General features: G+C 41.8%; 4 protein-coding genes across 15 annotated transcripts; 3 read left to right on the forward strand and 1 right to left on the reverse strand.

The window, feature by feature from the left end:
- Positions 1–50169: 50169 nt before the first annotated feature.
- CIBAR1 (CBY1 interacting BAR domain containing 1) lies at positions 50170–70839 on the forward strand. The gene is made up of 8 exons (XM_063130952.1): positions 50170–50228; positions 52240–52474; positions 53563–53631; positions 55827–55928; positions 64427–64531; positions 65197–65310; positions 67242–67361; positions 69738–70839. The coding sequence occupies exons 1-8, from the start codon at positions 50197–50199 to the stop codon at positions 69837–69839; spliced, it is 879 nt and encodes a 292-aa protein (XP_062987022.1). The 5' UTR covers positions 50170–50196; the 3' UTR covers positions 69840–70839.
- RBM12B (RNA binding motif protein 12B) lies at positions 67578–79290 on the reverse strand. 3 transcript variants are annotated; one of them, XR_010025678.1, is made up of 4 exons: positions 78956–79290; positions 76065–76110; positions 69321–69515; positions 67578–68350 (listed from the first exon to the last, which is right to left on the reverse strand). XR_010025678.1 is itself a non-coding variant. In XM_063130945.1 (3 exons), the coding sequence occupies exon 3, from the start codon at positions 75421–75423 to the stop codon at positions 73204–73206; it is 2220 nt and encodes a 739-aa protein (XP_062987015.1). In that variant the 5' UTR covers positions 75424–75451; positions 76065–76110; positions 78956–79275; the 3' UTR covers positions 72713–73203. The 3 variants fall into 3 exon arrangements, 2 of the variants coding, with proteins under 2 accessions (XP_062987015.1, XP_062987014.1); XM_063130945.1 differs by lacking the exons at positions 67578–68350; positions 69321–69515 and adding an exon at positions 72713–75451 and having other exon boundaries at positions 78956–79275; XM_063130944.1 differs by lacking the exons at positions 67578–68350; positions 69321–69515; positions 78956–79290 and adding an exon at positions 72713–75451 and having other exon boundaries at positions 76065–78530.
- A 1724-nt stretch (positions 79291–81014) lies between these two features.
- Positions 81015–114637, forward strand: TMEM67 (transmembrane protein 67). 6 transcript variants are annotated; one of them, XM_063130935.1, is made up of 28 exons: positions 81015–81203; positions 82808–82896; positions 83011–83104; positions 84300–84399; positions 87051–87120; positions 87713–87787; positions 89078–89140; positions 91315–91469; positions 91576–91684; positions 92819–92905; positions 93989–94054; positions 95515–95674; positions 96530–96653; positions 97131–97236; positions 98102–98158; positions 98355–98453; positions 99995–100093; positions 100468–100554; positions 101159–101258; positions 103052–103191; positions 104788–104928; positions 106043–106123; positions 106895–107011; positions 109445–109561; positions 110524–110628; positions 111551–111653; positions 112895–113037; positions 114416–114637. In XM_063130935.1, exons 1-28 carry the CDS (start codon positions 81017–81019, stop codon positions 114494–114496), a joined length of 2955 nt encoding a protein of 984 aa, XP_062987005.1. In that variant the 5' UTR covers positions 81015–81016; the 3' UTR covers positions 114497–114637. The 6 variants fall into 6 exon arrangements, with proteins under 6 accessions (XP_062987005.1, XP_062987006.1, XP_062987007.1 ...); XM_063130936.1 differs by lacking the exon at positions 98355–98453; XM_063130937.1 differs by lacking the exon at positions 83011–83104 and having other exon boundaries at positions 81116–81203.
- A 17425-nt stretch (positions 114638–132062) lies between these two features.
- On the forward strand, positions 132063–141870 carry PDP1 (pyruvate dehydrogenase phosphatase catalytic subunit 1). Of its 5 annotated transcripts, XM_063130947.1 has the most exons (3): positions 132063–132166; positions 134882–134916; positions 137637–141870. In XM_063130947.1, exons 2-3 carry the CDS (start codon positions 134886–134888, stop codon positions 139289–139291), a joined length of 1686 nt encoding a protein of 561 aa, XP_062987017.1. In that variant the 5' UTR covers positions 132063–132166; positions 134882–134885; the 3' UTR covers positions 139292–141870. The 5 variants fall into 5 exon arrangements, with proteins under 5 accessions (XP_062987017.1, XP_062987019.1, XP_062987018.1 ...); XM_063130949.1 differs by lacking the exon at positions 134882–134916 and having other exon boundaries at positions 137637–141869; XM_063130948.1 differs by lacking the exons at positions 132063–132166; positions 134882–134916 and adding an exon at positions 132485–132623 and having other exon boundaries at positions 137637–141869.
- The last annotated feature ends 2309 nt before the right edge of the window (positions 141871–144179 follow it).

Raw genomic sequence — 144179 nt, forward strand, 5'->3', positions numbered from 1 at the left:
TGCTTCGGCTCAACCCAGAGACAACTATTGTAACTTAGCCCCATGGTGCTGGCAAGCAATGCAGGGCATTAGGAAGAGGGTCTCAGAGTCGCATGTTTGTGCAGGAAGTAGACAGGAGTCCAAAGTGTGGATGTGCCAAGTGGTGTCAACATACAAGCCTTGAGAAGCTTATGTATATAAGTGAGAAGTGTGAATGGGCAAAGTAGTGTTCACTGCCACAACACCCACCCTAAGAGTAGAGAAACTTGTGACAATTATACACAAGCTTTTTAAAAAAATTGAAATAAAAAAATTAAAAAGCCAGCCGTCCAGCCAACCAGTAGCAAACCCTGTTAACAACAGCAGCAGCTTGCAATGAGTGAGAATACAGTCAGGAAAGATATTTGAGGGAAGGGGAGAATGTAACACACAGAGTATAGCAAAAGCTTCAAAGTACAGCAAAACCTACCAAAGTAGGAGTGAAATTAATTTCAGATACATTGAATCTCTCACTTGTTCTTTATTTCAGTGATTTTAACATTAAGATGTTACGTAGAACAGATTTGTCTTAAATGTGTGCTGTAAAATCAGACATGTGACCAAGGCTATGTTCGGGTGGGCACGCCCCCTTGGTACTGGACATGCCCCCTTGGGGGCCGACCATGTTGTCCTCCTTTTTGGTTTCCAAAATATGGTCACCCTATGTTGTTGTTGCTGTTATTATTATTGCTGCTGCTGCTATTGTTGATCCTCCTGCTTTTATGGTTGGTTTTATTGTTTAAATTGATGTTTTATTGGTTTTTATATTTTAAATATTTTATTGCTTTTAATGTATTCTACTGTTGTAAGCCGCCTTGTGAGGGCATCTGCCCTGAAAGACAGCCAAGAAATGTTTTAAATGAATAAATAAATGGTGATATTTTGGGTTCTGCCCGATTTGTCTTAGGCCCCGCCCCCTTTTGCCTTAGGTCCCACCCACCACTGGAATGTGGCCCCCTGAGAGTTCTCTGAAATGGAATTCAGCCTTCCAGCTGAAAGAGGTTCTGCACGTCCGCTATACACACTTAACTGGAAGTAAATCCCATTGAACTTCCATTGTTTAAATATCTTCTACCACATACACACACTGCAAAATCCGAAATGGGGGCCAATAATATTTATACACACACACGCACACACACACACACACACACACACACACACTTACCCATACATGCATGTTTTCAAGTGATGTACCTTTGTGCAAACATGTATCACTTGAGCACAATTGTGTTGATTAGTGCTCAGGAAATATGCTCCATATAGAGGGAGGAGGGAGGAAGGACCATGAAATGCAATTTAAGTACAACTCAAGAGCTTTCTGTTCCATCTATTTTTGCATTGCATTCCCTAAATTATGGCAACTACTTTTCTTTTGTTTGTTTTCCGTTGCTGTTTCAGGAAATGGTAAATACATTGTACCGTACCATTTTATGTTGTATAAAAAGGTGACCTACACTTTCCATTTCAAATGCGGTTTCTTTAATGAAAATATTGTAATGTCAGTCCATGCAAAGCAAGTGCATATTAATATGCGTTTACATCTGTCTCATATTAATATTCATGCCTGAATCCACATCTCTACACAAAGCCAATTTTCTGACCATCTGTGTGATGGCTGGTGGATGCAATGAATAAATTTTATTTGTGAGGGGAGTGATAAATCATGTATCTTCGGTGTGTTTTTTTTTTTCACCCACAATCTTTGCTCTTAGGTGCTAAAATGTTTTCATCGTGGTTTGGAATTTTTAAGCAAAACCAAGCGATTAACCCCTTCACACCTTTCTGTTTCTCTGCCAGCTTTGCAAAAGGACACAGGAAGCTTAATGAAAAGCGCAAGTGTATGATTGTGTGAGAGGAACTGCCATTTTAGCTAGATGGTCTCCTTGCGTTTCCTCCCTGAATTATATCTTCTTTAAGGAATTCATTTGACTTGGTAATGTGGCGTCTCACTCTGGTACCTTGGCTGCAGTGGAGTATACACTATTCTGGGAGTAAATTGTATAATTATTGATCATTTATATAGTGGGTTCTAGTGGACTCCATCCCTGGTTGTCTTTCTGCCATTCATTGTGGAACAAACCCCAGAGGTGGGTCATTCATATTATTCCAGGGCACTTTTATATATATATATATATATATATATATATATATATATATATATATATTTCTCAGAGTTGAGCTCTGTGGGTCATTAGAACACATTCTAGGCCCTAGAGCCAGGTGCCACAAACCTGGAGAATGAAACTTACCTGCATAAATCTCTCCTCATACTGGCTCACTCAGATCCTGGAACCAGTGGACACTGGTGGCTCTGATTATGGTGGGGCTGTGAATCCATTCTGAGTTTCAGTCAGTACCAGACAGAATAAAGGAGCTCTCCACAGTGCAGAACCTGTTTTAGGGTTGGGGTTCAGCACCTTGGATAGCTCCTTTAGCATTCTGGCTGGTTCTGACTGAAACCCAGAATGGATTCACAGTCCCGCCAAAATCAGAGCCACCAGCCTCCACTGTCTGGAACCCTGCACAGTCACGGACTCTCAGCCCAACCCACCTCACAGGGTTGTTGTTGTGAGGCTAAAATGGAGAGGAGGAGAATTATGTACGCTGCCTTGGGTTCCTTGTAGGAAAAATGGCTGGATATAAATGCAATAAATAAATAGTGTTACTGTGATGGAATCATACTGATTTGACCCAAAGTGTATATCTGGTTTATAAGTAATTACATTGAAAAGGGATTTCTAAAAATTAGAAATCCACTGTCTGATTAATCAGGACACTTTTTTAGTTGATTAAAATGTTTTAACCAGTTAATATAAGATTAAACAACTAACAGCACAACCCAAAACATCTCTACTCAGAAGTATGTCCCATTGTTCAATGGGGTTCCCCCCACACACAAAGAAGCATGCATAGGACTGCAGACAAAGTGTTGCAGCTCTAAAACCTACGGGGGGAGAGAGAAAAGACATGGACGGCAGTGGACGGGGGGTGCTCTTTTGTATGTTATGGGGTGATATGGAGCTCCAAACTCATACTTTGCTCTTAGAAAACATTCAAGTTTACTTCCTTTATACATAATAATGTGGAAATTAGAGTTGAAAATCCAAAGGTTTATAGTATGATTTAAAATTCTTTCCCTGATTCTTTCTGTTTTCTAAGACAAATTTCACTTTGACCAGGGTAGAATCTGTGTAGACCAATTTGTATTAAAATATTAAAGACATTATGCTAAAATGGTTCAAGAAACCCATGAAGTGGAAGCTGGGGTGTGTGTGTGTGTGTAAGAGAAGCAGAGAAATTTCCTTGCTATAGGCCAAAGGCATGTCACTAGTATGTAGCCTTCCTTTGCCATTGACAGCGTGAGCATATGTTAGTTTTGACATTTTTTTGTTCACTGAAGTGAAGTTCGAAAAAGGATTTTGAAATGAGCTTCGTACATCATCTGCATAATTAGCAAGAAATCATTTGTGGCTCCAATCAATGCATGCAATTTTAATAAATTGCTCTAATAACAACTCTACAGAAATTAGACAAAGCCGTCATTGGGTCAATCAATGGTGCTCAAGAAAATAGCATTGTAATGAAACTTCAAATGACAGTGTAATTCTACCTCATTCCTTCTTTTCCCCTTCTTTTTAATTTAAGCAAATCATGTTTTAGTCAAAATCTTTCACAAATGGAGGACAGAGTGGATTGCAAGATTGTTAAAGAGCATAATGCCTTTCATCAGTAGATTGCTATCCAAGCTGGGGAGAAATTGAAAAACGTTACAATATAAGGGCTAATGAGTGACGCATAAGTTATCACTCTGTAAGAGTGGGCCACGTAGCTCTTTCTTCCTGCCTCCTTACTGCTAGGTCTTTTACAGTGCAATCCTATTCAACTCCACTCAGAAGTAAATCCACTGTTTTCAGTGTGGCCTATTCTTTGGAAGGGATGTATATCGTTGCAGCCTTCATATGTTTTTGACAGTCCCCCAGTCTGCAAAAGGTGTAGGTTATAATACATTAATTATAACATGCTGCAACACTGTTTTGCTCTCTTTACTGTGACAGCTTAACCCAGGAAGCTCTCTGGAAGTTCTCAGTAAGAACATGAAAACTTAAGGAGAGTCATGTTGGATCAGACCAAGGCTCCATCTAGTCCAGCACTCTGTACACACAGTGGCCGACCAGCTGTCAACTAGGAACCCAGAAGCAGAACATGAGTGCAACGGCACCCTCCCACCCATGTTCTCCAGCCACTGGTGTACATGGGCACACTGCCTCTGATACTGGACGTAGCGCAGAGACATCTTCCCTGAAGACTTGCACATTAGCACATCATGGTATTCAGTTCAAGGATAGGAAGTAATGAGCTTACTTATTATGTTGTTGACTTAACCTTCCTCACAGGACAAGGGAATTGTAACTCTTTCCAGACAAAGAGCAAAATTCAATCCAGAGCAGCTCCTGGGGGACGCATTCCTCGGGTAGGCAGAGGGCATGGCTAGACGGGGCGATATCCCAGGGATCATCCCTGTGCCTCCACATGACACACAGGGGATCCCGGAAGCAGGGAGGGATGATTCCTCCCTTTCCCTGGGATATCACCCTATCCTTCCATCCCAGTTTTTCCCACGATCTCGGGATAAAGATCGCAAGCTCATACCCCTCCACCCCCTCGTCTAGCCATGCCCAGGGTCAAGGACAAAGGTAAATAGGGATGGGTCCCAAACACCCAAAACATCATCATATTTGAGCTTAAAGCACTTCCTGCCGGTAATGAAGCCTTAGGAGAGGCATTTTTATTTTGGTTTTTATTTCTCTTTTACACTGTCGTTTAAAACTTTTAAACTGTATTCTTTTGCACCTTACATTGTATGTGATGGTTTTGATCGCTGCAAACTGGCCTGAGAGCTCTGAGTAGTGGGTGGTATGGAAATGTAATGAGTGAATGAATCAATAAACACATTTCAAACTTTTAGAGTGGGGAAGAAATCATGCAAATTTGGGGAACCACCAAGTAATAGGCCACCATGAAGGGAAGCAGGAACCACCTGGTAATGTGGGGAAGGGGATTTGGCTATTTGGGGAAATCCAAAGGCCTGGGGGACCCCAGACTTGAGGTTCAACACCCCTGTTTTAGGTAATCAGGGCAAACTATGGGACCTCTCTCCATTTTATCTTCACAACAACCCTGAGAGGAACACTAGGCTGAGAGATCATGACTGTCCAGAGGTCATTGATTGAACTTCATAGCCAAGTGAGGAATTGAATGCAGGTCTATCTGCATTCCTGGTTTCCCCCTGGTTTATTTCAGCAGACTCATTTGGGCAGGAGGGGTTGCTGCTGATGTTTTTAAAAAAATGGGCATCAAAATCAATGGAGGCTGGTGACTCTGATTTCTATGGGGCTCTAAATCCATTCTGGGTTTCATTCAGGACCAGTCAGAACTCTAAAGGAGCTATCCACGGGGTTGGGCAGTACCCCCACCCCACCCATCATTTCAGAACCTTGGATAGCTCCGTTAGAGTTCTGACTAAAACCTGGAATGGATTGACAGCCCACCGAAATCAGAGCCACCAGCCTCCACTGTCAGAAATTCTTGGTGATCTACAGCAAATTGCCCAGAAATCTGCCAAGTAGATCATGATCTAACTTCTGTCCACCCCTGACCTAATTAAGAAAGATTATTCGAGAGAGAGAGGTGGGACCGAAGGGGGGGGAGTGAGAAAGAGAATCATAGAATAGTAAAGTTGGGAGGAACCTATAAGGCCATTGAGTCCAACCCCCTGTTCAATGCAGAATCCACCTTAAAGCATCCCTGACAGATGGTTGTCCAGCTGCCTCTTGAAGGCCTCTCGCGTGGGAGAGCCCATGACCTCCCTAGGTAATTGGTTCCATTGTCGTACTGATCTATTATTATTATTATTATTATATTTATTTGTATCCCGCCTTTTGCCCAATGCTGGGCCTCAAGGCGGCCTTACAAAGTTTAAAATATACATGGGGGGGGGAGGGAAACAAAACCATAAACAATTAAAAAATACACAACAAAATTATAAGACATTAACATAGATGGAGGGCTGGATTATTCTCCAAAGGCCTGCTTGAACAAAAAAGTTTTAGCCTGCTTCCGAAAGCCCATCAAGGAGGGAGCCAGCCTAGCTTCCCAGGAAGAGAGTTCCAGAGCACCGGAGCAGCCACCGAGAAGGCCCTCTCCCATGTTCCCACCAAGCGTGCCTGTGAAGAAGGTGGGACTGAAAGAAGGGCCTCTCCAGAAGATCTCAAAGCACGGGCAGGCTCATAAGGGAGAATACGTTCTTTCAAATAACCTGGACCCGAACCATATAGAGCTTTATAGGTCATAACCAGCACTTTGAATTGTGCCCGGAAACAGACTGGAAGCTAGTGGAGCTGTTTTAACAGGGGAGTTGTATGCTCCCTGTAACCAGCCCCGGTTAACAATCTGGCTGCAGCTCTTTGAACCAGCTGGAGTTTCCGAACACTCTTCAAAGGCAGCCCCACGTAGAGCGCGTTACAGTAATCCAATCGGGATGTAACTAAGGCATGTGTCACCGTGGCCAGGTCCAACATCTCTAGGAACGGGCGCAGCTGGTGCACTAGCTTTAACTGTGCAAATGAACTCCTGGCCACCGCCAAAACCTGAGCATCCAGGCTCAGGGCTGAATCCAGAAGTACACCCAAGCTGCTGACCTGCGTCTTCAGGGGGAGTGTAACCCCATCCAACACAAGCTGAATCCCTGTTCCCTGATCTGCCTTTCGACTGACCAGGAGCACCTCTGTCTTTACTGGATTAAGCTTCAATTTGTTCGCCCTCATCCAATCCATTACTGCCAACAAACAGCGGTTTAGCACAGAAACTGCTTCCTTGGAATTGGGTGGAAAGGAGTAGTAGAGTTGGGTGTCATCAGCGTACTGGTGGTACCGCACCCCACAACTCCGGATAACCTCTCCCAACGGTTTCATGTATATGTTAAATAGCATGGGAGAGAAAACAGAGCCCTGAGGGACTCCACAGGCCAATGGCCAAGGAGTCGAACAGGAGTCCCCCAGTACCACCTTCTGGGTCCGTCCATCCAGGAAGGAATGGAGCCACTGTAAAACAGTGCCTCCAAGACCCATCCCAGCAAGGCGGCCCAGAAGGATACCATGGTTGATGGTATCGAACGCCACTGAGAGGTCCAGCAGAACCAGCAGGGACACACTCCCCCTGTCCAGTTCCCGGCGAAGATCATCCACCAAGGCGACCAAAGCTGTTTCTGTCCCATAACCAGGCCTGAAGCCAGATTGAAATGGATCTAGATAATCCGTCTCATCCAGGAATCCCTGGAGTTGGGAGGCCACCACACGCTCCAATACCTTGCCCAAAAATGGGATGTTGGAGACTGGCCGGTAGTTATCCAATACAGTGGGGGCCAAGGAGGGCTTTTTCAGTGTGGGTCTTACCACTGCCTCCTTCAAACAGGCTGGGACCCTTCCTTGGCGAAGGGAGGCATTGACCACTCCGCTTACCCACTCAGCCAGTCCCCCTCTGGCAGCTTTTATAAGCCAGGAAGGGCAAGGATCTAGTATACACGTGGTGGTTCTCACCAATCCAAGGACCCTGTCCACATCATCAGACTGTGCAAATTGAAAGGTATCCAATAATACTGGACAAGCAGGTGCCAAAGTTACATCCACTGGATCTGCAGCAACAATAGCATCCAAGTCAGAGCGGATCCGAGCGATTTTGTCTGCAAAGTGCTGGGCAAATTGGTCACAACAGGCTGTTGAAAGGTCTGAAATCACTTTTTGGGAGCCAGAGTGTAGAAGGCCCCTGACCACCCGAAACAGCTCTGCTGGACGGCTCTTTGCAGATGTAATAGCGGCAGAGAAAAAAAGTTTTTTCGCTGCCCGAATTGCCACAGAGTAGGCCTTCAAATAGGCTCTAGCCTGTGTTCGATCAGATTCACTCCGAGTTTTCCGCCAACGTCGCTCTAGCCTCCGTCTCACTCGTTTCATTGCTGCAGCTCACTGGAAAACCAGGGGGCCGGAGTGGCTCCACAACGTGAGAGAGGGCGCTCAGGAGCAATCGTGTCCACTGCCCTGGCCATCTCTGTATTCCACAGATCAACCAGGGCATCGACAGAATCACCTGCCGAGGCAACAGGAAAATCCCCAAGAGCCATCAGGAAACCATTCGGATCCATCAGCCTCCTGGGGCGGACCATCTTAATCGGTCCTCCACCTCTGCAAAGGTTCTGAGTGCCAGCAAGTCTAAACCCCACCAGGTAGTGATCTGTCCATGACAACGGAACTATATAAAGTTCCTCCACTCTCAGATCCCTGTCACCCCATCCAGCACAGAAAACAAGGTCCAAAGTGTGCCCAGCAACATGGGTGGGGCCAGATACTACTTGGGACAGACCCATAGTTGTCATGGCGGACATGAAGTCCTGAGCCGCTCCCGACAGGGCAGCCTCAGCATGGATACTGAAATCCCCCAAAACAACAAGCCGTGGGGACTCCAACACCAAATTCGAGACCATCCCGGCTAGCTCAGGAAGGGAGACTGTTGAACAGCGGGGTGGACGGTACACCAACAGAATCCCTATTCTATCCCGGGCACCCACCTTCAGATACACACATTCGAACCCTGCAGACTGCGAGACAGGGCACCTGGTCAGGGGAATGGAATCCTGATAGACCACTGCCACTCCACCTCCCCGCCCTCCAGGCCTTGCTTGCTGCTCGACAGAGAACCCTGGTGGGCAAAGCTGAGAGAGATTAACTCCCCCAGCTTCATCCAACCAGGTCTCTGTGATACAGGCCAGGTCGGCATGTTCATCCAGGATCAAGTCCTGGATAGCAGTTGTTTTCCCATTAACCGACCTGGCGTTCACCAGCAGCAATTTCAACCCAGGAGGACTGTTGCCAGGGCCATCCAAATTATTTGAATTGGGGGGAAGTTTGGGGACAACCAACACCCTGTCATTGCACTCTCTCTTATGACAGTGCAGCTGTCTCCCCGCCCTGTATCTCCCTCTGCCCTGTATAACTGTGATGGCTGCTCCCGGACTCCCATCACCTCCTCCACTCCCAGGAAAGCAGATGTTCATGACAGGCTGGCAGAACCCTCACACGACTAAACGGAAGCAGGCCGAAAGAAGGGGGAGGAGAAGAAAAGAAACAAAACAAAACAAACAAGGGGACAGGCCCTCGCCCTTGTGTACTGCCCTGAAGTGGCTTCCCCAAATTGGCAAACCCCTTTGGAGTCCCCCTTTCGGTGGTGAGCCCGCCCCCAAAGGAGCCTGCCTCTTAAGCTCCCAGTCCCCCAAAGTTGTTGCAGCTGGGGGTGAGATGTTTCTTTGCTGGGAGCCTGAGTTTGCTAGGAGGCAGTTGGAGGCAGACTAGGCAGGACAACAGCAGCCGCTGATTGGTCCCTTGCTCTGCAGGCCTTCCTCTCCTGGCTGAATCAGATGGTCAAAAACCCAGGTAGTAGGAGCCTGCCTCTTAAGCTCCCAGTCCCCCAAAGATGTTGCAGCTGGGGGTGAGATGTTTCTTTGCTGGGAGCCTGAGTCTGATCTAACAGTCAGGACGTTTTTTCTGATGTCCATCCGGAATCGGACTTCCTGTAACTTCAGCCCATTATTCCGTGTCCTGCACTCTGGGATGATTGAGAAGAGATCCTAGCCCTCCTCCGTGTGACAACCTTTCAAGTATCACTCAATGTCCTAAAGTATCTTAAATGTAAGTAGAGAAGTTATTCTTGGATGGCAGCCACAAGCTTGAGATTGGCTAAAACAAACAATCAAAACCAGATTGCCTCTAAGGGATGTTATGATTTTAGATGCTGAAATGAACATTGTGATAGGAGCACTGTTGGAGGGTTTACTGCCTTGCCCGGCAGCTAAGCTACCAAAGGAGTGATGGTGTTTGACAGAATTTCCCTCTAACCCAGAGAGAGAAAGGGCCTAGCGAGGCTACAGGATTGCTGTTGGCCAGTCTTCTGAGTCAATAGATTAGTCAATTTTGAGGTCTGCAGTCCTTTTTTTTAATAGTTAACATTTTCCAAGTACACTCTTTGCACAGTCTGTCCAAACAAGAGACACAGATACAGTTTTATTGATTCCAGCTGAGCTTGTTCTTTTTCTTTTCAAATCCTCTGTGTGTAGTAATGTAAAATTATAATTCAGATCGTATTTCCATACATGCCATGTGCAAAAAGCTGGCTTCTTTTTCCCCCTGCCCTGAGCAACATTGCACCCAGTGAGACCTTCTAATCTTGGTATTTTAAGTGTACGCGACTAGCTTACCTCTCAGAGAGATTAATTATAAGAGAGAAAAAAGATGGAGTGTGTGTCAAGATCAGCATCTAAGGCCTTAGCTAGACTTACCTTATAGTCCACGACGGAGGAGGGAAGATCTCGCGTTGTGATTAAAGTGAGATCCCTCCTCTATTTACATGTGAGGCGCAATGACCTCAGGAAGAGAGGCGTCACGCCCGCCATTTTTATTTTTAAAGAGGACGGAGCACACAAACACTCGTACACTAAAGGTAAGTTTTTTTAAAAAAAAATTAACTACTTTTCCCACTCCCCCCACCTTAACCCTGATGGGCGCAGCGTGTGAGGAATCATGCGGAGCCGGGTCAACCCACAGCAACAGGCCACATATTCCGCAGGACCGTGGAAAAAGCGGGCCCAAAGGGGAGGGCTCTATCCTGGGGCAAGGGAGGGATGATCCCTCCCTGATCCCGCGATCCCCTGTGCATCATGTGGACACACAGGGACAATCCCGGGGTTTGCCCCATGATAAAGCCTGGTCTCACTAAGGCCTAAGCTGAATCAAAGCCTAGGTACTGATATCTGTTCTGTCGAGAAGGAGGGAGAGGAATGGAGAAGTCTTAAACCACATGTGCGCCTCCCTCACCTCAGACTTTTGCATTTGGTATTCTATCCAGTCTCCAGCAGATGTTGTAGTGTGTGCTCGACTCCCTTGGCAGCTTGCCAAATTAATGAGAAAGGTGTGCAACAGAGCCAGTGCTATAGCAATGACTCAGTATTCAACTTTAAATATTGACTGTTTTGAGAGAAGATTTTTCAACTTCAGTGTTTATAGACTAAGGGAAATTAATTTTCTAATAAAGGAAAGTACTATCAGGCATCATTGCCTGCACTCATGGAACGAAGAGTGGGGCATGCCAGGTCCACCTGCAATGCATGATATAGACCCACCTCAAATGTCCCCACATGCTTCACCATTACCCCCACCAGTCTTCCCATGCTGTGTGCAAAAGCCTGAACTGAGATTCTTTGTCTTGATGAGGCAGTGGATCTCACACATACGCACACACACAGAGCCACTACTATGTAATTTTGGCAGTCTGTGTGGGCTTCTGTTAGCTACTTTGTGCTTTCAAGACTGAAGAGGAAGCAGGATACTTTAAAAAAAAAAAAAAAAAGCACAGACATGATAACACTCTTCAAATAATTGAAAGGTTGTCACACAAATGAGGGCCAGGATCTCTTCTCGATCCTCCCAGAGTGCAGGACAAAAAATAATGGGCTCAAGTTACAGGAAGCCAGATTCCAGCTGGACATCAGGAAAAACTTCCTGACTGTTAGAGCAGTATGACAATGGAACCAGTTACCTAGGGAGGTTGTGGGCTCTCCACACTAGAGGCATTCAAGAGGCAGCTGGACAACCATCTGTCAGGGATGCTTTAAGGTTGTTTCCTGCAATGAGCAGGGGGTTGGACTTGATGGCCTTGTAGGCCCCTTCCAACTCTACTATTCTATGATTCTATGACAATCATTCATATTTATTTTGAGAAAAAATGAAGCATAACTTTTCCATGAAAGAATTCTGGGGCTTCCACACTTTCCAGCTGTCTCTTCTCTATTTTCCACTACCACCAGAGCTGTAGCTGGCAGGGAATGGCTTTAGCCAATCAAAATGCTTTAACATAGTCTCTTACATATGTATTTGATTTATTTTTTCCATATCCATCCCTCCTTTCAGCTTATTAGGGACCCCCAAGGTGGGCCACAAACATCGTTCATGACAATAAGATATATATCAACAAATGCTTGCATGTGTGCCACAGACAGCTATTGGACAGCGCCTGTGACATCAGTAAATACGGATCATTGGAAGCTGCCTTACGCAGAGTCAGCCCATTGGTCCATCTAGCCCAGTATTGGCATTGACTGGCAACTGATCTCCAGGGTTTCAGGCAGGATTCTTCCTAGTCCTACCTGTAGATGCTGAGGACTAAACCAAGGATCTTCTGCACGCAAAGGATGTACTCTATCACTGAGCTACAGCTCTTCCCCCAATGGCAAAGAGCAAGACTGCTCCCTCCCCGAACATGCACTATGCTGGACACCAGCACTTAGCCTTCTAAAAGAAGATGTTCACAGGAGCTGAAACTGTGCAGTATTATCAAGAGAAAGTTACAGAGAAAACAGGGCGGGGGACCCTAAAATGCCACAATGGTACACTTGGAACTGATTGTCAGCATAAGCCCTTGGTTATCTGCCTCTTTGGACCCCATAAGGTGGCTCCCTAGTTATCCATCTGCAGGTGGCATAGAAAACTGTGGACTAAAAACTTTGCAGTGCACGGACGGCATATTTTTATTTTTAGGCACTTCTCTGGATAGTGCTGTGGGTAATTCTGCTTTGCTCAAAAGTGTTGTGGTCCTATGCGTCGTGTAAATTAAAGGATGCATTCCCTTCTTGATTCATTATTGCACATGTTCTGTTCTTTTTACTGATGCCTCTGCTCTGTTTATGCCCTCCAAAACATGTTTTATTCATACTTCTATAGATAATTACCCATGTCTGTGATACAGGAGCCATTCAAATACCTCCTGAATATACATCTAATTTTAGATTGTTCAGGATTGCTCAGACATTAACTGTGCCAGGTATGGTGGATTTTTGATGGCATGACAATAAAACAGTTAAACAAAAGTCCACAAGTTCAGAGTCTCAAGCATAATAATCAGTTTCCAATTGCAAAATGCACAGATGTATCTCAGCAATAGCAGACTGTTGATTGCTCTAACAGGCTCTATTAGGGATGGATTTTTTTTCCCCAAACCATCTTGCTTTCTTTCTCTCTCTCTCTCTCTCTCTCTCTCTCTTTAAACTTCCATAGCTGTAAAATAAAATTGTTTTGGAAAAACTTACTGGACCTCCATTTTCAACCATTTCTAAAGGGACTGTGCCATCTCCCGTCAGAAACTTTGTCGTGCTGTCAATTACACAATCAAAATGTAAGATTTATTTTTGTCTTTTCAGTACAGCTGGAAGGGAATAAGATTCCGCTAATGCAGGCATGCAAATGTATAGTCATAGCATACAATAAAGCGCCTAATTAGTTCAGAGATGGCATTTCTATCCATTCCGATGTGCCAGCAGGTTTAAGGGGTAGCGTATGTATTTGCTTGTTTTGAATACATAGAGCACTCCACCACCACCCTCCCCGCCGCCCCAACACACACACACACACACACACTGATTAGATTCCACTCACATTTCACAGAGAAAACTACATCTGCTCCATCAGTGCTATAAAATAGGTATTTCCTCAGGGGTATGTAAAGCATATATAAATCTCAGCTTCTGCCTGCGATTTGCATAGATACTAGCATGCAGGTCACCAGTGCGTTTAGGTTTTTTTCTTTGTGACTGTGGTGAGTTTTCAGTGTTCTAATGAGATTGTGGGCATTTCTGCTTACACATGGAAAGTGCTAGTACAACTCTGAATGGGGCCCTGCAGTGTACTGCATGTTACAATCATGGTTTGTGTCCTCAATATTTGCTGTCGAAGAAGAAGAAGAAGAAAGTCGCCCTGCCAGTTCTCAGATGACCTTACAACCCAAGAGGCATATATAAAGATGAAAACTACATATTAAAAAAAACCCTAATCCTATGATGCTGGGGGTTTGTTTAGGGATTATTATTATTATTATTATTATTATTATTATTATTATTATTATTATTATTCAACTGTGTGCTTTGTTGTAGTTAAATGACACTTTGAGAAAAGCACTTCTCTGTGTGAATGGTAGAAGCTGAGCTTTTTTCTCCTCTCTGTCTCAAGGAATTCCCCCTGTAGCAATCCTCTCTGTCAACCATTAGCTGTGCACATCTGCCCACTCTAATGACCGCACCAGTGTACACATACCTGACTGCCATCTAATTCAGATATCACCCACAGGACACTAATGTTAGTGTCCCTTGGGCCAGTTAAATCCGGGATTATTGGCCAGCTACAGTTATCACTTCATTTGGCTTTTGGAGGTGAAGCACATGAACCTGAGGTCATGAGGAGGTCAAATGCTGATAGATAATGAAGGGAAGAAAGCCATAGGGATCAAGATTATTATTATTATTATTATTCACCACCACCATCATCATGGCTATATAAACCCATGTACTTCGACCATTTATCATACCTGCTGTTCTAGGTGTAGGTAATCTCCTGCCTTCCATCTGTTTTGAACCACAGTTCCTATAATCCCTGACCATTGGGCATGCTGGCTGGTGGTGTTAGAAGTTGTAATGTGAAACACCTGGAGGGCACCAGGATGCTTATCCCTAGCCTACTGTTTATTCAAACAGATGTGTCCAGTAAATTAAAGATGTCATCCCAGGGCATGGCCTGAAGGCACATAAGGTATTATTATTATTATTATTATTATTATTATTATTATTATTATTTATTTATTTATTTATTTATATAGCACCATCAATGTACATGGTGCTGTAGAAAACTTGCTGAAGATAAGCAGGTCTGGGTCAGGTCAGTGCTTGGAGGGGAGACTGCCTGGGAATTCCATGTAGCCACCTTGAGTCCTGTGATGGAAGAAAGGTGGGATAGAAATAGAATAATAAATAAATAAATAGTAATCTTTGGAGGCAAGCAAAAAAGAGACACAGTAGACAAAAGAAAACATATAAAGTGTGTGTGTGCACTCGTATCCCCAACCTACTGATGCCCAGAATACAACAACCATGGCCAGTTAAATATCTGAATGGGTAAACCCCTATAAAATATTCACAGACCACTGGTTACAAGGAAGTTTCAAAAGGCCGAGCTACTGCCCAGTTGCATGAGTATAGGCCTTCCCTTCCTTTAGCAAGTAGGCAATGACTAAGGTTTCCATGACAACCTAACTAGAGAAAAAAAAATCCAGCCTGGAACATTGCTGGTTTTTTGCTTTTTTTTTTTTTTTTTTAATGCCAATTGCCAGGAAACTGTTTTTTATTTCCCTTCAACCAATGACATACACTTCAAAGTTGTATGCCTTAACTATACCGTCAGCTCCAACACTGGACTCTGCCTTGGTCTGCAATGAATCACTGGACTCCCCACCCCACCCTGCCCTCAGAACCACACAAAACTGCAAGGGCAACACGTTGAACCAGCTTTGAACTCCTGAGCTCCACCCTAGCTCAGCTCTAGGCCATGGACCAGACACCAACCAGAAGGTTTTTATTCCAAGGGTTGGCAGCTCTAGCCAACACAGGAAGTGCCGTACACAGTTATTACATAGTGGCTTAATTTACAAAGGAAGTGGGGCAGGTGGCTACCACGAGGAGGGCCTTCTCTGCTGTGGCACCCTGGCTGTGGAATAAGCTCCCTAAGGAGTTTCGCCTGGCATCTGCACTATATTCTTTCAGATGCCAGGTGAAGACCTTTTTATTCTCTCAGCATTTTAACAGTCTATACATTCAATTTTATCTTTGCTTTTTTAAATTTCTATTTTAAATTTGTATTTCTGCACTGCTGCTGATTTTATCCTAGTTGTGCTTTTACATTGTATTTTATATCATGGTTTATACTGTTAGTTTTATACTTTGAATGGTTTTAATTTTTGTGAACCGCCCAGGGAGCTTCAGCTATTGGGAGGTATAAAAATGCAATAAATAAATAAATAGGATGGCTGCTTACATACACATTGCCTCCCCCCCAAAAAAAGAGAGCGAGGATGAAAAGAGAATATGGATGTGCATAAGATTATATGTATTAAAGGACTACAATTTATGTAGAAATATAATATATCTCAGCATAGTGGGGAAGATTGTGGCCACGTGACCTCTGTGCCTACTCAGTCTACCTTCCAGGTGGTAGCTGTAGATGGGCAACTTCAAGGACCCTGCTGCTCTCTCTTCTCGTGGCTCTTTATTTTTAAATCACACTTCAACTAGACAGCCCTTCAAACAGAGGACTGTTCTCTGTGAAGTGGGACCTGTGGCCAGCCTAGTTATAATCCAGTGGGCAAAGGGTTCCACTGTAATTGACTTGGTGGAATCTAGAAATGGGATAGGGGAGCGCCATAGAATCATAGAATAGTAGAGTTGGAAGGGGCCTATAAGGCCATTGAGTCCAACCCCCTGCTCAATGCAGGAATCCACCCTAAAGCATCCCTGACAGATGGTTGTCCAGCTGCCTCTTGAAGGCCTCTAGTGTGGAAGAGCCCACAACCTCACCAGGTAACTGAATCCATTGTCGTACTGCTCTAACAGTCAGGAAGTTTTTCCTGATGTCCAGCTGGAATCTGGCTTCCTTTAACTTGAGCCCATTATTCCGTGTCCTGCACTCTGGGAGGATCGAGAAGAGATCCTGGCCCTCCTCTGTGTGACAACCCTTTAAGTATTTGAAGAGTGCTATCATGTCTCCCCTCAATCTTATCTTCTCCAGGCTAAACATGCCCAGTATGTTTACTGGGCTGCAGGCGTACGAGATGCAGGAGTGTGTGTCCTGGCGCATTTGGAACCAGAATTGGATGGAGTGCATGGTCAGATCAACAGGAGGATCAATTCAATATTGGAATCAATTGCAGAAACCTTTTTGCCCCAGTCTGTCAGGTGTGACTAGAGGAAGGATTCAGGCAGAAAGATGCAGAAGGAACAAGCAGGCAGAGAAACTTAGAGAGAAACTACAAGGGTGCTGTGCGCGTGCACCTTCCCCTGCTGAGCCCCATAGCCCTGAGCCCCATTTGGAGATGGCGATGAGGAGTGAACCAGCCAGTATTTTCCAGACCTTCCCCACCGAAGAAACATCAGAGGTGCACATTTCTCCTAAGACAGGTAGGTATTTTTTGCCAACTGTACACATTTCTTTTTGCAAGCATTTTTCCTAATGCAATACATTATCATGTTATTTTCCTTAATATACACATTTGTGTGCACACTTCTTAATTGGGGAACTCCACTGCAACGTTTGGAAAAGTGTGAATTCCAAAGCAGAATGGCATTTTGGTTCACATAGAGGTTCAAAGGTGTAAAATTAGGGTAAGTCCAACATGCAAACTGAACGAATTCCTCCCCTATCCCTTCCTCCAACCACAGACTGTAGATAATTCTAGGTTCCTCATCAGGCAATGGGTAGATAGGTCCATGATTTGCGACTGCCTCAGGATTTCAATGCCACGATCCCTTGTGTCTTTCCATTTTGCTTGAGACCAATCTGAGGCTTTTCATATTGTTTATGCCTCACTCTGTCATCCTGCATCTATGCCCTTTTCAAAGCAGAGGAGGCCAAGAAAAAAGAAGGCCCCGATTGTCCATCACTTGCGCCTCGAAGGAACACGGAAGGGTTTGAAAATATGGGCCTCCAGCAGCCGCAGCCGCCCCTACCCCCATCTTGTTCTGCTCATCCTCCTACTGACTGCAGGCCATGATTTCGCATCTCTTCTCAAAAGGGGCAAAGGGCATTTCTGAGATGAATGCAGCAGCGATCCCAGATTGCATTAGGCAATGGGTCCAAAGACTCCCTCCTGTTTCTAAAGCATGCTAGACCTTGGGCTATGCTGCTCTTCAGCCTCAACTGTCTTCATCTTTTCTTCTAGCAAAAACCAAACAAACCTCAAGGTAGGGCAGTCCCCCATCCATTTGCAATCACAGTTAATTTTTCTGCCATTCCACCCTGGAGTCTCCCTGGCAAAGTCCAACCTCTCTAGGCTACAAGTGTGACAGTAAGCATTAATTTGTAATAGAGAAGTCTCTTAAGCCCACTTAACTCAAAACTCTCAAGATCTTGTACATTTATAGAGATATATGTGTTTGACTAAAGGCAATGACCTTCTGCTTTCAACGTAGGCAAGATTCAATCTAGCATTGCAGAGGAACATGCATAAGGAATTGATGTAAAATTACAGGCATGCTATCTTATGCTAAGGAGCTCTCTCAGTAGCCATGGTATGCTGATCATCCGGACTCCATCATCTGAAATACAAGTCACAACTACTTGCCAAGGTGGGGATAAGAATATAAGAACGTAAGGAGAGTCATGCTGGATCAGACCAAGGGTCCATCTAGTCCAGCACTCTATTCACACAGTGGCCAAAGAGCCATCGTCCAGGGATGAACAAGCAGGACATGGTGCAACAGCACCCTCCCACCCATGTTCCCCAGCAACTGGTACACACAGGCTTACTGCCTCAGATACTGGAGATAGCTCACAGCCATCAGGGTTAGTAGCCATTGACAGTCTTAGCCTCCAGGAATTTATCTAACCCCCTTTTAAAACCATCGAAATTGGTGACCATCACTACATTTTGTGGTAGTGAGTTCCATAATTCAACGATGCACTGTGTGAAGAAATACTTCCTTTTATTTGTCCTGGATCTCCCACCAATCAGCTTCATGGGATGTCCCCAGGTTCTAGTATTTTGAGAGAGGGAGAAAAATGTCTCCCTATCCACATTCTCCATACCATGCAAAATTTTGTACACCTCTATCATGTCTCCTCTTAGCCTCCTTTTTTCCAAGCTAAACAATCCGAGTTGATGTAACCTTCCCTCATAGGGGAGATGCTCCAGCCCCTTAATCATTTTAGTTGCCCTTTTCTACACTTTTTCCAGCTCTATAATATGAGACAAGGGTTTTTCTTTCCCATAAAGCATGCATGCAATGAGAGTAAAAACTGCCATTTTGAATTTAGCTAGAGAAAGAGAAAAGTTACTTCTAAATTTTAAGAGACTGGGGCTTTGTAGGTGGCCAGGTGGCCTACTTAATGGAGGATAGTCGTCTGTTTGATAGTCTGTCAGAGGACAGTCCTCAATTTGAAGGTGTCCTCTGTTTGGAGGACTGTCTTAGCCCAAGTCAGCTTTAAAGATAAAGCACCATCAGGAGGGAGAGCAAGAAGGGGGTTTGAAGTGACCTATCAACAGTTATTAGCACCTGGACAGCAGATGGAGCAGGCACACAGGTTCTCTGGCCTTTCCCCGCTAGGGCAAGATGTATTGTATTTCTGTTTAAATGATACTAATTATTTCTATATGTGCACCTATACATATCAATGAGTATATGCAACTTTTCTGCACCCCTGGGCCCACGTTTGTTCTCCTTTCATGGCAATGCACAACCAGCCGCCCTAGTAGGCTTGGCTTTTGCTTTGAGGCTGATGTCATTTTGAACCCAGCACTGCCTTCCTGTGTGCTTATTTATTTGCTACCTGTTCAGATTGCATTTTGTTTTATTTTTTAAATTCTGCATTACTTTTCGGGGGGGGGGGACTTCCAGGCAGTGTATAAACATTGAAAGTGTTAATGCAGAAGAACCAGGACCAGTGCCAGGTTTGAAAGGGCCTGTTCAAAATGCTCCTTATACCCACCCCCATATCTGTGGGTCCATACTCAAAAAAAACCCTCCATGGTCTTACAAACAATGGTGGGTGATGAAAGGGTTGTTTTTGCCTGTGCTACTGCTGGTGGGTGGGTGGCAATGGAGGAAGACCACCTGTGCTACTCTGGGTCCCATGCCCCCTTCCATTTTTCTTTCTTTTCGAGTGCTCAACTGGTTTGGGGCCAGTTTAAGATCCACCTACTTGTTGCTTGGTCTCGTCAGCAACTGCAGAGAGTGGTAGAGTCCATTTTAATCCCTCTCCAATGACCCTGATGTAGCATTGTTTCGGAGCAAGCAGGACCAGCTCTCTCATGAGACAGCGTGAATCCCCAGCCTCAGAAGGCAGAGCAGGAGGAGCAGTGAATTGTGTGCCTCCTCCCCACCTGGAGAACCTGTCAGTGCCATGTGCCATCTGTCTGCCCACCCACCCCTTTGTTGCCATCATATCTCCCCCACTTCCCTACCCCCTTGCCACCACCCACCCTGCAAATCCTTTCAGAACAAGCAGTTGATGGACAAGGTCTCTGAAGAGCCACGTCGACCAGAAAAATGGTTGGCGTGGCTCTTCAGAGAGCAAGCCAGGCCCAAATGCCTGTCTCTGAGGAGACCTTATAAGAGTCCCCAGAGTTCGCCTGTACCAGCAGCAGACACAGGAACAATGGCTGTCATGGTGGCAGCAATAGCTGGCAGCAACATGTGTGTCCTCTCCCAGCTGAGGCAGTGGGGCAGCTGGCACCAGCACTGGGAGCAAGACTACATGCAGCGTATTGGGGTGGGAAGGTAAAAAGTATGGCTCCGTTAGCACTTAGCTGCAAAGGCTTCGCACTCCTCTCAGTGTAGAGTGGCAAAATCGGGGCTGGGGGCAGGATGAAGAGGTGGCCCAGCCCAAAGCCCAAGCAGGTGTCAGCAGTGGTGTCTCCTCTGGAGCTGACAGGCCCCTTCCTTGGCTTATCCATGCTGTGTGCTGGCACCAGGCCTGGGAAGAAGAATGAAAACAAGCAGAACTCAGCAGTACAGAAAACAAGCAACAGCAGCAGTAGCAAAAAGAAGAAGAAGAAGAAGAAGAATTAATCAGCCAGTCACCTCTTGGAGCGCAATCCTCTGCACATTTTGACAGAAAGAAGTCTTACAACTCCCAGCCTGCCACAGCCAGCTGTATTTGCACTCTTTGTTTCCTTAGCAAAGGAAGGTCTTGACCTGCCTTCAGGAAAGGTGGTCTGAACCTTGGAGGGGGAAAGATTTCAAAAGCACTGAGGCATGTCTGGCCACCATAGGAGATGGAATCCAGCGCAGGGCTTCAATTGCAGGTTTTTTTAATTGCCGGAAGGTTTCATACCAGAAGGGCTACATCAAAACACTCCCTTGATTTTGCCCAACCCATTTGCAGGCTACTATGTTGGAAGAGCCGTCAGGGTGAAAGCAGACTTCCCCAGGGATTGTGTACGTGTGTGTGTGTGTGTGCGTGGACAAGATGTACAATGTAGCCATTTAGCTTTATTCTTCAAGGAGCAGCTCATTGCTACAGTCAATTCTGGACGTACAGTTTTATTTATTTATTTATATATATATTTTACTGCCCAACAGCCTAGGCTCTCTGTGCAGTTTACAACTAAAACCATAATATAACAATCCAAATTAAAACTTAAAATTTTAGAAGTCACATAAAACCAGAATAAGTTACAGTCCAGGGAAGGCTTGTCGAAAAAGATGAGTTTTCAGGAGGCATTTAAAAAATGTTACATTTTCCGTCTCGTGAACCGCACAAGGGAGGGTTTTCCAGAGGGTGGGTGCTGCTACAGAGAAGGCCCGCAGTCAAGGTTCTTCATGACGACATTCTCTTTGTTTTGGAATGACAAGCAGGGCCTCCTCTGATGATCGTAAATGGGTGTATATGAGGGAAGGTGGTCTGCTAGGTATTCTGGTCCCAAGTTGTTTAGGCCTTTGTAAGATAATAGCATGACCTTGTCCATGGCTCGGTAGCTAACAGGCAGCCAGTGCAGTTCTCTTAACACTGGTTTTATATGGGTGGAGGTAGGTGTCCCCGTGAGCACCCTAGCTACTGCATTCCACACAAGCTGCAGCTTCCAAACTACTCACATGGGTAGCCCCACATAGAGTGCATTACAGTAGTCTAATCATGAGGTTACCAGTGCATGAATGACCATGGCTACGCTATCCCTATCCAGGAATGGGCATAACTGGTGTACCAATGAAATTGATAATGGGCACTCTGGGGCACCGAGGGCACCTGGGTCTCCAGTGACAAAGATGGAGTTGTAGGGCAGCCACATATGAATTGCCAAAAAGGATAAAATGCATCACCCTCCCACAAAAGGTTGATGATTTGCATAAAATTTGCATATTATAATTTATATGTGTAGATACACATTTGGAAATACTTATTATAAATTAATACAGTACATCTCCCCATAGTGTGGAAAACTGTGACCGGGTGATTTGTTTGCCTTTCTGATCAGGTGATAACTCTCAATGGGCAACAATTCTTATGAATCTTTCTCTTTAGGCTAGAATTGAACAGGACGAATAGAGGATGCTCCTCCGGCAACCCTTAAATTGAGGTCTGTTCTCTGTAAAAGAGGACACATGGCCACCTGTGGAGTTGTTATATTATTCTGAATGAGCTGTCCAAGGTGCTGAACCTATTTGGGGGCTAGGGTTCAGCACCTTGGGCAGCTCCTTTAGACTTCTGGCTGGTTCCAGAATGGATTCACAGCCCCCCTGAAATCGGAGCCACCAGCCCCCACTGCATATGGCACCTGTAAGTTTGCAATGGCATGGGAGAGGAGGGAAGGGCAGATCAGCAAAGGCATTCTCAGAAAATGGGGTGGTGAGCTGCACCACACATCTCCGCGTTGCCAGTGGAGTGCCCCACCCCATATAGACCCTTGCTGTGGGTTGGCATTGAGTATGTCAATCCAAATAAAAAATACCAATTAAATACAGTTTACAGGCAATCCTGAAACTTCAAATGCATCGGTGCCTGGAGTTTAAACAGCTCTTCTGGAAAGGGGTGGGGGGAGAGAGAGAAAGAAAATAAACGAGAGGTGCTGTGCAGTTACAAACCCGTACCTGTAAGGCCGGATTCAAAACTGCTGCAGGCACGGAGGATTCCAGCTTCCTCCTCTTTATGCATCTAATTAGACCTTCATTGAAGCAATTTAACTAGAATAAATTATTGTGTCTTCTTGGAAATATGTCTGGCAGGTGCACTTCCATCCACAGAAGATTTAGCAGGGGCATCATTCTTCAGATTGTTGGCACCTGGCTGTTTATTATTTAACACGGTCCAATAAGAGTAATGGCAAAAAATGAGAATCAATTTTGGAACAGATAAATGCATTAGACTCTGGGTATCTGTAAAGCTAACATTATCCAGCTGCAGTGTAGACATTAAAGAATTATTTTTTAAAAAAGAAGAAGAAGCCAATTTTGGCAGAAACTCAAGACACTGTGAACGTAATGGCCAATGGGCCTATTTAGTAATTACGGAGACACGACAACCAATCGCCTTTGTACCTCTACAGCAGAGCCTTTCAAAGGAAAGAAAAATAACACGCTGGAATTATATTTTCAGTGTAGAATTGTCTCTTCAGTGCCGAAACATTTGCCCTAACAACAGATCAAAGAATCTTGTACCATGTTTACTTATATCTTATTAATATGGAATTTCCTTTTCATATGAAGGATTTTTCTTTGCCTCTCTCAGCACTGAAGCACATTTTCCCCTTGGGGGATGGATGTTGTCCCCAGCAAAGATGGGCTTCTGCAATGCAACTTGCTGAAATTTCAGTTTTTTCTCGCAATCGCAGATTTGGGGCATGCCAGCTGGTATGTGACAGGCTCATAGTAATTTCGAGTATATACTACTCACAGCTCTTTGCCATGCCTTTGATCAGCATATTACAATAAGTAACTGAGACATTTACATTATATAGTTCATATTTAGCAGGATTCAAAATCAGGATTCGTTGTTCCATAGAAAACCAAAAATGGAAACTCTTACAACTTCATTTTTTTAAAAAAAAGAAGAAGAAGAAAAAGGCAGCTTAATTTAAAAAGGTCATATTCTTACTATGCAAGGCCTGCAATTTCATGAGAGAAAATTAAATTTTTGAACAAAAATAAAATACATAGGATTATTACTTTTAATGGGAGTAGGCTACCCACTGTTTGGTAAATAGAGATTTTTGAACAGCCATGATATAAAACTCCAGGAAGCAACAACATAAAAGGCAAGGTAAATCATTTATCATCATTTTAATTTATGTTTTTCCTACGATTCCAATTATAAAATTCCACATAGGGGATGATCACAGCAGGATTACAAAGGTTCTGTCACAGATCCCAGCTGTTTTACCCATTCACACACACCAACTGCACTCAGTTATGCAATGGTCTTTGAGACAACCTTCTCTTTCCCTTAAAACTCTAAAACTCCAATAAAGGCACAACAGAATTATGAAACCTCCATATGGGACCGAGTATGAAAGCAGGAGATCCACAGGGAATCTGCAACAAAGCATAGGGCTGGCCACTAGTTTGATATTACTGCTCATGATTAGGGTGCTCACTTAAGCATTGCCCTCCCCCAAAAAAGGTGAAATGCATCACTTCAAAAAAAAAAAAATCAGGACAAAAGAGGATACAGATTTGCATCAAATTTGCATTTGTTAATTTATATGTGTAGATACAAATCTGGAAATAACGACTGTAATTCTAATGGAAATAGTCAGCGTATCTCACTGGTGTAAGGGGAACTGGGTGACCTGTGTGGCTGCTCTGTCTTCTGTCCAGGTGCTGACGGTTGTTGGGCAACTTACACACTGCCTTTTTATGATTCTTCATCTTTAAAGCAGACTTGGCCTGAAACAGCTCTTCAAACAGAGGATGCCTTCAAACAGAGGTAGGTTGGCCATTTGTCCTACTTTTCAGAGGATGGTCCTCTGTTTGAAGGCCATAGCTGGCTGGGGCATGCTGGGAGTTGTAGGACTTATTTCAGCCTAAACATATATAGGTTTGTGTCCTAACACAGTTATTTTAGTGATGTTTATAACAATCTTGTGAACATAGGCCTGTTTCTTTGTCTTCGTATTATTATGTAGAGTTAGAGATGAGAGCTACTGGCTTTCCAAAGATGAGGCAGTAGGATCACGGCTGAGGAGAGATTTGACCCAGTCGTCTCACAACTTATTCTCTTATAATACAATATATATGCTTGAACCTCTTAAAGACCTTGGAGTCAAGTCCCACTGTGAATTATACTTGCAACAGTAGGAAGGGCTTAATTGTCCCATTGAAATCCATGGGATTTATTTTCTAGGTAGGGGGTGGGCAATTTGTGGCCCTCCAGGTGTTTTGGCCTACAACTCCCATCGGCCCTAGCCAGCATAAGCAATAATGAGGGATAATGGGAATCGTAGGCTAAAATACCCGAAGGGTCACAATCTTCCCACCATCCTGCTCTAGGGCTTAACCAGGCACCCAGAATACTTATTATTTTATTGTCATTACATTTATGTCCCACTTTTTTCCTTTTGCAAGGAACCCATGGTACTCCTCCTCTCCATTTTGTCCTCACAATAAGTAAGTTAGGCTGAGAGTCAGTGACTAGCCCAAAGTCACCCAGTGAGCTTCATGGCTGAGTGGGGACTAGAACCCAGATCTCCTGAGTCCCAGTCCAACACTCTAACCACTACACTACACTGGCTTTTACTGTCTATTCAAGCAAATGACAGAGGTCATGGACCCCAGGGGGTCCACCAGAGCTGACACTGGTTGCCAGCATTCCTTCTTTTAAAAATACTAGTGCAGTAGTTGTGAAGCCAATGCTGCAACCTCCCACCATCTTGTATGTTGGAGACCAGGGGCATTCTGGGGAAAAGAAGATTGCAGCCAGCTGCAGCCTCAGCCAGTGCTTTCCTACACAGTGCACCCACTATGTGAGGAAATGTGTAAAAGAGAGGGAGTGAGGGAGGGAGAGAGAGAGAGAGAGAGACTTATGCACACCACTGTGCACCAGTAAACCTTGTCACTTGGTGGTGGTGAGCAAGTGACCACACAGATATTTTGACAGTAGTAAGAGTAGAAAAGGATGAATTACACTAATGAACCCACCACCATCTTAGTATAACTTTACTAAGGGGCTCTGGTTTTACATTCACTGGAAGGAAAGATAATTAAAATGAACATTTTCACAACTTCATCATAAAAATGAATTAATGCAATGCAAAACATAACCTTGTGCTGTCTTTGGGAAATTAGGTGGTAGTGTGGAAGTGTTGTCATTAATTAGGTATTTATTAAGAGGTAACTCTATGTTCTGCTAAAAACAAATATTTTGACCATTGGGCTATAATACAGGCAAAGTGGTTTACTTCGTAGATGTCCATAAAAGAGAAGTTAAGATTTATGTACTCAATACATTCAAGGGCTCCTTAGGTTCTTGCCCATGACTAGCAGATTAAAGTAAGCAAAATAATTTTAATTTTTGTGAACCGCCCAGAGAGCTCCAGCTATTGGGCGGTATAGAAATGCAATAAATAAATAAATAAATAAATAATAAGAGAAATCAGCCAATTTTGCTAGATTTTATAATTCAGAGAATTCTGTATTTCTTGGTGCAATTCAGCCTTATCTGGAGAAGTCCTAAGCAGTGACAGAAGTCTCTAGAAAAGAATGATATGAGGCCAGATCTACACCAAGCAGGATATGACACATTGAAAACAGTTTGAAAACTGAATGGGCCCTAACAGTTGTCACTACTGTTATAAACCGTTTTAAAGCAGTAGTGAAGATCCTGCCTCAGTCTAAATAAGTAAAGCATGATAGGGAGTGTGGGGCGTTAACTTGGATAAATGGCCACAGCGTTTTCTACCTTCAACATGTGTAATTTTCAGGAGTTTCTGCATTTCTAACATGAGAACTCTGTGTACATTCCTCATGCAGAAGGCACGGAGCTCCAGAAAGGATATCTTTACTTTGCAGGCAGGGATTGAACGTAAAACTGCTTATCTCATTTAAAAAGCTAATCTTGTTTGAAAAGCACTGTAGCTCAGTGGCACAAATCTCATATTTTATGTTTTCATAGTGTGGCTCACACTGAGAGCTGTGAAGATCCACTGAATTGTACCTTATGAAAAGCTCTGGGTTGGTTCAGATAGAATGCCAAACCAGGGTTTGCACTAACTGTATTTAGGACTCCAAACTATGTGTTGTTTTAGACACAAAGGCAAAACATGGTTTGTGTGGGTTTGCATGATTTCCTTTTTCTACTTGCCTTTGCTGGATTTTATCCCAAATTATGGCCTCTAAGGGCATCCAAACCATGGTTTGTTGGTTTGGATGTAATACTGAACAACTTCAAGCTATAGCTTCAGATCCTGGCTTACTGGCCAGTCATAAACCATGGCTTGTCAGACAGTGTTGATTCAGACATCGCAATAACCTTTGGTTTAGCCTTATGTCCAAACCATCTCTTTGTGTGTATCACGTGACATAGTTCAGGCTGACAGGCAGCTGGGGAAAATAAGACAGGGGGAGGTCTGACTTTAACAGCTGAACCCTCCCCACACTCATTTGTTCCAGCTACTTTTCTCCATTCCCAACTTCAGCATTAGAGCCAGAAACAGAGAAAATGACTGTATGCCAGGGCTGCCCTGCCTTCATGAGTTAAAGGAAATTTTGTCCTCCCCCTTGTGAACAACCAAGACCTCTCCCGTGGTATCCCCTAGAAATCCTGGTATGAAACTTTCAAAGCACTAATAACCAGGAAAAAGAGGGATCTTCCAATATTAGATGGCACTATCTCAATAAAGGTGAAGGGAGGAGAAGCATTCCATTCAAAACGTGTGGTCGCTTCTCTCCACCCATGTAATGCAGCCCATAACAATCACGCCTAAAAATGAGGAAACAAAAGCCCCGGTTAAGCAACATGATTTTCCTTAATGTAGAGACACTCTCAATTTGGGAAACCCATGATCTTTCTCCTAAGCAAGAGACCCTCAAAATCCACATTCCTCAAATCGCTGCTGAGCTATCAGAGGGAAAGGAAGCAGCAGCCAGGTACCTCTCCATTGTGCCTGGACCCAGATCCAGCTGAGAGTCTCCCTCCCTCCTGCTATTAACTGTGGCTGCTAAGGCCATGAATGGAAGCAGCATCCCTCTATCGTAACTGGATCTGTATGAGGTTATGAGAGGGAGAGGAAGCAGCAGGCCTTCCACTGTGTCCATGACCTGCTGAACTTTGCAACTAAGAATCTAGTGCCTAAATTTGCTCTCTCTCTTTTTTTTTTTTGCTCCATCCCAATCCCCTTTCCTTTCATGTCATTTTTTTTTTTTTTTAGATTATAAACCTGTGGGCAGGGATTATCTTATGAATTCTTTTTGTAAACTGCCTTGAGAGCTTTTTTTGGCTAAAGGGTGGGATAAAAAAGGCTGAAATAAATAAATATATAAATAAATTCCCCTGGGAACAATGAAAAGCTGTAAGTAGAAGGCTCTTACAATGTAGAGTCAGGGACCATTGTGAGATCACCAACCAGTAGGCCAATCCACTGCCTCTGCCTTCTCTCCTATTTGCATGTTTAAAAGTTCTGAGCCCACAGTGGCAAGCTGGACCATGCTACAGAATTCAGAATGTTGACCAATCAGCACAGCAACAGAAAACTGAGGATAACGTACACTCTGAAGGAGGCAGGATCACATGTTCCAGGCTTAGAGACAGCCACAAAGGCTGCACTGTATACAAAGATACATTGGCTGCACTGTGCTGACTACATTTCAACAAACAGTCCCATCGTTTGGTGGGTGTCTTGCTTCCTTGGAAAAATATTCTGTAAAATAAGTTAGAATGTACCAGATGCCACAATAGAGGACACATTGCAACAGTGTGCAGTAACAAAAATATGAGAAAAAGAGTTAATATCCAAGGATGACAACACTTTGGTTAATGTCCAAAGTTAGCCCTATGTAGAGTAGTCCTGTTGAAATGAATGGGAGGTAAGTTAGTTTCAGACCTGTTTCAGTGGGTCTACTCTACATAAGACTAATATTGGATAATACCCCTGGTTTCTAAGATACCACCAAATGATTGATGATCAGGGAAAGGAGGCATGACCTCTAGGAAATCTCAGAGGGCCTGATTGGGACCCCGGGTAAACCAGATTTGGCCCATGGACCAGAGGTGCAACAGTACCCTCAACAGTACATTAGTCAAAAGGTGCTTGATCTTGCTGTGGTTTGATTGGCAATCTTAATGAGAATGTTTCTGGTAGGCATTGTTTCTCAAATGCTGAGCAATTTCATCCTAGTGCTAAATTAATTTTTGTTATTACAGCATACATATATTAAGTCTAATTTGCAAGTAAAGAAAAAGCAGCGGAGGATGAAAATCCCACCTTATCTAGAACTACACAGCACCATGTATATATAATTTTTCCCTCTATGAATCAATATGTATTTCCCGGACCATCACTTATTAATAGGCGCACCATCTGCATTCAGATTTGAGTTCCACCAATTAATAGACAGGAGGCTGGCGACAGTGCACATATGATTTTCGGAATACGAAAAAGGAAACATGATAAGCAATGCATTTAACAGCAAGGAATTCAAACCCAACAACAAAAGAGATTGTAAGAATAGATTTGTTTTTAAGGCTTAAATAATTATAGTTCACTGAGACAAAATTCTTGTTCATCTCAAACGCTAAGCTTTGCAAAGAAAACAGAATTAACGAAGGGGGAGATATCTCCTGTATGTTGATTTGCACAAGATAATAGAAAGAATCAAACTCCATTGCTATTATTACTCCAGTGACTCCCACCCCCACATACGCAGTTTTGAGATAGGGAGGGCACGAAAAAGAAATGCTAAGGAAAAGAGAATGGAGGTGTGTTTGTGACAGTGCATGCTTCATTTATGGACAGGTGAGCTTGCCTTATGGTGTGTAAAATATACTTAATGCATTCTGTCTGACTTTTCTGCCGAGTTGCAAAATGAGCTCCCTGTAAAAGGGGAGGGGTGGGCAAACCTTTTTTCCATTGAAGATTGTCCCTTCTGAGTAATCTGCCTGGGAGGGGGTTATATGTGTGCACTGGGCAGGGCCAAAGCTGAAAGCCAGTAGGCTACACCTTTTCACTTTCTGCTAACATTTTCTCTCTCCCTCCCTCTCCCTTCTCACCTAGTGACCTGCCAGGAAAGGATCACTCTTGCCAAAGGTCTGCAAAGATTGCTTGCAGAGAGCTTTTGAAATTAGGTCATGGGCTGTGTGCACCCATAGGGCCCCAAGTTGCCGACCCCTGCCCCAGAGGTCTTTTAGAGCCAAGCTAGATATGATATTGGCAGGATCTACACTATGGAATGCCTTCCCCTCGGAAGCCCAACCAGCACCAACGCTGGCTTCATTTCGGTGTCAAGTTAAAACATGGCTTTTTATTAAAGCCTTCAAAGGCTAAATTCTCCAAGTTTGCACATAGTTTGAATTGTTTAAATTGTTCTTATGCTTTTAAACTTTTCTACTGGTTCTAGTTTGTTAATGATTTACTATATTTTTAGCTGTGTGTATTTATTGTTTTACATTGTTCTGATTTTATCTGTATGCTGCCCTGAGATCCCAGTGACATAGGGCAAGATAAAATGTGTTTTAATAAATAAATAAATAAATAAATAAATAAATAAATAAATAATACAGCTTTATAAAGGTATTCAAGTGCACTGACAACTGTTGGGGCCCATGACACATGGTCTGGCATGATGGTCTTTTGTTTCATTTTTAAATAAATAGGCAGTGTAGTGGAGGCTGAGCTGGATTGGGACCATGTGGGGAGGGAGAGTTTAACTTTTGTTACTTTTTAACATACAAAGAGCCCTGCTGGATCAGACCAGAAAACTGTCTGCTCCAGTATCCTGTTTCCATCATCTCTCTGGATAGGAAATTATCAGTGTGTTGGTGACACATAGGTGCACACACTAACAAAAAATTTTTTCAAGGCATTCCAAAAACCTCCCCAGAATCAAAATTTGGACAAAACAGGAAGAGTGATTTCCCAGGAAGAATTACCAATAAATAAGGACTTACCTTGGTAAAAAGGGGGCAGTTGTAATGTATGATTGGCTAGTCTAGCAAGTTAAGGCTGCAACCCTACGCATGTTTTAGACAGAAACAAAGTCCTACAACTCCAAATATCCTAGTTCTATTTCAAGGCTTGAGCTATAGTTTTCTTACAAGATGTGGGTGGGGTATGGTGGCCCCTACACTAGGGTACCATATGAAAAGTAGGACAGGGCTCCTGTATTTTTAACAATTTTATAGAAAGCATCATTTCAGCAGGTGTTGTTTATATGCAGGCAGCACCTGGTGAAATTCCCTCTTCATCACAATAGTTAAAGTTGCAGGAGCCCTGCCCTCTTGACCAGATACAAAAGAGGCCAGGGCTCCTGCAGCTTTAACTGTTATGATGAAGAAGGAATTTCACCAGGTGCTGCATGCATACAAATGACACCTGCTGAAATTCCCTTTCCAATACAACTGTTAAAGATACAGGAGCCCAGTCCTCCTTTTCATATGGTCATCCTACCCTACTCCCTTGGGTGCCCTACCCTGAGCACCATCAGTCCTGCAGCGGCTGGGAATTGTAGGGCTTTTTTTCTCACTAAACAAGCATAGGATTGTGCCTGGAGGGAGCAATCCTATGGTCTCTAGACAGAGACGACACTCCAATGTCAGAACCAGGAATGTGAGCTCCCTGCCCCCTCTCCCTCGCAGCAAGCCTTGGAGAAGAGGGAAAGGGTGTGTGCCAGAGGGCAGGGAGGAGAGGGGACCTAGTAGACTGCTGGTTGGCCACTGTGTGATCAGAGTGCTGGACTAGATGGACCCTTAGTCTGATCCAGCAGGGCTTTTCTGATGTTCTTATGTTCTTATGACTGGGGATGCCAGGATACAATGTATCCCAACGTCTCTCCAGCCAACTTCCTTCCCACTCCAATGTGCCCCAGAGAGTCTGGTGAAAACACCCCTCTAGCCAAAATACAAAGCAGGAGGTGCATGGAGGCAAAGGTTGCCTCTGCCATTCCTCCCACTCTGCATTGGATGGCCATAAGCCTCCGAGTTCAACGTTCCTATGGTCCGATTGGAGTCCACCAGGAGAAGAGCCTTCAGTGTGGTGGCCCCCTTCCTATAGAACTCCCTGCCTCTGGAGGTCAGGCAGGCACCAACTTTGCATTCCTTCCAGCGCCTCCTGAAAATGTTGTTGTTCCGGGAAGCTGTCCCTTAATGACCAGATGCGGTTTTATCTGCACTTCGTTTCTTTTAAAAATGTTTTTTCAATGTGTTTTTATTCATTATTGCATTTGTTTACCACTCCAAAATTATTGAATGGGGAGCAATATATATTGTAAATAAAATAAATCAATAAAATCATGATAGGGTTACACCCTAAGAGATTCAACTCCTGGTGCTGGCTCCAGACTGATTTCATCCTACTCCAATTTGACAGAACCGGGTTTGTGGCCAAGATGTGGATTTACAGACTTCAGCTTCTGCCAGCTCCACTCTTCCTCCCTCCCTCCAATTGCTTATCCAGAGAGTGAGTGTTCCTAGTACATTTGTGCCATCTTTGCAATTAATGCTGACTTTGGGGCATGAGCATGGTGCCAGTCTTGTTGAATCTTGCAATTGGGCTGCCCTAGGAACATATCAGGTCAGGATCTTTGCAGCCACCATTGTTCCAACATGTGTTCACTATGTACATCTCCTAATTCATTCTCTTTTATTAAATCTTTATCAATTTTACTCTTTCTCCACTGTTCCATTTTTCTGGGATTTTGAAAAACAGAGGAAGCTCTGTAACCTTTGCTCTCCTACTCGCAGCTGGGTAGTATTAATGCAATATCTTCCCCAGTAGGTTTATTAGAAAAGTTGGTCAAGTGATCATTATCGCCTTCCTCCACAGCTTCTCCTCACGCCATCAATTCATTTGCACGTTGCAATCAATTGTGTGCTCCGGCCAAAATCTCATTTTAAAAGCTTGAATGCATTTTGCATTCCTGCTATGAAAATCCTTCTCACCATGAATTGACTAGTACTAAAAAAAAAAGTTTTTTTTTCTTTGTTAGATCTGTCTGCTCGTTCTAAACACCAGTGGAAATTTCATCGCCTCCAAAATTAGGTTTGGTTCTTTAAGAAGATTGGCTGGTTGCTTAATAGAGCTTGTGGATTTCTTAACAATGAGATAGTTTGCCTTAGGCAGCATATTTTAACTCCTTGCTACAGTAGAGCTGAAGACAGGGACAGAAATGGATGTTATGGAACTTTAGTCCACCTTCCTCATTATTATTATTATTATTATTATTATTATTATTATTATTATTATCATCATCATCCAAATAATATGTACATTCTCATAATTATTTCAAATGAAAAAATAGAGCTCTCACATCAGTTCAATAGAGACTGAAAATTAAAACAGCAGAATAAAGCAAAGGCTATGGGAAAAGAGGCTGAACTCAAAGGAAACATGATGAAGGCAAAACTGAAATTTTAGGGACACCTAGGCATTAAGATAGGGTGACCATATGAAAAGGAGGACAGGGCTCCTGTATCTTTAACAGTTGCATAGAAAAGGGAATTTCAGCAGGTGTCATTTGTATATATGGAGAACCTGGTGAAATTCCCTCTTCATCACAACAGTTAAAGTGCAGGAGCTATACTAGAGTGACCAGATTTAAAAGAGGGCAGGGCACCTGCAGCTTTAACTGTTGTGATGAAGAGGAAATTTAACCAGGTTCCCTATATATACAAATGACAGCTGCTGAAATTTCCTTTTCAATACAAGTGTTAAAGATACAGGAGCCCTGTCTTCCTTTTCATATGGTCAGCCTAAGAGTGCAAACCAACCGCACCCCAGCAATGTTGATGACTGGAGCAGGTTAAAATCTGTGTTGCTGGTAGGGGATAGAGAACTCATGGGGTGCTCGCTCCATGAGTTCACCGACCACTGCTCAGGTGGCCCTGTTCCAGGAGCCAGCCCAGGCGAGCACTCAGCAAAGTGCACTTTTCAAACCTTAGATTAAGAGGGCATTTAAGGCCACAATTGGTGCGGAGGGGAGCAAAGCACACTTTCCGGGGCTTCTAGAAAGTGCACAATTCCCCCGGACATGCTAATAGTGTGCGGGGGAAATTGAGCACTTCCTGGAGGCCCTGGAACATGAACTTTGCCTTTTCTCCTCCTGTACCGATCATGGCCTTAAAGGCCTCTTAATCCAAGGTTTTAAGAGGGCCTTTAAGGCCACGATCAGCGCCGGGGTGGGGGAATGAAATTTCCCCTTTTTTTTCCCGCCACAATAATGGTGGCCTCGAGGGCCTGCGCCCCCTTTGTCATGTGGCAGTGATGCTGCAAAAATCCACCATGGCATGTCCACTGGGGCCTGCAAGGGGCAGACGTAGAGGCATCTGCTGCCCTTGTTGGCCCAGGCGGATTTTTGCCCCATCACTAGTTGCTGGCTCATTGCCAGCTGAGGGGTACTCCATAGCACTGGAGACACCCATTGTGCCACTGCAGGCTGAAAGTTCTCCTTGATACTTGCTGGCAGAAAGCCACCACCCCCTGAGCATTTGGGAGTGGTGGGGGCAGCTTTGGATCTTTCATTTCCCAATTGCCTTGAACCAGGCCTGTCTGTTACACCAGTCTTGCAGGTGGCATAGCTAATCCCCCCTCCCCCACCCTTTCTGACAAAGGAGGGATTATAAGGCAAAGATCCACAGGACTGAAAAGCCCAGTGGAACCACACTCATGTACTCTCTCACACACAAACACATATCCCACTTTCTGCCCTGGCCAGTGTGAGCCAGCAGGACTTGGGACAAGTCAGGAGACGTGACATTCCGGTCCTCCCAGGCCTGACTTCGAATTGCTTTGTGAGGTATTTGATAACACAGAAGCATTAACATAAATTATTTTTGATAATTTATGCCAAATTATAGCAATGCATTTTAATTGTGAGAATATAATTTCTCATGCCAGCCCTCATACAAAAACGGCGGTAGGACAAATAATATTAACATACTTGCTAAGCACTTAAAATGATCTTTTCCCAGTTGTCTAACATGTAAATGATCATCGCTGCAATCCATAATAACGTCTTTTTGAAATTAACTTCTGCCAGCCGGAAAAGGCTTTAACATTTTAACAAGGGTCAAAGATAAATAAGTTGCAAATTCAAGAGAGATGATACAAACAAACAAAATCAACCAGCAGCCCTGAACAAAGTATGTATTATCTTTCCAACAGTATGTTAGACAAGGATCAGTCTTGCTTTGGCTCCAGCAAATGTTAGGACCAAAGTACATGAGATGCATGACATCATTGGATCTGCCAGTGACCCTGTTCAGACAACACGCTAAGGCATGGTGTTTAAGCATTAGGAGCAATCCTATGTATGTTTAGACGGGGAAAAAGGTCCTATAATTCCCAGAATGCCCCAGCCAGCCACACTGTTGTAGGCTGGGACATGCTTGGAGTTGTAGCAATAATGAATCTGCTATATCCCAGTTGTCGAAGTGTACAGTATGGATTCCAAGTATATGTGAAGAGAAGGATGGAGAACACCACACCAGTGGGATAATCAAGTCAAGGCTTGGAGCTAATTTTCATGAACTATGTTTCCAGGGGCAACCATTAGTTTTATTATTATTATTATTATTTATTTATATAGCACCATCAATGTACATGGTGCTGTACAGAGTAAAACAGTAAATAGCAAGACCCTGCCGCATAGGCTTACATTCTAATAAAACCATAGTAAAACAATAAGGAGGGGAAGAGAATGCAAACAGGCGCAGGGTAGGGTAAACAGGCACTGGGTAGGGTAAAACTAACAGTATAAAGTCAGAACTTTATTTTATTCATATGCTACATGTATACACTGCTTTTCACCAAGTGGTTCCAAAGTGATTTCACAGAAACAACAGCAACATTACTACATAAAGCAATCCATATGAAACTAAAATATGAATAACACAACAGAAGACGGGAACAACAAACCCAGAACATAAGAACTAGAACTGAAAAGTGCACTGCTGTATGTGCACATGTAGAAGCTCATCATACCTTGCTTGCAGAATAGTGAAACAGAATGCAGTCCATGGAAGGGCATTCCACAGGTCCAGAAAAGCATGTCTTCTTATGGAAACCAAACTGGCCTCTGAATTCAATGGAAGCAGGGTGTCTTCAATTGATTTTAAAGTACAGGGAGGTTCATATGGGAACAGGCGCCCCCTGTCTTTCCAGGATCTAGACCATTTAGAATTTTAGTGGGCTCAGAAGCAGCCAATATAGAGGTCTCAATTTAGCTGTGATAGGAGCATGTCGACTTACACCCAACAGCTGGCATTTCCCCTAAGGAATCCTGGAAGCCCATAGGCACCAGAAGTCTTTGGGGGTAGATCATTTTAATTGCAGGTTAGCAAGTCCATGAGAGCCACACTCACCAGGTAATGGTCTGTCTATGACAGGGAAGTCATTAAAGGCTGCCCCCAGCCTTTATTATAGTTCTACCCGACCTTCCTCCATAGAGGTTATCTAGGGTCATCTCACTGGTCCATAGTCATGCAATAATCTTCATGGCTAAGTGGGAATTTGAACCCAAGCCTTTCCAGTCACACGCCAACACTCTAACCACTACTCTGCATTGCCTTTCCTTTTACAGGGTCAGTTCTCCTGTAAGCAGACATATGGCATATGAGATGTGTTTGTGTTTTATAATAAACTGTTTGCAAATGTACAGGACGAGCCGATGGGAAGCAGACAAGCACATAGGGAGCTAGTTCTGGAAACAACATCAGTGGCAGAAGCCAACCCCACCACACACAGGATTGCTTCTTACCAACCAACTACAAAAAGTGAAATACCTTCTCGTTCTTTAGCAAAACGACGAGATCTTTTCTTTTCTTTTTCTTTAATACCCTTTCTTGGCACGCACGCACGCACGCACGCGCACACACACACACACACACACACACACACACACACACACCCTCCCAGGCAGAAGACTGCGCTCTGCTTCCTGGCAAGTAAGTGTGACCTGCATTACAAGCTAACCTTGATTGCCTATTAATTAGCATTCATTGTTAATAGCCAAGAAGCCACTAAGCAGGGCAGCGTGACTGCTAACAATATTTATATGCAGCAAAGCTGTTACTTCGTTCTTACTTCTTATGGGCCCCAAAGACGTAATATTTTGGAGAGGATTACAAATCTGGAAAAACGAGAGCTTTCTTCAGCAGGCGATGCCACCCAAAGTGATACTAAGAAAGGGACAGGGATACACAATTTAATTCATGTTCGTGCTTTTACAGTTTGCTGTGTATCTGTGTCACATCTCTGTGTTATAAATGCTTGCCATTCCAAGCTACATTGTTTCCCCAGCTTTACATACATATCTTTCCTTTTCTTTGTTAGTCCAAGCTAAGCTTCATTCTGTCAAGTTCTTTGATGCGGATCATCCCCAACAGTCAATGAAATACTAGCACATGGACTACTAGCGCTTGTAGAATTTCATCTTCTGTTCCAATTAGCATCAGATCCTGCATTGCTGAAATTCTCTACGCAAGGTTGATGGGATTGTAGGGGTGAACACCCACCCATGTGAGGCTTGCTTAAATAGCATGATACCATTTCCCCTGATAGCAGACTTCCCCAATCTGGTGCCCTCCAGGTATGTTGGACTTTTTGTTGTTTATTCGTTCAGTCATTTCCGACTCTTCGTGACTTCATGGACCAGCCCACACCAGAGCTTTCTGTCGGCTGTCGCCACCCCCAGCTCCCCCAAGGTCAAGTCTGTCACCTCCAGAATATCATCCATCCATCTTGCCCTTGGTCGGCCCCTCTTCCTTTTGCCTTCCACTTTCCCTAGCATCAGCCTCTTCTCCGGGGTGTCCTGTCTTCTCATTATGTGGCCAAAGTACTTCAGTTTTGCCTTTAATACCATTCCCTCAAGTGAGCAGTCTGGCTTTATTTCCTGGAGTATGGACTGGTTTGATCTTCTTGCAGTCCACGGCACTCTCAGAATTTTCCTCCAACACCACAGTTCAAAAGCATCTATCTTCCTTCGCTCAGCCTTCCTTATGGTCCAGCTCTCGCAGCCATAGGTTACTACGGGGAATACCATTGCTTTAACTATGCGGACCTTTGTTGTCAGTGTGGCGTCTCTGCTCTTAACTATTTTATCAAGATTTGTCATTGCTCTTGGGAATTGTAGTCCAACGCATCAGGTTGGAGAAGCCTGCCTTATAACACTGGGGAGGTTAAATGCACAGACTTATCTGCATGAAGGGCATGGAAGACAAAAGTAACAAGTAGAGATGGACAGATCAGTCTGTACCACTTTTATTCATTCAAAAATCCATCCTGCTTTAATTGGTGAATATTTTAATCCACATGAAAATTCACATTTAAATACTTGTTTCAAGGTATTTTCTCTCATAATATGCATTTTTAAACATATTTTACTTCTAAATATGTACTTCTAAACATATTTCATCTCACAATATGCATTTTTGACATGCTTTTTCAAGCTGAGAACTGCATTGCAAAATACGAACAAGTGTGACATCTGAAGAACCACATTTTGATCTGCACACTAGTCAGGGAGGTGTAGCTTGGGTCAGTTCACATCAGAACTCACAAATGTTGCATTCCTCAAGAATCCCTATCGCATTCCTCAAGCCAAAGGACCAAGGAGTGTCCAAAACTGGAGGCAAAGAATGCCTAGATGGCTTGGGATCACCTCCGTCCCACCTCCCGCTCTGCAATGGATGGTCATATGCCTCTGAGTTCAGAGGCTTACAAACATCAAGGGCAGAAACAAAAGGATTGCACCCATATGCATCAAAAACAGCCAACAAATTAATTGACCAGTATTACAATAAGACAATGCAAAGGATTCAAGCCCAAACCACTGTTGATTATGTTGCATGGAGTGACCTAACTGTAGCTAGTCAAATTGCAATTTCTCTCACAGTTCTTTTTAGTTGGTCAGTTGAGTTTCTCTGTGCTGGCAGATCTGATCTCTCTGCTTTCATCCTCTCTTTCTCTTCAGCAACTTTCCTAAATTTCTTCTTAATCTGCCTGGAAAAAGCATTCAGATCCTGAAGGGCCTAGTAATCTACACCAAGCAGGGATTTGATCATGAGAACTCTCAAAGCCACCTTGCCTTCAAAATACGTCGTTTCCATATACTTCGGGCCAAACTAGACACAGCGTTAATTGCAAAAGCGCACATATTGTTTGTTATGTAAATTTCAGGTCCTTAGGGAAGCCTGATCAACCTTAGCCATGGTCTTTGTAAGGGTAGCCCAAGAGCAGGTGGAGAAAACTTACCACTCCTTCACCCTCCTGGCACTAGAAACCTCAGGGAAAAAACACCAGATATACTGGCACAGTAGCCCTGGATTTAGCACTGACCCAGCAACAAGAAGCTAGAAGCACAATTAGTTAGAGGTAAAAGGTTTTTATTTATAAGTAAGGGTAGGGGTTTAGGGAAGAATAAGCAGCAGCAGCAACAAAAAACCTTGTATGCAAGAGCAGAATATAAAACCCAGTAATCTGAAAACAATAAAACCTAGCTAGTCTATCTTCTTACTCCAAAGTTGGGCCTTGCGATCTCTGCCAGCAACGAACACCTCCATCAAACTTCATGGAAGGGCAAGAGACCCTAGAGGGGTCTCCCCAACTTACAGTATACTCCTTGATCTGTCAGTCAGCCTGATTCTCCTCCTCCCCTTTCCCAAGGACCTCTCCAGCTGCAGCCCCTCCTTTCCAGCAAACCCGGCCAGTTTATGGCCTTGGCGCCAAGACCCCGAGGATCTCTCTTCAAATCTTTCCTCCAGGTGTCCGGGATGGTAAATCTCCTGGCCAGATCCCTTCTCCCTCTAAGCAATAAAATTCCAAGTAAAAACTACAGCAGTGCTTTTAACCCTTTCACTCCCTTGACTGCCCAGATGACAGGGCAGCCTACCTTGCTGCCACGACTGCTTTAAAGCCTTGACCCACCCACCCCAAAAAAAATCCCCTCTCTGAAGCTATTTGTATTTCAAGCTTCCCTCGGGATGCAAAAAGCAACAGCAAAGAGGTGGTTTTTGTTGAGACTACCACAGGGAGAGAAAGACCTAATCTTCCACTCCCCACTCCACATGGTCCCAAGGCTCCTCAGGCCTCCTGCAGCTGGTCTTTGCATAACAAAAAAATGTGCAAATTCATTGCATTCACCAAATTAATATCACATTCTAGTTTGGCACTTCATAGGAAGAGTTGTAGTGGGACTAAGTGGTGCAGATGTGGGTGTAATGGGGAACTAACCTCAGCCCGAAACTCAAGATGATCTCCCCAACAAGGCCCACCTGGCACCAACATTGATGTCTTTTCGTCACCAGATTAACACTTTTCTCTTTTCCCAGGCATTTAGAAATAAGTGATGAGATTTACTGATCCTAGGTTTGTTTTTAAACCTGTTTATAGTTGTTTTAAATGTATGTTTCTGTGTATGTTATATGTTTTTGTAGTTTACAATTTTATATATTGGTTTTAAGTGTTTTAAGCTTACATAAACTGCTCAGAGAGCTTTGGCTATGGGGCTGAATACAATAATAATAATAATAATAATAATAATAACAACAACAACAACAACAACAACAGCAGCAGCAGCAGCACTTTGGACATTCTTTAGAGTTGCCAAAGTTAAGTCTTCCTACTCCCAGTAAACATAAGTACTGGTATATATTTAGATTGGCATTGGGTAGTATTAATGGGTCAGACCTATCGGAAGAAGATCCCATGATTTGTAGCAAGGGGAGGAGAAGCAGACAGACCAAGGCTGCAAAGAAATTTCCCTCTACCCAAACCAGTTTTTTTTAAAAAAAATCAAAGGAAGACGTTTTTCTCAAACTAGGATTCCTTTCCAAAGTGAACCTAACTCAGGACAGACAATTTAAAAAAAAAATCATCTGGGGGCAATCCTATGTTCCAAATACAATAGTTTTTAATCACAATGTGTAGATAAAAACTATTTGTAGTCTAACGCATGTAACAAGAGAATGGACACTTTTCTGGCATGTATTCTAATTTCTGCCCCCCCCCTTAACTTCAATTGAGCCCTCATACAGTAATCAAAAGAATGAGGTTTGTATCCATAGTCAATTTCACTCAATTTAAGAAACAATGAGATTAATAAAAGAAGACCAGTGTAGTCTATCCACACCACTTGGTTGTTGTTGTTGTTGTTGTTGTTTTTAAGGGGAAAGAATGAATTAATAGTGAGAAAAAGAAACCTTTTCTCTCTGAAAAAAATGGCATGGTTCTTCTGCTTCATGCATGGTGTCACTGTAGTTGGATGGACAGGATACGTCCTCTGAGCTAGTAAGCTACACATAAGCAGAGTGCCTATACTACAGTCTTTTGCTGCCCTCTAGAAGTAGATTGATGAACACATCTTGCTCCGCTAGAACATCTTTAACAAGTTGGCCACAATCAAACTCAAAATTAAGCACACTCAGGCCCATTAAAGCTTGAGTGCATTTCACTCTGTTGAATTGCGACGATCAAAATTTGCAATGCTGATGCAAAGGATGCCGTTCTGCACATACTGCTTTATACACAATATCCACTGATTTCAAAGAGATTGTGTAACTGTTTTGAGGACTGCAGCCTGGTTTCCCAGTTCTGAATATTTATGCTGCCATATCTCCTTATAATGCCAGCATAATATCAAAGGGTTCTGAAGGTGAACTGGAATACCAATAGAAACCCTCCTTTGTAAACATGCATTTGCTGGTCCAACAAGCCTTATCAGCAGGGCCAGAGGAAGTGTAAGAGTAAGAGAAAGAGAGGGAGGGAGAGAGAGAGAGGGCATAATGCTACTGTTTAAGCTAATTTGCTATCATTTTGCACTGCTGTCATTCAATATGATACTGCATGTCCTAGCTCACATCTGTGCAATCACACATGTACATGTGTGTACTATGTGTACAAGTGTGTCCACTGAACCAAAAAAGTAAAGAGATATTTTACAGAGCTGTGGGGCATGCCCAGCAGATCATGCCCTATACCACACGAAATTGAGAAAATTAACTCAAGGTCAACAATCAAGGGGAAACCATTCTGGTTTTATTTTACAGAAGTAGTTTACAGAAGATAAGACTGGTTGGCTAGCATACCAACCCCAGTTGCACTTAGACCAGCAGATTATTTCTAAGAGCTGTATTGTAGTTAAAGAAAGAAAGAGGCAGGAAATTCGAGTTCACTAAATAAGGAGAGGTGAGGGGGGTAGGTAGCTGGTGAGGCAGGGCTTGGAAGGCTATGCGCAGCAGGGGCTTTAAGGTACTTGGGTAGAACCAGAGGAGTGGATAGAACCAGAGGAATATCAGGAGAAAGAGGAAGGAAGGAAGTCAAAGCAGGTATATTAACCTTGTTTCAGAGTAAGGAGAATGCAACGGACCTCACCTTCTGGTGAGGCTACTTGGAAGCACAAGATATCCTCTAGTCTATAGGCTTTCAGTCACAAATTCAAAATGGGGCAGCTGCCCCAGACTCCAAACTACCCTACACTTTATGGTTTTCCTTCCAAGTGGACACAGGCCACCACCAGCAACGAGGGGCCCATCTAATGGCTGGCTAAGCCATTATTCGGCATCCCAGAGGCAAACCATTTCAGTTGCAAAAACAGACTTTGAAATGGGAAGTTTAAAAATGAAGTGTCTCCTTGGACCTAGACTCCTCCAAGGGAAATAACATAATACAGAGAGAGGCAAGGGGCCTCAGAAGAAGGAAGGAAGGCAGGATAACTAGCTCAAAGTGCCAAGGTGGTTGTGCTTAACTAGAGACCCTGAAACCCCTCCACCCAACACCCTGGACTCCCAGCTTGTTCACCAGACAAATAAGCTGCTGGGCTGGGCTTAGAGTTAGCAGCTCCTAAGAAGTGACACAGCCTCCTTCAAGGCAAGCTCCCCACTGGGGCAAGTATGGAGCCCATAGTCAGGCTGTGTCACAAATGGAAGCTGACTAAACAGCCCGAGTGGGTGCTTCAATAGGGTTGAAGCTCTGCCTGGGCATTCAGGGCAGGGAGATGGTCCAAGCAGAAGGGAAAGAAAGGGGAACTCTGGCCCTAGAGACATGATCTAGACACAAGAGTAGGCGAGGAAGAGCGCATGAAAGGTTCATGAGGAATGGACCAAAGACCCAAGTGAACCCCAGAAGATTTTTGGATCTGTGCAAGAGGCCAGATATACACCAAGTAGGATATTACACTATGAAAGTAGTTTGAAAATGGTATATGGAATGGGCCCCAACAGTTGTCAGTGCACTTCAGTACTGTTAATAGGGTGACCATATGGAAAGGAGGACAGGGCTTCTGCATCTTTAACAGTTGCATAGAAAAGGGAATTTCAGCAGTTGTCACTTGAATGCATGCAGCACCTGGTGAAATTCCCTCTTCATCACAACAGTTAAAGCTGCAGAAGCTATACTGGAGTGACTAGATGCAAAAGAAGGCAGGACTCCTGCAGCTTTAACTTGTGATGAAGAGGGAATTTCACCAGGTGCTGCATGCATTCAAGTGACAACTGCTGAAATTCCCTTTTCTATGCAACTGTTAAAGATTTAGGAGCCCTGTCCTCCTTTTCATATGGTCAACCTACTGTTATGAAGCTGTAATGTAGATCCTGCCTTAGTCTATTCATGTGGAGTCCTGCAAGCAACTAATGGCACTGAGTATCCGAGCTCAAAAAGTTTCAAACAAAGGGGAAATGACCTTGATTTGATTTGATTTATTACATTTATATACCACCCCATAGCCGAAACTCTCTGGGCGGTTTACAAAAGTTAAAAACAGTGAACATTAAAAAGTATACAAAATTTAAAACCATCAAAAACATAAACCATATGAAAACAACGGTATCCATTTTAAAAAGTGGAAAACCAAGGGCTCAATAGCTGGACTCAGGGGAATGAAATGAAATAGCCTACTGTATTAAAGCTAGCTGCCTAAAAATGGCAAAAGCCATGCTAGTCCTCAAGGTATGCAAGACCCTATGCCTTATATATGCTAAGAAGGGTGCTCCTGCTGATAATCCTACTGGCATTTTGTACTAACAGAAAAAGAGACTTGAGATGGTCAGGAAAAGATACTCATTAACAGACATCACATCCAAGTTAGGGATGCTTATATTTTGAATTCTGAGCTAGTTGCAAGTGCTCTGCTCCTTAACGGAGGGTAGAGCTGTGATGCTCAGACTGGGCATACTGCAAGTGTAGCAGATGCTACCTAAGCACATAGGGCTCATCTACACCAAGCTGTATATTCCACTATGAAAGCAGTATATAAAAGGCAGGAGCCACACCAAGCAGGATATAGCGGAAAGCGGTATATGGTATGTGTCAAAGGGCCCCAATAGTGGTCAGTGCACTGCAATACCACTATAAAGCAGTAGTGTGGCTCCTGCCTTTTATATACTGCTTTCATAGTGGAATAGCCTGCTTGGTGTAGCTGAGCCCATAGACTAATTTTGGAAAAGTGGAACAAAGAAGAGTGTAACAAACACATCCTTCCTTCAGGAAACTCAGCCTGACTGGAATAGTGGTGTGCAACTGTTCCTCAAACTTTACTCTGATCAGAAGCCAAGACAAGTTTGGCTGCTGTTCCAAAGACCCCCACCCCTCTCTTCCTCTTTCTCTGCCACACTTTGAACTAACAATAAATAATATTGAATATTTGCTCAGCTGATAAGAGGCATTGAGAGGCCTTATGCAACAGCACCACCTAGTGCCCACTGCAGTCAAATTAAAGCCTGTAATGTCAATACAAACAAACAATTTAACCTTTTCACATTCACTCAAGCAAAGTCAAAAATGCTTTCACTATCATTTCACAAGCGGCCAAGTGTAATCTAGTGTAACTAATTTATGCCTTTATGCCATATAATTTAATCTTGGTTTTTTAATACGTTTTTTAATGTAATTTTAATGTGATATTTTGATTATTAAACGTTTTTGCCACCACCTGGAATAGGTGGGATAAAAACGTTTGAATAAATAATACCATTCCAATCACTGGCCTGGATCAGACAACACACTAAACCATGCTGCTTAACCACAAATGGTTAACAGGGGGGAGATCATTCCATAATTGGGGGGCCATCAACTTAACGTTCTTGCTTCTATCTCTTTGTAATGTGGAAGTCAAGCTTACACTGCCTAGAATGCTGGTTTGGATGACAAATGCCTCTCTCCCATTTCTCTCTTCCACATTAACAATGATCAAACATGCAGATGTCTAGTGCAAGAGAGGCTGAAACACGTATGAAAATAATATGCACTGCTATGCAGCAACGCTAGCTCTGTCTCTTCCAGTTTTCTGACTCCAGTTGTGGCCAGCCAGGTTTTAGAGGAGGGAAGAGATTTCAGAATTCTGGTCACCCGCAAGATGATTGATATATTATATAACCTCCAAAAATGCAAAGACAGTAGGTTTAGCATGTCTAGGAATGATGTATTAATAACACTGTACAAAGCATCGCAGAGGAATACATAGAAGGCTGCCTTATACTGAGTCAGACCACAGGTCCCTCTAGCTCAGTATTGTCAACACTGACTGGCAGCAGCTCCCCAGGCTTTCAGATAGGATTCTTTCCTAGCTCTACCCTGGAGGCCAGGGATTGAACCTGGGACCTTCTGCAGGCAAAGCAGGGACTCTACCACTGAGCCACAGCCCCTCCTCAATGCAGTAACTGCATCCAGTTTTCATTATTCTTGTCCATCCCCAATATTCTGGTGGATCTCAAAATCACCATGTGGTAGTTACTACTATAGAGCAGGGGTGGGGAACCACAAGCCTGTGGGCCAAATCCAACCCGCCTAGGATCCCAGTCTGACCCTCCAGGGATCCCGAGGTGGCCATGCACCCTTGTCCTGACCACACAGCCTTTCTACTGACCGCCAAGCTATACTAGAGTGACCAGATACAAAAAAGGGCAGGGCTCCTGCAGCTTTAACTGTTGTGATGAAAAGAGGGGTTCCTGTTGTTTGCAAGTGCAAAAGTGTGCACTTGCAAAAGACAAAATAAATAAAAACCAACTTATTTTCTCAGTAAGGACACCCATACTCCAGCAGTAAGTGCAACCACCCTCCCCAATTGTTCCAACCTGTTCAGCCCCGTTTTCAGAGTTCGTGGTCAAGCAAAGCCCTGAAGTGAGGGGAGGACTGACCTTCATGGCAGCAGAGACACACGTCAAGCTCACACGGCCTAGGAGCCACCATACCACAGGCTTTGCAAACACTCTCAATACTTCTACAACAGAAATGTCTTCCGCTGGAAACTTGCCAAAAGTGGAACCTGGACAGTTTCCTGAAGTATTACAATGCTGTTCTGTTTGAATTAGATTTCTGTAGTTAGGGGTAGTAAAACAGTAGGTGGATTTAATTTGGTATATAATTTGTATTTTTATTGTATAGGTTTCTTCGATATTCTTTATAACTGATTTCAATTTGTTTTATAACATTTTTATTCATCCTGATTGCTCAGAGTTGGGCAAGGGAAAAATCTACATAAGAGAGCATAAATGAGCAGAAACCAGGGTAAGAAAAATCATTTCATTTTTTCCTAAACTTGATTGGGAATAGGACCCAGGAGTTCTCCATTCCCAGTCCCAAGCCCAGATGGCATATGACTTGCTCACAATTTTTTTTTTTTTTTTGAAATATTGCTTTTAATTTACTGACCTTAATAGTTCTTCCTTTCAAAAATACATATCAGCACAAAAGTATAGCCTTAATTTTACTTAATTATCAGACTATATCATTTCAGTATTTAAAACTGTACAGATGGAAGATGGTAACTTTAGCCACTTACTTGATCAGAAAATTATGAATAAATTGGAACCAACAAATCAGAATTCACGTTAGACTGTATCTCTCTCTCTCTCTCTCTCTCTCTCTCTCTCTCTTTGTGTGTGTGTGTGTGTGTGTGTTTATCACTGTTGCTTATCATGACATCTGAACCTGGCATGGACGATTCAGCAAGGTTTGTTAACCACACACAAGCTACCCTGAGAACCTATGGCTTATTGTTCAGTTGTTGAAGGTGGCTTGTTGTGATGTCCGAACCCAGCAAACATTATTACAAGTGCAGTACAAGATGCAACATAAGGTAGGGCAACCGTATGAAAAGAACAGGGCTCCTGTATCTTTAACAGTTGCGTAGAAAGGGGGATTTCAGCAGGTGTCATTTGTACGCATGAAGCATCTGATGAAATTCTCTCTTCATCACCACAGTTAAAGCTGCAGGAACCCTGCCCTATTGACCAGATACAAAAGAAGACAGGGCTCCTGCAGCTTTAACTGTTGTGATGAAGAGGGGATTTCACCAGGTGCTGCCTGCAAACAAATGACACCTGCTGAAATTCCCTTTTCTATGTAACTGTTAAAGATACAAGAGCCCTGTCCTCCTTTTCATATGGTCACCCTACTTATGGTAACTTTGTATTCCTTTCGGCGCCTCCTGAAAACGTCATTATTCCAGAAAGCCTTTCCTTAATGACTAGACACAGTTTACTGTACATTTTGCATCTTTTAAAATCTATTTTAACGTGTTTTATTCTGTTTTTATTTTATCTTGTACACCGCTCTGAAATTTTCAATGGGGAGCGGTATATAAAGATTGTAAATAAATAACTAAAATAATAATGAATGTGGAAATCTCGTACCCTGAGTAGCAGAGATTTCTTATTTTAGTAATGCTCTAGTCTGCAAGTTTGCAAAGGAACAGTTAGAAATGCATATGCGTTGCTAGAGTTCAGAGAAACTAAGCTATAATTATTATTTTTTATTATTATTATTTATTTATATAGCACCATCAATAAATCAATATGCCTTTCATGAGAAATATTGCCTGTCAATAACTCACTAGGTGGCTTTAGAGCTGAAAGGTGGCCAAGGAATATTTTAAGTAAATAAATAAATAAATAAATAAATAGACAAGGCATCATTCCTTTCCCAGTCTCAGCGCTTCCTGCAATCTGCAATGATAATACTGAACTACCTTGCAAGGTTGTCTTATGTTATGTACTGTCAGTAACATTTTCAGAGCCACTATCAGCCACTGACAGTATTGAGCAGCTTCCAAGGCTACAGCACCTCAGGAGGACCCACTCATCATGACCTCTAACCCCGTACATCTGAGCAACAGCAGTCTCCACTGTCAGAATAAAAGGCAATCTGGATCACCTCCCCTTTCGATAGACGGAATTCCCTCCTCTTCGCTTCTTTGCGGCAAAAACTACTCCCTCTATGCCTCCTGCATTGCAGTTAACGTAGGCATGCTGGATCAGACTAAGGTCCATCTAGTCCAGCATTCTATTCACACAATAGCCAACCAGCTGCCCACAGAAAACCCGCAAGTTGGACATGAGTGCAATAGCACCCTCCTACTCATGTTCCCCAGCAACTGGTTTCCATAGGCATAACGCTTCTGATACTGGAGGCAACATATAGCCGTCAGTACTTATAGCCATGGATAGCTTTATCCTCCATGAATTTGTACAATCCCCTTTTAAAGCCATTCAAACTGGTAACCATCACATCTTGAGATAGTGAATTCTATGCTTTAACTATGTGCTGTGTGAAGAAGTACTTCCTTTTATCTGTCCTGAATCTCCCACCTGTTAGCTTTATGGGATTATCCCAGGTTGTAGTATTATGAGACAGTGAAAGATGCCTCCCTGTCCACTTTCTCCACACCATGCATAATTTTGTACACCTCTATCACGTCATCCCTCACACATCATTTTTCTAAGCTAAGCAGTTCCAAAAATTGTAAGCTTTCCTCATAGATTTCCCTAGCCCCTGGATCATTGTAGTTTCCCTTTTCTGCACCTTTTCTAACTGCAGTATTCTTTTCGAGGTGTGGTGACCGGAATTGTACAGAGTATCCCAAGGGTGGTCAAACAATAGGTTTGTATAGTGGTAGTAGATATTGGCAGTTTTATTTTCGTTTCGTTTCCTAATTATGCCTAACATGGAATTTGTCTTTTTCACAGCAACCACACTGTGATTGGCATTTTCATTGAGTTGCTCATCACAACCCTAAGATCTCTTTCTTGGTCAGTCACCACGAGCTTAGATCAAATCAGTGTCTACATGAAGTTGGAATTTTTTTTTGACCCAGTATGCAGCTGCTTTCATTGAACTTCATTTGCCATTTCGATGCTCACTCTCCCAGTTTGGCTATTGTTTTGAAGCCCTTCACAATTTGTTTCAACCACCCTAAATAATTTGGTGTCATCAGCAAACTTGGCCACCTCACTGTTCACTCCATATTCCAGATAATTCATGAATAAGCTAAAAAGCATTGGTCCCAATATATTTCCCTGTAGATATGAATTGGTATCCTGTGGGACCCTACTGTTTACATCCTTCTATTGCAAGAATTGGATATTATCTGTTTTAATGATGATTTCATCATTTTTATTGAATATTCATTGTTCTAATTATTTTTGCAAGTTTTTGTATTGTCCTCATCTCATATACCTCCCTTGAGAATGTTCTATTCTTAAAGACGGCATTAAAGAAAATATAAATTAAATAAAAGAGCTGCCACTACCTCCTCTCATTTACCTTCTTCCTCTAGGCAGTATAGCAGCTGGGTTTGGGGTTGGATGTACTCTCAAGTACCCCTGGAAGGTACCCTCTCTGGTCCCAATCCCAATACCTGCTCTGCCCAGACCTAGTGAACACATCTGTTGCCACTTTCTCTCAATAATTAGCCTGCCTGCTATTTCTTGTTTTAAAGAAATTCTCTTGAGCCCCTGCAGTTTTCATTTATGCTCGTTTAAATCCTAGCACCATCATCATCTACATGCCTGGCTTGCTGGCTGCCGCCTCCTGACCATAAAATGTTTTGTTTGTTTATTGACAGAAAGCCAGCAAGCTGGGACACGCAGCGTCGGCCCCAGCGGCCTCTGGCATGCCCATGCCGGCGGAGGGGCTGATGCCGGGGCCTCTTTGGTGCTACCACTCTTTGGGGGGTCCTTGGTCTGCGGGCCCCTGGGCTTGGGCCCCAAGGTCCAGCCCTCGCTGCCCCACTGGGCGGCTGCCACTGGGTTCTTCTGTGGTGGTGGAAGAGGGGGGCAAGGAGAAGGACGAAGACGATGATAATGGGGGTCCTACCAAGGGCCTGTTGCAGAGGGCCTCCACAAAGCCAAGCGGTGTTTCTTCTCTCCCCACCCACCCTAAAGTCCAGGCCAGCTAGGCGCGAGGTCGCCCTCCCCTCCCCTCCCCTCCCCATCCCAATGGGCTTTTCCCTCCTTCACGGGAAAGGAGGAGAGCTCATTCGGGCCGGCTCGCCCTGTGCTAGGCGCGGTGGTGGGCGGTAGGCCGAGCCGCCGGCCGGGTGGGCGGCGCTCGGTTTCCACGGGAACGGGCTGGAACGCGCCTGCTCCTTCCACCAACCGCCCACCGCGGCTGCTCCTCGTCTCCGCCGCCATGTTGATGCTGGGCCGTGGGCTGGATCCCAGGTAACGGCCGGGCGACAGCGGGAGAGGAGCCCCAGGCCTGGGAGAGGGCGGGTTACTTCGTCGTCCCTTCGCTAGCTTCTTGGGCCCTCCTGGGGTGCGGGCCGTCAAGCGAGGGATCGCCGCTCTCCGGAGACGGGGCTGGGAGGCCCCATGAACGGGCATGCCGGGGGCGGCGGTGAGGCTCGTCTCAGGGACCTCGTGTAGCTTTGGAGCCATCGGGAGTTGGTAGAGGGAAGAGAGGGGCTAGGCCTGCTGCGGGGAGGTGGGGCTGGGATGGAAATCGGGGGTCGCTTTCGGCAACCACAAAAGAGGCACCCCAGCTCAGGCCTGCCTCTCGGAGCCATGGTGGCAAGCAACCCTTCAGTTGGTATAAAGCAGCCTTCCCCAACCTGGTGATCTCCAGGTGCTTTGGACTTCCAACTCCTATCAGCATGACTAGTGGTCAGGAATTCTGGCAGTGGTAATCCGAAACATCTGGAGGACCCCAGTTAGGGCAGGCTGCTGTTCACCCGCAAGGCAGAAGATGCTCTGCACGTGCTCAGTGGCCCTTTTCTTTGTTTATACTGAAAACAGATCCTGGGCTGTAGCAGAAATCCTGTCTTCACTTATTTGAGCTCAGTTCAGCTGTGAGGCTTCCGGGTCCTTTTTTTATTTCAGGGCACAAATTAAACCTTGTAGGAAGCATGGGTCCTTCCCAATCTTCTTCACTAGAATCCAACATTCGCCTGCCCAGGGGTGGATCTACACTACTGCTTTAAAGCGCTTTGAAAACTATATGCAGTGTATCCTGGGCCCCAACAGTTGTCAAAACTGTTATAAAGCGCTTTAAAGCAGTAGTGTCGATTCCTCCCCCCCCCCCCCCCGCCGTTTTAAGTTGTGTTTACCTCAAAGGAAGTTGACTGAAATGATCCTTAAAGTTGTGTTACCCTTCCTTCTCTTCCCCTTGTTTGATTGAATGGGAAAGGAATATCTGCTGTAGGTAATGATGTTTCAGAATTATACCAGTCTATTAGGCTTCCCAGTTGAAAATTCAGAGCTACTTTGCGTGCCACACTTTTCCTACACCTATTTGCTTTTGGTGTGTAGTGATCTTCTTACACATGGATTTGTGTGTATTGTTCACATTCCAGAGTTCAGCTTTGTTTTGGGTTTGGAACACCACACTCCATGGTGCTATCCAAAAGACAGGGAAGTTGGACTTGGGCTGTGTGCCAAGCTGTTTCCTCTGCTGTGTCCTCTCTCAGTAACTAAGAGTAAAATCCAACATAATTCCCGGTTAGAGTGGAAATGATACAGATTTGTTGAGCCGCCATATAGAGATTGAGAATAAATTTTACATAATAACCCAAATAAATTTAGGCCAGATTTTGAATATTGTGCTCTTCTGGAGTATAATCTGATATTTTAGAGGATTTTCACAAGTTATACAAAATATACCATTTTGTTTGAAATGTGTCAGTTAAGAACACATTTGTTGGAAATGTACCAGTTAAGAACATTCACAGAATGCAGAAGAGACCCAGTGTTAAATCTAGCCAATGTTAGATTTTTCCATTGAAGTACAGATACACACATATACAGACAGGGTTAGAAAGGTAAAGTAGATAGGGAGTTGAACTCAGTTAGATCAAGTTGGTCTGCTCAAATCCTCCTTTAGCATGAAGTTGGACACATGGTTATGAGAAAATCATGTTTTTTCAGCCTATGCTACCTCACAGGATTAGTAGGAAAGAAAAAAATAAAATGTTTCTATCTGTGCCACCCAGAGCTCCTTGAAAGGTGTCAGTTGTAAAAGGGCCCTCATTAATGTTTTACATTAACATTTTGTGTTTACAGATTTTGTTGGCCACCCAACAAAAGCTCTTTACATATAAGACACATTTTAAAACTAAATATGGTTGTTTATTTGCTTCAAACGAACTGAGATTAAAGTAATTGCAGTAGTATTGTGAAATTGTTTATCCTATTGTCAATGTTGTCTGACTGTATTACTCTAACTTCTTTCTCTTAGGGACAATCAGACTAAACAAATACGAGAAGCTGTGTCAAATGTGGAAAAGCACTTTGGTGAATTGTGCCAAATATTTGCAGCATATGTACGAAAAACTGCCAGACTACGAGACAAAGCTGATCTTCTAGTAAATGAAATACATGCCTATGCAGCTACAGAAACACCAAATTTAAGGCTTGGATTGAAAAATTTTGCAGATGAATTTTCCAAACTTCAGGATTATCGCCAGGCAGAGGTATACAATTAAGTCCATGCATTTTGTTGAGGAAAATGTCTTAAATTGTAAGCTCTTTCTTATTTGAAAATAATAGCTTCATGCACTTGATAAAAAGGGACTGGATCCAAAGCAAGTTAAGATGCAATCCTATGCACACTTGTTATGGAGCAAACAAAATAAATGCTGTAGACTTGGCAATTGCACATGCAGGTACAAATGACAGTGTTTTCAAAATGAGTATCTGCAGGGTCTACACAAACAAAATTTAGATCAATGGCAGTATGTAAATATTTTAAATACGATTATAGTATTTAAAATATTTTAATAGTACAATCCTGGCAAACTTGACAGGATTATGGAAACATGTTTTGATAAACGTGGGTGTTGTCTGATGCGTGCTCAAAAACAGGGAGTGTTGCAAATAATTTATGTGATGGTAATCTTACTCTTTCCTCTCTTACTTCTCTTCACACTGTTTGGTTCTTGTGTGCCTTTTTCTCAACATGTGCCTATGTTCAGCAGTGTTGAGATTAGCACACACACAGCAGGTTTCTCCCTTAGAAGATAGAACAGTTGCCAGGGCAATTGCTACTTAGAAAGGAAAGTAATGAACTGCACAGCTGACTTGAGGACCTAAAGAATGTTTCCAGTGATCAGGAGAAGAAACTTTGACTTTGCATAGATCCCAATAACATTTCCATAACTGTTTCTTCAGTCCTTCCACTTCTTATTTTTCATAATCATTTTATTATATATGAGGTGTTTACAAAGCACTGTAAAAAGAGTATAACAGACAAGCCCCTGCCATAACAGCTTATATAATCTAATAAACACAATGAGAGGTATTAATGGCCCAGAAAAAAACCCCTGAAAACTTCAGGAAAAAATAGGGGGTTGTGTTAGGGTAAGCTACATTGAACTTAATGAAAATTACTTCTGAGGAGAAATGTATAGGGTGTCTGTTAAAGTTTGTGCTATAAATGAGTTAACTGAGAAATCCAAAGTGGAGTTACGTGATGCATGATCCTCCATTTTCAAACTCTGCCAGCTCATTCTTGTCACCATCATTCTTGTTAACATTAAAATTATTTTAATTCTCTTTATAGGTGGAAAGACTTGAAGCCAAAGTAGTTGAACCTCTGAAATGTTATGGAACCATCATAAAACTTAAGAGAGTAGGTGATGGATTTTGTTTTCCATTGCATATTTAAGGTATTTTCTTTTTCAAGAAGATAGATCTCTAAGCAAGTTTAACTGATATTTCTGGTCTAAGGGAATTATATTTTCTTAGTAAGTAATCTTGGTACCTGCAAAGACGGTATGTAATATAATTGATTTTTTCATACATGAATACTTGAAATCAGAATCGTCCAATGAAGCTGAATAATAGGAGATTCTAGACAAAACAAGTGCATCCTTACTCAACAGCTGCATTAAGACGATTATACAAAAAAATCTTTGGTTCATGCATAAAGCCCCTTCACAGTGCAAGCAAACAAATCAGGAGGAGTTTAATTAACATAGTTTCCACAGCATCATTCAAACTTGTAAAGGTTGAGCAGCATAATAAAGTAACAAAGCCTATAAAAGATTAAAGCACTTTGGAAAAATAAAGATTTTGCCTGATGCTAAAACAATATATTGGGCCACAGCTAAAACTCTCTTTTCGTATTGAAGGAGACTTTTCCTATTGACTACTGAGAAGGTTCTGTCCTTGCTAGCAACCTGCTGGGACACCTGAAGAAGGCAGGTGTCCCAGCAAAATATAGGAATGTAGATATGAAGACAGGTGGTCCTTCAAATATTCTGATCCTAAGCCACGAAGGGCATTAAAGGTAAAAAGTACTTCAAATTGGCCCTGTAGTTATTGAAGTTCACTGCAAATGACACAATACAATGTGATAACTATCATACTCATTCCTGATTAATATTCTAGCAGCTGCAATCTGCATTTTCCAAATGACTTGATAATGCACCACTAGCTGTGCTCTTCTTATATTCTTAACATAAATTATCAGTCTCATTTAGAATAGTCTTACGGTTAGCAGCAAACCTGTTTAAATTCTAAAACTGAGCTAGTGTTTTTTTTAACTTAAGGCAAATAATTTTGAAAGCTGTAAGTGCTTCCACTCTTACAGCTATTATGGGTGGTGTGCTTATGGGACAAATAGTTTGCTTCAGGGAATTCCTTTAATTGGGTTGGAATTATTAACTGACTTAGGATGAAATCTTATGCATGTTTAAACAGAAAGAAATCCTACAATTTATTTATTTATTTAAAACATTTGTATCCCGCCTTATATCACTAGGATCTCGGGGTGGCGTACAGGTAAAACCATACAATATAAAAATAAATATACACAGCTAAAAACAAATTAAACCATTAATCAAGTTAAAACCAATATATAATTTAAAAACAGTTAAAACAATGTGCAAGCCAGGTGAATTTAACATTAAAGGCTTTATTAAAAAGCCATGTTTTTGCTTGGTGCCAGAATAGAGTCAGCATTGGTGCCAATCGGGCCTCCAAGGGGAGGGCATTCCAGAGTCGGGGAGTTCCTAGCATGCCCCAGCCAGCATGGGTATCTGGAAGGATGCTGGAAGTTGTAGGACTTTTTCTCTTAAAACATGCATAGGATTACACCTATAAGAGCAGTGCTCATCCGCCATTAGTCCATCTACTCCCTTATGAATCTGGAGGTTCCATATTGCCAATATGATTAATAACTATTGAGAGATCCATCTTTCATTACTCAGATAGTGCATACAGATCCTAAAACAGTAGCAGCTCTGGATTTCTGTCTATTTAAATTATTGCTTCCCTTGCGCTTTTATTGAACTATATCCATCTTTTTCTTAATAGTAAATATTGCCATTCAGAATACAGAATTTTTTAAAAAAGGAAAAACTGTATTCTACCTTTCATTGCCTGTTAAACAGATAAATGGTTTAAAAAATCAACTTTTTCTTTTATTTCTTTTACTTCTTCCTGTATGTTAAACATATGAATTGGCCTTTAATGTACATTACTTGTATTTAGGCATTACAAATTCTCATTGTAGGAGTTTACTTGTTACGTGATATCTGAGAAAGCTGATCTCTCCTGTGTTAAGCCAAGAATCAAACTAATTAAATTTTACCTAGTGGCATTTCTTAAAGATTGGAGGAAAGTGGCAGGAGTCTTTGATTCCAATGCCTAATCTGGCCCTGATCAATCGTCTAAAGGTATGCCCTGATATTGTACAAAACTGAACACTACCAGTGTTTGTAAAAGTGATTTGACTTGTAGATTAGTTATCAAGAACTTAAATGAGCAGAAACCTGTTTTTAAATACCTTGTATTTGAAAGTGTATATAAATATAATTGCAGGAGGATCTCAAAATAACTTTAACAGCAAAGAACCGAGAAGCAAAACAGTTGTCTCAGCTTGAAAGGACACGCCAACGAAATCCATCTGATCGGCACATTATTGTATCCTTTACACACAACTATTTAACAGCTCTAAAATAAGTTATTTGTAGTAGATCACTTGCCACGGTTGTTGGGTGTATAAAATGCCTCCCTAGAGCAATTTTTCCACCCATTGTCTCCCTAAATTGATTGACAGCTATACTGGCAAATTAGCAAGTTCTTCACTAATGAGGCCTATGAGAGGAAGATAAGTCATTTTCTATGCTTCTTACATTGTTATAGATTCATGATTTACTAAAACTAATCTTAATTTCCATGAATGCCTAGTACAGAATGGAAACCATTAAATTATATTATGTAAACATGACTCACAAGCAGTATTAGCATTTTCCATAACTTTGTATTTTTTCCTCAATTGCTAACTTCAGTCACAGGTGGGTCTTACTATTAAAGATGCAATACCAGAACATAACCTGCCATTGAAAAATATTCTTTTGGGATTGGGTTTGTTTGGTGGTTTTTTGTTGTTGTTATTGCATATTTCTGAAAAGCAGACAGTATCCCATTTGTAACTCACTGTAACTGATGTTCATTGTAATTAACTGCCATAATGCAAACAGGCAGGTATCAGATGTTTACAGCTGCTCTTCATTAAAAACGAAGTTCAGCAATTCATGCACTTTTCTGGTGAAACAAGGCTTGAGAAAGTAGGGACTGAAACTGATTCCATTCACATATTGCTTCAGGCAGGAGTGGACAAATTGTGGCCTTCCAGATGTTGTTGGATTGCAACTCCCATCAGCCCTAGCCAACAATGAGGGCTGATGGGAATTGCAATACATTATCATCTGAAGAGTCACAGGTTGACCCATCTCTATCTTAAGGAATGCAAACAATGTCAGCTTGTTTAACTTTGAAAATTTTCTCTTATGAATACAGAAAAAATGTGAATTCAGAGCACAATCCTATGCCTGTTTAGTAGGGATGTGCTCCGCTCCGATTAGGAGCGTAGAAGCAGTAGCGGATTGGCCTGCTCCGCCTTACCCAGAGGCGGAGTAGGAGCGGACCGCGGACCCCCTAGAAGCAAGGCGAAGAGAAGCGACCATTTTTCGGAGCTCCGAGTTCAGTCGGAGCGCTCCGGTCGCCATCTTGAAAACATTTCGCCATAGGATTGCATTGCGGCAAATAATCGCGCATAACTACGTTGTTTTTGAAGCTATCGTTCTGGAAATTCTTGTGCACAGAGAGTCGTGGATGGGGGTCATTTTGAGACCACTCTCACCTCTCTGCGTGCTGTGGTTCACGTGCAATATTTTTTTAAAAATCGGGTCAACCGCGGGGCTCAAACTGCGTTTCGGCTTTTCGCCCATAGGATTGCATTGAGGGAAAGAATCGGGGATAACTGGGGGGGGGGTTTAAGCTATCGTTCTGAAAATTCTTGTGCACAGAGAGTCGTGGATGGGGGTCATTTTGAGACCACTCTCAACTTTCTGCGTGCTGTGGTTCACGTGCAATATTTTTTTAAAAATCGGGTCAACCGCAGGGCTCAAACGGCGTTTCGGCTTTTCGCCCATAGGATTGCATTGAGGGAAAGAATCGGGGATAACTGGGGGGGGGTTTAAGCTATCGTTCTGAAAATTCTTGTGCACAGAGAGTCGTGGATGGGGGTCATTTTGAGACCACTCTCAACTTTCTGCGTGCTGTGGTTCACGTGCAATATTTTTTTAAAAATCGGGGTTTGGGTTTTTTTTTTTTATTATTATTATTATTTTGGAAGCGATGACAGGCACATTCAACTCCCAATCCTGATGAGAATTCATCTCCTCAGAAAGCATCCTCCTCCAATCCCAGCGTTGGAGGGGGGACTAAGGCAGACCCACCCTGAGAACTTTCTGTTTTGTGTCTCTTTGTGGGTTGGCGTTCGTGGAGGGAACACTTACTTAGCTAGTGCTCCTGCTTTGGAGATAGATTAATTTAATATAGGTTTAGTTTGGCGCGTGTGTGTGTTTGTTTGCTTCTTTCTGACTTGTAGCTTAGTTTGCCCTGTGTTTTCCCCTTACTTTGATTTAATATAAACTTTATTTTTGAATTTTGGAGTGTGTGGTTGGGTTGGTTGCCCCCCCCTTCCCTGTATTAAAGCCTGACTGTTCTGCTTTTGTGAAAGCTTTCTTTTGAAAGCATACACACACTTTTTGTCCCATTTCCCTACATTTATATTCTTAAACATATTTTATTATATTCTTTCACATAGTCCATTAGTATATATTCTCATACATATTATATTAGTATTCATATTTTGTTCTTCTTATAGTAGTGGTTGGTTCTTTTTCCCCCTCCCCTCTCTTAAATCCTGATTGTGTTTCCTTCTATCTTCTATATACCAAATATACCAAAAAAATTGGATTCTCTTTTTCTTCTCTGTGTAACTTCGACGGAGTGGGCTGCTTTTGTCAAGTTCAACAGGCAGCCACAGATTGAGCATTTTGGGGAAAGCATACGCACACCATTTCCCTATTCTTAAACATATTATTATATTCTTTGACATAGTCTTAGTAGTCTATTAGTATACATTCTCATACATATTAGTAGTAGTATTCATATTTTGTTCTTCTTATAGTAGTGGTTGTCCCATTTCTTGTCCCATTTCCCTACATTTATTAGTAATATTCTAAAACATATTATTATATTCTTGTAGATATTCTTAGTAGTATATTCTCATACATATTAGTAGTAGTATATTTTATTGTTCTTGTCCCATTTCCCTACATTTAAACATATTATATTCTTCTTATACATATTCTTAGTAGTACCTTATACATAGTATTAGTAGTATTAATATTTTGTTAGTCATCATGAAAAGAGAAAGCAGGCGTGCTGAAAGCAGCAAGGCTCAGTCTGCCAGCAGGGCTTCCTCTCCTCCTGTGAAACTCAAACGGGCAACTCCTTGGCTGACTGCTCCAAAACAGAAGCAGGACAAGCAGCAGGCAGAGCCACTCTCTTCTGCAACTTGTGCCCGGCGTTCTCTTTTTGAGGGTGGGAATGGGAAAAGTGCCCGTTTGCAAGAGGCACGTGGCAGCAGTGCCATTAGAGGAGGAGGAGTATCCCCAACTCCTTCATTCTCCTTTCAGCCCACGAGCCCGCTGATGGACCTAGACGAGGTCCTCAGCACAGTGGAGGGGGGGGAGGAGGAGGAGGCGGTGGGCCTCCAGGATGTGGGGGCTGAGGAGGAGCAGCAGCAGGCCGAGGCTCTCTCCCCAGTCTCATCCCACACCCCTGTTTCTGTGGCAACACCAGAGAGCTCAGGCGGGCAATTGGTGGTGTCACCACAGAAACGAAAGACAAGCATCGTGTGGGACCACTTTGAGTTGGGAGCGGATCCCCGCTTTGCTGTCTGTCGCCACTGCAAACTCAGCCTAAGCAGGGGTTCATCGACAGGGCATTATGGAACCAGCAGCATGAAGATGCATCTTCATAGGCAGCACCAGGCGATCTTGCTGGGGAAAGAGGCGGGCAAGGCGACTGGTTCCAGGGGAAAGCCGAAGGCTGCTGCTGGCACTGCCACTCTAAGCTCTCCATCTCCCATCCCCACAAGGGTTAGGCAGGCAACCCTGCAGGACATGGGGTGGGGGAAGTATTGACCCACAAGATGGCGTTTTCCAATGCCCACCCAGGGTGCTACTGTGTTGGGGCATCTGCCGGGACTGACTCCTCCCCAATACTAGATCTATGACATGTCACTCTGCCTGCCCCTCTGCTAGCCTGTCCTCCTCGGTGACCGACTCGCTGGGATGGTTTGCGTTTGCAATGCGTGACTAACTGCAATGCTGGCTTAGAAACCAGCCATCACTTCCTTGTGCCCCCAGAAATGCCCGCAGCCTGCCTGCCTGCCTGCCCGCCTCCCCCGGGGTGCTGCTGTGGTGGGGCATCTGCCAGGACTGACTCCTCGCCTACTCTGCCTGCCTCTCTGCCCGCCTGGTGCCTGGTTTGCTCCCAATCGTCCTCCTCTGTGCCCCTCAAGGCGTAACTGCTGGCTTAGAAAGAAACAACCAGCCATCTTTGCCTCACTTTGCGCCCACTTATGGGTTGGTTTGCTATGCGTTAGTGCTCAAGCCATCCTTGCGGCACTACAATGCATGCTGCCTGCCTGCTTTCCATTGATGGTGCTATATAAATAAATAATAATAATAATAATAATTCTCCCCTTCCCGCCTTGCAGCGATGGTGTATGTGTCTTGCTTTGACTCAGGGGAGAAGTCCTTCCTGCGCTCACTTAGACTTTATCAAATTCAATAATCCCTTTTTCAAATGTGCCAGAAGATTTAGGGTTATCTCGTGGCATGTTGGGATTGCCTTGGAACTGGCCCCATTGAGCTGTCTGCAATTGCAACTTTAAATCCCTGACATACTGGAGTGTTCAAATTTCAAAAGTTCCCCTAACATCAGGGGATGATGGGATTGCCTTGAAACTTGGTGTCCATGGGGACACATGGGTAAGCTGTCATGGGACCAAAGGATAGGTTTCTAACGTGCAAATTGACGTAGTTGTAGAATGGGACTTGATTTGGGGTGAGTTAAAAAGTTTAAGCCGCGCCAAAAATCAGGGGATGATGGGATTTGCTTGCAACTTGGCGTGCATGTGGACACATGGATAAGCTCTCCTGGTGCCGAGTTTGAGGTTTCTAACATGCAAATTGACGGAGCTATCCCAAGGGGTGTGAATGGGGTGCCCGATTTTCATAAATTCCCCAAAAATCAGGGGATGATGGGATTGCCTTGAAACTTGGCGTGCATGTGGACACGTGGATAAGCTATCATGGTGCTGAGTTTGAGGTTTCTAACGTGCAAATTGACGTAGTTGTAGAATGGGACAATTTGGGGTGAGTTAAGCCATGCCAAAAATCAGGGGATGATGGGATTTGCTTGCAACTTGGCGTGCATGTGGACACATGGATAAGCTCTCCTGGTGCCGAGTTTGAGGTTTCTAACATGCAAATTGACGGAGCTATCCCAAGGGGTGTGAATGGGGTGCCCGATTTTCATAAATTCCCCAAAAATCAGGGGATGATGGGATTGCCTTGAAACTTGGCGTGCATGTGGACACGTGGATAAGCTATCATGGTGCTGAGTTTGAGGTTTCTAACGTGCAAATTGACGGAGCTATCTAAAGGGGTGTGAATTAGGGTTATGGGAGGTGCGTTAGAGGGTAGAGCCGCGCCAAAAATCAGGGGATGATGGGATTTGCTTGCAACTTGGCGTGCATGTGGACACATGGATAAGCTGCCCTGGTGCCGAGTTTGAGGTTTGTAACATGCAAATTGACGGAGCTATCCCAAGGGGTGTGAATGGGGTGCCCGATTTTCAAAAATTCGCCAAAAATCAGGGGATGATGGGATTGCCTTGAAACTTGGCGTGTGTGTGTATACGCCCATGAGGTGTCATGGTGCCAAACGTGAGGTTTCTAACTTCAACGGAAAAAAAGTTGTTTACTTTTTTAGCTTTCAATGCAAGCCTATGGGGGGGCAAAAACGGAGCTCCGGATCCGATCCGGAGCTCCGAGCGGAGCGGAGCGGAAGTGGGCGGAGCGGGGGCGGGGCGGAGCGACCCGCTCCGAAAAATGGCGGATCTGCAAGTGAAGCGGAGCGGGGGGTCCGTGCACACCCCTACTGTTTAGACAGAAAAAAGTCCTATAACTCCTAGCATTTCCCAGCCAACATGGCTGGCTGGGGAATGTTAGGAATTGTAGGACTTCGGTTTAAACTTGTATAGGATTGTCCCCTTAATGTTAGAAAAGCACTCTTAAGAGACTTTCACTTATTTACAATATTTGTATACCTGCCTCTGGAGGTCAGACAGGCTCCAACCTTGTACTCCTTTCGGCGCCTCCTGAAAACATCTTTATTCCAAGAAGCCTTTCTTTAACATGCAGCCTTGGATTTCTGTATTGTTGTTTTTTGCTTCTTTTTAAATTTTGTTTTAACTGTTTTATTCTGTTTTTATTTTCATTTTACCTTGTACACTGCTCCGAAATTTTTTCAATGAGGAGCGGTATATAAATATTCTAAATAAATAAAATAATAAATAAATACCACATCCAAAGATTTCAGAGTGGTGAACAGCAGAATAACAACACAATGTTAATATTTTTAAAAAGAAATAGAAACAGAGTTCTGATAAAACAGTTTTGATAAACCACAGCCAAACACGCAAGGCAGGCTTTTTCAGGAGGCAGCACGTTGGCACCTGCCTGACCTCCAAAGGCAGGGAATTCCATAGGAAGGGGGCCACCACATTGAAGACTCTTCTCCTGGTGGACTCCCATCAGGTCATAGGTCCATGTGGAACCACCAGGAGTATTACAGTGATCAGGCAGGTTGGTAAGGAAGAAGGCACTCTGTTATCCCAGTCCCAAGTTGTTTAGGGCTTTGTACACAATTATTATTATTATTATTATTATTATTATTATTATTATTATTAGAATGTAAGCCTATGCGGCAGTCTTGCTATTTATTGTTTTACTCTGTACAGCACCATGTACATTAATGGTGCTATATAAATAAATAATAATAATAATAAAAAATTAAACCTGGCCCAGTGGCGAATATGCAGCCACGTCCTCTCTGATGGTATAAGAGAGTACTGTAGTGAATGTCTTTGAAAAGCCACAATAAAATATGCATTGCATACTCAGGTTTTCAAAACTAAAAATTTATGTTCTGTACATTCATGACAACCCTGACCTATCCAATGGTAATCCCTGTATACACTAACCCTCTTTCTTGATTTCCTTATCTTTCCCCAAAATAACTGTCCCTCAGTTCATTATAATCACATCAGCCATGTTTTGAATACCTTTGTAATAATTTGTCACTTTCAGCATCAGCTTCTCCAAGTTTATATCTCTCCCTAATTTTCATAGAATGCTAGAGTTGGACGAGGCCTATAAGGCCATTGAGTCCAACCCCCTGTTCAGTGCACGAATCCACCTTAAAGCATCCCTGACAGATGGCTGTCCAGCTGCATCAATTGGTTCCATTGTCGCACTGCTCTAACAGGATGCTTTTCCTGGTGTCCAGCTGGAATCTGGCTTCCTGCCCCTTAAGCCCATTATTCCGTGTCCTGCACTTTATTTTTCCTAGGTGTAGAACTTGGCATTTATCACAATTTTTATTCTGTTGTTTTCAGCCCAGTGCTCCAACCTATCAAGATCACTTTGAAGTTGGTTTTTTTCTTCCAGAGTATTTGCTATCCCACCCAATTCTGTGTTCTGCAAGTTTAATAAGCATTACCTGCACTTCCTATCATTCTTCTTTGGGCATGTCTACACCACAAGGTGTAGAGGGAGGGGAGGAGAATTGCAGACTTACCTGCTTCTGCAATCCTCCCCCAGTGTCTTGACGGCCATGTGACGTCCAGGAAGGAAAGGACATCGTGGCCACCTTTTTTTTCGACAACAGGAGAAGGAGTGCAATTGTGCTCCTCCAGAAAAGTATGGGATTTTTTTTTAAAAAAATGAACCCGCTCACCACCAATGGGCACAGTGTCCGTTTTAAGAACCCCACTACTCGCAGAGAGGGACTACGCAAAACCATGGAAAAATCAGGTTTTCCGCAGTCCCAGATATCCCAGGGAAAGTCCTTGGTCGTCCCAGGTTGCCCCCAGGATCCCCTGTGCATCATTTAGACGTACAGGGATGACCCTGGGATATAGAGCTGGTGTAGACATTTTCTTCTGACATGCCACACTTCTATCAACCTTCTTATTTCCTTATCTCACTCTGGTCTGTGTGCCTTCATTTATTCCTTTCTCTATGTAACCTTAATTTCTGTCAAACTAACTGCCCATCTTCCTCCTAATCTTGCTTCCAGTCTTTTCAGGACCCATCCATGTTTCAGCTTTGAACTGTATACTAGCAGTTACTCTTCTGTGCAGCTACTTGTCTATTAAGATAATTTAACACTAATAATTTTTTCCGTGCTTCCACTTTCTGTACTTAACAGGCTTCCAGGACAGATATTGCCTTTCAATTAATGATCATATATGGAGTAGTTGAGTCATACACACATAATCCAACACATTAAATTTAATAAATTGCATTTACTGAATGTGTTAACCCAGAACAAATAGATGTGATCCTTTGCATTTTTTTAGGGTGCAATCATATGCATGTTTAGACAGAACAAGTCCTACAAATTCCAAGCACTGGAATTGTAGCACTTTTTTCTGTCTAAACTTGTACAGGATTGCACCCTAAAACTGTCCATTAGACAAATATTGTCATTACGGTTACCTCCATTGTATCTTCCACACTATTGCCATAAGAACACAGTTCAGAGTCCTCTCCAATAATAAAACTTTAGAGTAGCCATAGCTTTGATTGTGTTCCATAAGACCTGTTACGTTTTCTGAATCTTGGAAATGTAGATGCTGATTAATACTGTTCGTTAGGAGCTATGGCTGTAATAGCTTGTGCACTTCCACGGTAGCCTAATACAATCTAAATAAAAAGTTACAGGATAACATCTATTTGAGGAATAATTTATCATTATTTACATTTTAAGGCTGAAAGTGAATTACAAAGAGCTTCACTGGATGCTAGTCGAACAAGTCGACAGTTGCAGGAAACCATCGACAACTTTGAAAAACAAAAAATAAAAGATATAAAGGTGGGTATGTAATTTTAGTATAATGCATCAACCTCAAAATTATTCAGAGACTAAGAAATTATTCAGACCATTTCTTTAATGGAAACAGAAGGGCTCTTCACATGAACCACTCCACACATTGAATGAACATGCTAAGGGAGTTGCAGGGCCACATGGACTAGCCTCCTCACATGTAAGAGCTCCCATATACATCTATGAACATTGTCAGTGAAGGAGGAGGCAGCATGCAATTCTGGCAGTGGGTGAGCTATCTCGTGGGCAAACCACTACATGTTTACTTAAAGTGTGGAGGGGTTGATGTGTAGACAAAATGAGATGCCAGTTCATACCCCAAAGCTCCAAAATGACAGTGGTATTCGGAATTGAGGATTTTTAGATATTCAGGGTGCACAGTTCATTAAACTAGCACAACTTGAGTCACAACTCTGGTTTATTGAGGGAAAGACAAGCCAATATTCTGGGTTCAGACATAAAACGTAAGAGATGGAGCATCCCAGGTTTGTTTTGCAGCTCTTGCTGGGAGAATGCTGGGAGCATGCTGGCTCACTCACAATAACTCAGGGTTGGTTTTTTTAAAAAAAGTTATGCACGTTTTTGTCTGGCATTAGGCTAGACAGAGAAATTGATATATGTATATAACACTTTTTACCTTAATTTGTTTTTAGGACATATTTTCAGAATTTATAACAATTGAAATGTTATTCCATGGAAAAGCCTTAGAGGTTTACACTGCTGCCTTCCAAAATATACAAAATATTGATGAGAATGAAGACTTAGAGGTAAGACAGGAGATTGATCTCATATAGTTATATTTAACAGGTTTTTATAAAACTTCCATGGCAACAGTTCAAACTGAAATTTCTACAGTCAATTACACACAGTATTTAATGCAGAGTTTTTCTAGTTCTATTATTGGTATATCTACTGATCACGGAGGATCAATGTATTCTGTCATGATAAACAAAAGCTTGCATTAGTGATTAAGATATAAATTGCCTATACAAGAGCATTTTAAAAGTAAAGGTAAAATCCAACATTGAATGAGCAGACATCAACTTATTCAACAGAACTTACCTTTCCCCCTCTAAACCTACTCCAGAGCATCCCCTAATCTTCTGGAACAAATTTGGGGGAGGGGGGAGGAATCCATCCCACCAAAGAAATCAGTTTTGTAGAAAAGAGGTACCCATGGGATATAACCTACAAAATTAAAAATGAGTATTTGCACATCTTGCTAGAGATTTTTCAAGAAAAATTTCAGATGTGATTCCTGAGAAGATGTGAGAGATTTTTGTTTTATCTCAGACTTGTTTTTATTGAATAATGGTCATTCCTCTAGCACAAAGCTTCTACTGCTTGGAGAAACCATATTCATCCTTGTGCAAGCGTCAAATCCAGTAATTTGAATGTTATTATATGGCACATAAAATGGTTTTGAGTTTTTTAAAATTACAGTTAAATGGATGCCTATACCTGCAATGATGGTGTTTGGAATAAGCATGAAAACCAAAGCTATTGTGTTTAAGTCTTTTTCCCAATTTGTAGAAATTTTATTTGTTAATGTACCCAATGTCTGGGATCCAGCAGCATACTATGCTCAGCTCCATTAATTGCTTTTGACTCCGTAAGAGAGACAAACTACTTTTTAAAACCAGGCTAGCTGTTTTTCTCTTCAGCAGTGGAAATTGGAAGCTCTGGATGTACACATTTTTCTACCTGGCATGCATATATTGGGTTGGACCCCAACTTCATTCCCACCAGTGGGAGCATTCCCCAAGTGAAGTTCTGCTCTGGGAATGCTCCCACCAGCAAAAAATACGAATTTTGCCAATACCCTCCTTTCCCTGAAGCCACTTTCACGGTCAGAAAATCTGCTCCAGAGGGTTGGGGGACCCACTAGTAGAGCTTTTTGTCAGTTGCAACTGGCTGCAGTCGGAAGGGGGAATCAGCAAAAGTCACCTCCTCTCCCTGGGACCATTATTGCTGGATCAAATTCCTTCCATTTGCAGAACACTGAAGGTGCTTCCGGATGAGGCTTTTATGGTGCCATCACCGTGCCTCATTCATAATTTGTGGGGGCTGCAGGCATTGTCTTCCTCACATAGCCCTCCTGTGTTTTGCATTGCTGCTTCTCTCTTTTTCCTTACCAAGGAAAATCTGTCAAATAAACAAAAGATGGAATAGCTGCACAGTGCCTTCTGCTGTTCGTACTAAGGGCCCTCAGTCTGGAAGCACTCGTAGTCTGTCTCCAGAGTACTGGGTACTTGGGTGCAGAACTACTAGGATTTACACCAGTGTCCAGTTGGCCTTAAAAGGAATCTTCGCATAAAACTGAAAGCATTTGAGCTAACCCAAGTATGCCCAAGAAATCCTGGGGTCTCTGTACAGTACCTTTTTCTTAAGGCACACTATAAATATTGTCCTGGTGGACAAGCTTCCATACAAGACAGCTTGTCCTCCATAACTGATCATCCTTTATAAAATATAGCTTCAGGAGAATGCTGAATGTATTCTGGGTCACACTGTGTCCCAAGTGGAGCATCAGTGAAGCATAAGAGGCCTGGCCAGTGCCCCATATGAATGGTACGCAATTGCTGAGGTAGACATGCATTGATTCCTTAGGAAACAAATTGATAAAGGCCCACAGAAGGTAGAAAGTTGGAAAGTAGCAGTCTAATGTATATCATGAGCACTACCTTCTATTTAACAGGTGTTCCGGAGTTCACTTTATCCACAAGATCATCAGTCTCGTTTGGACATTGTTCGTGCAAATTCAAAATCTCCCCTCCAGAGAACTGGCTCATCCAAATCTTGTGCTGGAATAGTTCAGGTGGGATAGAAAGCTTGAATGTTTTCTTTAGCTAAATTCTAGGAAATGTTTCCAGAATAAAATGTTTTCCATTCCTCTCCTATATTTGTTTTGGGGGGTTTTGCTTGAATATCTGGACAAGTAATAAATGACTTACAAGACATGAAAATATACTGTATTTTCTGGCGTATAAGACTACTTTTTAACCCAGGAAAATCTTCTCAAAAGTTGGGGGTCGTCTTATACGCCCAGTCGTCTTATACGCCAGAAAATACAGTATATTTTTAAGTTAATTTTTGTCTATACTAGCTATGAAACTCTTTTCCATGTGTCATTAAACTTGTATTAGGGAGAATGTTGGAACTTAATTTAAGATTTCTATTTTGTGTGTTTCATCAAGTAGAACTCCCAAATATTGGTAAGGGTAGTATAGACATTGCACCAGTTGCATCCATATCCAGTACATTTTCTAACATCAGGATTAGAAGCCAACTTTAATGTTTAAAAATCTACAAGTTATGTTTGATATGATACAGGTCTCATTTAGGGGGCATCGGTTGTGGGTTTGTGACAAAGTCACCTTCATATGAAAACCATAGAACTCACACTGTCAAAGAGGCATCTTGAAAATCCAGCCTTAACTTTAGCATACTAACCTCTGAAAATATAGGGGGGAAATGGAGGTTTGTCAGAAGAAACAATACATCACGGCAGTGTTTCACAATATGTGGTGTCTAGCAAATATAGCAAGCTGTTTCTCTGAAAAACCCTTCCATCAACATCTGGCAGCTTTCCCTTCATGCTTTTTCTGAGCTCCCCACTGTTTTTCTGGAGTATCAGAGGCTTTTTATTAGTCAATGCCTGTTCACCAGCCCCACCTTTTCAGTCTCCTTCTGAGCCAGCTTGCAGCTGTAGTAAAGATCTTAATTGGTTTGACTGTGCAGGAGTTGCCCTGAACCTCGGTATTTTTCTCTTCTTGATGGATGCCTTGTCTGGGTCCAGTAAGCTACCTATAAGAGGTTTGGTTTTAGTTGGGGTTCAGGCTATCCCTGCTGCATAGGGAAACCCATCATACCAGCAAACGCATTGGCATTTCACTAGAGGTTACTTATGCTAGTGCAACATAATTTGCATGACTGATACTGTTGAAAAGGATGCTGTCCATTCTTTCCACTCTCTTGCCAAATCCAGTTATGGAAGATCCAATGACATCTGGCTCATGCTTAAGATAACTACAGTAACAAGGCCACCAAAATGCAGCTTGGTTCAAGGCCCCAAATCCCCCCAAACTCTTCTGAGGTCATGTCAAAGCTCTAGCTTATTTATTTTATTTATTTATTTATTTATTACATTTTTATACCGCCCAATAGCCGAAGCTCTCTGGGCGGTTCACAAAAATTAAAACCACAGTAAAACACCCAACAGTTTAAAACACAATTACTAGCTGGCTTAGCATCTAGGAAAAGTTGGGTTTCCATGTAGATGCTTCAGGAACTAAGACAACTACTATAATTGGTTTTGATTGATCAATGTTTTAAATAAAAATTTACAAGGTATTCTTGCATCTCTCTTTTCCAATAGTTATTTACTTTCACATAACTTCAATATAGCACTACTGTAATGCGCCTACCGCTACATCAGTGGGGACTAAACAACTTTTGTTCTTCTCTGCTTTGTCATACTCTGGAGTATGGGTGATGCTACATTTGAAAGGGCAATTTACCCCAATTATTTCTGCCCATAAATACTTTCCTCCCACTTAAAGCATTTGCAGTATCTTTTTTTCATTCAACCCAGCAACAGTGGCAATAGTGGTAGAAGCACATCCATTAGTATAAATGTTATGTGAATATAGCCTTATCAGTTGTGGGCAGTTTTTGTTTCTATGAAGCGCTGGAAATCCACAGAAAAAGTCAGCCAAGGACTGTATCCAGCACTGGGAAGGGCCAGAGCAAAAAACTGGACAAAGCCACACCTTACCCTCTTTTCAATCCTCATCCAGCTGGTGCTGAAAATCCTCTGGTCTTCCTGATGGAGCAGGGATGCCATGTGCCATATGAAATTCAGGCCCTTTCTACACCTAAGGGTTATCTCAGGAAAATGGAGGGATTGTCACTGCCTGCTCTCGGGATCCCATGTGTCATTTGGATGCACAGGAACAATCCAGGGATGATCCTGGGTAAAAAGGCAGGTGTAGAAATGGCCTCAGTCATAAGTCACAAATTCAGGCCCAAGGCACCCCACCACTGCCTTAAATGTTCTTGTAACAAACAATGCATCATTTTACAAAACCATTGTTTTAAATAAAGGAACTAGATATTTAAAATGCAAGCTAACTATTCTTCAATTCTAATTCAGTTTTCTTCATTGAAAATGATTTATTATATTCTATGGTAGCACATTTCCAGGAATCTGTTGAAAGACGAGGAGGAGGAAGAGGATGATGAAGAGGATGAAGATGAAGATGAGGAATTTGAAACCACCAAGGAAGAAAGATAGCTTTTGAGGCTAGAAAATGTTTTCCCCAAATTAAAATGTTTTTCATTGCATTGATTCTTGACATTAAAGTAAGACGTCATTAAGACCACCCATTAAAATTACAGTAAAAGACTATTTAGCCATTTAATGCAAAAAGGCATTTATTATCTCACCACTTTATGTTCTCTTAATGGTGTGAAATTTAAAGGTCTACTGAAAATGGATTATTTCAGGAGACACAAAATGGAAGTTGTGCCAGTTAGTTTAGTTCTGTATAAATATGTGAGGAGATTCAGTAAGTTTCATCTTTTGGAAGGGTTATATCCATTTCAGAATACATGCTATTCTTTTCATAGAATGTCTTCATAGAAAAGATGTATTTGCAACCATAAGGGGACCAAGTCTCTGGTTTAAGTAAATAGTGTAAGCCTCCAGAGCCTAGTAACCAAATTCATCTTCGTTCTCACAAGCTGTACAGATTGATTATGGAAGCAATTTTGCAGTTGGTGAAAATATCAACCCTACTTTGATCAGTACATAAGTTTATAATCCTAAAAAGCAGGGTATTGGAAAGATATTAGTCATAGATCATTCCCAACCTCATTCTCCAACATGTCATATACCCAAGGGTGCTAATGGAGGCTAGCATGCTCTTTCTGGTGGTCTTTTGTAATACCTGCTTCTCAATCTTTTAACTTAGTTGAATCTGCATCACATTTATTTGAAACAGACAATACAATTACTAATCTGTTCTCCAATCAGCTTCAATATACTAGTTGAAAGTGCCTTCAGCATTGCAAGACTTCTAATACACTTAGTTTTTATTTTATTTGTAATTCAGATATGGGCACAGTATTAAAGACAGCGAGATTCATGTTGGTGTATTTTCCTTGTAATATCAATTTCAGCATTAACTTTGTATTATCAGTATTATACAGACCAGTATTTCTGCATAAATTTCCGTTTAGCCTGAGGCTTTTAAGCCACTTAGAAATAATAATAAATTATCTTACATTAATAAGCATTCATAAAGTAGCACCTTTCCTTGGTCTGTGATGTTAAAAGCTTTTTTCAGACTAAGTGACAAATGTAAAGCATACCTCTAATGGAACTATACTGAACATGGGAGTTTAAAGGGAAAGCAAAAGCTTTGAGCAGAACAGTGGCCTCTTGATTTATAATCATCTCTGTAACATGCAGGATAAGTAAATGTTCCAATACCAGTCCGCTACCTAGAAATGCTTCCCTCCTTCCTTTCTCTCCACATAATCTAGAGAGCTATACAGAAATGTAAACACAATTGACAGTTCAGAAGTTTAAGCATCCATACCCATGGCGGCTAAATCAAAAGGTAATGTAGGTGTCTAAATAATACAAACCAAAACAGTGGTCTGCAATACAGCTCTATCTCCATAAATTAGTAGTATTAGAAAATTAGGTATTATAATTAAGTACAACCTTGAATGACCTTCCAGTTGTAGACAATTCCTCATTAAATTCACTACACTATGCTGCGAAGAGTTCAACGTCTTGCAATACCTTAAACAAGTTTGACAATTAAGCTTTGATAACACAATAAACTATATGCACATAAAGGGAGACTATTTTCTAAGATATTTTTTTTAAATTTGCATTTCAAAGAGATTCCCCACTGAAAGTAAAGACTGTCTCAACTAATTAGTGGAACAAGTATTATAAAAGCAACCACTTTAAATACAGTTTTAAAGAGAAATTTGTAATCAATATCAAGGTCTAAAAGTGCAAATGAAATGCCCACAAGGATGGTTAATTTACCTGGAAATGCAATACAATCTAGTAGAATACTAATAGAATATGAGTGGCAGGATTTTAGCAATCTTAATCTTCTTACACTGCCCCTTTAAGAGCAAGTTCCAAATAGGCTGCAATGAATTTTACAGCTCAAGACTGGAGGCGTTGATGTTTTCACAAGGAAAGACACCAGGAGGATACAGCAGAGAAAAATTTAGCAGCTATGTGCACTATTTCTTCTTGCGCATTTGGCAGAGACAAACTGGCAGGATTATTTACCTGCCCAGCATCAGTCCATGCCATAGGTGAAAGGGGAGAGAATTATCCTAATGCTTAAGCTATTCCCCAATCATTTTATGATCTGTTTGAAGACTACCAGTGTCGTAAATAGAGTCTTTATTACACTTTTGAGTTAAAGCTTATTTCTAGCTGCTGTCTCTTTGATGGAGTCAATGTACCATGGAGGTTTTGATGTGCCTCTTCCACAAGACCCGCTCACATCTGGCTTTTAGGAACTCTCTATACATTTGTAAAAGAAGCAATAGGTTAGCACTACCATTACTCTGAAATCTGGGAAGCATCTGACTGAAAAGCACAATGGTTACTCATCACAACGACTATATATTACCTCCAGTATCACGGAAAGTATGTATCCACATGTCAGTTCCTAGGAACATGAGCAGGAGAATGCTGTTGCACTGATGTCCTGCTTGTGGGTTTCCCATATGCATCTGGTTGACCATTATGCAAACTGACTGCTGGACCAGATAGGCCTTTGGTGTGATTCAGCATGGCTCTTCTTATATCCTTACCTTGGTCATTTTGACCAATACCCATTATCATTGGTATCCTTAGGAAATAAGTTGACTTGTACCTTTTAACTCTAACTTCAATGTTTCCAATTATCAGCAACCCTAGGGGTTCCACAGACCAAACCTACACAGGGTAAACAGAAAAGTCCTCTTCTAATTGTATCATTGTATTTTCTCTTGTATAGCATATGATCTGTAAACTAAGCAGATATTATCTAAATTCATATTCTTCTAAAATGAAGCATTGGATTTATTAGGACTGTCAGACACTATTGGATAGGAATAGGTAACACACAATGAACAATCCACATATTTCAGTTTATGTACTTTTATTTCAAAAGGAATGCTGAACTGTTAACAAAAAAGTATTCCAGGTGCCATTGAACATAACAATGGGCAAGAACCCAAAAAAATCATGGGTAAGCTTGTTAATATATACATGGATGACACAACCTACGCTTTCTAAGAGCTCTGAAGTTTTTATATTGTGTCAAATAGAGCATTTAGACAAACTGCAAATGTACATCCACCTATGGAAAGAAAAACAAAAATACATGCAGTTTTCAGTTTTATATTAAGAAATGCATATTGCAAAGCAATATCTTGCAGTAACTGTCAAGGTGATCCAATTCAGTCTTAAAAATCCTAGTTCAGCCAAAAAAGTGTGCTGTAACTTTAAAATTAGATGTAACTATTTACAAGTGGTTTGATGTGCCTTTTTTCATTCTCCAAGTAAAAATATGGCTGTATTTTGCATGTATTAATACTGTGAATGTCTTCACTTTGCCTCATAGACATCTCATCTACACCAAACTTAACCTAACTTTGCGTTGGCCAATTGGCCTATCATTTAGTTCATTAACAGCAGCCACTGCCTCATTATAATTTATCAGAGCAATAACAGCTTCACCAGAAGACATTCCATATTCATTCTCAATCACAGAAAGAGATTCTGGTATGATCTTATAGCCATGGAAAAAATCCAGGATTTCATTAGGAGAAGCTCGAAATGGTATATTCTTTAATTTAATCAGCGTGACACGATCTGAACCACCACTGAAATTAGAGTCAGGCATATAGTGCCCATCTGTAAACCTTCCAGGAATACCTTCACCAAACTCTGTAAATGAGGGAGGGCTTCTAAAATGATCAGGTGAGCAGATAAAATCATCAGATGGGTGTCTATAATCAGATGGATGCTTTAAATTCCCCTGCATGGATGGTCCTTGTGAACCAACTGGGTAAAAATGTTCACCTCTTTCATATGCATGGAGATGGTTCTGCATCTTCTCATTTGACATTAATGAAACATTAATACCAAACTCTTGCATTTGCTCCTCAGGTATACATCTTAAGAGTACCTCTGTCCCCAAAAATCGCCGACGATTTAAGCTTTCAGCTTTCCGAGCTTGATCTTCAGATCTGAATTTGACCAACGCTTCTCCCAATCCAATTCCTTTGTCATCATAAAGCAAATAAATATCACTGTCGTCAATAGTAAATCCTGCAAAGAATTTCTGTACTTCAACATTTGTCACATCAAATGGAAAATTTCGCACATATACACATGTCTTTGAGCCAGAATATCCATCACGATTACTTTTTTCCCTTACATGGTGATGTCTTTCTGGTGATCTTTTAGTTTCAGAAAATCCAGTTAATTGAAAAACTGTTGTTTTGGAAATGGGAAAAATGTAAACTTGTCGACCAAAAAGAGTATCTTTATGATGGCTTAGTGCATACTGATAGTCTCTCTCTGACTTGAACATCACGATTGCATCCTTGATGTTATCATGTGGTTTTAAGAATTTAATCTGATCGCCAGCAACATCAGAGTCTCCAAAGAATACCATCAAATCTCTCTTCTCAACAGCATCAGGCATATTTTTTACATGTATATAATATTCTTTGTTAGGTGAGTGAGATCGGATTGAATCACCGAAAGGGGAAGGGGAACATGTTTTTACTCTCCTTGGAGGAGACCGTGAATGGATGCGTGCCATAACCCTCCTTGGAGGAGACGGTGAACAGGTGCGTGCGATAACTCTCCTTGGAAGAGATGGTGAACAGGTGCGTGCCATAACCCTCCTTGGAGGAGTCCGTGAACGGGTACGTGCCATAACCCTCCTTGGAGGAGACTGCGAACGAGAGCGTTTTCTTGAAGATAAGTTGCTTGGCTCTCTTCTTGAATGCTCCTTGCTTGAAAAGAAATCTTCATCCAAATTATGACCAAAAGGTTCAGTACTGGAAGGATGACCCATCTTTTCATGTGCTCTTCCACCATACTTTATCAATTTTACTCCACTATAGGGATGTACTTCTATAAATCTTGTGCCCATATATTCCCTATTACGTTGTAGCCCTTTCTTGGCATCACTTAACGTAGCAAATTTTACCACACCATCTCCATTGTTTTTGCCATTGCTTTTTAACAGGATCACCTCCTCCACTTGTAATCCAGAGAAGAAAGTGACCACATCCTCTTCTGTCGCAGAATAAGGCATGCCACGTATAAATAAGTATGTGTTGGTTGGGTCTCTCATGGACTGATTATAATTTGATTTTGCACTGCTGTTTCGAGAGCCATCTGAATGAAACTCGTACTCCATAGGATCCATAGAATCATACCTCGATTTACTAATTCCTTTTTTAATGGCTGCAACTAAATTTGAAAGGCTGCCAACTCCAGATGCTCCCAGGTTACTAGAATCTATCCGCCTAGACCCACTTATTGTCTCTCTTCCACCACGAACAAATGTTTTCCTGTTAATTTCTATCATATTCTGCATTTCTGTCTTGCTACTGAGAAAGAACTCTATACGAGAATCCTTGATAAATCCTCCTGAATAGCTCATTGCTTGTCTTGCATCTTCATCTGTTGAAAATATAATAAAAGCTTCCCCCTTTTCTCCTCCAATGATATGCACACCACCATCAGGAATATTCAATCCTGAGAAGAAACGGCGAATATCTCCAGAACCCGCAACAACAGGAAGCCCCTGTAAACGGATGACTACAGCCATTCTGAGCTCAACCCACAGCAATAATCACCTGTGGACAAAAAGGTACACATGATAGCAAGCCTTTAGTACACTGGAAAAGTGCTATACCTCAAGCTTTCACATTAAAAACAGGAACCCCTGTCTTGAACAAGGTATATGGAATCAAAACATAACTCCTTCATTTGGAATCACAAAAGCCTATTCTGAAATCTTGCAAACATATTCAATCAAAAGTCTTGGACAGCTCCATCACTATTCCCAATCATAAAAGCCGTATCAGTCATTCTAGCTATCTAGGATGAAACGTAACAAAGCTGTCACAGCATATATTATAGTCCATCAGAACTTCAATGCAGAGATTAAATGACAGACCATGCCATCTGGCCCATGTCATCTGTTATCAAAAGCCTAGAAACATTTATGACAAAAAGATGTCTCATCGCTTCCAAGCAAATGACACTGGTCTATTCAATTTTCAAACATCATTCTCTACCAGTCAACCAGCCCACCTCATAATGAAGCAAATTCAGTAATCCTTTTCCCATGACTTATCCTTTTTTCATGATTAGGATATGCAATTGCACACCTTCCTTTCAAGCCACACATCTGGAGATAAAGCCATCATCTTGGACAATGGGAGCATTAACCTTTTAGACGCTTACCTGGTTCTTCTTGGAAGGCCTGATAAAGTCTGTGAAATCAACTTAACTGCGGAAAGAAAATGAAACATAATTAATGGCTACGAAGCAGGTTAACATTTTATGCCGCATTACTGTGGATTAGCCATAACCATGGTCAACATTTACAAGCCAGTAAGAAACAAAAACTGATGGTCTTATGCCAAGTTCCTTTTCCATTCCAGAGATGCAGAAAATAATTTAAAATAACCCATTTCAACTAAGCAACTTCTTTAGGAGGATGTTATTACATCCTCCTATTAAATTTGATTTCAGCAGGAAATGAAAATAATTTGAGGTCAATCTTCCACAAAGAGATGAATATGCAAAATAAAAAACCCTCTCCTCAACGTCTGTAGGCCTTGAAAGATAAAGTCCCATACAAAAATAGAGGTGTCCAGTTCTTCTGAATCCTTTTCCTTCCAGAGTGGCAAGATGTTCACCAGCGACTGACTTTTGCAATGCAAAAATGATTATGTTGGAACAAAAATAAATTCCCCAAATCAAAAATTCCAGGGAAATATACTGATATATTTAGTTCCTCGACCAATGCATGTCATCACATGATAAATCCAGAAAAATCTAATCAAATATATCTGTAGTTTAGAACATGAATATGTTACAAAATTTAAAGTACACAATGTATCGACTACATCCCAAAAATGTATGCGTGGCTCATGTCAAGTCAATCTTTTCACAAGCTACATAAAAAGAGGAAATAACAGAAAACTTTAAGTTAACCTGGAGTCAAGTCCCATTGAGTTCATCAGAGCTTACTCAGAAATAAACATGCAAAGAATTGCAGGCGTAGTGACAAAACAACCTATTATCCAATACTTTACAGAGGAACACGTTTGAACATTAGTACTAGAACCTACTCATCTGTGATTGATTTTCCAGGACCAAAAAAGCGAAAGATTGTGAAGTATATCACTTTTATCACTTCAGTCCTATAAAATGCCCCAAATCAACCTACTTCTTTCCATTCCCATAAAAGCATACAACAACAATCTGGACAGTTTTCTCAAAAGGTCTTGAGATGACTGATCCATTCGTGCTTTAGCAGTGTGTTATCACTGGCATTGATATTAATGTAGGTAGATAACACTTCATTACTCAAATCCTCAATCCAGCACTTCCATAGTTTCTCAGCCATACATTACATAAAAATTCATAACAAACCAGCTACAACTATTCAAAACGTTCCTCGGCTACTGACATTTTCCACAAACACCATGGAGAAAAACTAACCATGTCTGTCACAGAACAACCAACACTAGTTTACATATATATATATATATATATATATATATATGCCATTTAGTCCCAACTGGGGCCTCCACCGCAGCTAAAACCACCACCTTCACATATTATAAAAATGTTAATACTTCTGAAGCCTGAATCAAATAAGATGCAAACTGAACAGTTTATTGTTTCAGCACCTCCTAGTTCAATTAATAAAGGGAGAAAAAGATAAGAACATCAAATGAGTAGTTTAGGCTACAATCCTATACCCACTTACATGGGAGTGAGCCCCCCTGAACTCAATGAGGCCTACTTCTGAGTAGACATGTACAGGATTGTACTGTCAGCCTGAAATTCTGGACACACTTTCCTGAGTGTATGCCCCACTGAACACCATGATACCTTCTTCTCAGCAGATGTACATAGGATTAGCATTACTGTTTTCCAAAATAATCCTTGAAAACTAACTAGAGATTATGGGAGAACACTGAAGTAGTTGCCAAAAATATTCTGAGACCAGATCATGTTATATTGGCCTACTAATATAGAAGTTCATTTCCATGCATAAGATGGTATATTCCCAGGTTGTTGTTTTTTTAAAAAAACACCTTTGCGTATTTTATGCCTGGGTAAGTGTAAGAAAGTTAAGACAAAGCAAGAGTATCAATTCCTGTTAAAACAGGCACATATGCTGCTACACTTCAACTATTTGCTCTGGTTATTACTACTAGCTTAGTGCTTGGTCTATTCCTTCCTAGAGTGTTTTGTCATAAAGAGATCTACTTCCCCTGTAGAATAAGGAGCACAGTAGACTCTGGGATATCCAGATATAATGACTTCAATAACCACAATCCTCATAGGAAAAAACACACACACTGGAGTACAGGGTATGTCAGAAGTAGGCAAAACATGCCCTCTCAAGTGTGTTGTCCATTTCCTGCCCCCATGTAAATACTGGCTAGGCAGCTATGATCGTTGCAAGGCAGCCACCAAGAGACAAAATCATTTGATAAAACTGGCTGTGAGCGAGATGGAGTTCCTTAGTCCTGTGTGGTCTTCATATGTCAGTTCCTGCAAAATCCCAACACACTCCTAGGGAAAACTGATTCAGAATGAATTACCATTAAACCAACCAACCGAGTACACGTGGGAGAAGAAAATGTGTGACTTGGCAGGACAAAAGAAGAAAGAAAAACCAAATCCAAATACGAGAGATGATCTTCTTCGGGCAACTGATCAAACCAAGCACTTCCACCAGGGAGGTAAGATTCTTCCCTCCCTTCCACCCCATTCCAACGGCTTGGAAAGAACGCGCAAAATATAATAAAGCCTATTTTTTATCAGCGGGTGGGGTGGGAGGAAGAAGGGGCTGAGACGAGACTACAGCAGAGTCGCACTGACACCGCTCACGCCGAAATTAATCAATCTGCAATTACCACCCAGCGGAATACCGCTCGGCCCACGCATTCTACACGGCAGTGGGATCGTCGTGGTCGGAAGGGAGGGGAAGAGAAAGAGGCTCCCGCGACTGACGAGGGTCACTACCGAAGCCAGCCTCGCCTCTCACGCACGCACGCACGCGCGCGCGCGCAAACGCTACGACGGCCCGTTCATGATTCATTTCTACTAACCAGGCCCCGTCTGGGTCGAGTGAACCTGTGAGGGCGACGCGGCTTCCGTGATTTCCCTCAGGGGATAAAGGGAAACACGCGACGTGCTTATCTAACTTCGTCAGGCCGGATTCCGCGGCCTTTTACTGGGCTTCTTCCCTATCCCCGCCGGGTCCGCCAATGTGCCTCGTCCGCCCACGCCGCTACCACCGGCTGTCAGACGGCCGCGTCTCGCCCTCCGCAAGCAACGGCGCCTACGCTCCTCGCTCTACACCACAGCGCCTGTCCGCCAGTGACAAAATGGCAGCCGCTCTCCCTCTCCGCCTCTTTCCCGAGTGCGACTCGGAGACCGCGGGAGGACAACTCGCCTCGCGCATGCGTACAAAGGGAACGCAAAGACCAAGCGAAACACGCATGCGCACAGTGTAGGGGAAGCTCAAGGCTTCCGCTCTGTCCAGCTTCTTCCGGTAGCAACTGCACATGCGTGAAAGAACAGGGTGGAATTAAATCGTCGTGTATTCATTTGAAAAAAAAATATAGGAATTTTTCTGGTTGACTTTTTGTAGGATTTTTCTGGTTGACTTTTGTAGAAGCAGGATTTGCACTTTGTGTTCGCACTTCGACTGTGGAATGTTAACTGTCGGTTTCCTGCATCGATCTTTTTTCTTAGGCTTCCAATTCTAAAATGCAAAAGTAATATCTGTGGCCATTTGGCCTCCTGCCAGTGCTTACCACAGCTCAGCCATAAACTTAACTGTGCGCAGTATTGCTATCCGAAATAAAACAGAATACGGGAGTCGTGGGTTTCCATGCCTGTTTATTTGTGCTTGACTGAATTCTTGGTATCCTTTCAACATTAGTCTTTGTTTTTGGAAATAACTGTGGTTGTCCTGGCATCTGCACAATGATAGCAAGAGGACTTTGATTTCAAATAGATGTCTTTATGGTGTGATGTGAAATATCCATCTCAGAATTTTAATCCAGTCCTGTGATTTCTGCTCTGATTTGGAAAAAATAAAAGTGATTAGGGTTGCAACTTGGAAGTGAGCTCTAAAGTGGAAGAAGATGCGAGGACCATCAGAGCCTGCTTCAGTTGGAACCCCCCCACCCCCAGGGCTAACTGCCATCTTCACCCTGTGGGGAAGAAGATGCGAGGGAGACTGAAGCAGGCAGGGACCATCAGAGCCTGCTTCAGTTGGAACCCCCCACCCCCAGGGCTAACTGCCATCTTCACCCTGTGGGGAAGAAGATGCGAGGGAGACTGGAGCAGGCAGGGACCATCAGAGCCTGCTTCAGTTGGGACCCCCCCCCCCAACAGGGCTAACATCTTCACCTTGTGGGGAAGAAGGAGCTGTTGGTTTGCCCCTCCATTGGGAGATGAGAGGACAGAGCAGGGCCTTCCCACCAGCCTAAACGGTCTCCTTAATTTCTTTTTATTTTCTCCCTCTTCCCTCCCCATCCACTTTTCCTTGTGTGTCATGTCTTTTTTTAGAATGTAAGCCTGAGGGTAGGGACTGTCTTCTTTATTGATACATTGTAAGCCGCTCCGAGAGCCTTTTGGCTAAGGTGCGGGATAAAAATACTATAAAATAAATAAATAAATAAGTGGGGATTTACTTCTGAGAAGACATACATAGGATTGCGCTGTTGAACTGGAAATATAAATTTCCGGAGGGGGGGGAGGCGGAACCGTGGTCTGGATTTGAAAGACAAACAAATGTATAGCATAAAGTTTGGTGCCCTGGAATTCACGTCATCGGAAGCATAAAGTGGAATCCTCAATTGATGGGATTACATTGAGGGTGACACGTCACGCATCTGATAAAGGGAATTCTATTCCATGAAAACTCTTACTTGGTGGAACAAGGCTCTTGTTGGGGAAATATAGAATCATCACAAGAGAGCATTTGTAAGGCATAAATGAAGTGCATTCCAAATTTTCCATTTGACAGAGAGAATGGGACACACACTTTCTTTGCTTCTATTGATCTTCCTGGCTTCCCGTAGGCACGAACTTCAGGCCCCGCCCTTAGAACTAAGAAGCAGGAACGGCAATCGGGCGGAGTCTAGGCCTCAGTAGCCATGGCGACGCCGCGGCGCTGGGTTTGCATGGCGTTGCTGCTGCTGCCTTTAAGCGCGGGGCTTTCGGACGGCCAAGGCTTCATCCTGCCCTTGCACCAGCCGCAGGGCTGCGATGGGACCCATTACTTCAGTATCGCCAGCTTGGCTTGCGGGCAGTGCGGGGCCTCCCAGAGAAAAAGCGCTCGGGGTGAGGCGACTGCGACTCAAACTAATCCCCAGGAGGGCCCGGCGGCGCTCACCTCCCCACTACCACCAGCGAGGGGCAGCCGCCATTGCCGGCGGGAAAGGGCCTTCGGGGGTTCAGGTCCCCAGCCCGCCCTCCGCCCCTTTCAGAAGGAGATCGTACAGGCCCGGCCCCCTAGCAGCGCCAGCCGATCTGGCGATCTGGAGGGCGACCCTTTTCAGGCCAAGGACCGAATCCCAGCCCGGGGAAAGGTTCGCGGGGTGGCGGGGGGTAGTAGTGCAGACAAAAGGGTCTGAGAGAGAGAGGGGTGGTTCTAGACAACTTCGTGTATTGTCTCACTTGTGAAGCGCACGACTCATATTTGTATTCTATCACACACACTCAGACACCGCCTTCCTGTGCTGTAAAGCTGCTTCTGCATTCCTGATGCCTTAGAGCAAAAATCGGCGGTGTATGCCCTGCCCTTCGCTCCTGTCTTTGGGGAACTGCTGTGGAACAAGCCAAAAACAAAAGGAGGAGAGAATCCAAGCCAGGTCAAAAAGAAAAGGAGAAACGGGATCTCAGGATGCAGATAATTTATTTTCATGGAAATAAATTATTTGCACCCTGTGGAACAAGCACCACCAAACTACAGTGGTGGCAGGCATTTATTTATTCAGTGTGTGTGTGTTTGTTTTAACTTGCCCAGTAACCCAGTTACTTTGGGTGGTGTATAATACATTTAAAACATAGAATACAAATAATACAAATGGTGAATAAAAACAGCACACAGCAAAACCAAGATAAAGCCAGCAGCAAAAAGTAAAAATGCTACAGCACATAAAACCAAAGTGAAAAGGGGAAGGCAGTTCCTGAGAGCTGTCTGTAGCAGTGGTGGTTGTAGTAATTTTAAACACTATCATAACCGGGTTTTTTTTAATATCCTGCCCTTCCTCCAAACAGCTGACACGTCCCCCTCATTCACATACACTCACGGGCTTATGGCCATTCATTGCAGAGCAGGAAGAGCTCTGCATTTCATCTAGATAGGCTTTTTTATCCAGTCCAGAGGATTCCTCATAAACTAGCCTCTCCAGTCCCCTCCCCACCCACAGAAACATCCCCTTTATCTTTTCTCAAAGATTGCCTTTGAAGCCTCAGTGAAGCAGCCAACACAGTTCTCTTCTTGCTGGCTGGGAGGGGGAAGGGACGGGGAGCTCAGACCCCTGGGTCCAAGGTTGGAGCACTGATTCCAGCCTCGGATCCAGGAATCCGAACTATCCTATGGCCCCTCAGATGCTGTCTAGGGACTATAAGGATGCTTTCTTACTTTATTCTCACAGCTACCCTGTGTGATAGGTTAGGCAGAGAGTATGTAACTGGCCCAGGATCACCCAATTAGCTTCATAGCAGAGGCTAGGGTTTAAGCCTGAGTCTCTGCATTCAGAGGCTAACACTAACCACTAAAACACAGGATTGTGGGAAATTGTAGAGATTTCTTAAACATCTATGAGAGCCAACAGAGACAGGGTCATTTAGTATATGTATCTGATGGACAGCTTTGTCAGAGCAAACTTGTTTTTAAATTGTAGCAGCTGAGATATAACAAATTATTGCATATCTTTCAGGTACTTCGTGTACTTGTCTACCTGGTTTCAAGATAGTCTCTGATAATGGTGGAACTTCTATTACTTGTGAAAAATGTCCAGACAGCATGGTAACTGTTATATCTGCAATAAATCCAAATAGCTTCTGTTATAAACAATGTATATATGTATCTTCTTTCTCAGATGTTAGAATGAGCTTTAAAATACTTTAATTTTTTGTTTAGAGTGGTGTTACTCAAGATGGATGGGATTGCATTACTTGCCCTAATGGCTTAACTGCTGAAGGAAAATGCAAATGCCCTATTAATGAGATCTTGGGTAAGAATTCTGTGAAGTTATTCATTGTGTTATAATACCTGATTTTTCTAGCAAGAAAGGCCACGTTGAGCATCTTGTATGGCTTATATCCAACATTTTCGTTCCATGAACGAAGGAGACTTCTCTTCATGTAAAGAGAGTTGCAAACACAGGAGGGCTCCTCCTGCTTATGGAATGAAATGATTGGATACAGTCCTACATCTTTGTGTACAGAAAATGCAACAAAAACATACACCCCTGTGCCAAATAGCATGCTATATTCTGAGAATATAGTTCTTGTGGATATTTTGCTATTGTTATCTCAGTTTAAATAAAAAGTCTCATCAAGAAGTCAATAACACAATGACGAAAGTCACAAAATTGAATATACAGTAATATTAAGCTGCCTTATACCAGTCAGATGTTTGGTCTATCTAGCTGAGTATCGTGTACTCTGATTGTAGTGGCTTTCCAAGGCTGCAGGTTGCCCTACTTCCTGCAATTTGTTTATCCAGAGCTGAGGAACCTGTGACCATCAAGATGTTGTTGGACCTGTTCCCATCAGCCCCTGCCAGTATGACCAGTGGTCAGGGATGATGGAAGTTGCAATTTAAGAACATCTGGAGGGCTGCAAGTTCCCCAGCCCTGCTTTAATTCCGGGAAATACCAGGAATTGAACTTGGAACTTTCTGCGTGCAAAGGAGGTGCTCTCCCTTTCAGTTGTAGTTCCCCTCCCCACTCCACCTGCAAGTTATGCTATGGCATCATTATTCCCATTGATGAAGGATGTTGTGGAGTACTGTACTGAAGGAGACATCCGTCACAACATCATGAAATTAATTGTTACACAATTGATTTCTGGACTAAGAGATTCTATGCATACATGCAAAACACTTCCATGCTTGCCAGGAGCTGATTTCCCATTCTAGCTGCAGACTCTCATGCCACATGGAATACCACTCCAGATTTTTAAGAGAGGCTTTTCAATATCCACCAGAGGCAGTGAAAAGAAGGACATCCCTGGAAAACCCCAGCATCTCTACAGAATACTCAATGGCCCTTTGAATCATGGCCAAGATTTCCAAATTTGTGCTTCATGAGTATTAGGCAATTCAAACTGGACTCTATAAATTTGCATGCCATTCATGCACAAATATAATGTGATACTGAATGTAATGTTGCTGTTCCATGTTCACATTCTTTTTTTTTAACTTAGTGGAAAGAAAGACTACTGGTGAATTGTTGAAAGAAGCATTATGTGTACGATGTGATGGAAAGGAGCAGTCGTTTGCTACTTCAAATGCATTAAGTAACATGTAAGTGTGTGTATGTGTATGGTATAGCATTGGAATAAGAAACATGATTAACATTTGGGCTGGTTCAAATATAACATTCTCTGTTTAATATTCCATAATATGTTAAGGTGGGATCAGGTGTCAGGCCCAAGCACTTTAGTTCTCCCTTCACTTCCTGTTGTGTCATAGCTTTCCTACTTATGATCCTGGTCTCTTCAAACCAGTTTTCTTCAAAACTGGGACCTACCTCTAGCTAAAATGTTCATGTTAGGCCCCACTCCTTAATTATTATATTTATTTGTATTCCGCCTTTTGCCCAATGCTGGGCCTCAAGGCAGCCTTACAAAGTTTGAAACATACATGGGGGGGGGGGGGGCGGGAGAGGAGAAACAAAACCATAAACGTTTAAAATACACAACAAAATTATAAGACATTAACATAGATGGAGGGCCAGATTATTCTCCAAAGGCCTGCTGGAACAAAAAACCTGCTTCCGAAAGCCCATCAAGGGAGCCAGCCTAGCTTCCCCGGGAAGAGAGTTCCAGAGCACTGGAGCAGCCACCAAGAAGGCCTTCTCCCATGTTCCCACCAAGCGCACCTGTGAAGATGGTGGGGCTGAAAGAAGGGCTTCTCCAGAAGATCTTAAAGCAGAGGCAGGCTCATAAGGGAGAATGCGTTCTTTCAAATAACCTGGACCCGAACCATATAGGGCTTTATAGGTCATAACCCACACTTTGAATTGTGCCCGGAAACAGACTAGAAGCCAGTGGAGCTGTTTTAACAGGGAAGTTGTGTGCTCCCTGTAACCAGCCCCTGTCAACCAACTTAGATCATACTGTAAAACAGTAGTGGGCCGTGACTCCCCAATTGAAGTCCAGTGCTTTAAAGCACAGGTCCATGTAATATCTGAAGTGGGGAACTACGGTTCAGTGTCAGTTTATAACCAGACTCTTAAACCATGATCAAATCATGATGTAAGATCCTGGTTAGTAAACTAACATTAAACAATAGTTTCCCATTTTAGATGTAACAGGGGACTATAGTTTAAAGAAATCAGACTCTGCTGGCAGGAGAGGACAGGGAAGGGTGGAGGGGTAGGCCCAATGAATTCCTTGCTTTCTAAATCTTGGTTTAGGAAGCTGGGAACATTCTGAATGTTCAGTATTCATGTTCAGGTCAATATTCCATTGATCCTGGAATACATCTTATAAGGGCAGCAATTTTTCTTCATAGATGGATAAAGGCTTTCTGTGAAGTGAGATTGGGTTCAACTTAACATGCTATTAAAAACTTGCTGTCTTTAATTGCTTAATTTATGGCAGCCTGGTTGATCTGGTTCACACCTAAACCTAGGTTCCAGGTTGATGAAAATGATACAGATCTCAAATCAATCAGTTTAACAGTTTATTGAATATACAAAAGATGATATATGGAGGTAGAAAGAATAAACAAAGAAAGCTCACGTCCCTTCAGGGTACAAAGCCATTGTCCACCTGGTTGTGTGCCGGGGTCTCCAATGACATACGGAATGCCTCTACTCGGGGACCGAAGCAGTTTCTTTAGGCCAGAGAGCCACTCCTACAGCGAGACCAGCTAAATCCCTCTGTTCCCCAGGATATATAGATCTCTGAGACATTTCGCCCTACCCTGAGAGCGTGAAGCACTGTTTACTTTAGGAAGCCAAAACTTTCCCAAGCGAAGGGAAGAAGGTTCCCAGTTTAAGGGATGAAATATTGCACAACGCCCTTATCACTGAGAGTAGAGGCAACAGATATGGAGCCAACAGCTGCCAGACACTAATAAACAGGATAAGGGAAAGGGCAGAAAGCTTTGCCATTGAAAAGGTCTACTTCAGCTACCTGAAGCCTCCTAAAAGCTTCCCACTATCTTTGACTATACTAGCTCTTATTTATGCATAATATGATGATAAATGCATATATATAGAATACTGAGATATATATATATATTTGTATTCAGGACAGACCTATGAGAACTCACTAAGCTTCCTCGCCATTTCTTCCAGTCAAAATCACTACATTTGCATCACTTTCTGTGGTTTAACTTGTATGTGATTAATGCAAATAAGTAATCAAATGGTGAAATGAAAATAAATTTGTCTAGTTGTTAATCTCCACATCCTTGGTTGCATTTCAGCGTATAAGTACCATAAGAGTAGCTGGGATATGTGCTCTCTGATGCAATTTCATTATTAAAGTTTACTAATATATTTGGTGTATGAGATTGCACCAAGGAAGCCTGCTCCATAGTCTCTCGGTATCTTTAAGATAGGTGATTCATCTCTAGATGTGCTAGCTTTTCTCCTGCCCAATTCTGAGCCATGAAACAGTGTTGCCTTGGTGCAGCTACATCAATTCTGGATGTGAAGCCTATTATTGATATTATATCCTGAATCACACTAGTGCCCTTCATAGAGAGCTTCAGCTATTGGGTGGTATAGAAATTAAATAAATAAATAGGTTAATCGTGATGCTAGTGCCTCCTGGCACATTTGGTGGGCATGTTGGTCCAGCAGCCATTGCATCCTGCTGTGAAAGCTAATTTGAAACACAGGCTCAGACACTGAGTATCATTCTTCATATAACAAAATCTTATCATTAACTTTAAAACAGTAGGGCCATTACATTCTTCACAATTTATTTTATCTTTTATAGGTGCACAAGATGTGAACCAACATTCATTACTGTAAACAAATCGTGTAGCTGTTCTGAGCCAAATATTTTAGTAAGTACAGCAATGCAGTGTTTAGGAGAAACAATGTGGGTTGTATCATACTGGAGGATTTGGTCACACAAGCTGCCTCCACCCAATTTTCACCCATTCTCTTCTACTGCAGCAGCCCCCACCACACACAGAGACCATATCCTGGGTCCTTTCTGAGGGTCCCCTTATCCTCAAGAGGCACATAGGTCTGCAGTGGGGGAGAGGAGGTTGTACAACTAGATGTCTACTTGTGGAACTTTGGATTCAACCCCCAGAATTAGATCCGTAGATCCTGTAAGTGGAACTCCACTCATGGAATGCTCATGAAAGGAGGGGAAGAAAGGGGATTTTCCCCTATTCCCTCTTCAGCCCCTCCAGATGGTTTCTGTAGAACAGCATGAAAGGTGGTATAGGAGGCCTCAGTGGGAATTCAGAGCAAACCACTTTGCCTACCTCTTTGTGAAGCGGCAGCTTCTGCTGGATCTCTATCCCTTACCTGAATGGAAAGAGCCCTTCCATTTGCAGAAGGGCTACACTGGATCCAAGCCTCTTCTCTCTCTCTCAAAGTAGATATACGCATAATTTGAACGTTTTAAAAATTATGTCTTTTCAGACAGGAGGTTTGTGTTTCAGGAGCACTGGAAATTTTCCTCCAAAGGGAATTGCAACTGTACGTTTTGGAAAGCTGGTAAGTCATCGTTATAGTCACTTTATTTGTATGCTGCCTTTCTGCAGGCATTACACCTAAGGCAGTCCCCAACAAATAAAAGGAGCCCATACATCCATAATCTAGCAACAGTATAAATGCATCATCAACAACGTATCACTGTCCATAGTACATTAGGATGAAAAATAATCAACTTTTATATCGAAACAGCAACATCCAATAACAATAAACAAATCTGTCAAATTCATATAGTTATTATCCCATTTTAATTGTGGCCCCATCTGACAGCTACTTATCTGCTTTACCAAACCTATCACACCAAGAAGCACTATAACAAATCTTTTAAACCCTGCTCACCAACGTCCAGCAGTAGTTTATTCCAAAAAACAGAATAAAATGGTAAATGCCAGAGAATCTAAAATAGACAAGGTGCCACAGTGCTCTAAATATAGTTGTCACACCCACGCAGTTGAATCTTCCCATAATCCCATTGGCATTAAAAAGAGAGCGCAAGTCTCCCTGGAGTAAAGGCCCACTGTTCTTCCTTGAGCCAAAACCTCCGAGAACCAGCCAAAGCTTCTCCCTAAGGACCAGAAGTGCTCTAATCTGGTCAACAAGAGAAAGGTGGGGGAATCAGTCACTGCTTTCAACTAAGATGCCCATCCTTGCCCCATAAGGGTCTCAAAGCAAACTTGTTTTCAAGCATTTGAGCTTCCTGTGTCTCAAGTGCTTTCAGAAAATGTCATAGTGAGACTTCCTAAGTCATGGAAGCAAAATACAGATGGTTCAACTATTGTATCTAAAGCTCAATTAAGACGTTTCTGCATTATTTACAAAGGAAGAAGAGGTTCCTTAGATTTCAGGCAAGGACTATGCGTAACAGCAAATCGCCCCCCTATAAAAATCAAAATATTCACATTCTCTTTCTGCCAATTACCGTAATTGTCATTTATTTCTTTAAAACGTTTCTTGGCTGCCTTTCAGGGCAGAATCCTCCCAAGGTGGCTTACAACAATAAAATTAATAAAAACAGTTAAAATGTTAAAAGCAGTAAAAAATAAACATAATAAAATAGCAATTAAAGGCAATAATAAAACCCAACAATAAAACCAACAACAATGGCAAACATAGCAACAACAGTAGCCATTGCACATATGGTCCATGAATAAGCAACATTTAAGCTGCAATCTTATAGACGCTTACCTGGGAGAAAGTCTGACTGAACACAGTGGGGCTTGCTTGCTTCTGAGTAAAAATGTGTAGGATTGTACTAAAGATTGCTGTAACAGTTTGGCTTCTTTGTATTTATAGGGCATCACCCTGCTATCAACATGGTTTCTAAAAAATCTACAAGCCTCAGCAGCTGCTTGTTGGGTACGTTTTGGATAAGGGTTTTTCTCTTTGAGCATGATTACTGATCATAGAATCATAGAATAGTAGAGTTGGAAGGGGCCTATAAGGCCATCGACTCCAACCCCCTGCTCAGTACAGGAATCCACCTCAAAGCATACCCAACAGCTGGTTGTCGGGTAGTCATAATTCACAACATTTATAATTGTTTTAATCTATATTAACCTTATATGCTCCACTGAAACTTGTACATGGAAGCCCAGCTGCAGCTTCTCCTCTACAAAGTAGTGCTTTGGGGTATTGAGTTCATCACTCTTCCCCACCAGCTTCTCCTGTATTGCATGGCCAGTGGTTGATGAGAGTTGTAGTCCAACATCTGGAGGACTGCAAGTCCCCTGCTCCTTCTATATATTATTATCGTTATTTAGAATATTTATATACCGCTCCCCATTGAAAAATTTCGAAGCGGTGTGCAAGGTAAAATGAAAATAAAAACAGAATAAAACCGTTGAAACAAAATTTAAAAAGAAGCAAAAATCAGAAATCCAAGGCTGCATGTTAAAGAACGGCTTCTTGGAATAAAGATGTTTTCAGGAGGCGCCGAAAGGAGTACAAGGTTGGCGCCTGCCTGACCTCCAGAGGCAGGGAATTCCACAGGAGGGGCGCCACCATGCTGAAGGCTCTTCCCCTGGTGGATTCCAATCGGAGGATGGATCTAGGTGGAACCACCAGGAGCAGGCCCTCGGATGACCTCAGTGACCACGCAGGTTGGTAAGGGAAAAGGCGCTCTCTCAGGTATCCTGGTCCCAAGTTGTTTAGGGCTTTGTACACAAGTACAAGAACCTTAAACCTGGCCCGGTAGCGAATAGGCAGCCAGTGCAGTTCCCTCAGCAGAGGAGTTACATGCTGGAAAGGGGCAGCTCCAGACAACAGCCGAGCTGCAGCATTCTGCACTAGCTCCAGCTTCCAGAGCAGCTTCAAGGGCAGCCCCACATAGAGCGCATTGCAGTAATCCAATCTTGAGGTTACCAATGCCCGTACCACCGTGGTCAAGCTATCCCTGTCCAGGAGAAGCCGTAGTTGGCGAACCAACCGAAGATGGTAAAAGGCACTCCGAGCCATATATATCTGGGGCCCAATACAGTCAAAGCTTAATACACTTTGGAGCTCTATTAATTTCAGTGGGAGAGATTTAAGCAACCACTGAAATCTGTTCCATTTAGATCAAGGGCAAAAGAAAATGTATCCTAACCTCATCCCTAAATGTTTTTTATTCTAATTGTAGTTGTTTTATGTATTTCAGTTGGTATGTATTATTTGTGTGTATGTATGTACTATGTGTGATGTTTGTTTAGATGTTGTTGTTAAAATAAAAATGATAAATGGGTAGATCAATGGGACACCAAAGTATTTAATTCTGGCTGGATTGTGTCATTATTGTTTGTTTAAAATTAATTTAGAAGCAATGATTGAACAGATTATGACACTGAATTTTACAGATTACATTTAGCCCTTACAGTTGAAGATATTTTTGCATTATTACTTCTGATAATAGTTAGATCTTTTTTTTAGAAATTAAACCCAAGTGTTGGTGCCATGCATATATCCGTTGAGGGCAAGACAACAATAACATTTGGTGACGTCAATAGGTTGGATTTAGACATGCCCTTGTGCGAACAGAAGGGTCTCTGATCCATTAAAGACTCCCACTTAAGGAAACAGAGGCAGGTTTTGCAGGTTTTCTTTTCCCCTGTGCCCTCTGAAAGGCTGTGGGAGATAACACTGGGGCTGCAGGGGAAAGGAGGAATTGGTGAAAATCCCCCACTTCCTCCAGTGGATTGTTCAATGAGCGGAACTCATTGGAACTCTGAATTGCACCTAATGCATAACAACAAGACTGAAGAGTGCCAAAAATATTTTCTCAGGATTATATCCAAAATTATGCTAGGGGGGGAAATACAGGGGTTGCTGTTTCTTCACTAGCTCGCATAAGCATCTTCTAGCCTAATGAAGTTATAACAAATTGCACAAACAGAATCAAAGTATTAGATGTGACAAGGAGGAAAATGGTGTTTCCTCAAGAAGCAGAAGTGTTGCATTAACTCAATGACACTAATGGATACAACTCCAAGATTACACATTTATTTCATGTTGAAATACTTTTACACTCTGATAATAATTGTCCTATCTCCTTGCAGCTCTACTCCAACCTTACATCTTGCCAAGCACTTGGAAATATGTGTGTGATGAACATGAATAGTTTGAGCTCTGCTAGCACTGATGCATGTGGTCTATTTCAGTATGTCTACGCAAATACTGCAGGACTTGGCACTGTTCATTCAATATCATTTTGGTATGAAGCTTCTGCTGTTCATTCTTTTGACTCATATATGTTGTATCTTTTATAGACATTAATCACAAAAGGTAGGCTGCAATAAACATTACGTAACTATTTTCAGGAGGCAAAATCTTCCATGGCTATACTACGGTGACCAGCCAGGATTAGCATCACAGGTTCTTGACACAACCCAGTTTCCTACAAGTTTCACTTTTAAAGGAACAAACAAGGTAGGTTCCCCACAATAAAAAATACAACTTGTTTGAATCCAGACTTATGATGGAAGTATACACAGGATCAGTTTTAATATTTTAATGCATTTCCTACCCTGCGGGGCATGCCATTTATTGTAACATAAATTATACTTCAGTATTTATCATGAAAGTAGTAACATAGAAAAATCTGTTGTACAATTATATTTCAAGTGTTCTACACGTAGCATTGAGAAGTGACCAAGTGTTTTGAAAAGGACAGACAGCATATTCGTTGGATCTTCGTTTGAGTTACCTACATGGTCAAACTGACTTTCACTTCCCCAACAGAAGTTGAATTATCTTCAAGTGTTCTTTTGTTGAGTTCATGTAACCATTGTATAGCATCACAGCAGCTCAGCTATTAATAGGAAGGAAGGAAGGCTTGCAGACAGGCTTACTTATTTACTTATTTATTATTGCATTTATATCCCACCTTTTTTCCTCCAAGGAACCCAAGGCAGTGTACATAATTCTCCTCCTCTCCATTTTATTCTCACAACAACAACCCTGTGAGGTAGGCTGGGCTGAGAGTCTGTGACTGGCCTAAAGTCACCCAGTGGGTTTCCGTGGCCGAGTGGGGACTTGAACCCATATCTCCTGACTCCCAGTCCAACACTTTAGCCACTCCACCACACAGGCTCTCTAATGCTAGGCAGATGTATACTGTAAGTATAACTGTCAAATGATGGTTATTGTTTTTCTTAAGATCTAGTAATTAACATGTCCTCCATATTATCTGTTTTATTAAAGCAGTTCTGTCTTACACCTTCGGGACCATGGTGGGCCCGTTTATTAAACAACATTTTGCTTTCATTTCATTGATAATTTTTTTCTGTTCAAATTATGGCCATTGTTCCCCAAGAACATTTTGAGAATAACAAACTAACTGTTCACATCTTCATGATGCTATTCATGTATAGTGAACTAGCTAGACAGTAAATGGTGTGGGGGGGGGGGGGGGCGGGGGGTTGTTAACATTTGATATCAGAATTCCTTGGTAAGATCATTTTACAAAATTGTAGAGGAAGCAGTGAAATACTAATAACATTCTAGGTTTTAAAAAAAAATTGTATATAACATATACTTAAAATATCTCTTGTTTGTTTACAGAACATAAAATTGCAGTTTATCGCAGCTTCGTATGATGTACAGGGAAATTTTCTAAAATGGCAATATTTAGAAGGCGGAATTTTACAGGTAAGGTAAACTTGTGCTTAATTGTATGAACATTATGTTCGTACAAGATGAACTAGATTTGGAGCAATGATGTCAATGAGGACAAAAATGAGCACATAACCTGATGAGTTAATTTTGGAAACATTGTTTTTTGTCACGTGAACATGCTTTCAAACATCAGGTATCTGGAGCCATAGTGTATCTTTTCTTTCTACTGCTTTGTGGTTTGTAATCTGTGCTGGTCAGAAACAAAGAAATGGCCCGGTCTGGTGCTGTGCATCGCTTTGATGAACAAACAGGGATCTGCATAAGCTGTTCACTGTAGTTTTTATAAAAACATTTTGTATTTGAGCTTTCCCTAATATTGAAGCAACTGGGGTGGACTTTGATCACATATTGGGCAGCGTCTAACACTGTTGCTTCTCCTCTGCTAGTTCTATTACGCTTGCAGGATCCACCATGAGCGCAACAGGATCTAGCACTTCCTAAAGGAAACGAGCATAAACACAAATTTCCAGAACAGGACAGATCAGCAGAGCTTTCTTCTGAGAGCTCTGCTACCCTGTGCTGTTACAGAAATGTTACAGTTGGTTCCCATTGCACACAGCAATATTACTGCCCGTTGTTTTGAGTATGTTTCAGATGCTCTATCTGCTTGCTGGAGCCACTGGTTGGAGGACAGTTTGATTATTTGACATGATTTTTGTCTGTTTCAAGTGTGTTGTTAGTGTATTCATGCTACTGGTTTGCTTTCCTCGTCATTTACATATGAAGTTACAGATGGAATTGAGGTGACATATGTGGATGGTAAAGATGGCATACCTTTACCATCCACATATGGTATACTTGGACCTGCTTTTCATGGGGACTTATCTCTGTAATGTTTCAGGTTAATTTGCTTTGGTGGAGGGCAATGTTCCACAAGCAATGGTGGCATTTACTTACAGGACCAACTATTGTCAGGAGGTTGTATTCTGTGCTTGTTACTTTAAATACATCTCTACTTTTTAAAATGTCATAGGTGCAGCAATTTTTTTATTTTGATGTTTAAGAGGTCTGTACTCAAGAATGCCAACTGTTTCATTATAATCCTTTTTATTGCAGCTTTGCCCAGACACTCTGACTAGATTGAATGCTGCTTATATTTTTGGGACAACTTACCAACAAAAAGTAAGCATAATCTGAAATAGTTTAAATGTTTCCATAAAACACATTGCATGTATTATTGGAGAGAAGAAAATAAATATTTAAGTAGAATACCAACTACTACTGTATGAAATCACTTTTCATATTCTCATTGACTGAGTGAGGTGAGATTATTGTAGTCTCTCTTACTATGAGATAAATGAAGTAAGTGGATAAAAATGAAATTACAAAACAATGTAGTATCTGGATATGGATGGTGAAAATTTTGAAGCAAGAAAAATATAATGTATTTAGTTCTTTTTAAAAATCACTTGTTAATCCATACTTGGACCCCAAATACATGAAACAAAAGGGCCTTGTATGACAACTATATGCTTCTAAAAAAAAACCATGGGGCAACAAATTCATGTAAGGACTGTCACTATTGTAAATTTATCTGAGTATTTTTTTTTAACTTTTCATGTTTTGGCTCATTATTGTTCAAGATACCACAGATTAAACTGAAGCTGAGAAACACAATATAAAAATGCCTGGCATAAGAGATTTCTATCTCTTACGGAGAAGTCATGGTAGATAACGCAATGAAAATGTTAACTTGATGTGCAGTGGGTGTGAAAAAGGTGAATTTTGGTTTAGCGATCATGAAATAAAACTGTCAATATTGTAATACTCTTAGACAAATATGTGGTGCAATCACACTTGGAATACAGTTCTGCTGGCTGCATCTCAAAAAGGATATGGTAGAGAAGAAGGAGTTTACAATGTATGGGGCTTTTGAGTTTAGAAAAAAAGGCAACAATCAAGGCTTATAAAATTAGGCATAGCATGGAGATAGTGGATAGAAGTTTGAATCCCTTTTTTATAACACTTGGGTTATCCAATGAAGTTGATTGGCAGAAGATTCGGGCCAGCAAAAGGAAGTACTTGGAATTTGCTAGCACAAGATGTGGTGACGGCCCCTAGCTTAGATGGCTTTAAAAGTGGATTAGACAAATTCATGGAGGATAATGCTATTACTGGCTACTAGATATGGTGAGCTTTATGCTACCTCATAGCTTCAGAGGCCTCTGAATTGCCATTTTCTGGAGAAGAATAGCAAGAGAGGACTTCTGCCATCATGTCCTGTTTGTGAGTGTCTGAGAGACAACTGGGGAAACAGGGTGCTGGACTAGATAGGCTGGTTACGCCTACACAACAGGGCTCTAATGTTCTTAAGAGGACAAATACTTAGAACTACATTCTGAGTCTGATGATCTGCTCAGCGCCACAGTTTATGGAATAGTTTGTATCTCTGTTCTCTAATTTTGATTGCTAGAATGTAATAGGTAGTATATCTTTTGCATTCTGTATTAATAATGAGTACATGTTTTTAATATTAATTCCTCAGGGGAAGTATTTGCGACTTCTGTGTTTTTCAGAGATGTTATTAGAACATTCAATATACATATTTTGTTCTATTTTATTTTTATGACTTTTTTGTACAGTGTACAATTTCAGTTTCCAAGATTTTAAAGGATTATTCCGATCCAGTGTTTTATGATGTGTTCCTTGAGTATTATGATGAAGAAGATGAACAACCATACCTTTGGGCAGTGCCGGTATTAAATTTAAATCTACAGTATAATGAAATGTTTGTGAACCAAGGTACGATTATTTTATTGATCTGACTCTGTTCTTAGTGGGTTTACTTGGGTTATATACTTACATTTTTTTTATATAATTTAAAGCTATTGATACATTCTGTAATTATATTTATGATCCAATATCAATCTGATCTTCCTTTGCATACAATGGCCACATTTGGAAATAATGCTATACTATGTTTAGTATTACATGAATGATCCTTTGGGTCATGTATTTGCCTGTCCCTTCTCCTGCTCAAGTAGTGGTTTAGCCACAAAGGCTAAACTGTGGTTAAGCATTTGAACCCTCAACTGTGGTTTATCTGAACTATTGATTATTGAAACAAGCCAGCTTTATAAATCATGGTTTGAAGCTGGCTTGTTTCAGTAAACCATAGTTAAACCTAACCACAGTTTGTCCAGGTTCAGACATAATGCTAAACTTCAGTTAGTTAAAAACAGAAGCAGAAGCTTCTGATCCTCTTGCAACCACGCTGGAGGAGGACAGGGGAAGGAGGTGCACAGGGGCCCAAGGCTTCCTCACATGAATAACGCTAAGCCATAATTTAGCATTTTATCTGAATGTGATCATTGATTTCAGGGAGAATTTGAAATATAGGTGATTTAAAAAAGTGGTGGAGTTTGAAATGAGTGTCAAAATTGCAATAGATCATTTTTATAATAGCTGCCTGTGGGTTTAGAATTATGGCTTAATAAATATTTATTTGACAATAAAGAAATAATTCAAACTTTCTCTGAAAATTTAACCTAATTTCTTTCGTAGTAAACATTGTCACATATCAGTAATTATTTCATTCTCCTTCTATATTAATGCTTTTCTTTTTAAAAATGTAATTTTACAACTTATTTTTCAAAGGTAACAATATGAACAACTGGCTTTTGACCCGTCGGATGTTCTTGGTGGATACTTTAAGTGGAAGAGAAAATGACTTGGGAAAGCAGCCAAGAGCAATCAGAGTTGCTAGTGAAATAACAATAAGGTAAGTTCACATGAAATTTGGACAAGGCGGTGCCTCAGTTCCAGTTTTCCCAGCTATAATTGATGTTACCATGATCTAACTTACTAGTTTGTTGTGAGCAAAACAATTAAAGATGCACACTAACGGTGCAGTTCAGGTAAGTGTGTCTAGGATAGCAGGCTAACGATGCAATCCTGTACATGTCTACTCAGAAATAAGCTCCACTGAGTTTAGTGGGACTTACTCCCAGGTAAGCATGCATAGGGGCGGATCATAAAGTACTACATTATTGTAAACAATAGTAATGAAATAATTATTTATTATTATTGTTGTTGTTATTGTTATTTGAAATGATAAATTTCATAACCTTAATCCAAAGAAGTAGTAAGAAAACCATGAGCATAGCTGAACCTTTCCATGAAATCTGATGTGCAGTAGTATCTGTAACTCTTTGAGAGGCGTTTCCCAGCGCACTTTGTGTTTTGTACCTTTTTACAGCATTCGTCTTGTGCCTAACACTCAGAGAGGAGCCATCTACCCCCCTCTGATAACAGTTGCCTATAGTGATCTTCTGGTCCAAAATCCTGATACTCAGAATGTAATGGTAAGTTCTTCTTCCATACAATCCGCCCTGCACACACAGGTCCTCTGGGAAGGGTTTACTTCAGTCAGCTACAACTAGGCTGACAACTGTTGCCCAGCCTACCTTTTCTTCTGCCGCCCCTGGACTGTGGGATGGCCTGCTGGAGGAGATTCATCGGCTTAATACTCTCCCTGAGTTTAAGACAGCCATAATAACTAGTCTCTTGTGGCAAGCCTACACAGATGAATTTTAAACCTAAGAATGTAAAGATGCTGTGATTGTTATTTTAATATTGTATTGGTTTTATGTGCTCTTTTAACCAGTTTTATGTATTGTATTGTATTGTATTGTATTTGATGTTGTTCCCCGCCTTAATCCAGAGGGAGGGGTGGGTAAGAAATAAATGAATATATTATTATTATTATCATTATCATTATAATCATCATCATGCTCCTATGTTGGCTTGAAGTTTCTAGGCTTCATTTAATTGTAATTCTATGGCCTAGGTAGTCTCTGTTAAAATCTTCCAGATTCAAGATTCTTCATGTGAACCATAGATATCATTGTATCAGCATACAAAGCCACAATCTCTTTGTCCTATCTGTTGTAAGTGACTATTATTAATTCCTTTCAGTAAGGTTCATGGCTTCAACTGAAGAGCCATGTAGTCACAGCTTTCTCTTACTGTCCTGATGACATGCTCCTGTGTCATCAAGTTCTTGTGACTAAATTTCAAAAATTGTTCAGCACATTAGATTAGCAGCCCATAACGTAAATGTAATGTCACTTATTTTACATTTTATGTACTGTAATTTAATGCAGTATGCAATGTGGCATTTGAATAAGGTTGATTTTAATAATGTGTTAAAAATATTTCACTGTCTAGGTTTCCTTCTCCATCAACTATGAAATGAACCAGTCAGAGGCTCGCATTCAGACTGATGTAAGTTCTCTTTTCTCCAAAAATTCTAATTCCTTCATAATTTCTCTGCTAATTTTTCTAGAATGTGCAGCATAACTCTTTGGCTGCAATCCTAGACACACTTCCTTGGGAGTAAGCCTTGTTGAACTCAGTGGGGCTTACATCTGAGTGGGCATGCATAGGACTGCACTGTTGATGTCTTTTTCTCTTCCTGCAGATAGCACTAGGTGTTCTGGGTGGCCTGGCAGTTCTATGGTCCCTTCTCAAGACTGCTGGCTGGAAGAGGCGTATAGGGAGCCCTATGATTGACTTGCAGGTATGAATGGCTGGAAGTCCTAACTTATATAACACATTTTAAATATATACAACTCGTGCATGCGCCTTCTCATTTTCTGTAATATAAGGTTTGCCCCACTAAGGCTCAGTGCCATAGTACTTTAGTCAAATTGGTCGATCCTGATCATGTTTTCTCAAAAGTAAACCCCACTGAGTTCTATGGGATTTGCTGGCATATGTGTGCTAGGATTGTAGCCTTAGGATATTGTCACATGTACATTGGTGTCAGCAGCATCACGCTGACATAACAAGCCATGCCATTGCAGTATATAAAAGTATGATGTTGTAATGAAATCATAGAACACATGAGTTATGCCTCTGAAGTGCCACTGATATTTAAATTTATGTACTACTCTGGGGATATTCAAAGCATTTTACAAACATATTTCATCTCGATAGTCTTTATAGCAACTTTGAAAATTGGGCCAGTACTATTATCTCCATATAGTGGGAGAGAGGGCAAAGACTAATTGCATAGTGGCTTGCCTAAGACCACCTAGTGTGCTAATGACTGATGTACACAGGTGATGTGCTTTCCATTGTAGGACTCCTTTCATGTCCTTCATCTATGCTGTTGGGGGAAGCATTAAGAGTAGATTATGGATGAAGCAATCTCATTAACTGGAGTGAAGAGGTGGCTACTTGACTTTTCAGATCTAGGGAGACACTGGGTGTGTGTGGCTGGTATGTGGGGTTAACTGAGAGACTGTCAGGTGTGAACCCCTATGAATGTTTATAGGATCATGGGCAACTATACAATATGGAAGATTTTGGTGAAACAAGGAACGAGCCCAGGTGTTGCCAACAATGGCCAAAATTATGGACCAGAAGATGGTCCATGTTCATAATAAACAGTATGAAGGAGAAGTAGAGGTGAATGGAGCCAGAGTTGCAGATAATCAGTCTAAGGAAGCAGAGACTGAGGACTGGGGAATAAATCAAGGAACATAGGAGTTAGTTCAACTAACTCAGTGTTGTCTACACTGACTAGCAATGGCTCCTCAGGATTTCAGACAGGAGTATTTCCCAGCCCTACCTAGAGATGCCAGGAGCCCCCCAAGGCAAACATTTTGTGAGAGCACCCATAAAAAAATTCAACATTCCAGACGTGGCCATTGACCCAGAAAGGTTGAGGACCCCAGATCTATTATATAAGAATGCATTTCAACACCTTCTTTGAAGCAATGCCTCTGCCCTATCCCTGCAAGTTCACGATGCAGGCTCAGTTGTCTGGAGGATCATTGAAGGTGATGAAACCGTGTGGCAAGAGTAGCACTGTCATCCATGCACTGTGTTGGTTACTTGCATAAAAGCAACAATAAGAAAGTGGGCAGAACTGTTATTTAAATACAGTTCCAAATTGGTGTCTCTAACACCAACAGTCCTGCTGCATTTTCTGAAACTCAGCTGTGAAGTCTCTGTGGCAGTGCTGTCTGAAAGTAGCATCTCTCTCTCTCTCTCTCTCTGATGAAATAATTTGTCCCCCATTGTGTCTAATAAATATATATTCTGACATTTTAGACAGTTTTGAAGTTCTTGCTATTCTACGCTGGAGACCTTGCAAATGTTTTCTTCATCATCACAGTGGGAACAGGGATTTATTGGCTTATATTCTTCAAAGTAAGTATTGTGTTTTTGGGGTGTGTGGAGTAAGATGAATAAACAATTTTAAATATATATGACTTCTAAACATTTACATGTTTATTTTCCCTTTGGGCTTTTCTCACCAGACCATTGAGGCAAGTTGTACCTGTAAAATATTCTGTGTGTTTGTCCTTATACCTTCCATTCACCTCTTCCTCTCACTTCAAATGTGCTTGCAGTAGTAAATAGGACTTGTTAAAATGCTTCAGATCCTAATTTTCCTCAAGCTTGGTAACTCTTCTGCAAAAGCAGTCACTATTTTATAACCAGATGTGGAAGCTGGTGTAATATGATTAAACGTGCATGTAGTTACAGCCTCTTTCCGATAATGAAGGTCCTTCCCTCCACAGGCACAACAATTTGTCTCTGTTCTCTTACCCCTGCCAAGTCAAGAAGACTATTTTGTGTCTTATGTTGGGTGCGCTTTTGTTCTGAAGGTAAGCACGTTACCCTTCCGATACTGTGGCTGTGTTTGTTTTCCAGGTGTAAAACATGTTACAGTTTATCAGTGCTAGATTGAAAAACGTGAGCATTCATAAGGCTAGGGGTGCAGAACAAATGATTGAAAAGGGTGAGCATTTATTACACCAGGGGTGCAGAATTGCCCTACATCAGGCCCTCCGCTGGCTAGATAGCATCAGTGGGCTTGGCCTTGCTCACTGATGTCATTGGCCCATCACCTATTTTGAGAGAATCATGGAGAAAAGGACTCTGCCAGTGCTGGAAGGACAGCCCTTCCTAGTGCTAGCTGAGTCAGGTGCCTCATCCATATGCCTTTCACTGTCCTCATCAAAGGAATATTTATTCAGCACTGGAAAAAGCATTCACGTACCACACACAGATACACACACACACAGTTTATGGATACTGGAGAGAAATTGGGTTGTTGTCGTTGTTTCTTCCATTTCTACACCCAACTCTGCGATTGTACTATAAATGCTTATCTATGTGTAATTCTGAATGGTGACTGTGTATTTTTAATTCGTTGTCTTCCTAAATGCTAATGTAAGTTTATTTTGTACCATTAAATGATTTCCTTAGGCCCTGCAATTTCTGCATCTGCTTGTTTCCCAACTTACAGTAGATATCTTTTTCATTGACTGGGAACGTCCTAAAGGAAAAGTACTTAAAGCAGTTGAAGGTATTTGAAAAGCAGCTTTTGTGTATAACCAGAGCAATTGAATTATGATATGTGTCTTTTCAAAGGGGTGCTTAACTTTATTACATGCCGTTTGTAAGAAAAGGATGTTCGTTACAGTATTTCTCTCTTTTTATGTTTCCCTCAGTGGGTGGAAATACCATTAGTGAACTGTATTGGTGATTGACTACTGGAACTTCATTCATTCACTCATAATCGTGCTGGGGCTGCAGAGCTGAAGGGAGACACACTCTGCCCTCTGCTATTGGGCAGGGGAGATTTCACTTCTTGCCTCCCAGGAAGAATACCATGGCAAGGGGAAGACCAGCCTGGCCTCTGCCCATCAACCAGAGTGGGAGCAGTTGCAGGCAGCTTGCTTCCCCCACTTGCTGCCATTAAAAAAACCCACTGTTCTAACTGCCAGTTGCCCTGGGACTGCAAAAGTGGTGGGAAGCACCGCCCTGGCCTCTGCAATTGGTCAAAGGGACAAGGGCTGCTGTGTCAGTTACAGCACCTATCCAAGCAAGACCACCAGCAAGGGAAGATCAGCCAGATACCTCTTTCCAACTTAGCCCTTTGTTCTGGCCTCATTAAACTGATCTTTCTTCTTTTCCTCTTCCCTTGTGATTTGTCTTCTTAGCTCCTGCCATCAGGCTTACAAACTGCCTTTCTCTCTATTTGTATTGATGTGATCTGCTTTGGAAGACATTTGTCCAAAAAGCAGAATAAAAATTTAAATTAAAAAAATAGAATTTTCACCCCACCTTGTAACTTGAGCGCTTACAGTAGTTTTTAAAACAAACCAACTAAGATCTTTAGCAGTGGATTTGGCCAACTAGTCACAATCTAGACGCAAGGGAGAGGCGATCATTCCTGTTTAAAGAAGTAAAAGAAGTTGTGTGTATACCTACAAGAATCCCTATCCATAAATATTGCAGGTAGCAGGTTTTGCTCCTTAACTGTATTACAACAGATATTGGTATGCTTTGAAGTCTTAGGTCACAATACAGCCAAGGTTAAGCACCTCTTCAGTTTCATTGTTTCAGCGGGTTGAATGCTAATCTTGTCCTCAAGTCAGGAGTGGGGAACAGAGGCTCTCCAGTTGTTGTTGGGCTGCAACTTCCATCAGCCTTAGCCAGCATAGCTAACAGTAAGGGATGATGGGAGCTGGAGGACTGCACAGGCCCCATCCGTACCATAATTCTTCCATTCAAATCATTGGAACGAGAGAGAGAGAGAGAGTATTGCTTTGGTTAATCTGTGCTTGTAGTATGTACCTGACCAACTTGTGGCCTCCAGATGTTTTAGCCTCCAACTCCCATAATCCCTTACCATTGCCTATGCTGGCTAGGGCTGATGGGAGTTGTAGGCCAGTGTATCTGGAGAGCCACATGCATGATAGAAACCTGCTGTAGTAAGACTTGATTGGTCTCAGCTCAAACACCTTCCCCAGCCAGGTACTCTCCAGATGTTATAGATTACAGCTCCTATCCTCCCCAGCTAGCATGGTCATTGTTAGGAATTGTGGTCCAAAATATCTGAAGGCAACCAGTGTGGAAGGCTGGGGTAAGGAGGATAAGGAATGTGTGTGTACCAGATCTTTAACATGAACCTGCTTCTATTGGAATATGTGAAGTAGCCTCAAAAAATGAGGAATTCCCATCTCCCAGCTGTAGTCAGTTAAAAGAAAGTTTTTACAGGACATGTGCCTCCACTAATAATTTGTGATGCTCCTGTGCTTTCATCATTGGTGCTAAAGTTTAAGACCTTTTCAATCTGAAGTTTCTTTTCCATAGGAGAAAATGGCGTAAGAAGTATTTCCGCACCAGTCAGCATATGGAGAACATATTTCATAGCAAATGAGTGGAATGAAATTCAGACCATCAGAATAATAAATCCCCTCTTTCAAGTGCTTGCTGTTCTCTTCTTTTTAGAGGTGATTTTCACATTTCATGACTGGCTGTTTGCTAATTATAGTTTCCAAACTTAGTATGTAGGTAGCATTCCAGGATTTAGTTAGGTGAGCTGATGAGAGAGTGTGGCCGAATGGTATGCTGCTGCATTTATATTAATTAAATTTAAAACTCTCATCAGTTATCACAGTTGCATATTAAAGGCAAATAGCCTTTTTAATCTATTTAGCATTAAATCCGTGGAAAAGTGTGTGTATGTGTGTGTTCCAGCTGAATAAAATGGTTAGCTGATGCTTTTTACCTTTTAACACATTCTGAGACACAGGTGAGGACCAATTATCTCATGCATTTATCATTAATAAGCAAGACAAAATTCTGTGTTAACACTATTTGTTTGTAATATGCATTGCTGTTACTTGTGCTGCTTTCACTTTGGATTGGAATTGCCATCAATCCCTTTGCAGCTTTAAATTTTGGCTGCCGAGTGATATCTGTGCACCAGGAAGTGAAACAAGTTGCTTAGCTTGACATCACAAAGCAGGATTACAATCAGCGTTTATTCATCTGAATTGTCAAATATTTACGTTCCAAGGCTAAAATTATGCCGCGTTGGGGTTATTTTGTGCTAAATCAACTAAAAATAGTTCAGCTGGTTTTGAAGAGGGACTGAAAGAAAATGATAGCAAAGTTCATTAATTCCTTGTGTTTTGAGTTTTACAAATTCTCTTCTGATTCATCTAGCACAGCCTTCCTCAACCTGGGGCGCTCCAGATGTGTTGGACTACAACTCCCAGAATGTCCCAGGGAGATGCAGTCCAACACATCTGGAGCGCCCCAGGTTGAGGAAGGCTGACTAGCATAACTAGGTACATCTGCATCATAAGTGTAAGTCTTTCTATATCACAGTAAGGGCTATAAATTATTTTTATTTGAATAAAATTGGAGATTGACAAAGTATTAGCTCCTGTTTTGAGCTCTTGAGAAATACACCAAAGCTGCTGGAGGTGATTGCGACGTAACAGACCCTTTACACTAGGCCTGCCGCATAAATCCTTCTCAGGCCAAGCACCACCACCTGAAAACCTGAGGGAGGGTTAAATAAATCCTTTCCCCTAGCTATGAGGGAGACAGGTTTAATATAGGATCTCTCAAAATATACTGTGGGAATACTCTGGTGTGGGTGTTTAATGACTGTAAGGCAGGTAAATAATGCCAAGCTGACACATGGTATTTGGTAGCTAACAAAATAATAATAAGTTTATTGTTATTTAAAAGCTTTAAATAAAAATATAATACTTTCAATCCTGCCTGGTCTAAACTCTCCACACACCAACCGCCTCACTCTCTTCACACTGATCCTAAGTCCGTAGAATCCAAACACTTCTTACTCTCCTCACACACATTCAAACTCACAGACTCATACCCACTCAAAAACTCCCAACACTCTCCTTATATACTCCTTTCCCCACCACCACCTATTACATCATAAACCACACCCACTTAGTTCTAACATTCCATACTTTTCAGACATACAAACTAGACATATACAAGATACTCAATTGTGGGGTAATGCCACACTAATGAATTTTGTACAATTGTTTTTAAAATTATCTTTTCAGGTTGTGGGGTTTTCAAATCTGGCCTTAATGGATTCTTCTTCCAGTCTTACTAGAAGCCCTGAAAGTTACATAGCTCCCTGGAGTCGAATTCTGAGATATGGTGTGTCTGCTGCACTTTGGCTAGTCATTGCCATAATACAGGTAAAGCTTTGGGTTAATGTATTTTTAACTGTCTTTCAAATGATTTTATTGTTTATAAATCAGTATGTTGTGCAAGTCTGATAAAACACATCAATTACTACTACAGGAGTTCTCAAAAGTTATCATACTGATCTGTTCTAATCAAATGGAACCTCTCCAAGGTGGATTTGCATGCTCACCGTATGCATCAAATACTGTCTTTCTTTCTTTTTAGTCCAGAGAGAGGATAAGCAAAGGATAAGCAAAGCAAATACAATCTGAAAAAAGGGAATTGCTAGGTCACTTCTAGTTCATTGGTCAACAACCTGAGGTGATGGCAGAAGGAGAAGATAGAATACACTTCACCCATCATTCCACATTGAAATTATTGGGGATTTTACACACATTACATCCCGGTTCTTACCTCTCTTTGGAATTGCCCCCACGTTCTTGGGGGAAGGTGTGGGGGAGAGACAGAGTGGCTCAGTTCAGACAACGTGTTTCTCTATGCAGTGGGGAAACTCCACTCAACGGTTGAGTTTGTAGGGGGTACTTACCACACAACGTGATCTAACTCCACCGTTGTGTGACTGTGGGCACCTGTGGAATTGAGTAAAAGGCAATGCAACGTTTGATTGACAGTTCCTCCACCCTCTCTCCTCGTCCTCCTGATGGTATCCCATCAGCCATTACTGCAAAAAAACCAACCTGGTGGGTCTCCTAGAACAGTGCTCCCTCCTTTTGCCACTCTTGCTAGAGAACTCTGTAGCCAGTGGGAAAAGTCAACGCAATGCAACAGAGAACTCCATGGAGCCCAACACACAACATTTGTGCAGAAACTCTCCTCTGCAATAGCATGGATATTCAGCATGGAGTGTTTTCTAAAACTAACTCCACCGTGGTGTGGAGTTTCCCCTCCAGATAACACATTTCTCAACAGGTGTGTAAAAACTCCACTGTGGAGTTCTAAAACCACTGTTGAGAAATGTGTTGTCTAAACTGAGCCAGTGTCTGAGACTTTACAAACCAGTGGTACTACACACAGTCGGTGGCTTGTGCTTTTCATTTCTCTATTTTAGGTGAGCTAATTTTAAAGCAGATTTCATGAACTCATTGTTAAATTGATCTGTTACAGATGGTGTACTTTTCGGTCTTCTATGAAAGATTTGTAGAAGATAAGATAAGGCAGTTCGTTGATTTGTGCTGTATGAGCAATGTAAGTATTCTAATTGGTAGCTTTCTTCACTAAGGGTATTAATACTTTAAAATGTGGCATGGATATAGTTAGCTTTACTTACCAGTTAGTATTGTCTAGTAAATGCTAACCATATGTCCTGTTCTTGATCCCTTCTAATTTCTTTACCAAAACCGCAACAGGGTTTGATTTCTTGCCCGTTTCTGTGACCAGTACTCTGGATAAGGATATCCAATCCATAGTTTATTAGACTTGGAGAGCTTCCAACAGTATTGTGGGAATGTTGTCAATCCTGGGAATACAATAGCCTAGTTTCCTGAATCCAGAAAGTACCTAGAAAGAATATAAACCTGTTAGTATATTTCTTACAGTTTTTAATATCCTGTGTAATGACAGCTGAACCCAAAACCTGGGTTTTCATTATTCTGCCTTACTGCAACTGTAACTAAATTCAAGCCACAACCCTACCCTCTTACCCCTGCAGTCGTGTGAGAGGGGAATTGCACACTCAAATGTACCCACATTCTCGCAAATGCACCCATGCACACTGTTTCATACATGCCTTAACAATAAAAATATTCCCCCTTTTCAAAGTGTATTGTTGTGTACTAGCTGCAGCATGGTGATGGTACTACAATTGCAAATTACATTAGTGGCCCAAAATTGTGCTTTTTATGGCATTTGCATTTATGTTGTACCCCACCTCGATCCGGAGGGAGAGGCGGATAACAAATAAGATGATGATGATGATGATGTGTTAAGATGCTGAATTTTCTTTTCCTCGCTTTGTAGATTTCAGTCTTTCTGTTGTCACACAAATGCTTTGGGTATTATATTCATGGACGATCTGTGCATGGCCATTCAGATACCAATATGGAAGAGATGAATATGAACCTAAAGAGGGAAGCGGTATGTAAAAGAACTAGAAATGAGGAGGACTTCTTATTAAGGGCATAAGTGGGAGTTGGTGCATAGGAGGTGTTATACTTCTGCTATACTCTACAGCAAGATCTTCATGCCCTCCTTAATTGTTGTTGTTGTTAATAATAACAACAGTATGATTTTTATTTTGGTCTCCTATCACTAACAAATTTCAAGTAAGAAGGAAAGTTGCAATAAATATGCAAGCTTAATATGATATACATGGGGGGAAATGTTTTTGTACCATAGTATATTTTAATATTCTCCTATAAATTTATTATACCTTTTTTGACAGTTGTTTATATTGCAATTCATTGGTGATATATAAACAGCGCAGCTCTGAAGAAAAATGTACCATGTATTTAACTGCATAGGTTCACCAAGTGGTTTATGTCCTAGCTCAGTGAATTTTTTTACATTTTTTCACACAGTTGACCCCTATGTTTTATCAGCAACAGTGTAACAACATAAAAACAAAATTAATTGTTAAAAACAGTACAATACCCATATATGCCAATGAACATAAGAAGAGCCATACCTGGATCAGACCAAGGGTCCGTCTAGTCCAGCACTCTGTTCACACAGTGGCCAACCAGCCATCGGCCAGGGATGAACAAGCACGACATGGCGCAACAGCACCCTCTAACCCATGTTCCCCAGCAGCTGGTGCACACAGGCTTATTGCCTTGAATATTGGAGATAGCACACAACCATCAGGGCTAGTAGCCATTTAACCATTATCATAGCAATTAACCGCCAAGTCTGATATCTTTTTACTCAGGTTCTTGAGGCTGACTCTTTTCATTTTTTGCTGCAATAGACTAACATGGCTACCTCTGCAGAAAAACCTAAAGAAAAAAACCTATGGGTCACCTAAGTGCCCATGTAGACAAAATATAACTTTTCTGAAACAGGACTCAACCTATGTACACAGCTGATGTTTGCTCACAGACCTAATCGGTTCTTTGGATCTTGACCTTAATTTCTTTAAACCTGTATTTTTTTTTCCTACTTGTTCTTTCTGTAACTGTAATCAATCAGCGTTTCTAGTGCAAAATGCCTATGCATTCATTCATCTTGCCAAGCTTAAGGCACTTATATTCCATCACTGTCAATTAATATATAATTAATCTATCTTAATTCTTTATCCTTTCAATTTCTGCTGCCACCACTGAATTTTTAATGAAACCTTATTCCCCTTAGCACATTACCAATCCTATTATCATAGTGTTATAGGCATGTGATGAACAGACATGGAGATTTATTTTAAAAATAAAATATTTTCATATTTATTGAAACCTTATAATTAAATTTAATAATATATAAGACTGTGTGTACTAACTCCTTACTTAAATTGATGTCTTTTCTTTAAGGAAGCTGCTATTACCTAATCCAAATTCACTTCCTTAATTAAAACCCAGGTGCCAAATACCCATTTTCCTACTTCAACCCAAGTTAGTTCTCCCAGAATGACACAGAGGACTAGTTCTATGTCTAATCAGGAACTGACTGGAAAAATATAGGGCTGAATAAAGTCTCTCAAGATGGACCTACAACTTCTTGAGATAAACAATCTTTTATTGGCATACTGCTTCAGTTTCCCCTTAAGTTTTCTTTCTGGTCAGGGATTGAGAAGAAGGATACCTCAAAGAATTCACTCAGTTGCTTGCTCCAAAGTCATCCTACTTCTTGAGGCTAACTGCCTTCCACTGTAAATCTGGCCAGAACCTTTCCTGGAGAACTGCTTCCAGAGTCTTCCTATCCTTGTTAGTTGCAACTCCTGCCAAGTCCTGCCTTCACTGATTCCAGAATCTTCCCTCCTCCTCCTCCTCCTTCTTCTTCTTCCTTTTGCCTAGGCTTCTTTTTTCACTGACCCTCAACAGTTTAGGGACTGCCCTTTTGTATACCCTCTGTCAGGACTCTCTGACCAATGACCTTCTACCAACTTGATGTCTTCCAGCCCATTGGCTTCTATTTTTAAGCCAATGAGAGTCCCTAGAATGTTAACTCGCCCATCAGAACTTGCCCTTTTTGATCCTAAAATATAAACCGACAAACTTGAATTTTCAAAATGGCAGCTCACACCGCAACAAGAAGTCCCATGGTAAAATTTACCCACTGTGACTTCTCATTATGTCCAAACCAGCTCTAAAAAATCATAGTGTGGCTTCAGTTAGAGATATCCTTTTCACCTCTCACTACAAAAGAATTGCAATCACAATAATATCACCTCCCATAATACATTCTTGTTTTTACATTTGTATAACATTTAAATAATATTTTACCTTGGTATTCTTGATTCTCCACAAAGGGCAGAAATAGATGTAAAAATACAACTATTCTTAAAAGTGCCAGAGAATTTCTTGAGTTCATTCTTTGTGCGCATCATTGCGATAATTGTACTTTGCGTCATTTCCTCAGGAAAATCTATGTAGTCAAAGAGGTTTGTTACCAAATACAGATGGCCAGACATTTCAGATTTCTATTTCAAGTAAGATGAGGCAGCAATATGACAGAATTCATGAAACATTAACAAGGGTATGTATATTATTGTTAGACTGTTTTCTGTCCTATATATTTAAAATGTGGTGTGTGGTGTGTGTGTGTGTGTGTTTTAAAAAAGGTTCAAAAAAGAAAGAGAGAGGGCAGTATCCAATGTTGTCACTTTACTTACACAATTGACATAGCATTAGCAAAAACCCATCACACCAGCCTACGCTATTGGTGTTGCGCCAGAGGTCACTTACGCTGGCACTTCAATTGTATAAGCAGAAGGGCAGCATTGGATCTTGCCCATAATATCTTCCACAGATACATTTCTCACTCGTGTATATCCTTGGGCAGCCAATATATCTTCATTCTCCTGCCAATGCATTGTATGCATGGAAACATGGTTGGAGTTTACAGTTATACAACTGTATGCTGGGATGCATCCCTGTGAGCTGGGGCCCTGTTACGAAGAGTGTAATTTTGTGTCAGGGTGCTTCCAGACACAAAATGTTGTTGGACCCGCTGTAAAATACAAATGATGCAGGGCAATGGCACGATAAAAGCCTCATCTCAAAGCACCCAAGATGCATTGCAGAAACCAGATATTCAAATTAAGGGTGAGACACAAGATCTAGAACATATTTTTTTTGCACATCCTCAGAACTGTATTTAAAAATGAGATCTGAACTGAACTATAAAAGATAGGGCTTTTTCTTTCTTTTCACCTGCCTGGTTCTGTGATCTTGTCTACTGCATAGAAGCATCTCCTTTGAACCTCATAGTGTAGTGGATTCTTGGGTAATATGAGTGCATTACAATATAACACAGTTATATATGATATTGTCGTAAGGGTGATTTTTTTTAAAAAAAAAGGGGGGGGGACAATCAAGTACTTCATTGCCTGCCTTCAGAGTCTAAGTGTGAAGGCATCGGAAACTTCCCAGTTATTTCACACACCCAAGAGAGACCCCAGGTTTGCATGTTTCATACTCTTTTCTTTCTCCTCCCAGAAACATGGTCCTGTTCGGCTCTTGAATTCATCTGCAACTACATTTGAACAGAGCACTAAAGCATACCATACCATGAATAAATTTCTAGGGTCATTTATAGATCATGTATGTATTACGACTGACATTTAATTAAAATATTGAATGGTTATTTTGATATGGGGGGACTGTGATTTTTTTCCTTTGTTTTAGGTAAGCCTGTAGACTAGGTACTACATTGTATTGTATAATAATAATATATTTATTTATTTGTTACCCGCCTCTCCCTCTGGATCGAGGCAGGGTACAACACAATTAAAAACAACATAAAATACATAAAACTAATTCAAACATTTTAAACCAGTGCATCATTAAAAACAGCACACCATTAAAAAAGGCATCTTAAAATTAAGCTGGGTAGGCCTGCCGGAAGAGATCAGTCTTTATGGCTTTCTTAAATTCTGGAAGACCGTTAAATTGACGAATCTGTCCCAGCAAGCCATTCCACAAACTGGGAGCGGCAGAAGAAAGATCCTCTGGGTAATAGTTGTCAGCCTTGTTTTTGTTGGCTGGAGTAAATTCTTCCCAGAGGACCTGAGTGTGCGGGGCGGATTCTATCCTGCAATCAACACTATAGTGATTTCCTTTCTAATTTCTATGTAATTTGTATTCAATGTAGTGCCCATGATGTGGAACTACCTGCCCTGGGAGACCCACCTCAGTCCCACAGTTGCTTTCCCGTTGCCTTTTGAAAGCTTTTTTATTTCATCAGGCCTTTTGCCTGACCCGTGTGTGATTGATTGATTGATTAATTGTTTTGTTGCTCCCTTCTGAAATGTGTGGTTTTCTTTTCATTTTTATTTTTTTCCCAGCTCTCTTTGTTGTGTTTTTAAAATGGTTACAATAGCGTTATGGTTAGCTTGTAATTTGTTACATTATCCACTTTGAGCACAAATAAATAGTGTTTGCCCTTGCTGTTTAGTTCTAGTTTTATAATGCAAATGTTCTTTAGTTTTATTTAGGGTTGTTGTTGTGTTTTCCACTTTTATAGGTTCATAAGGAAATGGATTACATTGTAAAAGACAAATTGTTATTAGAACGAATCCTTGGAATGGAGTTTATGGAACCAATGGAAAAGAGCATCTTTTATAATGGTATGATCAACCTCGATTTTAGATTTTTATTTTATGCAAGCAGATGAATCCAAACTGCTTGTGCTTGAATGAGCTCCAGTCATTTCTTTGACGGAGCACTTTAATGCTTCAGAAGTATGCAAAAAATATAGTAAACCATGTAGAATTGAAATTTTCCAATTCTTGATGGATATCCTAGGAGGAATAAAATCTGTCTGCAAATAAATTGCATAACAGTAGGCTAAGGTAAGATATATCTTAAATAGGAAATATCATTATGCATCTGGCTAAGCAGCGTTTCACTGCACAAATTGTCCTGGCTAATGGCTCCCTTAAAGCTGCTGTAGCTTCATCACCATTACAGAATTCTAAAGAGCTGTTCCTTGAAACTGTACACCACCTTTCGAAGGCCTTTTCTCTCAACGATGTCAAGACTTCAGCTGCTCTTAGAGGTCAGAGGAGAAGGAGTATCCTACTTTGTAGTGTTTATTCAGTTAGAACCTGTTTCATCTTAACCGCTGTAATGCTACCTGAGCTTTTGCAAGCATAATTAAAGAAGCTTGCCAAGCATAGAATTAATCTTTAGCTTCCATATTTGTGCTGCTAGAAGTAAAGCTGATGGATGAAGTCGTTATACTTAACACAGTCTTGTAAATAAGGCCACAAAAGGGGTTAGCCTGCAAAACATGTTACAAGCCTGCTAAGAAGGGAACAACCGCAACCATTATGGAAATGCCGGCTACCAGCTTATCAGGCTAGTAAAAACAAATGCCTTCTACCAAGGGGACAGGCGAAGTTGGAATGATGTGATCCATCTCTCATCTGCCAACCTGTTGCATTTCTATGCTAGTTGTAGAAGAAGAGACTTTCCTTCCTCTGCAGAAATCAAGCAGACTGCTAGAGGAAGGACAAAGCAATCCATCCCTCCTCTACTAGCCTGCTCACTCACCTGTATGGAAGTTCTGGTCACCAAAGATGATCATGTGAGTTGTTAAATACAAGGTTGGCTTAATGGAAGGAAATACAGAAGTTAGTCCATCAAAGCTATGGGAATTGGTTGCTTGAAACTGCATTTCCATAGGCATTTAATTATGAAAAGAATCTTGAAGCACTGTGATGCTCTAATAGAAATTCCAAATTTACAAATACATTGGAGACATAAGGAAAGGTCACAAAAGATAAAAGTTGATGTATCATACAGTATAGCTGGCTTTCTCATTTGTTATACAGGTTTCCTTAGCAGGTTATTTTCTTTCTTGCAGATGAAGGTCATTCTTTCAGTGATGTTCTTTATTATGGCAATGAAGCTATACTTCTCATCTTTGACATGCTGTTTTTTGCCATTGTGGATATGGCTACACAAAATTTTGTTTTAGCTGCTGTTCTTACATATTTACAACAAGAGGTAAAACTCCTTATTGGAAGTTAACTTTATTATTGTTGTTGTTCATTCCTAAAATTGCTTAACACTATCCAAGAATTAAAAATAAAACCGGTGCTGCTTACAGCTTTACAATTTAAATGGAAAGACAAAACACACTAGAAAGGAAAGCAAAAGGAACTATTGTAAAATATGTTAGGTGTTCCTGTGAAAAGATATAGAACATTAACGTAGTCTGATATGTTAATGCACTATTGGGCCTAGACTTCAGGCTGGCTTATCTCTCCCAGAAAAGGATATGTATAGGATCTTTCCCTTCCACTACCTGTCTCAAGTATGGGGCAAGCTGATTTGTATAAATTCAGTTTGCAAAAGCCAAATAGACGTCTCTGTAAGGCAGTTAGCGCAGAACCATCCATTATGACCCCACTTCCAAGTAAAACATGTATTGCTCAAGCAACATATGACTGCAGTAGTTCTGTTGGGTCTTAGGATGCTTTGGCATATGGAGTGTAGGATTTTCAAGGAGACCTACACTTGCTAATCTGACAAATTTAAAATGGATAATGTAAGTCCTGTAGCCTGATCTAGACCCAGCAGTTCATAGGATTCTAAGTCCCAGCCTTTGTACAAGAGTTGATTTGGCACTGGCATAGACCCAATTCCAGCTTCGGCAAACTCTTGAATAATACCTGCAAGTAGCCTCCAAGGAAAGGGAACACTTGCTGCCACAGCACATCAGGGGTGGCTGCTGCTGCTGCTCCTGTTCTGGTGATGAGACTATTCTCCGGTCCCACTACCATTTGCATCCTCCTGCTATTGCTGGGACAAAGACACTATGCAATGCCGGTAGGTTCATATCTTGTTTGCTTTTGATGGTCTTTCTTGTAGGTCTCCAGAGGCATTTAACAATATATCCATAGAAATACATGTTTGTTCCTTTTTCTCCCGCACATCTCTATTGCAACACTAACTAGACAGTCATTATAAAGTTCTTTGCTACTCTGGAGTTGTCAACACAACCAAGTAGCAAGCTCTATTATATGAAATTTGCTATTCCTTTTTCAGAAGGGCATTCTGTGATGGGAATGCAAGGCATCTGGAGATAAATTATTATAGCCCAGTCTCTTGGAAAAGTTGCTTCCATTAGGGTTATTATTAAGATGGCAAAAACAACCAACTTTTGTGTTCAGCCCATTATGCTCACTGATTATTATGTGAGACACTTAACTTGGTTTGATCATACTTGACAAATCTAGGGCAGTAATCTAAAATGAGATTAAAAAGCACCAAGCATTCTCATAACAGCCAGTCCTATGGCTATACAACCTGTCAAATGCTATACAGGTAGTATTGTGTATGATTTATGGCATAACATTTGAAGCTGGTTTTGTATTTTCAGATTTTTAGGTTCATTCGTAATACAGTTGGACAGAAGAATTTGGCATCCAAAACGTTGGTGGATGAAAGATTTCTTATATAAATGAATATGAAAACTCTAGCTCATGAAAAGTCACATGAAAGGAGGATTCATTTTCAGTACTATGTAAATATTAATGTATAGTATTTCTCTTTCATATTGTATACTAAAAAACTGAAGTGTTTTTTTAATGGATTAAATATTTTTCCCCTTGTAATGGCTGATTAATCGCATGGCTTAAAATGGGTGGAGATTTTTTTTTTGGCCTGAGAGCCATGTTACCATCTAGAACGCCTCTTAGGGGCCACATACCAGCAGTGGGTGTGACTTGTGCCCAGAGTGGCTTTGGCCACCTCTCTATCACTCACACACCCCATTCACTCTATCACTCACACACACCTTGCCTCTCCATATGCTCTCCCTCTCTCTCTTTCATATACACATGCACACATATTGTTCCCAGCACCACCTTGTCAGCTAATCCATGTAGATCGACTGGGAAAGGAAGGATTCCTTCTGCAGCTAATTCATGCAGATCAACTGGGAAAAGAGGGATTCCCTCTGCAGCTAATCCATGCAGATCAGCTGGGGAAGGGGGCATTTTCATTCCCATTGTGGCACGCTGGGTGGGGAGGTTTAAACTTCCCTAACCAAACTGTGATGATGGGAATCAAAACTGGGCCACTCCCTCCTCAGCTGACTGGCACAGAGAAGCTGAGGAGTGGTGGTGTCCCAATCCTTATTCCTATTTGATTTGATTTGAAGAAAGGCACTCTAGGCAGGAAAGTTTAACCTTCTCCATCCAGCACACCACGATGTGGATGAAAGATCAGTGTTTTCACTACAAAACACTGGGAGAGACCACACACCCCTTCCAGCACTCAGCAGAGGAAAGCTCTTAACAGAGGTAACAGATTTTCCTGTCTGGAAGAGAGGGGACAGGGCCTGGGGAAGAAGCTGGCGGGGTGTATAGGGAAACCCCACAGACTCAACACTACCTCCTTAAAGGGATACTAAGATACATAAAGATGTAATTGTCAGTATTACCAAACTAAGTCCATTAGTTAATTTTGGAGATTTTTGCATGTGTCTGCATCACTCTTATGGTTAAATATACTTGTGTTTGGTTTTAGTAAAGTTCTGCAGTTCGCGGACTAGGAATAACAAGGAAACTAGATAGGTCAGGAAGAAAATGCTCAAAAGGTGCAGGAGCCTGGTGGCTACATGGAATTAGTTTTCTAGATTGAGAGCAGGAGCCATGAAAAATCTAGTAGGTTCAGGGTGTGGATGGGATTTCATAGAGTTTGATAAAGCTGTGCCCTATCCTGGCCCAAATAGGAAAGTTTGAAGCACTTCCCCAAAAATTCAGGTTTTGGTGACTCCCAAGAAGAAGGAACTCCATTATGGCAGTCCCCATCACATCACTTATTGTTCTGGCCATATGGACTTGTATACAAATGGATTAGACCAGAAAAACAGCTTTGAAGTGGAAAATACATTTCATATATACACGGCTGGCTAGCTACAATCCCCCTACTTGCTATAAACAAACATGTCATTTGTTTTCCTACTCTGTTTCATGTACTGTCAACAAAAGGATTCTGGAATTTGGGTGCTCTAGCTGGCAATTTTGCTGAACTGTTAGGCAAAGATGTGCAGGGTTTAGCCTTCCATAGGAGTAAAAATGCTGACCGGTGTAAAAATGTGCTGAACTAATTAAACAAAGCAGATACAGCTTGGGAGACAAACAGACCTCCACAGCTCCACTGCATAAGTCAAGGGCCAGTAACAAGCAACCAGCCCTACAGAATGGCCTGACCTACTGAAATGAGAACATTTTGGTTAATGACTCACAGAACTAGTTTTGCACAATAATGTCTTTACAAATTGACTGTTCAGTAGATTCTTGAGCATGCTCTGAACCAATTTCATGAAAAAGGGATGTTCTTCTCCGTTATATTCTAGAACTCAGCAACTCAGTAGGTGAGAAGTATTATTTATTTATTTATTTATTACATTTTTATACCGCCCAATAGCCGAAGCTCTCTGTAAGTAAGTTCAGAACTGACAATAAGAAGTACTTATGTGAAGTGTAAGTCATGTGTATAATTCAATATCATAGGATGTAGCAATGACGACAGGCTTAGAAAAAAGGATTAGACTTATTCATGGAAGATGGGTCTTTCAGTGGGTAATACACATGATAGCTAAGTAGAAACTATGCAGCGCCAGCTTACATTCTCAATGCTGTGGGCAAGATGCCTGAGAAGACAAGTGAACAGGCAGCAAAGCAAGAGCAGCAGCAGGGCCAGGAAGCCAAACACAGTGGGTCAGTTCAAACTACGCATTAATCAACGGTGGACTATTTAAGCAACTGTTGCTTAAATAGTCCCTCATTAACGTGTCGTCTGTCGGGGGGAAACAACGCCACAGTTATTTTCCAGAAATAACCAACGGAGATAACCAATGGTGTGCAGAATTGTTTATCTGTGCAACCGTTACTTATCGTGTTGTGTGGCAAGCTCTATGGACTATTTCCCGTGTTTACAGAGTCACAAGGCAAGAGCGGCAGAAAGCCCAGTGTGCTTCTATCAGCATGGGAAATAATCCTATCCCAGGAAGTGCTTGGGCAGCTGCTGATTGTGCCATCCCTTGGTTGGGCGGAGCAATAGGGGGCTTCCTGGGATGGAAACATGCTGTCTCTGGGTGGAGCACCACTGATTGTGGGGGGCATGTTTTCATAGGGACATGCATGTTCCTTGTCCTGCGATCCATGTAAAGATTGGCTCGAGAGGATGGAAGGAGCTCGTTCCATCCCTTCGAGCCGATCCCCAAATGGATCACAGAGCGTGGGGCAAAGGATGTCTCCCGCAGCTGGACGTGAGATGCTTGTGGGTCCGAATCCCCTTCTGGCGAATGAAGGGACATACAAGGTTCTGGCCTGCTTGTGACAGCTGCAGGACAGACCCTTGTGCTGGTGCAGCACCCCTCCTTCCCCATCAGGGCCATGGCAACAGGGAAGAGGGGAGCATTATTATAGCCACCCACTTCCCTGTTGCTATGGCCCTGATGGGGAAGGACACATCTGTGCTGAGCCATGTGATCCCCTTACAGGAATGACATCACTTGGCGCTGATGAGTCCCTCACCAGCAGATAGATCTTGTGCCTTGTTATGTGAAGAGACCATTCCTCAGCCTTTTGTTTCTATGACGGCCACGGTAGCTACAGGCAGGTTCAACTCTGTTTTCTGTGTTATGCTTACCGTTCCATGTTCCCTTCAGCTCGCATTCTCGATGTTCCCTGCCACAACTACAAATGCAAGGCTGAATCTTGATATTAGATGCAGTTGGTACAGATATGTGTAGATCTGCACAATTAACAAACTGTTCTGATTACGAAATTGGGTTTCCTGGGTGCAAATTTTGGCTCATTTCTTTTTATGAGAGAGCATACATAAACCTGGTTATGCCCCCACAATTTTTATTGAAAACCAAACAAGACTACTTACGTTTGAATTGCACATGCTAGCAGCTGTGGAGACAGTTGTGTGAATCCCTTCCCCAGGGATACTCCCAACAACTTTGTGAAATTTTTCTGAAAATGCACCAAGAGCCACTTCACACAAGTAGCCACTATACTGTTGCATGTCATGCAACTTCCACAGATATGTGTAAGCTGGATCTTTATATTAGTAAAAGAACAGAGGCTTTCTTTCCGCCCCATTCAATATAAAATCATCTCCTGACTTTTTAGAAATGATTCCAAAAGAGTAACAGAACTACCCTTCATATTCCTATTATGCACACCAGGATGGGCTCCAAACATATTTTTCTTGTGAGTGACTGAGGAAATGAGCTTTTCCACTGCAGCAGAGTTCCTGTGTATTCTGCTGTGTGAGTCATCAAATGATTAAATTCAGAATGCCATGAATTCTAGGCCTGGCCTCTTCAACAATGGCATCTGTCTGGGAAATGCCATCACATAACAGATGCTGAAAGCTTCATATAAACTGCACTTAATTACAAAGGACACAGAAAATATTGGTTATGCTTTTTAATTATTTAAAAAGCAGATATGGATGCAATAATGATGTCAAAGGCTCAGAGTGCTGGCAAGGACCTGGAAGTGACCTTGTCTATGCCTATGCACCTCGGCAAAATCCTCTGAAAGCCAACATCACTTGTTTTCATTTCCCCCCTCTACCTTGACTGTCTTAAAATCAATGTCATTTATAACTGCATAAAATTAAAAATGCATCAAAGCAAGGGCAGCTGAAGCACTATGAAATAGGGAAGGTTATTAAATTAGGTCATTAAATGCCTGTCCTGAAGTTCTCAACTGCTTCTGAAACACAAAATGTCAAAACTAGTAAGTTTCTTAGAGGAGATAATTGAATAAATGTGAGGCTACAGCTCTTATAGATTGGATACAGTGCAAAAATGGAACCCAAAGTAGAGCTTCCCAGCCAAGCTTAAAAGGCCCTCGAAGGTTCATGGAGGGAGTTGATCCCTACAACATGCATGTCCCCAGGACCTTATAGGTCAAAACCAGCATCTTGTAGGAGCAGCCAGAAGAAAAACAGTGCAGTTGTTTAAAAATTGCCCTTAACATGATTCTGGCAGCCCATCTCTATCAAGAAGTGGACTCCCAAATTCTGCACCAGCTGCATTCCTACATAAAGCACAATAGTTTTGGGTTAAAGATCATGGATGGTGCTCCCTAATCTGGGTGGTTGGGATAATACTTCAGTTGATGATAAAAAGCATTTTGAGCTTCCAAGTGTGAGAACCTAACAAAATTCCTCACTTCTGCAACTGGCTGGAGAGGTTGTGCCATAACATCAATGATAATTTTACTGCCCTGGATTGCAAAAACCACCACCACCCATTATAACTATTACTGTGTTGTCTGGAGTGAGTTTATGTTTACAGTCCTATTCCTGTGCCCAGTGATTGAGGAGAGAGCTACAGTCGTGTGAAAAAGAAAGTACACCCTCTTGGAATTGTATGATTTTACATATCAGGACATAATAACAATCATCTGTTCCTTAGCAGGTCTAAAAATTAGGTAAATACAACCTCAGATGAACAACAACACATGACATATTACACCATGTCATGATTTATTTAACAGAAATAAAGCCAAAATGGAGAAGCCATGTGTGAAAAAGTAAGTACACCCTTACTGCTTCCATAGGAATTAAGATGCTAAGTAGCAGACAGGTGCTGCTAATAAAATGCCCATGATTAATGATCATCAGCAAGTATGACCACCTCTATAAAAGCCCCCCAAAAATCAGTTTGCTGGTCTGGAGCATTCAGGTGTGTGTTAACACAATGCCAAGGAGGAAAGACATCAGCAATGATCTTAGAGAAGCAATTGCTGCTGCCCATCAATCTGGGAAGGGTTATAAGGCCATTTCCAAACAATTTAAAGTCCATCATTCTACAGTGAGAAAGATGATTCAAAAGTGGAAAACATTCAAGACAGTTGCCAATCTTCCCAGGAGAGGACGTCCTAGCAAATCACCCCAAGGACAGACTGCAATGCTCAGAGATATTGCAAAAAAACCAAGAGTTACATCTCAGACTCTACAGGCCTCAGTGAGCATGTTAAATGTTAAAGTTCATGACAGTACAATTAGAAAAAGACTGAACAAGTATGGTTTGTTTGGAAGGGTTGCCAGGAGAAAGCCTCTTCTCTCTAAAAAGAACGTGGCAGCACGGCTTAGGTTTGCAAAGTTGCATCTGAACAAACCACAAGACTTCTGGAACAATGTCCTTTGGACAGACGAGACCAAAGTGGAGAAGTTTGGCCATAATGCACAGCGCCACGTTTGGTGAAAACCAAACACAGTATATCAGCACAAACACCTCATACCAACTGTCAAGCACGGTGGTGGAGGGATGATGATTTGGGCTTGTTTTGCAGCCACAGGACCTGGGAACCTTGTAGTCATTGAGTCAACCATGAACTCCTCTGTATACCGAAGTATTCTAGAGTCAAATGTGAGACCATCTGTCCGACAGCTAAAGCTTGGCCGAAATTGGGTCATGCAACAGGACAATGATCCCAAGCACACCAGCAAATCTACAACAGAATGGCTGAAAAAGAAAAGAATCAAGGTGTTGCGATGGTCCAGTCAAAGTCCAGACCTCAACCCGATTGAAATGCTGTGGCGGGACCTTGAGAGAGCTGTGTATAAACAAATGCCTTTAAACCTCAATGAACTGAAGCAACGTTGTAAAGAAGAGTAGGCCAAAATTCCTCCACAACGATGTGAGAGACTGATAAAGTCATACAGAAAATGATTACTTCAAGTTATTGCTGCTAAAGGTGGTTCTACAAGCTATTGAATCATAAGGTGTACTTACTTTTTCCCACATGGTTTCTCCATTTTGGCTTTATTTCTGTTAAATAAATCATGACACGGTGTAATATGTCATGTGTTGTTGTTTATCTGAGGTTGTATTTACCTAATTATTAGACCTGCTAAGGAACAGATGATTGTTATTATGTCCTGATATGTAAAATCATACAATTCCAAGAGGGTGTATTTTCTTTTTCACACGACTGTAAGTGAAATTGAAGTACTTGTGTTTTATCAAACAGGATTGGCCTGCAAGCTGTTGGCTCTCATCCAGGTATCTATGGCTATTGGTTTAGGATTAGACTAGTGGGATCAATCTCATGAAAAGAAAAGAAGGGGTCACTTTTTACACAGTGACTTAATAAAAATCCCAAGAGATGAAGCAACATATGTTGATAGGACAAACAATTGCAAACTTTTATATTTTTTCAGAATTGGCTATTCCTCCCAGATTTCAAATACTGCAGTAAGGCTGCGAGAAACTAAAATATACTTCTGAGTTCCATTCTTCAGGAGAATGATTTTGTGCAAAGCAATTCTAACCATGCTTACTCAACAGCAAGAGCTATTGAGTTCAGCGTGGGACTTAACCTGTATTAAATGTGCTTATTAGGAGTGCTGTCTTAGTCTTACATTGTGCCTGTTACAATTCCCAATATGTTCATCTCTAACGCAAGAACATCATCAGTTACTTTGGAACCAAATAAGAGCAGTAAGAATGTTGGGGGAAGGGGCTGGCATGATCCTAGTCTTCCTTTACAGCAATGAATGATTAAATATGGAAATAGACAGAAATGTCTAAGCTTAAAGATTTTTTTTCTGATAGTGTCCTGCATTGGCTGCAGCAGAGCCTGAGTAAAGGGACTGGCCAAAAGGCAAGGCACAAAATAGGCAAATGTTCAAGTACACAGATTTCACTCCAGTGGGGTTCAGGCTAAAGTAGGAGTGGTCCAGATAGCAAAGGTCAAAACACAGGCAGGCTGATAGGTGGGAGCAGGCTAAGACAGGAGTAGTCAAGACAGCAAGCAGAACACAGGCAGTTTGATACATTACACTGTCCAGAAGCAGAGTCAAGCACAGAGTATCAATCACAGGGCAAGATCTGGGATGCAAGGTAGAAAATGCCATAGCTGAAAGAACAGTGTTGTTTCCAGCATTGCCTTGGCAGACACTGCAGGCTTTTATCACCAGAGCCTTCAGAGCCCTACCCAGGTCTCAGCTGCATTACAGTTCTCTAGCCAGAACTCTACTCATGAGGACCTGCTTTCTCCTGAGGAGCCCTTCTTGCAAGCAGGCACTGCTTCTCATGGGAGTCCTACTAGCCTGCTGCTTAAGGGGATGATGCTCCTCGGTCCCAGGAGGTTGCTCAGCCCCAGAAGCAGAATCCATCCATCTCCCCCTGAGGATCCAGGCTCCTCCTTGTCAGGTGACAGTGACTGATCCAGGCATGGGCTCTCAGTGTTTGGAAGCTCTAGCTCATGGAATCAGTTACCTAGGGAGGTTGTGGGCTCTCCCACACTAGAGGCATTCAAGAGGCAGCTGGACAACCATCTGTCAGGGATGCTTTAGGGTGGATTCCTGCATTGAGCAGGGGGTTGGACTCGATGGCCTTGTAGGCCCCTTCCAACTCTGCTATTCTATGATTCTATGATCCTCCAAGGATTCCTCCAGTGGGAGCATAACAAACAGCAACGTTCACGAGGCAAACAACGCTTTGAGACTTTTTGGATTAAACAGTCCCCTTTCGTTGAATGTATGAGATGTATAACTTCAATTTTGATTTGTTTAGGAGTTTTTCTGTATTGTAAATATTGCTTTCCTTTGTTGTATATTTTTCTTTTTTTATTCTGCAGAACATTCTGCAGTTCAAGGAAAGAGAAGCAAACTAAAAGTTTTGACTGTACTAAAAAGATCTCATCTAGTCTAAAGACAGAAATGAGTACCTTAGATGCTTGCTATCTTTTTTATATTCAGTAGAGAGTCACAGTGACCCATTTTTCCTTATCTTCTGACTGTTCCTTTTATCTGAGATTTCTTCCTTTTCAAACAAGAATATATTTAGAAATATTAAGCAACCTTTACTTAAAGCAGTTTCTCAAATGTTGCTTGTAATATCCTGCTAGCACAAACATGCTGGTCTAGACATAGGAATGTAAATAAGATAATGTGAACTAGGCAACTATTTGCAGATTCAAGACATTTGAATTTTAAGTGTCTTTCCTCCCCTATGTAGGATTATCATCAAATATGTAAAATGCTTATAGGGGGTTGACCATTCAAATGTTCTGATTTAAAAACTGATAAGATGGGAGATTGCACCATTTAGAGAGGAGCCCATTCTACAGAAATCACCATATAACCATTGGGTTGAATCCAGCTTTAGTCATAGTTAGAGTAGACCCATTGAAATAATGGGAGCCAAATTAGTCATGACTAATCTAAGCCCCATTAATTTTAATGGGTTTACTGTTATTAAGACTGGATCCAATCTATAGTTTAATAGCCTATGCTTTGTCATCAGATATTGGTAAAGTGTCATAGCTCAGTAGCAGAGCATATACTTTGCATGCAGAAGGTCCCAGGTTCAAACTGTGGCATCTCCACTTAAAAGGAGCAAGTGCTGAAAAGTAGCCTCTGCCTGCATTCCAGAAGAGCCCCTGCATGTCAGAGTAGAAAGTACCGGACTTGATGGACAAATACTCTGACCTGATATGAAGACTGTATCCTATATTCCTAAGTGTTCCACATGCAAAAAGGGTGGGAGGAAAAACAGGCAAGAAGTGGGACCCGAGGCCATGCAGGGAAATCATTTTTAAAAAAAGTGCCCCCCTCAAAACTGACCGGGGCCAAGGGCTGCATATGCATGCAGGTATAAGTGCTCAGCTGGCTGGGGCTACAAGTCTGCCTGGGATTTCAGGGGGAGGGGGAGGGGGAGGGCATTGGACAGGTGCCTCCAGGCACTTTCTGGAGCGAATTATCAAGTTCTCTTACTTCGATTTCCCCCTCTAGCTCAGAAGAAGAGGAAACTTCATCTAGTGAGCCATCATCTCTTATTCCAGGACTTTCCTGGAATCTTTGAAACTCTTTGGGCACCCCTCTGATGCAGTTCTCACCACTCCCATGCCATAGGAGTCATGGGCTGTAGAATTGGGCAATGGCCATTTAAGAAATACAGACAGCTCCTCAGAGGGGGTGGAATTAATAGCAGGTCCAGCCTAGCCAGCCTTCTGAAGGCCTCTACACGTTGCTGATACAACTGATTTTTTTCAGTGAGTTCCATCCAGCATTTGCCAGTGATCTGTCCAGGGTCCTGACCTTCCTTGTCTGTTGAGAACTGGCATTGCCTAACCTGACCTTGCCTTACTGGACATGACCTTGCCTCATCAGATGTCATCTTGCTTTATCAGATGTGATTCAGCCCTTCTAGCCAGTACCACTGCTGCACAGCAGCTTCTCCTGGGAGCCCTATGCCGAGCTAGGACAGGACAGAAATGCCCTCTTGCAGCTTAAAAGACTGGTAGGGGAATGCATTCCTTTTCCAACCATAGTCCCCCACTACCACAGAAGGCCCACTCAAACACACTATTTCTTGCTGCCTTAAGTAGAGGGGCTGCAGTGGCTGACCCTAGAGCCAACTAAAATCTTTATGTTGAGACATTTGGCTGCATCGTTTTAATTTTTTTCAGTAAAACTTTCCCCACATACAGGGCCATGTGCTTGCAAAGCTACCTCTTGTGTTCTTAGGATTTTCAGTCATATCACTTGATCAATAATATACTTCTACAGCAGGGTTGGACAACTTTATGATGTCTTGGGGCTATTTTCTCCCCCTTGCTGGACTGCAGGTGCCAAAATAAGGGGGAAGGATGAAATAGTATCTACGGAGCTGCTACAGAGCCCCCAAAGGGTCAAAAATAGTTTTCAAACAAGCTAATTTTCTTTTGGTGCTCCAGATGTCATTTTGTTTGCCTTTTTCCAAAAAGTTAGGGTCCCACCACCACCACCAACTCTCTAGGAAGAAAGGGCCTGCAGACCACATGTTGCCCGCTCCTGCTCTACAGCTCAGTATCTCAGACTTTGCTACCTCCGTGCAATGCATGTGATTTAGTTTTTTGAAAAAGAATTGCAACAAGCTGTACTTGCTGCTGGATGTTGTAGGTCAGTGGGAATTGCTCAGTCTGTGCCAACCAACCTGAAACTTAAACCGCAAATGTCTTTTTCCAGTGTCATCAACACTAACCTGGCTGGCACCCAGCATAGGGCAGGTTTTTAAAATAGTACATTCCCATGACCTTTGCAGCTAGCAACTTTTACAACAGGGTAGGTTTTCTAAGAGCTTCAGGCTTGCCTTTGTAGCCCCTGAAGTGTGTGGCAACCTATGCAAAAGTGAATGGAACCAAAGGGCTGCTTATATAACTTCCAAAGCATTTGAAGAAAAGTATGCCATCTTGAAATTGTGTCATGTAGACCGAGCTGACATCTGAAGAATTACAAACCAATGCTCTCGTTGACGTGTTGCTCCGTCAATCTTCAGAGCACACAACTAGAACAGGTGGCAGCAGCTGAGCTCTCAACATCTCTCAGGAGAAAGCTTCAAAATAACTCTTTATATAATCTCAACCTAAACAAACAAGAGCAAGTAAAATAGATAAATTCATAAATTTATGTATTTTATACTTATTGTTGTTCCCTGCTTCGATCCAAATGGAGAGGTGGGTAAGAAAAAAAATGATGATGATGTTCCTGTAAGATTCCCATAACTATCCTGCTGTTTGTGCTAGCTAGTAATACACACACACACACACACACACACACACACACACCACCCCAAAAGAGCACAGAAACTGTCCAACTGGATGTGTTGTTTCGCTTAATTTAGTTTTGGCTGGTAGCCTTTAACTCATGTATGGGAAACCCACAGCCAGCAGGCCATGCGTGGTCCTCAGTGACTTTCTGTGCAGCCCCTTATGGATGCCTAGACTTCCCCCTCCTCCTGCATGATTCTATTCTGTCAGGGATGCTTCAGGGTGGATTCCTGCATTGAGCAGGGGGTTGGACTCGATGGCCTTGTAGGCCCCTTCCAACTCTGCTATTCTATGATTCTATGACTACTGCTGCTGCCACTACCATCACTACTGCCACCCCAATTGTATTGGGGCAACAGCACACATAGGGAGTCATCCTAGTGTGCTGCTTATTGCACACTAGGACAGCCCATCAAACAGCTGTTGGGGGCGGGGGCTGTTGGGAGTGTGCTTTAAACAGGAAAGACCATGCATAGAGAGAGTCATCCCTGCATGTTGTCTTCTCTACTCTTGCTCAGCTGATTTATGCTGCAGGGAGGTGTGAAGCTATTCAGCATATGGAGAAGGTTTAATTTCTCCATGCCTGAGATGCAGAGCGAGGATGGGTGCCTGTGTGCGTGTGCATAATAAGGAACAAGGGGGGAGATTGTGTGTGCACGGCAATGTGTATGTCCCCCAACCCACCACCCATCACCACATATAGTCTTCAGGGGCAAAACCGTTGTTCATCTCTGCTTTAACTCATCTGCCATACTGGATTAAGGAAAATTTCTCATAGTGCGTATCACTTTCATGACTTTCAGTTTGGTGAAGTGGACAGGGAGACCTGAGTTTAAATCCCTATCAGCTATGAAGCTCACTAACTGGTCCAAGGTCATCATCTCTCAGCATAATCTACCTCCCAGGGTCATTGTTAATGACAAAATTAGATAACTTTAGGTGTTCTGCCCAAAGCTTCTCAAAGAAAGGTGGAATATATAGGTGATAGATTTCAGGTCATGTTTGCTACAGGGGGGGCGGAGGGAGAAACTTCTGGCATGCAGAGCAGGACCAACTCCAGCTCTTGGTATCCTTGGGCAACTAGTGGGGACTCCTGACTGGGCTTACCTAGCACAGGCAGGATATCATCTACCCACTCACCATCCCTAGTAAAATTCTTTGAGTAAAGCAGGGTGATGCCACAATTAAAAAACAAAACAACCCCCCCACCCTTATCTGGAAGCACCCCTGCCTGCAGTGATCTAGATAATTCTCACCCACCCACCCACTGTGGATGCTTCTTGCATTTGGGGGGGACGACCCTGCATGTTAATATATTCATTTCAGCCCTCAGTGATATAGCACCAGCTTCGCACGCACAAGATCCTAGGCTGAATCCCTGGCATTTCCAGCTAGGACTGGGAAGCCCTGGAGAGCCTTTGCCAGTCAGTGCTTCTGAATTTGGCACAAAGTTTAGCAATTTATTCTTCTTTGATCATGGGATTTGGCTGACCTTTTGTTATACAGGTGGGTGATTTGTACTGATTTTGATTATTTGTAAATGTATCCCTCATGACAATAACCATATTCCACCCTGTGTCTGTCTAGAAGCTGCAAAATAAAATGCCATAAACAGTTATCCACTCTGCTCTTTAAGAATGTCTTTCAAATAGACATTCTCTGGTCAATATCTACGTTATGGTGATAAATATGCTGTTCTCATAAATCAATAAATAGTACAATGCACACAGGGAATTTACATGTTAAAGATTTTTACATTCCTGTCATGCTCTCTAGCATGTGGGGCCTGCAGGAAAATGTTGCAGTGCGAAATACTCTAGCCTGTGGGGCCTGCAGCAATGCCCTCTTCCAGGATACTCCATCACTTGTCTGTTTAATCCCCCAAGAGACAATCAGTATTCTGTGGCTATGCTCAGTTCTCATTAGGTTGTTTTTATGTTGCTTCCATCCCCTCGCCCCCATTAAGGTTGTGGGTTGTTGTTTTTAAAGGCTTTATTTCTGTAAACCTTAGAGTTTCCCCAATAATGTGAATACCTCCCTCTTGTGTGTGGATAGTAATAAGGATCAATACTTGGGAGAATGAGTTCACTATTACATGCCTGTCTGAGCTGTGGGCACATTTAGCAATTTAAGAAATTGTCCTCAGCGCCACCACAAAATGGCTCCCACAGGACAAGTTATTTGCCCAAATCTGAGTACAAGGCAGAGGTGGGGCTTGAGACCCAAACCAACGCACTAAATAACTCCTTTAAACCTACAGAACAGCACCTATTTCACAGCAATCCCAGCTGATAAGAAAATGTGTTAATTAAAAAGAAATAGTGGGATGGGTATGGCACCTTGGTGGGTGCCAAGAAAGGTATCTGGGACACATTGGTGCCCGCAGGTACCATGTTGCCTATCCTAGATATATGAAATTATATTGCTGTTCTCAGAACAACTTACTTCAGAGAAGCCTAATCAAATTGAGTGGGGAAGTCAGAAGCCAAGTTAGGGCTGCAAGTCTTCTCCACCTGGTCCACAGAATATCCTGGTGAGGCCCCACATGCCCCTCAACAATACATCAAGCTGTTTTTTGAGGGAGCCAGCCACTTCAAATCACTTTATTCTGGAACAACTAATCAAATGAATGATTAGGTTGATTAGTTATTCCAGATTTAAGTGGTTTGAAGATCAAAGTGACAAACTGCAGGCTGATGAGTTTTAGCTAATCATAGCGTAAGCAGGTTTCTGGGCTTGTAGGAGGGAGGAGGCAAGCTCTGCCATCTTTGCCAGGAAACATTTATTGTTCATGCACATTTTCAAGTGTCTACAAAAATGCTTTTATGTGCAACACAAGGCACTGATCTACTCAGAGATCAATGTAAAATTACTTCTATAACCACACTTTGCTGAAACACAGGCAGAGAAATTATGAGCTTCTGACTGTAGTGGGAAAAACAGTCTTATGAACTTCAGCACAGCAAGTGAGCTGTCATTTTATGTATGCATGACATATATATTCCCCCTTTGTGGTAAGGAGCTTGAGGTACTGTACAATAGTTCTCACCATCTATTTTATCCCAACCCTGAGAAATTGATGGCACCATGTGACCCACTTCAGATTGGAGTATATGACCCACTCATGGGTCTTGACAGACCAGCTGAAGACCAGCGTCTTAGGATATTCTGTGTTCCTTCGTTTATTTATTTATTTATTTATTTATTACATTTTTATACCGCCCAATAGCCGAAGCTCTCTGGGCGGTTCACAAAAATTAAAACCACAGTAAAACACCCAACAGTTTAAAACACAATTACGAAATACAGTATAAAAAGCGCAACCAGGATAAAACCACATAGCAAAGTTGATATAGGATTAAAATACAGAGTTAAAACAGTAAAATTTAAATTTAAGTTAAAATTAAGTGTTAAAATACTGAGTGAATAAAAAGGTCTTCAGCTGGCGACGAAAGCAGTACAGTGTAGGCGCCAAGCGGACCTCTCTGGGGAGCTCGTTCCACAACCGGGGTGCCACAGCGGAGAAAGCCCTCCTCCTAGTAGCCACCTGCCTCACTTCCTTTGGCAGGGGCTCATGGAGAAGGGCCCCTGTAGATGATCTTAAGGTCCGGGTAGGTACATATGGGAGGAGGCGTTCCTTCAGATAACCTGGCCCCAAACCGTTTAGGGTTTAAGAAATGTGACATTGGCAATGTTTCTGCAAGATTTTTATTTCTTGCCTAACCATGTTCCACAGGCTTGCCGGGGTGGGGGGGAGTGATGTCCAGGGTTAAAAAGAAAAAGGAAAAAAAGAGCAGCTTCTGGGATTTAAGGAAGAGACTCAGAGTCTGATTGCATGACCTTCTAGATAAGCAAATAAGTTAAGTGTACAAGATCTGGTGGAAAGGCCCTCTACTAACAGGATAATAGTGAAATGTGATATTCCTACAGCTTAGCATTCCCCAATCTGGTGCCCTCCAGAAGTCTTGGACTAGTAGTACAACTCCCAACATTCCTGACCATTTTTCTTCATACTGGGGGTTGGGGGAAATCAATCAAAAGCCTGGGTAAACAGATAGGTCTTTAGTTGAAACAAAAAGCTTTAAAGATTTGGCGCTGGCTGTAAATGAGGCGAGTGGTTCCTGTCAGGGAGCCTGTATTAAGAATGCCTTCTTGCAGGTTGCCACCATCAAAAAGGCATCCCCACTTGATCTTAATATCTGGGCAGGCACATAACGGAGACTGCATTCAACCAGGTATCCAGGTCTCAAACAATGTAGGGCTTTAAATGTCAGCAAAAGTACCTTGAACTTGCCTTAGTTGCTTATTGGCAGCCAGTGCAACTCCTTCAGAACTAGTGTAGTATATTCTTATTTAGCTGTCCCACTCAGTAGCGTAGTTGCAGAGCAGCTTTCTGCTCTGACTTCCAACAGCTCCTTAGGGACCAAGACACGAGTCTTTGACGTAAACAACTACTTGGTCCTTTTATGTGAAGATGTCAGGGTTTGAATTCTAAATCAATGGGGTTAAGGACCCACCCCTAGACTATATGTGGGTGTTCCCAGCTTGCAATGCAGAGATGTTGCACATATCTTAAAAAGTGTCAAGGAGGTTGGACAAGGTGCTGAAGTGGCTTCTCTGGCCCTGTTCCTGTGCAAGTTCCGTCTTCCACCCCTCTCCCACCTACTGCAACAAAGAGGACTTCAGTTTTGTCCCACAATAGGTGAGGTGAAAAGATCAGGCAAAACTAAAGGGCAGAAAAGGTTGCCATTCCATCATCTCCCCCTTCCTCAACACTTTTTAAAGGCATATGCAGAACATCCATATGTTAACTTCCTGCCAACCCTAAATCATCGTAGTATTACAATCATGGGAGCTAGAGATTTGAGTTTTCGAGCAGAAACAGGGAGATCCAGATTCAAATCCCCATTCAACCACGAGTTGCTGGATGACCTTGGGCCAGTCACTATCTCTCAGGGTTGTTGTGAGAAAATGAGTGGGGAACCATATACACCACCCTGAGCAACTTGGAGGAAGTGCAAGATAAAATGGAGTAAATATATAAATTAAATAGACAGAACTAAAAACTCATTTCTTCAGACTGTGAATTAACCACAGATGACATTAGCAGAGTGCCAGTAGCAAGAGCATGAAAAGAGGGGGCTTGAAGGCAGATGTATTATAGTAGAGACTTGTGGACCAAGTTATTTAGGACCTAATGGGTGCTGTACTTGTAATGAATACTGTACTTTTTATCGTATTGCTTTCTACACCAAGGAGATTCTTTTATCAGAGCATAGAAAGAAAATATACCTTTAAACAGTTCCTCAGAGACTGTAAACCAGCGGTTCTCAACCTGTGGGTCGGGACCCCTTTGGGGGTCGAACGACCCTTTCACAGGGGTCGCCTAAGACCATTGGAAAACACATATTTCTGATGGTCTTAGGAAACTGTATTGACTGAACTATGTCATGTATCATCTTTTGTATTATTAAAGCTATTGTTATGTATTATTTTCATTAGCAAACCATCCCATGACAATGGATCGTGTAGAGAAGAACGAAAATAATTTTATGGTTGGGGGTCACCACAACATGAGGAACTGTATTAAAGGGTCGCGGCATTAGGAAGGTTGAGAACCACTGCTGTAAACCATTTAAAGAAATCACAAATCAGCTTTGATTAAAATGGCATAAATTTGCATATGAAAAAAGCATTCTTTGCTTTTGGTCATGCATCTTAGAAGAGCCATTCCATCTTGTCTGGAATACCTCTTCTATGAGAGGAATGCCATTTGCCATTTTTATAAATATGTACATGACAAATGTGTTGCCTTCGCAATCAGATGCACATTTTTAGTCTATCAAAATGTTTTCCTAGATCAGTCTAACCATCATATGAACTAAATATTGCAACACTATTATTTTGTTATTAAGATGTATATTCCCATCTTTCTAATGCATTTGACATCACCCTAGTTCCTCTTTCCCCAATCTGGTGCCCTCCAAATATGCTGGACTACAACTCCCAGTTATGCTGGCTGGTGGGGATGTTGGGAAGTGTAGTCCATCTGGAGCGCATCAAGTTGGGGAAGGCTGCTCCAGTTCTCTCAACATTACTCAGACGAGAGGTATGCGTATGTACCAAATTAGGAGGCGAAAGGGCTGAAGCCTGGTTAGCCAATGACCTTGCTGAAGGCACACACAACCAAAAAGGCGGTGAAGAAAGGAGGACCTCCCTTTAATTGGCACATAGTATACCCATCTCCATCAACTTCCCCCGCGCCCTTCCTCAGGAGGAATGCAGGCCTCGCCCCGCCTCAACTCCGATACGTCAAAAGAGAGAGAGAGGAAAAGCGAACCAACTGAAACTCCCCTCAGCCGAGCCGAAGCACAACCTCTTGCGAGCTCGCCCGCCCTTTTTCTCTCGTCTTTCAAGGCTCGAGGACGTACTAAGAAAGAGGAGGAAGGGGGAAGGCCCACACGGCAGTACCCGTGTTAAAATATACCCACAATGGGGCAAAGTGACCAAGGAGAGTATCTATAGGCGGAGGACAAAGCTGTGAGATCCTTCCGCCGGTGAGTAAGAAAACCGTTAAAATCGGGGCGGAGAGGACGTACTTAAGGAAAGCGCGGTGGAGGAGACCGTAGGTTGAGTCAGTCAGCAAGCGCGTGAATGACGTGACCCGCCCTGCTGCGCCTTCAGCCAATCCCGGCCGCACCGAGGGTTTATAATCCGGGGCGCGTCAGAAAAAAACCGCCCACGACACAGGGAAGCCGTCAGATCGCCGGGGCGTTGCGTGTTGCTGTGAGGGCTCGAGGCAGGCGCTCGCGCTCGCTGGCTGCCAACCGCGGCGGCGGTGGTGGCGGGATAGTGGGTGGGAGGAAGGGGGGTGGGGAAGCGAGATTTTCCCTTCTGCGGCAGTCGCTGAGGGGACAGAGAGCCGGACAGAAAGCGCCGCTTCCCCGCTCTCTTGGTTCCCGCTGTCCGAGCGGCGTCCCCCGCCCCTGCCTTCCCATTCCCAAATCTGACCAGGTCAGTGTCTGAGGGGAGGAGCTGCGCTGCGCTTCGGGCGGGTGTGGCGCTCTGTGTGTGTGTCTGTGTGTGTGGCGACGGGTCCCGGAGCGGAGCGTGTGCCTGTGAGGGAAAGGAAGCGAATTGGGAAATACGCGTGAGCTCTGCTCTGCCGGGCCTGAGGCTATAACTAGCCGCCGAGTGGGCGGAGGTGGTGATGCCTCCTCTATTGTTGCAGCTGCCTCCCTTCTTCTGGTGCCCGGGACGGGAGCCGGGATTCTCCTTCAGGCTGGGACGGTTTGGGAATCCTTTTGACTCCTATAAAATCAGACCCGTCTCCGCCCCGAAGGCCCCCCCGTGATTTCTCCTGGTATGATCCAGGCCGCAGTTGTGCCCACCAGATAGGGGGGTTGCACAGGCTGGCACACTTGGCAAAGGAGCCTGCAAGGGGCTCGAGGAGCCAAGCTGCAATGCATTGGGTTATGGGGGAGGCGTGTCGCCATTCCAAGGCCCTCCCCCACCAAAGCAAGAGTCTGCATCGAGGGTCTTTAGTGTAGAAGACAACAGCCCTAGTCTCTTAAATTGTGGCTTGCATCCTGAACACGAGGGGTGGTTGTTGGAGCATCTGCTTTGCTTCCGGAAGGCCGCAGGTTCAATCCCTAACACCTCCAGGTAGGGTCTGGGTAAAGACTTCTGCCTGAAACCTCGGAGAGCCGCTTGAAGGCAATGTTGAGCCTGATAAACCAGTAATCTGACTGGACATAAGACTCTGGAGTCATAGTTAGAACTGTTACCCAATTAAATCATAGCCTATTATTTTATTAATTATTTACAATACTTATATACCGCTCCTCGTTCAAGAATTTCAGAGCGGTGAACAAATAGAATAAAAGAATAAAAACACATTAAAATACATTTTAAGAGAAACAAAGTGCAAATAAGTATCAGTTAAAATTATACATGGATAGATTAAAAATGATAGTTTTGAGCTGTAAAACATGTGTTTATTTTTAGCTTTGTGTAATAGCAGGCATCATCTTAGAAAGGCATTCTTTCCTTTGTGAGAGAAAAAGGAGAATGCCTCTAAGATACTGTTTGCCATCTGCAGTTTTTAGAAATACTTCCTAGTAAAAATAAAAAGTCAGCCCTATTAATCAGGAGCATGTCTAGTACGTTAACTGATTTTAAAAACCCTTTAATCTAACCAATTACTCATTGCAGTCCTAATCAAGTTATCATTTCTCCGTATGCTGTGTAGCATAAGAAGTAGAACGAAACTTCATCTACACAACATTCGCCCCTGGGCCAGTTCCTCTGTCCTGTGATGCATGATTGGTTAACCTAGGAGAGGGAGATTCTTAATTCCTTGTCAGGATACCCACATGCTGAAAGCAAAAAGCCACCATAGCAGGCTGAACAGCTGATAAGGTCATTCAGGTATTGTAGTTGTCCCTATCTGCCCCCAGAATTGGCAGTAGACCCACACTTATAATAAAAACAAGTGCAAGGTTTGAGTGGGGGAGAGAAAAGGCACTCCCATGTAATTCAGTTTGTAGAAGTTACTACAGGTTAAGGAGAGGGAGAAGTTAGTAATGAACTGTTCTTAACCTACAAAGTTCCACCTTCTCTCCATTAATGATGTGTGCACTCTCTCTGTTAATAATGAGCACATAAATATTTTTCAGGGAGATTAAGACCCATATTGTAGTTTTCACATATTATTCATTAATATTTTTTAATATGTGTGTGGTTTTAAGGGTCAGCAGAGCGGCAGTCTGATGTTTGTTGCTTATGTCTTTTGGATCAGCAGAGCTGGAAAAATCCTGGTAACCTTGATTTGTAGAAATAAAGGATTATATTGCTCTGTGGAGAGCTAGTATCTATAATTTGGTGGTGGCTCTAAATAATTGAAACTGGTGCTTAGCAGTTTGAAATATTTCTCCAGCCTTGCTTTAAAAGGATGGGTGTGCTTGTTGCTCTTTAGGTCTGGCTGACATTGGATGAATCTTGCATGGGCTGGGTGTAATGTTGTGCAACAAGAGGGATGGAGAGCGGTGAGTCGGGACTGCAGTAGGTTTAGACAACGCTGCTAAGAGATGGCTGTGCTGCAATTGTTGCTTCTTAATGCTTGTCACTACAAACAAACTGCTTGTCTTTCTATTTCTTTTTCTATCCCCCCTTCAATGTTGGAGACCTCTTCCTCCTTCTTTAATAAACTCTCTGCCTTGCTTTTCCTGGGCTACTGCTTTGTGGATGTTGGCGGCTTCTTGTTGTGACAGGAGAATGTGTGTGTGTCCTGGGCCCAGGCGGATTGGTATGTATCTCTTGTGCTCTTATTTTCTGAGTAACAGGAATTTGGTGGTGGGGTGGAGTGGGTTAATGAGGGTTTGTATTGAATAATGATGGTGGAGGTGCCACTTTAAACTTGTGTTGACTCTCAAATTCATGAGTTCTTGCTCAAGGTGAACAGGTTTGACTGGGATTTGAATCTGACAAAGATGGGTTTCAAATCCAAAGCAGAACAGAGACACAAACATAGCCTTTCTCCTTCTCCAACATCAAATGTGTTAACATCTTATGCAAATCATATAAATGTCCTAGTGTCATGTATACTTGGATTACAAACATTCTACACATCTAGAATATACCACTATAAACTTCATAGAGGTTAAATTTTAACAAAAAACATTATTATTGCATTTTTATACTGCCCAATAGCTGAAGCTCCCTGGGCGATTCACAAACAGAACATTGTTAAGCACAAGAGCCTATATGCACAATTGTTTCTTAAACCAACTTTCAGAAGCTTTTATTGGAAGCTAAGAAGTTTAAAACAAAACAAACTGCTTAACCTGTTTTGTTTATAAACATACTTTTAAAACATGTATGCCACTTTCACTTTTCTGGCAGACTTATAGTAAACAATGCATAATTGTGCCAATTTTTTTTTTTTTTTGCTGAAAATGAATACTCAAGACTCTTAAGTCTGCTGATGCTTAGTGGATTTTCATTTATGTTGTTTCTTTCAGCAACTCTGCTATTGCTAGCTTCATTTGCTGCTCTTTGAATGCCTTCAATAAAGATTCATAAATTTTGACTGGCCTTAATTGCCAGCAAAATTTGCTTGACACTAGCCCCTTCCCTAAAGGAGAGGGATGTGATCTTGTGTCTGATTTAATGCTGGATGGGAACTCATCCTTGTCACACTTAGTATCATGCTCACTTGGGAGGGATACTGGCTATGGTGACAGTGATAAGTGAATTTGTGGACCCCTGGCCTTCAGAGAGGCTTCTGTAGACAGAACTAGTGATAATCAGTCAAAATGGAAAGGCAGCCTCAGAGGCAAGGCAGGGCAGAATCAGAGTAGCTAGGGAAGTGAAGGGAAACTGAGGCTGGTCAGCTGTTGAAACTTTGGCAGAGTCAGGCTGACTTCCAACAATTTGGCCTTGGCTATTAAGATTGGAAATATGTTTCCCACTTCTGATAGGTGATGCTAGGGAGATATTGTTTGTATTATTGTGTAAAGAGACAAATTATCTCTGCTTTTCCCACTCCAGGTTTTCTGATATTCAGCAGTAACATGCAGTATTGACATTTTGCAAAGCCAGTATTGGGCATAAAATGTTGATTGTAGGGCGAAAAATTAAAATAGTAGTAAGCCCCTCGTGTGTGTGTGTGTGTGTGTATTAAAAAGTCTTAATAGACAGTTGCTAGCTAAACTCTGTTAGCACCATACCACTTGAAAACAAAAGCAGCAGCTAGATGTTGGCATCCTTTGAAAGAAGCACGTTTTTGGATTAACTTTGACACTTAACATTTTGTGTTTTATTGAATGTAAGGAGGGAAGAAGAGTAGATATTTCACATATATGCCAAATAAGGGTGATTTATTGTTTATGAAAACACTAATCTGTGAATCTTGACAAGGATAGGCAGATACTCCAAAATATGGAGTAAAGTATGTACAGTCAAGAACAACAGGACAAAAAACTAGGATAAAACCAGGCAGAAAAAGCAACTATAGTAAGTAGAAGATAATGGAATTGGGGAAGGCCATAGGGCAATAGTGCAGTAAATGCAGTATGTGGGAATAGCCTTTGCTCAATCCTTGGCAATGCCAAAAAAGATTTTGTGGGAGAAGTGTGGGGAAAAATTCCTGCCTCTGATCTTGGAAAGCCATTGTTGAGAGCTGGTAGAACTGGGCAAGACAGCAGCTCTGTTAAATAGTATCTCAGACTAATTCAGGATTTATTGCTGTCATATACTGTTAAGTGCATAGCTGTGCAAATGTGCTGAAACCAAGTCACACAAAATAATGTGACAGAAGCAGTGTGTTCTGTGTGAAGGAGGCATGCAGCTCCCAGCCAATCATTGAGTGAGTTAAAAGTGAACTATTTGGAAGTCTTGAATGACTTTTTCTGTCTCCTAGCTCCCAGCTGTAGTCTATGTCTCATCTATAGCAATTTATAAAGCTTGAGGGTGGAGTTGAGTAAATTTATGATGGGATATTAAGGCTATAATCTTGAGCCCACTTGGAAGTAGGTCCCATTGAACTCAGCGGAACTTAACAACTCTGAGGGTGGTGGCCTAGGAACAAATATTAAAATATATTAACATAAGTAACTGATTTGTCTTGGGCAGGGCAAACTAAATCCTTCTTTTCACTACCAGTCTTGAGATGGAGGCTGCCCTCAAGCAGATATGGCTCTGTTATAAGTGTTTTAACCTTTACTTGACTTTCACATTCCCAATTTAAACCTCCAGTTAAGTTGGTTAGAAAAGTTATAAATATAGGTCACTCTGCTTACAGTTCTCTATAAGTATAGCAGTATGAACTGAATTGTGTTCTCCTTGAAGAAATTTGGCCTTAGATTATTCTCTTAAAGCTTTTTGAAACATTTTGCTGTTTTCTGTAATTAACTGCTGTGTGAGCAAAGACTGAGCATGCTGAACTGTTGTCTAGGATAGTTAGGATAATTTTCTTCCCCTTTAAAATCCATGCTAAGCCTACATATCACTTGTGTTTCCCCCCAGCAATTCCAGTCAGAAGCTCCAGGTTGCCATTGTTCTCTGATGCCATGCCAGCACCAACTCAGTTCTTGCTCCCATTAATTCGCAACTGTGAGATTGGCAGGATATACAATACTGCATGCTACTGTCACCACAAACATCTGTGTTGCTTGTCCCCTCATTTGACTCACAAGCACTTGAGCTATGTTCCACAAAAAAAGCTTGCAACGCTCTGTAGACCAAAGGAGAACTTCAGTCAGTTTATTCATGCAAGGAATTATGTCTCCACGCCACAGAGATTTTACCTCACACCTCCACAGGTCAACAGCATCCTGAAGGCAAATGAGTACAGTTTCAAAGTTCCAGAGTTTGATGGCAAAAATGTAAGTTCTGTCCTTGGCTTTGATAGCAACCAGCTTCCTGCCAATGCGCCAATAGAAGACCGAAGAAGTGCAGCTACTTGCTTACAAACAAGAGGAATGCTTCTCGGTGTATTTGATGGTCATGCAGGATGTGCCTGTGCACAAGCTGTCAGTGAAAGACTGTTTTATTACATAGCTGTTTCTCTGTTACCCCATGAGACTTTACTTGAAATAGAAAATGCTGTTGAGAGTGGTAGGGCCCTGTTGCCCATCTTACAGTGGCACAAGCACCCCAATGACTATTTCAGCAAAGAAGCCTCCAAATTGTATTTTAACAGTTTGCGAACTTACTGGCAGGAACTCATAGACCTTAACACTGGGGAGACGACTGATGTAAAAGAGGCTTTAATTAACGCCTTTAAGAGGCTTGACAATGACATTTCTTTGGAAGCTCAAGTAGGAGATCCGAATTCTTTCCTCAACTATTTGGTATTGCGTGTAGCCTTTTCTGGTGCAACTGCCTGTGTGGCTCATGTAGATGGTGTTGATTTGCATGTTGCTAATACCGGCGACAGCAGGGCCATGCTAGGTGTCCAAGAAGAGGATGGATCTTGGTCTGCTGTTGCTCTGTCTTACGATCATAATGCACAGAATGAAAGTGAGACTGAACGACTCAAAATGGAGCACCCAAAGTCTGAAGAAAAGAGTGTTGTGAAACAAGATCGGCTGTTAGGCTTACTGATGCCTTTCAGAGCTTTTGGTGATGTCAAATTTAAATGGAGCATTGACCTTCAGAAGAGAGTGATAGAGTCAGGCCCAGATCAGCTCAATGACAATGAATATACAAAGTTCATACCACCAAACTACCATACTCCTCCGTACCTCACAGCTGAACCAGAGGTGATACATCACAAATTAAGACCTCAGGATAAATTCCTGATACTGGCGACAGATGGCTTGTGGGAAACCATGCACAGACAAGATGTGGTTAGAATTGTAGGTGAGTATCTAACAGGTGTTCATCACCAAGAGCCAATAGCTGTTGGAGGTTACAAGGTAACTTTGGGACAGATGCATGGGCTTCTAACGGAAAGGAGAGCCCGGGTCTCTTCTGCCTTTGAAGATCAGAATGCAGCAACTCACTTGATACGTCATGCTGTGGGAAATAACGAGTTTGGCACTGTTGATCATGATCGGCTGTCCAAGATGCTCAGTCTTCCAGAAGAGTTGGCTCGGATGTACAGGGATGACATTACAATTATAGTGGTGCAATTCAATTCCCATGTAGTAGGTGCATGTCAAAATGAAGAGTTCTAAATTTTAAACTGAAGTGGTGAACCTAAGTTTTCACAGAACAAAATGGCCAGTACTGAGTGCATCATAGTGTAATTTATTTGGTTAATGTCTGGTCATTGGAATTTCAGCTGGAGCAAGTATAATGTGCAAAAAATTTGAGACAATGGTCAAAGGGATACTGAACTAATTTAAGCTACCAGGAGAGCAGAACAACCTCACACTAATCAATCTATTTGCTTGAACAGTGGCTTGTAATTTGGGATTACTTGGTGGAAGTAAATGCTGCAAATGGATCAGTGCAATGTCCTGCAGAGCAAAAAAAAAAAAAATCTTGTGTGTTTTTTCACCTGTAAATATCTGTATAGGTAGGTATCTAAATAGCTATACAGAACATTGGATGGTAAGGGTTATAAATCTAAAATTAGGGCTGATGATTTTTATATCTAAAAAGTAGCTCTGGCGTCTTCCCTTCAGAAAAGGAAGTGAGTTTTTTAACAAGTCGGTAGATGTCTTGATATAGTATATAGCTATCCTTTCTTGGGCAATGATATCTTGGTTGAAATACATGCCAAGAATACCAATGTTAAAAGTGAAGTCTCTAAGCCATAAATATCTTAAGCCTGTCCAGAAGTATTAGAAGTGGAATAAGATTTTGCATCAAATGACTTATTTTGCACAGTTCAAAGGGCAATAAATAATAATGGGAAGATCAGTTAACTAGGGGGGAAATGCAAAAAAAACCCCACATTTGGCTTGCATTATGAAACTGTGATGCTACCTTTTTAAAAACTTGACCTAATCTTGCAAAACATTACACTCTTTGTAAGCAACAGTCCTGGCTTGTACCAAACCTATTTCTAGGCATTAGTCTGGTCTTGTGTTGAACCCAGATAAACAGTGACTTTGTAACTAGTGCAGTCACATCTGTTGTAATTTCAATTAAAGTTTAGTCTTGTGTTCTGGATGTTTTAAGTATCAAAGAGCAAAAACATATCCATTTAGCTTGGTTCCTGTGGTTACTATTGAAGAAAACGTTGTAATAAGATTTGTAAATAGGTAAAGTAATGGAGAAAAGTCTGCATGCTGTATGCTTAATCCTACTGGTGCTGCAGCATTGACTAATGCCTCCTTTCAAAATTTCACTGCTGTGGTGTGTATTTGCTTAAATCCAAAATCTTCTCATAAAATTGCATGCCTCAACTTGGAGATTTGTATCTCTACCATATACAGTGCTTACCTGGAATTGTTAGGCAAATTAAAAAAGCAAAGCTTTATTGGTAAGCACAATTTTGAACATTCTTAAAAATAGTGGAAAATTGAAAGACTTCCCAAATGTAAAACAAGATCAATTGCCTTTCTGCTAATATCAGACTGTTTTTTATCTGTTCTTGAAGTGGTAGTACAGCTATGATAGAAAATTTGTTTAATATTTTTCTCTAGCTCTTGTCTAGATTTGAGCCCCATCCAGATGAACATTGAAATCTATTGTGCTTCTCTATTTAAATATAAGCATTCCACTTAGAAAGGTCCACTGGAAGTTTCCTTTATCACATATGTAATCAATTTTTGAGCTAGCACATTCTAAAGAATGTCTATGTTCTTGGCAATATGGATACATTTTTCAAAATAAACCAAGGAATACTATTTCTAGAGGACTTCTCTAGTCAACGCTTTATTGTGTTTATAGCACTTAAGTTTCTTAACACTAATGCTCCTTTTGCTTTTTTCTGTACACTGAAAATCATATTTGTCTATAAAGTAGCAAATATTGAACTGCAAGTATAAAAAAAATATAACTGCACCAGTTCCTGACATAAGGTATTTTTGTACTTTATATACATATCTGTGTGCAAAAATCAATGTGCAAATCCTAAAGACTTTGGAACCCTAACAAAAATGGGTAATTCCCCTCTTTCTGTGTCCAAGAAAAATAATTATGCTATCCTTTGTCTACAAAACTGAGCAACTTAGTATTCATTGCCTTTATAATAGAGTGTAACTAAATCTCATTGGTTAGGTCAAATCTTTTTTGTATGCTGTCTACAAACTAGATCTAAACTGTTACATTATCCAGACTTCCTTACTTTTTTTTGTTAGTTGTAAAATGTATAGTACATGTAAATGTCTCATTTTGGTTTGGTACTAGTCTTAACTAACAAATCGGGCCCTGGTCTTGTATGTTCAGCACTTGTGGGGGCTAGGTTTGTAAAATGAATGATGAACATCCATAGGATTTAAATGAAGACTCCCAAATATGTATGCAATGAATCAGTATTGTTGCTTTCTGAACATCACGTGGATATGATCTGAGAACAAATATCTTTTAGTAGCCTTCAATAAAATTATCTATTATACAAACATTCATGCTTTAGAGTTCTATAGGATTCATTAAAATGTTGTCTTGCTTTTCATTTGCTGAAATGATCCTGGTAATGTGACAAATTTGGCCAGAAGGTTTCTAACCTCTAATGGAACAATTAATGTATGGCGTTATGAAAATGCAGACAGTGAAACAGTCCTGCCTCAAGATGGCTTGCAGTTGGAATAAATGAGCGATGTCAGACTTACTGGACAGTTCTACGGTTTGTACTTTCCTTACCATTATTTTTACCAGCTTCCTCCATTCTCTTTTGTTTCCCAAAATTTATTGTAAGAGGAATATGTTCTATCCATTGAACGCTGTTTGTATACTCCCTTCCAGTTATTTTGGGGTGGGGGGAGCATTGCAACCTCCTCCCTTTTTTTAGAATGCCTAGCAAAATTAATCAGTGTAGGTACTACAAATACTGAGCTAGATCAAACTGCTGTTTAACTATATCAGAGACTATTCTGTGCAGTTCTCTAACTTCCCTATCCAGTTCAAAACATACTTTTGCCTGAACCATTATGGGTTAGCTGCTGCTAACCCCTAATTTTAAACCCCCTAATTTTCCAACTAAATGTGTCATTTTAGTCTCAGTTATGAATGAACTGCAGTCTACTATTGTTTCCCATTATTAGTATCTAAAATCATGTCAGTACAATGGGCTGTCTCAAGTTAATGGTTCTCATGGGACAAGTTGTGTTTGGGAACACAACTGAGATAGTAATAAAACCTTGCCACCACACTTTTTCCTTAGAACCAGTATCTGGAACAAACTTCTGAACCAGCATACAGAAACTCAGAAGAAAATGTGACTCCCGTAGATGTGCTAAAACTATGGAGTAACATTATAACATACAACAATGTTTCAGACAAAAAATAAGTTTGCTGTGCTTCTTAAAGACGTCTCATATTGTTTCCTGGCCACTCCCTTTGCTTGAAAAGCCTGTCCCATTTCAGTTATGTTTTCATAGCAGCTGGGATATGTTAATGCCTGTATTTCTCCCCCCCCCCTTCTATAAATTGAAATTCCACTTAACCTGCATATTGAATCTAGTGCAGGGCAGACCTTAACTAACCATGTTTGTTGTTGTATTGTTTGTAATGGGCGTAACTTTCCTGTTGACTTTTGAAAGGGGAAATGGAGTAGTGAGATTAGTTATTCATTGGTGAACTTGCTGCAAACCTACTGATCAACAAAGGCATCAGTCTCCCTTTAACAGCTTTTTGTGATTGTCAGGACAAGCTGACAATCTGGGCTGAACATTTTTTTCTATATAATTCCTTAAATATTTCATGTAACAAGGTAAGCATGCTGCAAGGTACACTAATTATAAGTATGGTCAAAAGCAAGTTAGGCCTATATTCAGGGGTATTTTTATTCCATAGAATCTGGACTTCGCATTGTAGTCTTAATTTGATCAAACTACTTCAGGTCTGTTTTTCAATTATGTTCCTAGGATTAGTCAGGAATTAGTGAGACCATACTGGTATATGTCTGAAGCAAAATAGTGAATATTAGGCAAGCTTCACCTATTCCCTGACTTCCCAATCTTCATAAAGGGACACCCTTTAAAGTTGCCTTCTGCCTGAAAAGTTTATAATTCATATGTTAGGGCTGCTGTATTCTGCTCTTGACAATAGGAATTTCCTCCTTTCACCCCTAGTAGTTATATGACATTTTACAAAGCTGTCCTTGCTTGATCCATCAGGATTCCTTGGATAAGCAAGTTGTTATATATCATAACTAAAAATAACTTGCACAGAGGGAATAGTAGTAGTCTGCTGCTTCTTCTTCTTACCCTTCAGCAAGTACATCAGATGACATGAAAGCTAAAGTTGTAGTTAGTCAACAATGCTATCTGTTATGACAACCAGTAATCTAATTATTGTTTTATGTAAGCCAAACTTTACTAGAGGCTAGTTCTTTCTAAGTCTTAAAACATCATGGAGGAAGTGGTATTATCCCTCTGAGTTTGTGTGTCTCTTGTGATAGAATGTACCGTATTGATGGAAAGAGCACTGTATGTTTAGGGGAAATAACTTTGGTCAGAAAACCTTTCTGTAGACAGTTACCTTTATGTTGTGCACTAAGAGGAACTAGCGTCTATCCAGTGCTTTTATTCAAGAATGAAACAAATGGGGTTGGTGGAGAGGCAGGAAGTGAAAACAGTTGCTTTTTATTAACTATTTGATGTCACTCAGAGATTCTCAAATTTCCTAGATCTGCACTGTTCCCAATACCTCTCACTACTGCCTGCTACCTAACAGCTATTTTCTAAAATATAGTGCAGACTCACAGCCAAGCTTTGGATGGATAACTTTGACTTGGTGTGTGAAATTCAGCCCCCCTTCTCTTCCTGCTAGCAGTATGTGGGTCTTTTTGTTCTCTGCTGGCAAGAGAGTCCAACTGGGTAAACTGACCTCAGCAATTGGAATGTTCGAAGATGCTGTGACATCACAGCAGCTTGAGGCTGGGAAGAACTGACAATTATTTTATTTATATATTTACGTACTGCTGCATAACAAAGTTCTCTGGATCATTTA

Source organism: Elgaria multicarinata, chromosome 7 (genome assembly GCF_023053635.1).
Source record: "Elgaria multicarinata webbii isolate HBS135686 ecotype San Diego chromosome 7, rElgMul1.1.pri, whole genome shotgun sequence".
In the NCBI taxonomy this organism is placed as follows: Eukaryota; Metazoa; Chordata; class Lepidosauria; order Squamata; family Anguidae; genus Elgaria; species Elgaria multicarinata.

Bases quoted from the DNA above. Each gene is read 5' to 3' on its own strand.
- CIBAR1 (XM_063130952.1), top strand. From the start codon at position 50,197: ATGTTGATGCTGGGCCGTGGGCTGGATCCCAG. The intron at 53,632-55,826 runs GTAGGTGATGGA...ATATAATTGCAG, and splicing joins CCATCATAAAACTTAAGAGA to GAGGATCTCAAAATAACTTT. The intron at 67,362-69,737 runs GTGGGATAGAAA...ATTCTATGGTAG, and splicing joins CTTGTGCTGGAATAGTTCAG to CACATTTCCAGGAATCTGTT.
- RBM12B (XM_063130945.1), bottom strand. From the start codon at position 75,423: ATGGCTGTAGTCATCCGTTTACAGGGGCTTCCTGTTGTTGCGGGTTCT.
- TMEM67 (XM_063130935.1), top strand. From the start codon at position 81,017: ATGGCGACGCCGCGGCGCTGGGTTTGCATGGCGTTGCTGCTGCTGCCT. The intron at 94,055-95,514 runs GTAAGCATAATC...TTTTTTGTACAG, and splicing joins GGACAACTTACCAACAAAAA to TGTACAATTTCAGTTTCCAA. The intron at 100,094-100,467 runs GTAAGTATTGTG...TTCCCTCCACAG, and splicing joins ATTGGCTTATATTCTTCAAA to GCACAACAATTTGTCTCTGT.
- PDP1 (XM_063130946.1), top strand. From the start codon at position 134,856: ATGTTGGCGGCTTCTTGTTGTGACAGGAGAATGTGTGTGTGTCCTGGG. The intron at 134,917-137,636 runs GTATGTATCTCT...GTTTCCCCCCAG, and splicing joins TCCTGGGCCCAGGCGGATTG to CAATTCCAGTCAGAAGCTCC.